At 37.8% G+C, this 134,996-nt stretch overlaps 2 protein-coding genes across 6 annotated transcripts; both read left to right on the top strand.

Moving 5' to 3' along the window:
• The first annotated feature begins 22,603 nt into the window (after window positions 1-22,603).
• Me2 (malic enzyme 2) lies at window positions 22,604-84,156 on the top strand. Of its 2 annotated transcripts, XM_005323064.5 has the most exons (16): window positions 22,604-22,742; window positions 35,324-35,444; window positions 40,357-40,490; window positions 45,131-45,280; window positions 47,458-47,533; window positions 48,727-48,888; window positions 49,140-49,243; window positions 52,345-52,454; window positions 52,552-52,649; window positions 52,992-53,105; window positions 56,136-56,250; window positions 59,478-59,620; window positions 66,879-66,981; window positions 74,322-74,392; window positions 75,184-75,282; window positions 83,324-84,156. In XM_005323064.5, the coding sequence occupies exons 2-16, from the start codon at window positions 35,337-35,339 to the stop codon at window positions 83,489-83,491; spliced, it is 1,755 nt and encodes a 584-aa protein (XP_005323121.1). In that variant the 5' UTR covers window positions 22,604-22,742; window positions 35,324-35,336; the 3' UTR covers window positions 83,492-84,156. The 2 variants fall into 2 exon arrangements, with proteins under 2 accessions (XP_005323121.1, XP_021580686.1); XM_021725011.3 differs by lacking the exons at window positions 22,604-22,742; window positions 35,324-35,444 and adding an exon at window positions 41,928-42,020 and having other exon boundaries at window positions 40,364-40,490.
• Window positions 84,157-97,450: 13,294 nt separating this feature from the next.
• Elac1 (elaC ribonuclease Z 1) lies at window positions 97,451-115,694 on the top strand. 4 transcript variants are annotated; one of them, XM_005323063.5, is made up of 4 exons: window positions 97,451-97,685; window positions 103,350-103,514; window positions 106,775-107,251; window positions 109,234-115,694. In XM_005323063.5, exons 2-4 carry the CDS (start codon window positions 103,358-103,360, stop codon window positions 109,698-109,700), a joined length of 1,101 nt encoding a protein of 366 aa, XP_005323120.1. In that variant the 5' UTR covers window positions 97,451-97,685; window positions 103,350-103,357; the 3' UTR covers window positions 109,701-115,694. The 4 variants fall into 4 exon arrangements, with proteins under 4 accessions (XP_005323120.1, XP_021580684.1, XP_021580683.1 ...); XM_021725009.3 differs by lacking the exon at window positions 97,451-97,685 and adding an exon at window positions 97,692-98,215; XM_021725008.3 differs by lacking the exon at window positions 97,451-97,685 and adding an exon at window positions 97,692-98,313.
• Window positions 115,695-134,996: the final 19,302 nt, after the last annotated feature.

Here is a 134,996-nt window from a genome sequence, read left to right as displayed (position 1 = left end):
CCAGGAGTAGATAGAGACGAGGGCCCTGGAAATATGTTGTCTAGAAGGGTAATGTTGTCCTGGTGGCCTGAGCTTTCTCTCTCTCTCACCTGTTTTCATTTTTAGGTGGGGAGAACTCAGGGGCATTCAACCACTGAGCCACATCCCCAGCCCTATTTTGTATTTTATTTAGAGACAGGGTCTCACTGAGTTGCTTAGCACATCACTGCTACTGAAGCTGGCTTTGAATTTGCAATCCTCCTGCCTTACCTGTTGCTTTTTAAGTCCACTCGCTGGATGGGTTTACTTGCCACCTTCCACCCTTAAAGAATTCAGAGCCAGCAGGGTTAAACTCAAGGAAGCCAGGCCAGTTCCTTCCCTAGAATGACAAGTGCTACCAACCCACACTGTTAGAAACTCCCCCTGGTCACCAATGAGCAGATCTGTTTTTACAGCTAAGTGACTGGAACATCTTGTTCAGTCTAATCATTTCTTCTTTAAGGAAACCTAGGCTAGTGCTCCTGATGGCAGCCTGTTTGTCCCTGACAGGAGACATGGTGGCACATGACTGTGTTAATACTAGAAACTCAGCCTGAGTCAGTAAGGGCCTTGGACAGAACCCTCTTTCTCTGATTGGATTCGAGCTCAGATCTTCCTTTCATTCGAAACTCCCTTTATTTTAAACCAATATCCCCATCAATTCAAGTCTGGTCCTTGTCTGACTTCACAGAGCCAGTGTTTCAACTTCAGCCTGTCCAACATAGAACCCTTCCACACACCAGGGATGCTTTCTTCCTGGTGTTCGATTCTTGAAGAGCACAGTTTGCAGGTTAGGAAGCCTCACAGGACTTCACAGGCTTTCCATTTCCCCGTCCAAAGCCTCTTTCTTTCCTGGGCTGGCTCAGCTCCAGGAGATCCTCCCATCTTCCAGTAACCCCAAGGATAAAGGCAGGGTTCTCCGCCTCACCCAAGGTTACCACCAAAGCCAAAGAGAAATCAAAGAGTTACCATCTGTTTTTTCTAAGAAGTGTTAAAACACTGTAAACAGCCACTTCCATGGCACAGGGAAAAGGTGCTGAACTATAAACAATGAGAGCGTGTGAAAGATAAGAGTATGAAGGGCTTCTGCCTTCTGTTTCCCAGAGGAAGCTCACCAAAGACCCAGCGTCACCTTCCTTCTGGCCTGACCCTCAGCACTGGACAGTGCAAGGCTTACAGAGACCTTAACCTGCCCATTCCCAAGGAGACTGTTTGCATTTCTAAGAATCTCCCAATTCTGGGATTCTTTTTTCTTTTCTTTTTTTTTTTTTTTTTTTGGCAGTACCAGGGATTCAACCCAGGGCCAGGACCAGGGGTGCTCTACTATTAAGCTACATCCCCAGCCTTTTTATTTTTTTATTTTGAGACAGGATCTTGCTAAATTTTCAAGGCTGAACTTCAACTTGCAATCTTCCCACCTCAGCCTCCTAAACAGCTGGGATTACAGGTAGGAGCCACCGTGCCCAACAAGGAATTGAATTTTATATCCCTATCAAGGCCTAGCATATTCTCTTATATAAACTTGCTCAATAAAAGTATTTGTTAAATCCATTAATCTTCTGGGGGTAAACTAGCCAATAATGTGAGTTTATATTTAAATAGCTTCAACTTCAAACTTTTTAAATTTGGATACAATTGGTCAAGAAACTATGTTAATAATTTCTTTTACAATTGTACTTTCAGTCCAGAGGTTAATCTATCCACAGATGAGCTTTAATTATAAACCCAAGTGAATTACATTCAAGATAACTGTGTAGTACCTACCTGGCACTTCAAATATGAACTGATACTTTTGTGTTCCTTGGGAGTTGGGGGAGGAACGGTAAGGAACATATTCAAGGTCCCAGCAAATGAAGATATAGATTAGATTAAAGGCCAAGGTAAGGTTTGTGCTGAGATCCCCAGAGTACTGGTTATCAGAGCAGTTGGTAAGTCATCCACCAAGGTGTGCTAGTAGATAGACAATGAGATTTGACTGACTTCCCGCCATGATACTAAAGACAAGTACTTTGCAGACAGGTGATTGCCTTCATTGTGGCAGTTGAGAAGGGTGAGTTGAGCTCTTGCTCTCTATGAGTGCTGAAGGAACTCAGGCACTTAGAGAACCATAAGGCCCCCTCCAGCTTTTAAGCTGAAGTCAGGAGGAATTCTCTCAGTAGGTGACTATTTCTAAGTGACTGCCTTTGCTACATTGCTGGGATGTCCACAGGAGCCTAAGCACAATTGCAGAAGGCAAAGTTAGCACGCGGGAAGTGGGAGGATAGGATGGGGTGGAAATAAAATAGGGTGCACTCATGGAGAGTCAGGCTGTGAAATATGACCCATGGAAGGCAGCAGGGTGGGGAAAGGGGTGGTGAAAAGGAGGAGAAACAATAAACTTCAGACTTACAACAAAACATCCCTCATCTCACCTGAGCCTCACTCTGGGCTAAGAATTGTGTCAAGTATGGGGACAGCAAGGAGGTTCAATCCAACTGGTGAAGGTAATATTTTAGACATCTAAGGAAATGTTCCACCTACCCATCTTGAGGGAGGATTAATTCTAAGTCCCCTTGTGAACCTGCAATAATTTGCACTGACTTCTCTCCCAGTCCAGTAATTTATACTGATTTTGAAATGCACCTCCCCAGACTCCGGAAAGATGAAGAATCTGAAATGAGAGAAATAAAATGTTTGTTTTGTTTTCAGTTTGAAATTGAGTTCTTCTTTCCACTAACCTGCCATGGGAGCATGACATGATAAGTGTTGTTTTTGAAAGGTAAGTTAGGCCTTAGCCCTTGTTAAGGGCTAAGATGTGTAAGATGGACAAGCATTGGAAGGGGGAAGGAGATGGACCAACTAGAAGGTGCTTTAATCAATGAGTGCTGGGAAAGGCAAAGTAAAAATCAAGAAGCAGATCTTGGTGATAAATGCATTCCAGGGAGGTGAAGAAAAAAAATCATTTTCACATTCCACTGAAGTCTGTTGAGACTGATTATATTTCTTGTTATACACTTAGGTGCTTTCCCATGCCCATTTAATTTGTTCTTTAGGAAAACCCTACAGAGATAAATAAGCTTTATGTTGAGAGAAATGTCATGGTCCACTGCTAGTAGAACACAATTTGTTTCCAAGTGTCCTGGCTCCCAGTCTGATATTGTCTTTATGACATTATGGATCCAGATAAGTGGCATCTACACATTTTCAAAAATGGCACAGTTCAGGGGGAAATACGAGGGGCGGTGATTTGGGACATGTGGATGTGAGCTGAGATGGGACCTCTGATTGGAGATGTTCTGTGCCAGTTCGGCTCACAGTCTTGCTTCCCATCCTGGTTTGTATAAAAAGCCAGGGACTTTTCACCACCTGCCCCCTCACCCCCAATCACACTGGCTCTTCATATCAGGTCACTGCTCCACCCAATACTCCACTTTGTCTAAACTCTACAATCTTTCAGATTTCCAGTTTTCTCATTCCCATAACAAATTCTTTTGACTTTTTGGAAACATCAGCCCTTTGATCTTTTTTATTGCTCCCTAGTCTTATGCTTCTGGGGTTTTTTTTTGTTTGTTTGATTGGTTGGCTGGTTTTGTTCGTGTGTGTGTGTGTGTGTGTGTGTGTGTGTGTGTGTACATGCACACACGTATGGTGCTGGGGTTTGAACTCAGGCTTGCTCATACTAGGCATGCATACAACTTCTGAGCTATGTCCTCAACCTCTCCTTCTCATTAGTTCCTTCAAGCCTCTCTAGCTCCCCAAGTGACCTCAGACTCCTTAGCCCATTGTTCAATCCTACATTTACCTTTGATTTCCCTGTATACACCCCCTCCATAAAATCTCTCAACACCCCAAGCCTGCTTTTATACTTACTTAGCTGCTGGAGGAAGCTTCTGAGTCTTAACAGATAATGCTTACAAATCCATGACCTCCACCTCCAGGGGGCCCTCAGCAACCAGGGGTTCTTTCCCTGTCCACTGTCTTCCACATCACAGAGAAAGCCATGAGATCTCCATGCACGCTGCTCTATCACCTTCTGCCTAGAATGTAGCAACACGCTTTCTTCCCCTTTCATGACAGAGAGCAGCCACTCCTTCTGCCCAAGGGCAGGCCCAGTCATCCTCTTCCTCCCTCAGGACTCTGCTGCTTCACGCCACCTACGTCCTCTCTCTTCCTCTACCAACTTCTTTCAGTTTCTAAACATACTCGAACCTGTTTCCTTGACCTCCCTGGGCCCCCAGTCCCCTTAGGCCTTGCCCAGCTTCTCCCCTGCTCCTCTAGACTTCTCAAGAAAGCCCACCTAAACTCCTCACCTCCCACTTGCTTCTCAATATCCTGCAGTCTTTCGCTTCCACATGGCTTCAGAAATTGCACTCTAAGGCTTTCAATGCCCTAACAACAAATCCAACTTTATCTTCCTAGATTTATTTTTTCCTTTAAATTTTTTATTCTTAACTATAGTAAAATACACATAACATGAATTTTACTGTCATAACTGGGTTTAAAAAATTTTTTTAGTTGTCAATGGATCTTTTGTTTTATTTATATGTGATGCTGAGGATCGAATCCAGGGCCTCATATATGCCAGGCAAGCGCTCTACCACTGAGCCACAACTCCAGCCCTGTCATAACTGTTTTTAAATGTGTGGTTCAGCGGTGTTAAGTATACTCCCATTATTGTGCAACCATCTTGCAAAACTGAGACTCTGTGCCCCTTAAACAACCCTTCAGTTACCCTCCCCCCACCTCCTATCAACCATCTTTCTACTATCTCCAAGATTCTGACTACTCCAAATACCTCACTTAAGAGGACTTATACTCTTTTTGTGGCTGGCTTACTTCACTTAACATAATGTCATCAAAGTTCATCCATGTTGTGGTTTGTATCAGAATTCCCTTCCTTTCTTTTTTTTTTTAACAACTACAAAATATATTTTAATGTAAAATTGTAAATTTACATTCAATGCATTGTAAATTTACCATGTTGGCTCATATAATGAGTCATACAAAAAGAAAAAGAAAAGACTTAATAAATTGAATAGAATTTAAATCATACAGAGTATGCTTTCTTACCTCAATGGAACTAGAGAATAACAGCAGATATCTAGGAACCCTCCAAATATTTAGAAATAAGGCAAAATATTTCTAAGTAACCCACAAGGCATGAAATTACAATGAAAATCAGAAAATTTTACAAACAAAATGATAATGATGATACAACATGAGAAATTTCCTGAAATGTGACTGAAGCAGTTCTCGAGAGAAAAGTCAATGATTTAAATGCTATGTTTATTTATTTTTTTCTGTTTTTTTATTAGTTGTTCAAAACATTACAAAGCTCTTGACATATCATATTTCATACATTTGATTCACGCAGATTATGAACTCCCATTTATACCTCGTATACATATTGCAGATTCACATTGGTTACACATCCACTTTTTTACATACTGCCATACTGGTGTCTGTTGTATTCTGCTGCCTTTCCTATCCTCTACTATCCCCCCTCCCTTCCCCTCCCTTCCCCTCCCATCTTCTCTCTCTACCCCATCTACTGTAATTCATTTCTCTGTCTTGTTTTTTTCCCCTTTTCCCCTCACTTCCTCTTATATGTAATTTTGTATAACAATGAGGGTCTCCTTCCTTTACCATGCAATTTCCCTTCTCTCTCCCTTTCTCTCCCCCTTCTCATCCTTGTTTAATGGTGATCTTCTTCTCATGCTCTTCCTCCCTGCTCTGTTCTTAGTTGCTCTCCTTATATCAAAGATGACATTTGGTATTTGTTTTTTAGGGATTGGCTAGCTTCACTTAGCATAATCTGCTCTAGTGCCATTCATTTCCCTGCAAATGCCATGATTTTGTCATTTTTTAGTGCTGAGTAGTACTCCATTGTGTATAAATGCCACATTTTTTATCCATTCATCTATTGAAGGGCATCTAGGTTGGTTCCACAGTCTAGCTATTGTGAATTGTGCTGCTATGAACATCGTTGTAGCAGTATCCCTATAGTACGCTCTTTTAAGGTCTTTAGGGAATAGTCCAAGAAGGGAAATAGCTGGGTCAAATGGTGGTTCCATTCCCAGCTTTCCCAGGAATCTCCATACTGCTTTCCAAATTGGCCACACCAATTTGCAGTCCCACCAGCAATGTACAAGTGTACCCTTTTCCCCACATCCTCGACAGCACTTGTTGTTGTTTGACTTCATAATGGCTGCCAATCTTACTGGAGTGAGATGGTATCTTAGGGTGGTTTTGATTTGCATTTCTGACTGCTAGAGATGGTGAGCATTTTTTCATGTACTTGTTGATTGATTGTATGTCCTCCTCTAATAAGTGTCTGTTCAGGTCCTTGGCCCATTTGTTGATTGGGTTATTTGTTATCTTATTGTCTAATTTTTTGAGTTCTTTGTATACTCTGGATATTAGGGCTCTATCTGAAGTGTGAGGAGTAAAAATTTGTTCCCAGGATGTAGGCTCCCTATTTACCTCTCTTATTGTTTCTGAGAAAAAAAACTTTTCAGTTTAAGTAAGTCCCATTTGTTGATTCTTGTTATTAACTCTTGTGCTATGGGTGTCCTATTAAGGAATTTGGAGCCCGACCCCACAATATGTAGATCGGAGCCAACTTTTTCTTCTATCAGATGCCATGTCTCTGATTTGATATCAAGCTCCTTGATCCATTTTGAGTTAACTTCTGTGCATGGTGAGAGAAGAATTCCCTTCCTTTCTAAGGCTAAAGAATATTCCACTATATGGATAGACTATGTTTTTTTTTTTTATTCATTCATCCACTGATGGATATTTGGGTTGCTTCTACCTGTTGGCTACTGGGAATAATGCTGCGAAGGAATGTGGGTGTACAAATATTTCTTCAAGACCCTGCTTTCAGTTTTTTTGGATGTTTACCCAGAAGAGGAGTTGCTGGATCCGCTGGTCTATTTCATTTTTGGAAGCCCATCATTTCCTCTTTTCTGAAACACTGCCACTCAGTCTCCACTGTGTCCTCATTCTCTCTCCTGGTCCTCTTAGTAACCTTCTAATCCTTTCATCTCCATCTCCTTTGCAGGCTCTCCCTCTACCTGCCCCAGGGGTCTGTGCCAGTCAGGGTTCAATCAGAAAAACAGAAGCTTCCTTTAAGGGGGAAGGTGTTCAACATAGGGAATCCATTATAGATATAGTGGAAAGCTGAAGGAATATGCAGGGCAGTGCTGAAGTAGCCCAGATCAATAACTGCAGGAAAACACCCGCACCCATAAAGTCGGGGGACAAAGAAGTGAGGCTCACCCCCGCCTCTAAGAGAGGTGAGGAGAAGCGCTCAGAAAGCCTGTCCCCCTCGTTGCTCGGTGGGTAATAAGTATTAGTAAGGAAAATAGAACCCGAGAGAGAGAGAGAGAGAGAGAGAGAGAGAGAGAGAGAGAGAGAGAGAGAGAGAAGAGTGTTTATTGGCTGGGATTATGGAGATCAAGAAGTCCCAAAGATGTAGTCTGCATCTAGAAAACAGTTGTGTAATTTGTTCTAAGATCAAATAAGGAGCGATTGAAGGGTCTTTTTTTTTTAACTTTTATTTGCATTTACTTTGTGCTAAATTATTCCCATACCAGGAGTTTTTATTGTTGTTGTTGTTTGTTTGTTTGTTTTCCCTTCAGGGATATCTTTCTTTTCTGTACAACTCCTCTCTGGTTGATGAGCAATTGATTCCTTTTTAGTGAGGATCATTCCAAAGTGGTGGCAGGGGTGAGGATGGGGTTCATGTATGAGTCAAGTTCAGAAGTGCATTGCAGGTGTGTATTGTTCACCTGGATATGCTCAGTGACAAGAGAATGTACATCCAAACACTTAAGTTCATCATTTTTCTCTGCATTTTTAATCAGCAAAATTTTAGTATCCTCTTTGGGCCACAAACCCTGTGTTAAGTCCCACTGTTTGGCCTGGGGACACCTCTTAACCCCACCATTGTAGCACTAGTATGGCACATATTGTTTCCTCTTTTTTTGGTGTGGGGGGGTGGGGGTACCAAGAATTGAACCCAGGAGAGCCACATCCCCAGCTTCCCCTTTTTTAAAATATTTTTTTAATTGTAGATGGACACAATGATTTTATTTTATTTATTTTTTTTTATGTGGTGCAGAGGATTGAACCCAGTGCCTCATACATGCAAGGCAAGTGCTCTACCACTGAGCCACAACCCCAGCCCTCCCCAGTCCGTTTTTATTTTTTATTTTGAGACAGGATCTTGCTAAATTGCTTAAGGCCTCACTAAGTTGCTAAGGCTGGCTTTGAACCTGTGATCCACACACTGCTTCTGTAAAGTAATATTTTCAGATACTTGATAGCTTTTGAACATGCCTACCCTTGATAGCCTGGGCAGTTTCCGCAATGTTCTCACAGTGAATAGGAAGATATGAACCTTTTGATTTGCATGATTTTGTGGGGTTTTCTTGGTCAAGACAGTAGCAAACCATTTTCACATATCACCTTGGACTGCTTACAGGAAGAGCTGGAAAGGTCTTAAGCAAAGGAGCAAAATAGTCATTTTTGAAGCAATTGCTTGGGCAACTGTGGGAGTCTAAGAGGAGCAAGAAGAGTCTAGCAGAACAGTTGGGAGGGGTGGGAACTTCTAGCCCACAGGGAAACCAAAGACTGACCGGAGACAGTGACACCTTGATGGAGTGGAGAGGGACACTGGGCGGAACTTGGGAGGCAAAGGAGTCAGGCAAGTTGAAGAGGGTTCCTGGTCTCTAGATAGCCGAGGGGCATAGAGGGTACCACCAGCTGACACAGAGAACAGACCAGTGCAAACAGGTTGAAGAAGGAAGATGGCAAGTTCTGTGTGTCGCCTATTTAATTAGAGAAAGATTGAGGTGGAGACTCCAAGCAGGCAACTGGGGGCAAAACACATCTCGGTTTCAGAAATGTGTCTGAAGTTCAACAGAGGGTTCTGCATGGGACACGTGGGTTGGGATGTCATTGGCACATGGATCACATGGTTAGTGGCCGTAACTATGAGAGTTAGAGAACAGAGACCATGCCTAGAAAGTGTGTTTAGTGAGAAGAGGGGTGGACCCAAGATGGAGTCCCAGCTGATCTTCTGTGCACTGTCCTGAGCTCCATGTCCACCCTTGTGGACTTGGCTCCTTGAGGTTCTGGCTTTCTTCCTGCTTCTAACTGCTGACATGATCACTCCAGTGACAAGAGTCAGCCATAGCTCCAGGTTAGGGAAAACAAGATCAGAGGGGAGAAAACCAAGAAGGAGAAGGTTAGGGAAAAGGAGATCAGGGAAAAGAAATCAGGGAGCAGGTCAGGCAGAAGAAGGTTGTGTAAAAAACATGTAAATTTCAAAGCCACAAGGAATATAGTCAAAACATGAAGTGAACCTCTATTTTCATAGCTGCAAGAAATAAAGTTCTCTTCCTTCCCCAAACTTACACAAGTATTTCTGTTGTTACTCAGGTCTTTTCAAGGAATGTAAATGGAATCATAAAATATAATTTAAAAAGTCATTTTTTTTCCTTCACAAAATAAGCTAAAATATATTTCCCTACCAAGAAAAAGGGTTAGAGTGTTTTTATAAAGATCCTCTGTGTGGAAGCTTTTCAAACGTGTTCTACAGCAATTACCAGTCATAAATTATTTTCTTGACATGCCTAACAATATGTGCCTCTGGCATGGGAGAGACCTGAACAAATTCCTCTTAACAAGGAACACAAGATAACCAAGACAGGTTTCCTAACTTGGAGGCTGGGAAGTTTGGTCAGTTTTCAACTTGAAAACCTTGAAATGTTAATCAGTTAAACTTTTGTGCCGGATCTGACTACCGGAAAATGCTACAAAACTTTTATGTCACAACTTGAATTCATAAACTGCTGACAGGCAAAACAGCTGAACTTAGATATAAAACTGAATCCAGCACAGGATTCTTAATCACAAGTGGTGTGTGCATTTAGACTGAGAAAAATATATTTGTCTTCACTAATTTCCAACTGGAATTTAACATTTTCTTTTGTTATGAATATAGGCAGCAAACTACTAGAATGAACAGAAATTATAAGCTTTTCATATAACTTTACAGTTGTTGAAAACACTTTGAAATATCCTTATTGTCAGTTATTAGATCTACCATTATATTTTTATTTAACATATTATAAAGTAGCATATATATTATTGTACTATAAATTTGAGATTTAAAAAAATTGGTAATTTTATTTCATTGTAATTGGATCCTTCAGTCATCCTTGTATTTTTGGTTTTGTGCATTTAAAAAACCATTCTGAGGCTGAGCATCTTGGTGTATGCCTATAATCCTAGTGACTAGTGAGTCTGAGTCAGGAGGATCACAAGTTGGAGGCCAGCCTCAGCAACATAGGGAGACCTATTTTTTTTTTTTTTTTTTGGTTGGGGGAGGATACCAGGGATTGAACTCAAGGGCACTCAATCACTGAGCCACATTCCCAGCCCTATTTTGTATTTTTTTATTTAGAGACAGAATCTCAGTGAGCTGCTTAGCACCTCACTTTTGCTGAGGCTAGCTTTGAACTCCAGATCCTCCTGCCTCAGCCTCCCAAGCCGCTAGAATTATAGGCATGCACCACTGTGCCCGGCTATGCTTAAGAATTCTTGATCTTTACTTTTTGAATACAGCTTATGGTCCCTGGCTCAAAGATATGAACAACAGATTCTATTTGGACCATTTTGGAACCTTAATAATTTGGAATCTAATTACCTTTTTTTGCAAAGTAATATTATTTAGAAATAATCATTTTGTTTATGTTCTGTGCAATCTAAGTATAATTTTGTTTCAAGCACAAAAAAGGAATGATATTCCATTTTCCTTTGAAAGCCTGTTAATCCAGAATGTTCCCTGTTAATGCTGGGGCTGATAAAAAACCCCACAATGATCAAGTCCTAATATGAACCATTGTAATTATGACAAATCTCCAGGGAGGTTCTAGGGTCTCCCAGACATTCCTAAGGAAACCACTTATAGGAAGAACACCTGAAAGAATTCCTAGCCCAGGAGTGTAGCTTGGTATGGAAGGCAGTTTGCTTTGAAAAATTTTTCAGAATGCTAGAAAGTCTAAAATGAAAAACACTGGGAGAGAGGTCACACCTAGGAGGTTTCTTTTGTAATGAGAACATGTCTTATTAATATAAAATGTATGAGGTATTTAATATAACAATGTCAAAGCCGTTTTAGGGTTCTGACATTTAACACAGCAAAGGATCTGCCTTTGTTGCTAAGTAGGAAAAGATTTTGGCGAATCAAACCAAATTTACCCATTATAGTATCCTTCAATTACTCATCTGGGCTGGGATGTGGCTCAGTATTAGAGCACTTGACTGGCATGTATAAGGCCCTGAGTTCAATTGCTAGTACCACCAAAACACAAACAAACAAATAAACCTACATCTCTTATAGCACGTTTCTTGGCCAGTGGAATCTTGAATGCTTTATAGAAAAATGTCCCTGTACTGCCCCCAAGAGATAGAATCTCAGAGGTAAAACTTCACACTCAAGAGTAGTCTGAGAACACTGACACCTATGGGGTTTATTAAAGACACAACACAGAGCTCTGTTTAGGACACCAGAACACTATTTGGTATCCTGAATTTTTCCCCCAAACATCAATCAGAGATTTTGCATCCATGTTATTGGGTGCAAATTTTCTCCCTGGTACCTAGTTCACTATTATGCCATCTAGTGAATGAACAATAGCATTGTATTGCTAATGGTTTAATCATAACATATTCTCAGTGATGGAAGGAAAAAAAAAACTGTGTTTGCCTTGGCACAGGAACTTCTTGAAATTGAAGGAAATATCACGGACTTCTTATCATCCCATACGTAGAAATAAAAACCTAATCACAGCTGTGTGAGCTCCCAGAGTCTGGTACATCTAAGTCCCCCATGCCTTTCAACTTGCATGGAACTCCTGGACTTGTTGTTAAAGTGCACATTCTGATGTGGTGAGTTGAGGTGGATTTTTTTAACAAGTTCCCTGGTGATGTCAGGGTTGGTGCTTCCAGAATTCTCTAGAAAGGATGTATTGAAAATGATGGAGACAGGACTGGGGTTTGGAGCAAGTAACATCAAGTAGCCTACAGCTCAGTCAGATTTTAGGGGCAATCTCAGCAAGGCTGAATCACTTTCATAAAAGAAAAGAGATTAGTTTTACAATGCCATGATACTAGTTAATTTTTGCTTTTCTCTCTGCAGTTTACCTAAGTTCTAGATTAAAACCAAATGTAGTATGATATTATACATTAAAGTGATATTTTTATTTAAGGAAGAAAGGTTCTTTTATTGCTAATAAACCTATAGGGGTTAGAGGTATAGCTCTGTAGTGCAGTGTGTGTTTAGCAAGAGCAAAGCCTGGGGTCAACCTCTAGCACCAAAGCAAAAGCAAAAGCAAAAGCAACAGCAAGAAAAAAAGAAAAGAAAAGAAGTCTATGATGTTAACTCTTTTGTTCTTTACAGACATTTCTAGAACTTTCCTTAAAGTATTTTAGTAATAAAGACACTGCTTATTATGGTATTAGTTTACTCTTTAGAGAGCCTGAAAAGTTATATTTATTTTAATTACATAGAGAATTGTTACCACTTTTTTGGAGGTAATTACCACCATTAGCACTTCATTGTATTTTGGGAAAACATTTTGTTTCTTAATGATAGCACTTGCCTATACAGAATGGTTTTGTGTCTCACTTCCAGTCTAGGCCAACAGGAGATTGTTTTGCAGAGTGTCTAGCACAAATGCCTTTAGATATACTGTTTACTTTCTCTTCTATTTTTAAAGAGTTTGCATTTTTAATGATCCTGATTTATTAGAAGATAATTCTCAGTGGTAGGGGCAGCATTCATTATTAATGTTTTCTATTCTAAGTCAAATGGTGTTGTGTAACTCTAAAGATGTGGTTAGCATAATCTATCTGCTTTTGCTACAGATAGATAAGATGTGAGCCTAAAACAAATGATCTTACTCACGCACACTCTCCTTACAAAGAAAATGACCTTCCATAATCCTCTGAAATCTCAATGATATGAATTTTCTTTAAGGAAACATATTGTGGTATTTGGATGGATGAAATAAAGCTATCCAGTTTTCATGGTGACCAGATAAAAATTTTAAGAAAGGTTGGTGAAGATGTACCCATTCTGAGAAAACTGACACACCACTTTAAACTCTGCTAGGTAAAGAATTTTACAGGGAGGTCAGTCACAGGGCCAGGTAGGTACCAGCAGCCTGTGCCTTTAAGGCTCCTCCCACTTCACAGGTGAGCAAATTGTGAAGACACAGCAGCCTCAATTTGCCACAGTATAGAACTCAACACAAAGTGGTCCACACCGAAACCTTTCTCTGTTCAGAGACCAAGCCTGACACATATTTCCTCCTTCTGGTTTCCCATGGACTTAGGCCTTGTATATTGTTTTAACTAATCTTCTGTTTTGCAATCCATCCTTTTACAAGAAGAGCTGGTATCTTCTTTCTGGACTCAGCGTTGTGTACATTGTCTACAAGGCCATTCGGAGAACTCTGTCAAGGCCAAATGAGCTACATCCTGGACAGCCAAGAATGTTGCTTGTTTTTTCTTAAAGGGTCCAGCAAAGGACCCTGAGAAGGGAGCCCGTAGGAAGACACTGAATCCATAACAGAGTTCCAAGGGGCATTTACTCAATAAAAAATGAGAATTTGTTGTTCTTTTATGTGATTATTGGAGTGGATATAAAATGTCCACAGTGAAAAGTGTGCGCAATACATACATTTCAAGCTAGAAATGAATCTTTTTTTAAAAAATATTTTTTAGTTTTTGATGGACCTTTATTTTATTTATTTGGATGTGGTGCTGAGAATTGAACCCAGTGCCTTGCACATGCTAGGCAAGTGCACTACCACTGAGCCCCAGCCCCAGCCCCTGGAAATGAATCCATGTGGCTGTGGCCTAGACTGAGACAGAGGTTTCAGCTTCCAGTAATTTGTTCTTTTTTCAGCCAATTCCCCTTAATGGTAACCACTTCTGTCATCACAAATATTTTCTTAAAGTCTACATTTTATAAACGTATCGAATTAGTCATTCCTGTGCTCATAGCAACATGTATAATATCATAAGGGTGGTTTCTCATTCACAGTAAGTTTAGCTTTGAAAGTAATAAGCAGAATTTAAGTAACAAATTATCTGCTTAATCCCAGCAAAATTGAAATTAAGACCTACACAGGTTTTCTAGGTCCAGAAGAAAGACCGAATCTTTTGATCATACTAATAGTCCTTGGAGTCAGTTGAGAATTTAGATATTTAGATACTTCTGGATTCAGGAAAACATTATAAGAAGCATATACTGGGTGTAATTAATACACACAGTGGGACATGGGACAATGTCTCATAAACATTCATATTTTTGAAGAGAAAGATGACTATAGCCTTGTGACAATTTTTTTCACCTAATAAATTCTGGCACACATACACACACAAAAAAAAATTTAGATTTTGGAATTATAGATAATAGTTTATGGGACTGTAGCAGATATTTTATTATTTAAGGAATTTTCCTACTGAAGTCAAGGCTAGCCCACAATCACGTCCTCCATAAAGCTTTCTGTGGTAATTAATCCCAGTTTAAGAAGGGATCACTTTTATTAAAAAAATATTTTTTTAGATGTAGATGGACCTTTATTTTATTTACTTGTTTTTATGTGGTGCTGAGGATTGAACCCAGTGCCTCACACATTCTAGGCAAATGCTCTACCACTGAGCTATAGCCCCAGCCCTGGGATTATGTCTTTTAAACTACTGTAGCACTTTGAGCTTACTGCTCACATATTGCCCTAAAAACATCTTTTTATAATAAAATGTCTATTTAAACCCAAAAGTAGAAACTGTAGTATAATAAAACCCCATAAAGACATCCCCAGCCTTAACAATCTTATTTCTTCTATCCCCACTTCTTCCCTAGAGTGAATGCATGACATAATGCATACTTCACCTGCAAATATTTAATAACACACTGCTTTTTATTTTATTTCCATGAATAAATGCTTTGTCTCCATATTATGACATAAACTCTTCCTTGGTGGGCAAGTACTTCATCCTTTTTTATTCCTATTTCCAATTAGCTCTTCTCAGCAGGAAATTTTACACATGAAAGAATTAATTATGCCCCTAGGATTGCTTGATCAATACAAAGCACCAGGCAGTGGTTCTTCTTTTTTTTTCCCTGTAAAATTTTTTAATTGGTTCTTTTTAGTTATACATAACATTAGGATTCATTTTGACATGATTATAAAACCATGGAATATAATTTGCTCAAATTCAGTCCTTAGTACTTCCCCTTTTCCTTCCCCTCCTCCTGTTCCCTTCTCTTGACTCTGCTGATCTTTCTGCTATTTACTTTTTGTTTGTTTGTTTTAGTTAGCCTCTTGTGGATATACATGATGGTAAGATTCACTGTGAAATGCTCATACATGTACATAGGAATGTTAGGTCAGATTCATTCCACTGTTCTTCTCCCTTCCCCTTCATCTAGTCTACACATATTTTCTCTATATTGATGGAATTTCCCTCCTTTCTACCCCACCCCCTACACATTATTTTGGACTAACCATTTGACCTTTGGCTTTCTGAGTCTGGCTCATTTCACTTAGCATGATAATCTCCAGTTCCATCCATTTATGAGCAAATGTCATAATTTCATTCTTCTTTATGGCTGAGTAATACTCCATTTTAAGAACAATGGTTCAACCAGGCACAGTGGCAAATGCCTGCAATCCTAGCAACTTGGGGTGGGGGGCTGAAACTGGAGGATTGCAAGTTTGAGGCCAGTCTCAGGAAACTAGCAAAGCCCTAAGCTATTTAGAAAGACCCTGATTCAAAACAAAAAATAAAAGGAAATGGGGATGTGGCTCAGGGGTTAAGCACCACTAGGTTCAATCCCCAGTACCAAAAAAAAAAAAAAAAAAAAAAAAAAGGCTGTTAAGCTTATAGCTTGTATCTCAATCACCTGGAGAACTTGGTAAAACAAAACTCTTTGTAGTAGAGTGAGTAGGCACAAGGCCCTGGGTTCTGTCCCCAGCACAGCAAAGAACAAAGATTGTTGGGTCTCAGCCTTAAGTTTCTGATTTAGTGGTGGTGAAGTGGCACCCCCCTTTCTCCACAGAAAAGCCCTCTTCACCATGGCTGATTTTAGGACTGTCAGCAAAAGAGTCCATTGTAGATAAACTTCCTATTTTCATGTCCCCCTGTTTACTTGGCCACTGACTGAGAAGATACCAGCACTCCAGGTGCTGGACACCCCCTTACTAGTTTTTCACAAAGGTATCCAGTACAGTACTTTGAAGAAATGTGCACACAAGGCCTCTGGCCTTGAGCTGGGCTTCACAGAGATGTCTACATTTTTAAGATAAGTTACAATTGGGCTCCGTAGTAAGAGCTGGCAGGGGGAGGAAAGAAAGGGGAGATGAAGCTCCCCTCTTCTCAGGTGTTGTCCTTGAAGGGTTAACTTGCCCAGAAAAGTGAAAGAAAAACCTGCTTTTATGTGAACTTCTGCAGACTGTGAACTTCTGAGCCCCTCCCCTTACATGCTGGGTATAAAACTCTGAAACTTCCTGAACTCAGGGTTCAGGGGATTGATTAATTACAGCAAAGGCTATACCCTCTGAACCTGGCTGCAGCCAAATAAAACTGTTTCCTGCTGTCTTCGGTGCCTTGCCTCATTTGTCCCTACAACAGTGGTGTGTGAGTATGTGTGCGGGTTAGAAATTGCATCTTTAGGGGCTGGGGCTATAGCTCAGTGGTGGAGCGCTTGCCTCACATGTATGAGGCACTGGGTTTGATCCTCAGCACCACATAAAAATAAGTAAATCAATTAAATAAAGGTATTATGTCCATCTACAACTAAAAATATATTTTTTAAAAAAAGAATTTGCACCTCTAACAAGTTTCCTGGTGATGATGATGATGATCTGTAACTAACTACATGTTGAGAATTCCTGCAGTTGATGTTGACAGTGATTATCCTGCCCAAATAAACCAAATGTTCTTGTGATATAATCAAGCACTAATTGTGAGAACTTGAGAATACAAGAAGAAATAATTTTTATAAATTCCTACTGTCATGGAATTTATAATATACTTTATTAGAAGTATATAAAATAGCCAGGTGTGGTGGCACACCCTTACAATCAGCTACTCAGGAGACTAAGGTAGGATTGCAATTACCAGGCCAGCGTCAGCTACAGAGCAAGACTCTGTCTCAAAATTAAAAACAGCTGAGGATGTAGCTCAGTAGTAGAACAACCTTGGCTTCAATCCTTAGTACTATTATATATATATATATATATATATATATATATATATATATGTATGTATAAAAGAAAACTCTTATTGGTATAGGATAGATAACAATTTTTGGAAAGTTCTCCATTGATTCCAGTGTGCATTTACATACTTTTATACATACCACAGGCCACTGAAGAGGTGGGTTTAGAATTTATCCTTGAGTCATAAAGGGGGTTTTAAATGACAGCTTACAATGAGTTGGGGGGTGGTTCCCAGGTAGAGAAGGCAAGGAGGGAGGGGGTGGGCCTGACATAGTGCTCCACAGGTTTTTTCTTATCTTTAAAAGACATTGAACTGTACACAAAAATATTGTGTATCACTTATTTATCGGTGTACCCTTGAATAAATCAGCCTCTAAGTCCTCAAATTTTTCCACATTTAAAATGGGATAATAATTATACTTACCTCATAATGTTAAGATAACTAAATTATTTTAATATATACAGGAGGGGCCTTAGAACAATGCTTAGCAAATATTAACTGCTTAATGAATGGTTATTAATATTTACTGCACTTCATCTACATTCCAGGCAGGGAGCCTGAATGAGAATTCTTTGTTTGCATTTCATCCTTCTAACTTTACAATAAAACTCTTGCACATTTTCACCTCATCTCCTTTCAATGCTTTTTGAGATAGGTAGGAAAAATTTAATCCTGCCCACTGACAGGAGAAAAAGATGCCCAGTGCCTTACTAAAAGAATGTGTGGGGGGGGGGAATGTGTGAGAGCTGGGCATGGTGGTTCACGCCTGTAATCCCAGCAGCTCAGGAGGCTGAGGCAGGAGGATTGTGAGTACAAAGCCTGCCTCAGTAACAAAGAGGTGCTAAGCAACTCAGTGAGACCCCTGTCTCTAAATAAAATACAAAATGGGGCTGTGATGTGGCTCAAGTGGTCAAGTACCTCTGAGTTCAATCCATAGTACCAAAAAAAAAAAAAAAGTGTGAAAGAGAGCTCTAGAATTCAAATATTCCAAATGTCCAAAGTATACTCAAAGTATACTGTTTACTTCAACGTAAACAAGTAAACAGTAAAAAATAAATAAATTTTTAAAAATTGATGAAAAATTGAGGCATTTGTCCAGAAAATTTGCAGCCCCAGCCCACATTCAAACTCATGGATTATCCATAACTGGGTTATGTCCATTCTCCTTCAGTTGAGCCTTATTTCTGGTCAAGGATTGTCAGGATCTATCTCCACTCATTGGAAGACCTGTCTTTTTCACTCCCTCAGGGAATGTTCAGGATGTGACTGAGTCCTGGTCAGCCTTGGACCCTACTCCTATGTTCCTCTTTTTTTTTTTTTTTTTTTTGGTACTGGGGATTGAACCCAGGGGCGCTTAACCACTGAGCCACATCCCCAGACCTCTTTATTTTTTATTTTGAGACAATGTCTCACTAAGGCTGGGGCTGGCTTGGAACTCATGATCCTCCTGCCTCAGCCTCCAGAGCCACTGGGATTATAGGCATGCACCACTGTGCCAGGCCCTACTTATTCATTTCCTATTTTGAAAAATAAGCCTCTGTTGGAATAAACTGATTCTAATAGGGTTTTTTATTGTCTGTGCCTAAAAATCATTTCTAACAGTTACTGTTAAAATGTACAAGTCTTTGTTCCTATCATAATAACTTAATTTATACTTCTTTCTTTAGCTTATAACTCCTATTAGGTCAAACTGCCGATGTCAGATCTAGTAGTAGCAATGATGATAATAATAATAGTACTTTGGTTCTGTGTGCTCTTGGCTTAATTTATTAGACATAAGATCTTTAAAATCATTTTTAAGAATTTCTAGACTTAAAAAATATCTACACACTTGCATTATTTCTAGAGACTTAAGGGTATATTATACCCTTTGGCCTCTTAAATATTAACCAGTGAGACATCTTATAGTGTCTCACTATAACAGCATCACTGAAAGATGAAATAACTCAGTTCCAGCAATACTGAATTGGTAAAGGCTAAATAATAAATTCAAAATAGTTCAGGATTTTTCAGTTTAAGATGATTATTGTTTCAAGTATGTGACTCACTTTCCACGCATCTGTTTTCAATCATTAATAAAAAGCATGATCAGTGGTAGGGACCATTTACTTTAAAGGATGTAGAGGATATACTTTAAAGATCTTTTAAAGGATATAATTCCTGGGAGTTTAATTTTAGTGTAATTCTTGCCTACTGAAACTAGCAGAGGGGGTTTTAGGTGTCTTGTTACCACTAAAGATTACTCATATCTTCCAATTACATGTCTTTTCCCATCCTTTCATTGTTTAGATCCCTAACATAAGTAATATATCACCAAGTACCTGTTACACAAAGGAATATGTTAGGTTGCTATATTAATTTTTCAAGTACACATGTGTATGCATTGGAAGAGAGAGACTCAAGCTCTTCCACACTGCTAAAATCCTTAGAGCGCAGGCCTTCATGTTCTTGCTTGTCATCATGTGGCCCAGTGATGGATGCCATGCCTCCAAACATTTCTGGCAAAAAGAACTGGAATGGAGGGAAAAGAGAGAAGAAAGGAAAAGAAAACAAAGGCACATGCGAGTCTTAAGCCTTTCCAGAAGCTCCACCCAGCTGCTTCCCTTGTGGTTCTAACGTGGTCCTCTTAGACCAGCAGTGTCCAACAGAAATAAAATATGAGCCACAAATAGGAGCTACATATTTCTTCCTTCCAACTTTCCCTTCCTTTCTCTTTCTTTTGCTAGGGATCAATCCCAGGCATTGTTCATGCTAGATACATACTCTACTACTGAGCTGTACTCTCCAGCCACCCCAAAATGTAATTTTAAATGTTCTGCGGCACAAAGAAAGAAAAAGGGGATATAGATAAATAGCGAAACGCTTGCCTAGCATGTGTGAGGCCCTGGATTCAACCCCCAGTACTTAAAAAAGTGAACAGAGATAAAATAAATTTTAATGTATGTCACTTAACACAGAATATCCAAATTATTGCTTTGACATGTGATCAATGTTCTTGATATATTTTACAGTTTTTTAATTACTTCAAATACAGGATGTATCTCCCTTTAAAACTAGCCACCTTTCAAGTGTTCCATAGCCCTACCACCATATTGGACAAGAAGCCTGTGATACTGTGATATAACAAGAAATAGCTACTTGGTCTCTGCCCTGGTTCCTGAGACAGAACTCCTAAAATCTTTGCAGATTGGGCACTATGATTATCTTCTGTACTAACATTTGGTCTCTATCCCCAGCTCATGATGAAGAGTTCATGACTTTTGTAATTGTGAGTGATAACATCGATACGGAGTTATTAAATCTCTGGGGATTTTCTGGGTAATAAGAGAATTTTTGCTCTAATGAGGGAACACTCCGTGGGTTCCAAGATAGCCTCAGGACCAAGGAGGCTGGTTCTAGGAAAACCAACCATGTGATTAGAATTAGAACTTTCAGACCTACCATTGACCTCCAGTTGAAGGTTAAATTGATCATCAGTGGTCAAAGATGAAATCTATTATGCTTATGTAAGTAACCTCCATAAACCCTAGAGGACAGGGTTTGAGAATTTCCTGATTGCTGAAAGTGTAGAGGTGCCTGGAGGGTGGCATGGCCAGAGAGGACAAGGAGTCTCCACACCCCTTCTCATATACCTTGCCCCATGCATGTTTTCCATCCGGTTGTTCATCAACATATTTAGTAACATCCTTTATAACATACTGATGAGGGTGTATGTAGTAGCGAAAAAGCCTGTTTTTCTAATAATGAACTAGTAGTATGTTTCTTCACAAGAAGCCTTTGACCAATCACTGGAAGTTTCTAAAGAGAGAGGAAAAAAAATGTGGATTGTAGTCGACCAGTCAAACAGGTATCTGCCTCCTTGACATTAGCAGACATTTCATTTAATAAGGATGAACTGACTCAATTAAACCAAAATAAGTCCCACCCATGATAGCTCTCTAGCGTAGGACAAATTTTAAAAAAAATTTATTTATTTATTCCATATGCCTTGCCTCTTATTTCTCTATCGATGAAGCATCTACAAAGGCAGTTGAAGTTTTGAAGTTTCCTTCATTCAGCTTGCTGCATCTTGAAAATTTCTGGCTAGCAGGGTTATTTTAGGTCACGCTTATTTATAGCCCTTTTTTTACTGCGGTGGTTACTATAGCAGCCATACCTATCATCTGTAATCTAACTACAGTGTTCTCTCACCTGCCCCACCCTTCAAAGTTCAGAGTGGCATGGTTGCTCCAGAATTTACATAATTGTCAGACTTTGGAAGAAAATGATTCGTTTTTCTCTGGTACTCCTCAATTTTCTCCATCCTACATTTCCATCTCTTTTAATTTGCTTATTCCATATGCCTTGCATCTTATTTCTTAAACTGTCATTACCACTTTAAGAGTATAAAACTTCGAGTACTGTAAGGAATTTCTGGTGGCAACATTTCTGAATTAAGAATGAACAAACATCCTCCTAAACCCTAACCGTGGGTGTGTTCAGATGTGGGAAGGCGTGGTTCTTGCCTCTTTCAAGGACAGGAAAATTTAGCGCACCAGCGCTTTCCCAAGAACATTGAATATCTATTTACGGTGATGTGGCGGTAGGGATGATTAGTAAATCCCCTGCGGATCCATAACTGTGTCACCAGCGGTGAAGAGTGGCTTAGAATTCTGAGGAAGAGCCAGTCTTACACACCCGGATAAAAACAGCTCCGAAACACAAAGAGTTCCTCAAGTGCGGGAGCCTAGTGTGTCTTGGGCACTCCCCCTTCTCCCTTTCCATTCTTCTGCCCCGTATCCAGCTCCATCGTCTCCAATCCTCTACGGATCGTGCAGGAGGGACCCAGACCTCAGCTTCCTCTCTTCCCCCGGGACTCCAAGACTGGTACCCGCAGATACCCCCGCCCGCGCCTGCGCAGAGCCTCTTCTCGCGCGAACGTTCGGCCCCGACCCCCCACACTCCCGTAGACCCCAGGAGGGACCGGCGTGGGCCGCCGTACATCTGCCTCAGCTCTTTCACGGAGGCGCACCTCCGAGTTCCTCCTACTCTGCGGGGTCCTTCTCCCGTCCTCGGGATCGCCACCACACAAGCGTGCGCGGCCTGTGAACAGTTAACCTCGTGGATTCGGGCTGAAGAAGGTGCTGCTCGCGGAACCGGAGCGCCCGGCGGCGAGGCCTCTAGGCGGAGCCCCGCCCCGCGGCCGGCTCCTTGCCTCCCATTGGTCCGCGCGCCCGTCCGTTCGCCCATGGGCCGGCGCCGCTTTCCTGGCTACCTCGGAACGTGCGGGGCCGCCCAGACCAGTGCAAGCCAGAGGTGGTGCAGGCTTCAGAAACTCGGAGCTGAGAAGGGCCGGGCGGCGCCGGGGCTGAGCATCGCGGAGCCGGCTGCAGGGCCGCGGCCTCTCCGCCCGGAGCACCACCTGTCGCTGGGTGAAACGTCTGATAAGGCTGGGCACGGTACGCAGTTGAGGGCGGCCTGGGGCTGCGGGGCTGGGCGGGGAGCCGGCGCCGGCCTTCTCGGGACCGGCCCGGGAAGCCGAGCGCGGCCTCCACGCGGGTGGCCCGCGTCTGGCGGATGCGCGGCGGGATGAGGGTAAGCGGCCGGCGCAGCCCGAGCTGAGGGTGTGGGGCTGATCGGATCCGGCGCACGCTTTGGGGGCATGTTTTCCCGGTTTCCACGCTCGCTGGTGCCGGGGTTGCCACCCCACCCCCGGGGGTCGGGCATCTTTTCTTTTCCTGCTCCGGCGCCGGTCAAGACCGATTTTTTTTGTGGCTGGAAACCCCTTAGACAGAATATTTTTCTCAGCGGGGATGAGGGAGTGGCAGTGTTTGTGTTCCTCATTTGAAGAGTGTTGCTGCAGGCTAGAAAGTTCCAAGATCCGAGTGGTTCCGGAGTGGTTCAGTCCATTCATTTGAAACAGCATCTGTGCACCGGGGTTGGCAGGTGTTTCTTTAACGCTCGCGACAACCAACTCTGCCTGTGGTGTTGCATTTGTGACCTTAGATTTGACTTTATTTATTTTTTGGTTCTGAAGATTAGTCTAGAAAGTTAACGTGGCTTGTGAAAGGCGAGATCAAAATAACCTCGACCGAAGAGCTTCTTTACGAAACGTTTTGTCATCTCATACCTGTGGATTTGCCTTCCTGAGGCTTGTGGCAATCACTTTCTAAGCAAAGCAGTTAATGGCATTGTTATTTCTTTTAATGTTCTAATTGGGATAACAGTAGAAGCTCTGTTGTTCCTGATGGGCGGGGCACTCCTCTCAGTAGATTATCTCAGAATAACCCTTTGGGGTTGGTACTGTTATTATCTCCCAGTATACAATCGAAGAAGCCGAGGCTTAGTTAGGAAAGTTAAGTTAAAAACCTGGATTCAAACTCAAACGGTCTAACTTCATAGTTCCACTCTCCCCTCTTAACGTGTGTGTTCCCTTAAGGACTTGTACCTGTTGTTAAACTAATTGCAAAGTAATGTCATAAATATTCAGCTTTAGTTTCAAAATATTCTGCAAGTCAGAGAAGTCGTTTTCCCAAAACAAATAGATGTATCTTTTGTGTGAGTATATAAGTAATTGATTATATATTGTAACGTTACACAGCTTGCAGAAATACAGAACAAAGGTTTAATTGTCTGTTTTAATATTTATTTTTTAGTTGTAGTCGGACACATTATTTTATTTATTTTTATGTGAGGCTGAGGATCGAACCCAGGGCAAACGCATGCTAAGTGAATGCTCTAAGGCTGAGCCACAAGCCCAGCCCTAATTGTCTTTTAAATTGGATTTTTAATCAACTTTTGGCCTGATTTGTAACTTGTACCTGACTCTTAAGGATAGTTAGAAAGCCTTGAAAATTCTATATAGAGGCCAGAAGTGCTTTATCATATAATCTTTATCAGGCATTAATAGAAAATGTTGGGTAATGCTTTTGTAGACGTTCTTCATTCTCTTGAGAGTAACATACTCATGCTTAATAGTTGTTACTGAAAAAGAGGTGCTTGTGGGTTTCACCCTTCTAAGGTGTTTGTGTATGTTTCTGTTTTTTAATGAAAATACATGTGAGAATTATAAAGGAAAAACTTATTTACCATTTTAGGGTTGGGTTTTGTTGTTTTTGTTTTTGGTAAGTTAAACGCTGTTATAATGCTGTTTATGTCTAATTTGCATTTAATTTCATATAAAGAAGCTATTCTAATCCATATTAAAGTTTACATAAGTTAAACTAAAATTTTAATATGTTGGTGAATTTATTAAAGGTTAGCTAGTTTGTTTGAAAGTCTTTTGCTTATATGGCTGCATGTTATACTTAGTTTGGTGAACATGATACAGATTTCAGAAGTAATGAATCAACTCCATAGAGATGTTTGATTTGCCTGGATCTGTTGCCAAATTCTCATTCTTGATCTAGAGATTTAAATTGAAGAAATGCTTTAAATGAATGTTAGTCATTATCTTCAGAGCCTCTTAGTATGGATTTCATCTTTAGAAGATGTTGATGGAGAAACTAGCAGGCATTTAGAAAGCAACTTATGACCACCTTGAATGACTGATAATCAATGCACTCATCAAAGCACTCAGAGCACTGTGATAAGTATCTTAAATGGATTATCTAATTGACTTCTTAAAACAGCCTTATTTAATAGCTTTTCTTGTTCATCCCCATTTGAGTAATGAAAGAATTGCAACTCAGGGAGGTTGTAGCTTAACTCAGAATCGCCAGTGTAGCAAATGGCAAAGCCAGGATTTGAAGATCAGACAGGTTGACTCTGGAGCTTGCTCTTTGACCACTCTTGCTAGACAACCTAGGAATATGTTTTAGTGAATAAACCTTCAAGTCAATCAAGCTCAACAATTATGACAATTAAGATTATAAAGCTCTAAGGTTTTGATGCTTTATATATCTATTATCATTACTATACACAATTCTGCAAAACAGAGTTTCCTTTCCCTGTTTTATTGATGAGAAAAAAAATGAGATTTCTTAGTGGTTTCCAGATTGGACTTTATAGACAAGTTTTTTAAAAATATATTTATGGGGGTGGGACATTTGGGACCAGAGGTAAGACTGCCAGTTTCTACTGTCCCCATCCTTTCCTAAAAGAGAATATTTTTACTGTCCAAAAGGTAGAAAAGTCATAATTATGACATAAAAACAAAAAAATAATTTAGTATTATGAATATATTACATTGTCTTAGATTCTTATTTGGTTACAGACCAGTGAAAATGTCTTCCATACTAACACCAGATCATTTGGGAACACAGGGTGACAACAGATTCTTAATTGATAATTAGCCAAGACCTCTCTTTAGTGAACAGTGTCTAGTGTTTTGGTCTCTCCTGAACAGTCTTCCCAGGTCTTAACCAACTCTTTTCTGCCTCCTGGGTAAGGCCTGGGGAGGGTGACTTCCAGCAGCCAATGACATAATAGTTTTAGTCCCAATCCAGGTTGTAAACACCATGGAGAGGGAGTTCCATTGCCTCCCAGTTCAAGAACCACCTTCTTTATCAAAATTTACTTTTGGAAAGGACCAGGTATGGTTGAATGACAGGGACACACCAGGGGAGAAATGAGGTATGTCCTAATGGTATCCAAGAAACTGTGGAGTAAGTAGCTTGATTTAGCATGTTTATTTAAAGTTGGAATCTCAACCATCTTTTGTTTCCTGGTTTTCTTTTCTTTCTCACCCCTCCCCTCTACTGGATATTGAATCCAGGGCTCTTTACCACTCAACTACATCCCCAGCCTTCTGCCCACTTTTTTTTTAAAGGAAAGAGAGAGAGAGGATCTTTTAGGTAGATGGACACAACACAATGCCTTTATTTTTATGTGGTGCTGAGAATCAAACCTGGGTCCTACCCATGCTAGGCGAGTACTCTACCGCTGAGCCACAATCCCAGCCCTGCCCACCCCCTTTTTTATTTTTTATTTTGAGACAGATTCTGGTTAAATTGCTGAGGCTGTCCTTCAATTTGGATTCTCCCGCCTCCGCTTCCCACTGGGATTATTGGTGTGTGTGCCATCACACCCAGGCTTGTTTCTTGTTTTTACTTCTTTTATTCTTCTGTCCTACTATAAAACATAAGGAGTTAGGTGTGGTTTTCCTCATTTTATGTGTCTCCAGCTGATAATAACTCCACCTGTCAGTTTCTCTTTGTAACTGTCTTGCATTCTAATTTTGGCAGAGATTGGGTATTTTTCTTATTATTTATTTATTTTCTTATTCATGCCTACTTGTTTTAAAAACACTATTAAACCAGGTGCATGGTGCACACCTGTAATCCCAGTGGCTCAGGAGGCTGAAGCAGAAGGATTGCTAGTTCAAAGCCAATCTCAGCAATAGTGAAGTGCTAAGCAACTCAGCGAGACCCTGTCTATAAATAAAATACAAAATAGGGCTGGGGATGTGGCTCAGTGGTCGAGTGCCCCTGGTACCAAAAAAACACAAAAAACACTATTAAATTTTATTTTATATTTTATTTTACTTGAGTAATTTAATGATAGAGCATTTTTATAAATTATAATACTCTTTTACATATATTTTATTATTTGATCATCACAGTTATCTGTGACAGGTGATGTAACCTTTATTATACAGGCTGAATTCAGTATCTGATAGAAGCAAAATTAGAGCTGAAAATATAAGACTTCATATTTTAAATGTTGGTCTTAATTAAGTTAACTGCTGATTGCAAAAGATTTTTTTTTTCAGATTGCCTTTGATTTTAAATAAAATGTATCCATACTACCTTTAAATTTGCCTACCTCACCAGTATATTATAATGTTTTGGTACCAAAATTTTTTTATGGTAAGTAATGATGTTACCCCTGAAAGAACCACATAAACATGTGATCAAGTTGTCCTTCAAGACTCTTTTTTTTTTTTTTTTTTAAATAACAATGCCAAGATTTAGGTTTTCTCCTCCTTTTGCCTGGGTGTCCTCTTTTAATACTATTGTAGTGGAGGGGAAGCTCCCTGGTGCATATTTCTCTGCTGCTGTTGCTGTAATTAATATTACTAATAATATTATATTGTTTGGCTAATTTTGTAAAGGATTACAGAATCTAGAGTCAGTGGTTAGTGCTTTCTGCAGTATGTTAATGAATGTAAAGTGGCATGGACCTTCTAAACAATATAATCCTGAAAGATACGAAGTCATATTTGAATCATTTTATATTTAAAAGTAGACTTCAAGAACTTGCTAATTAAAGAAACTGAGTAAATAATCTCTTATAAAGCAGATTCTCTTAAAATTAAAATCAATGAAGTTTCTCAAAGCAGGCTCCTGTTTATTCTTCGGCAGTGTACATTTTTAATAGATACTTAATTATTGAGGTAGTGAAGATAATTCATAGGTACATAGAAGTTATTAAAAAAAAAGAAAAAAAGAAAAGAAAAAACTTGGGGAAAGCCTGTAGTTTTAACCACTGAGCCACATCCCTGGCCTTTTTTATTTTTTATTTTGAGGCAGGGTCTTGCTAAGTTGCTTAAAGCCTTGCTTAGTTGCTGAGGCTGGTTTTGAACTTGCTATCCTTTGCAGCCTCCTGAGTCTCTAGGATCACAGGCATGTGCTACTGCTCTGGGCTTTTTTTTCTTTTATTTATTTATTTATTAATTAATTCATAAAGGAGAGCTATAGATACCAGTAGAACATTAAGAGAGTAGTACGTGTGGTGATTTAATAAATTTCTATCAAATGCAAGTTTCATAATAGCCAGAAAGACATGGACTGCTGTAGCTTTAAGTAGAAATATGTGAGCAGTACTAACTTTTGATCTCATTCTGGCCCTGTTATGTGGTAGGGGCACAATAGATGACTAAGTAATTATAACATATGTTCAAAGTGATGACTGTATCAACTTCAACTTTAAGGTGGTCGATTAGTCACATGTTGGAATTTCCCTTTCTTACTCTAAAAACACAATAATGGTAACTGAAATAGAAACAGAGCCAGGTTTGAAAGCAAGAAAGGGAAATTTGCACATGTAGAAATGAAGAAACAACCTCTGGCAGTGAGCTGGAGTGGTAGAGAAGTGTCCCGTGGGTGGATAGGGAACAATAAATACTAGGAAGGGTCTGAAGTAGTAATATTGCTCACCAGGAGATGGAAACTGATTTCCCAAGTCTGCATGACATTGGGATCCCAAATTAATTGTACTTCATGAGAAAGCACTGCCCTCTTGGTGGAGTGGCAGGGGGTCACTGGGAAATCTGTATTTTCCCTGGCATGGAGGTGAGAGTTATGCCCCTCACTCCACACCAAAAACAGAATCCTAAATCTTTTACTCATTTGAATTTCGGTTTGGAATTCTTCCCCTGAGGTGTGTTACTATTTAGTACAGAAACTAATTTAGAAACTGGATTTAGCTTGTAAACCCTGTGGATTTTATAAAGGCAAACTTAAAACTGTCTCCAAATGTTGCTTTCTACAGCACACAACATGTAGGGAGTGCTGTCAAATATTGCTGTTTTCAAAATAATGAGTTATAGATCTATATCTAGGCACTAAAGACTTTAGAATGCTAATCTTGGGAAGGTCTCAGAAGAGTCTTCAGAACAAATATTTAATGAAATCAAGATTTTTAAAGTTATGAAACATAAACACATGTATATAGTAAAAGATCCAAACTGAAATGTATACATAAAATAATTGAAGTGAAAAAATGGCATATCTGAAATCGATAACTAAAATGCTATGAAGTGGATAAATTGTTTATTTAGTAAATTAAATTTTGTCTTGCATCTAAGAAAGAGGTACAGCGTAACTAAAACTCAGGAGCTAAAAAATTTGGATTAAGAAAGGTAAATCAATTTAGAATCCTGGACTACTAACTACCTGAGTAAAATTGGATGTACCAATTTCTATCTTTGAGCTTAATTTTTTTTTATTTAAATAAGAGTTAGTTGATATCTAATACTTATAATAACTTACTGTTATTCACAGAAAGTCTGTTTAAAGTATGTAAATCCACTAATTAGAATAAAACAGTTTAGCTTGGGGCTTGTGTATATAAACTATACAGGAAAAATTTTTATAGAAATAAACAAAAGACACTGGTGAAAAGGCATTAGGGCAAAATATGGGAGAGGGGAGAGCTCCCAGCATCCTAAGGGATTAGGCAACCCACCATCCTCATGAAATCTTGTGTAAGAATTTTTATAGAGTTTATTGTCCAGTAAATACACACACACACACACACACACACACACACAGAGAGAGATTATAGATATTATAGATAAATTGATATATCGTATCTTCTACTTTATGAAGGAAACTGTAAATATCAGAGTCATAATTACATATTAAAATAGTGTAGTGTTATACAAGATGTATTTGGTTTTTGCCCCTTTTCTTGACACACAGCTCCTGAGACTCTTGGAATTTCCTTATAGGAGTATCTCTTGTCATTTATGATGAGCCCCCTTTGATTATCTCTGAATGTGTACTTCTGAGGTGACTTAGAATAAGACCCCTTGGGAGTTCCAGGATGGGGTTGGTCACTAGAAAGACCTGGTGATCGGTCTTTCAGCCCCCATCTTGACCTCTGGGAAGGGCAGTGCTGGACAATAAGCTCTTAGAGAAGATATCATGAGGTTCTTGGGTTGCTTAATACTTAAGGTGCTGGGAGCTCTCCTCTCGCCCATACCTTGTCCTGTGTGCCTCTTTATTTGGCTGTTCATCTGTATCTTTTGTATATCCTTTGTAATAAACTGGTAAATATAAGTAAAAATTTTCTTCTGAGATCTGGGAATCGTTCTTTATCAAACCAGAAGTAAGCAGTGGGAACCCCACTGTGTGCACTGGTTTGTTAGAAGTATAGTTGACAACTTACTACTTAGAGTTGGCATCTGAAGTAAGGGCAGTCTTGTGGGACTGAACACTTAATCTGTGGCGTCTGACACTATCTCCAGGTGGTATCAGAATTGTATTGAATTGAATTATAGGACACCTAGTTGGTATCTGCTAGAGAATTGTTTAATGTGCAGAGAAAATCCCATATACACCTGGTCACAGAAGTAGGCAGTGTACAGAGTATTGGAAAAGAAGCAGTAAGTACATCTTCACAGAATCTGTGTCTGCACTGTTGTGTGAGTAGAGTGAAAAAATACTTGTTTTCTTTATGAATAGAAGATTTTGTTCATTAATGTTATCCATAGGCAGTAGGTCCATTAACCCCCACTCCCCAATTTCCTGTTTCCTTAAACTTTAAAACAAGTCTAGGACAAGAACTTGGTTACAATATTTGCTTTCAAAGAAAGGGAGTGAGTAGCTGGGGGGAAGAAATACAAATTATGTCAAGTCAAAGTTTAAAGTCACTTTTCACATTATCTGTCCTTTCTCTTTGTCCTTCTCTATCTTTCCAGATCTTTATACATTTATATATAAGTTGTAAATAAATACATTTTTCAAAAAAGCATAAGTTTTTTATGCCATATATATTCTGGATTTTGCTCCTTGCACTAAACAGTATTTTAGGGAATATTAACAGTATCAATATCTAGAGACTTTTCTCATTTTTTCTCAAAAGAAGTTATATTAGAATTGCATTTAATGTTTTAATTTCTGATTGGATTGACTCATAAATGGGTCTATGTGGGTTTAAAAAGCGAATTAATTTAAAATAATATTTATGAAAGCCTGTGTGGTTCTTACCCTCTTTAAATTGTTACGTGATATTCTGTGATATGGATGTTATACCTTATTTAACCTTTCATGAAGCACTGTTTATATAATGCTAGTTTGAACATCTTCATCTAGTTTTTTTTATATTCTTCTGTGAGCATTTTTCTAGCATACTCTATAATTGGAATTATTAGAATGAGGGATTTATTATCAAAATTTATAGTCATGGCTAAATTTCCATCTAGAAGACTATGAATTTTTTTTTTCTTTTACAATACTGTGGATGGAAACAAAAGGTTCTCTACTACTGAGCTCCCCTCCCCTTTTTATTTTTTTGAGACAAGAGCCTTGCTAATATAAGAGGCTGGCCTGAAACTTGATCCTCCTGCCTCAGTCTCCTGAGTAGCTGAGATAACAGGTATATACCACTGTATCCAGCTGTATTCTTATTAAAGATTCTTGTTTTCTGTACTTTCACCAATACTGCACATTAATTTTTAAAATTTCTTTGGCAGTTTGGGTAAAAACTAAAATTTTGTTGAAGATTTAATTTATATTTCCTTGGTTACTTCTGAGGATAATCTAAATTGCTTATTGTCTGAGTTATTTATTCTTATTTCTTTGCTGGTTTTTTGTTGAGTTTGTCTTTTAAATTTGTAGGGACTCTTCATTTATTCTAAATAGGATCCTTAGATATGAAGTGATATTTTCTCTTGTGCTGTCATTTATTTTTGTTTATGGTGTCTTTTTTTGTACAAATGTTTTAGCTTCCCCACTTTGGGTGCTGGAGATTGAACCCAGGCCCTAGTGCATACACAGTCTACCACTGAGCTACATCCCTAGCCCCAAAACTCATGTACATTTTCTTTTGTTTTTGTTTGTCTTTCTTAAAGGTTGGGATCTTACCCTATTGCCTAGGCTGACCTCAGATTCCTGGAATCAAGGGAGCCTTCTTCCTGAGCCTCTGAAGTAGCTGGAACACAGGCATGGGCCACCAAGCCCGGCTCTTGAATTATTTTTTAACAATGTATTATGAAGATTTTCCATTGCTGGCTTTTCCTTTTGGTCACTATTCTTTTGTTCTTCCCATATTCCACATTCTTTATCATTTTCTTTAAGGCCCACAATTAATTCTTAAATTTCTTCCTTGAAGTTATGAATAATACCATCCTTCCTGTTTTGACCTAGCTACCTGTACAGTGCTTTCCAATTTCTCTTTTTCTTTTTTCTTTTTTCTTAATTTAAATCTCACTTAGGGCCTAGCTAAGTTGCTAAGGCTGGCCTCGAATATGATCCTCCTTCCTCAGCCTCTCAGGTCCACATTTTTCAAAGAGCAGAAAACCTTTCAAATTATTCATACATTTTTTTCATTGTTTTCCCAATGTGCTTTGACTATTTAAAACTTAATTGGTTTCATGGCTTTTTAAAATGAGTGAAACATTCTTGGCAGTATTAAAGAATTTCCAACACAGCTTGATATCTTAATATCAAGATCACCATCCACAGCTGCATGTTTTGGTGACACACTAAGTCTTATGCAATGCTTTTGAAACATCAAGTACATTATACCTTATTTCTGAGGTTCGTGGATGGCAGAAAACAACTTCAACATAGTTATTGCAAACTGGAATATTCAGGTACCCTGGAATAAATAATCAGTAACACTTTCAAAGCAACCCTATTTGAAGTCCATGCTGACCTCTGGACATGAATAAAGAAGAAAAAATGCTGCCACCACTGGAACCTTGCGTGTGTGTGTGTGTGTGTGTGTGTCTCTGTCTCTCTCTCTCTTTGTCCATCTTTCTGTAAAACACAGGAGATTTTATATCTTGGCTTTCAGATCATAGGAATTTGAAGTAGGGATCAGCAAAATTTTTTGTAAAGGACCCTGAGTAAATATTTAGGCTTTATGAACCATATGCATCTCTGTCATATACATTTTTCCTTTTGAAACCTTATAAAAACGTAAAAAAACATCCTTCAGTCAAGCACCATATCAAAACAGGTCACAGCTTGTTACATTTTAGAAAAGCTTACTGGTCTCTGAGTGTCAAACAGCACCATCATAAAACAGTCTTGTTTTGCCCATGAAGCCATTCAGTCTTGAGACTTTAAAGTCAGCATCTTGGCTGATGATGAAATTTAAGCTGTGGTGGGGCATTTTTCTTTCCTAGAAACAACTCATTCCTTCAACATCTGTTCCGAAGCTTCAGGAGAAACTGAGTGTACATGGGAACTCTTGTACTGTCTGTAACGTTTTTTAAATCTAAAATTATTGGAAAATAAAAGCCTAACAGTATACACATTTTGCCTTTAATGTGGACTTTTAAGCAGTCCTTTGGTGGCTTTGAATTTCTGTGTATCAGAGGCTGTTCCTCTTTGCTACAAAGTTTGAAATGAAGAGTGAAGCCAAAAGGCTTTTCTCACAACATCAGTAGTTACGTCGCTAAAAATTTGCATCTAAAATTTAATGCCATTTCAGTCTTCACTAAGGTTTTATCACATATTTAGATCACTACTCTAGCATTTGTTAGTATACTTGAAGCTACTGTGTAAATGTCTATCTTTTAACATTTGCTTTGAGAAATTTCAGAAAATAGATTGCATACAAAAATCACATTCCTTTGGCCCTTTGTACTTCAGAGTATATATTCAGAGTAAGAATATCTTTTTTTGGTCCGGGGATTGAACCCAAGGGTGCTTAACCACAGAGCCACATCCCCAGCCCTATATTTTATTTAGAGACAGGGTCTTGCTAAGTTGCTTTGGCCTCACAAAGTTGCTGAGGCTGTCCTTGAACTCAACAATCCTCTTGCCCTAGCCTCCTGAGCCTTTGGGATTACGGATGTGTACCACAGTCCTTAGCTAGAATATCTTATATATGGTTTGTAAATTCAGAAAATTTAAAGTTATATAATACTTTGTCATCTACAGTGTGTCTTTATATGAAGCATTTTTAAAATATTATTTTAGTCTATAATCGGGCTTTACATTTAGTTATTATCAATTTAGTTTTTTATAAGTTCCAGTAGTTCTTGATCTTTGCTTTCATGACAGTGATTTTTTTTTAAGAAAACAGATTAGTTATTTTCTAGTGCTTATCTCTTGATAGTGCAAAAGGAAGACAGAAGGAAGATTGGTGGTGGGAGGAGGGGCAGAGGGAATAACTGGGTAATGGGTATGGGGTCTTCTTATAGGGGATGAAAATATTTTGGAACTAGATGGAGGTGGCAAAATGTTAATAAAGGCCTCTGAATTGTTCACTTTAAGATAGTTACTGTCACACACACCTGTTGTTCCAGCAACTTGGGAGGCTGAAACAGGAGGATTGCAAGTTTCAGACCAGCCGGGCAGTTTAGCGAGGCCCTAAGGAACTTACGGAAACCCAGTCTCAAAATAAAAAATAAAAAGGACTGAGGATGTGGCTCAGTGGTTAGGTACCTCTTGGTTCAGTTTCCAATACCAAAAAAAGCAAACAAGAATAAATAAATAAAATGAAATTGTTACTTTTATGTGAGTTTCCTCTCAGAAATTAATTTTTTAAGTCCTTTTGTAAATGATTTTACTGCCGCCATATATGGATTTCTCATCAACTAGTAATTCCATTTAAAAATTTGCTGCCAAAAATTAAAAATAAAAAAATCACTTTGTGATAATTGCAATGATTGTAAAGTTTAAAAAAATAAATGGATATTGTAAATTCTAGTTCTTTGTAGGAGAATTGATTAAGCAGAAGAATCTATTATCTCCACTAAATATTTAGGGTTTTCCATATGTTTATGATAGGTCTAAAAGGACAACCGTTGCTTAATATGTTTTCTAGCCAATTTACATGGTTTTTATATTAAACAACAGGTTTTTTAAGGCAAACTAGTACATTAAATTTAAGCATTGAATGGAGAACATTAGAATTCTAGCTCTAGGTAAAGAATTTGTGTAGCTGGCTTCTCATCCATCAATGTAAATGTTCCGCTTTCCTAGACTTACCTTTCCACCTTCAAATTGACTTACAGGCTCATTAAATGGAACCCACTTTGCTGTTTATTTAGATGTATCCTTGTTTATTAACCTCTCAATTTGTTTCTCAGAATAGGAGACACATACCTTGTCACATTTGTGTGGATTAGAAAGAAGTTAAATGTTCAGTATGGGGTCTGACATATGGAAGGTTGTATATAAAATGTAACATTGATTATTATCCAAGAATTAAGAGTGCTATCGGGAAAGTTAAGTCTTCACCTTCAGCATATGGCTGCCCTTTTCCAACTGATAGAACTTGAGGAAAAGTAGATGCGTTTTGAAAGAGTATTTTCACATGTGGAAAGATTCTAAATCTACTTTTGAGAGTTGATATGTTATGTACATGGAATTCTACAGTATTTTTCTCATCAGTTTATTTGCTTCATTTTTGACAGGTGAAAGAAAAAGATGTTTTCCCGGTTAAGAGCAGTTGCCACTCCTTGTTCGGTGGCATGTCGTCATTTGCACAGGAAAGAGAAAGGCAAGCCACTCATGTTGAATCCAAGAACAAACAAGGTTAGTAACATTCATGCCAATGTAAATTTTCTCTCTTCCTGATAAAGGTGTGATATTTTATGAAATATCATAAATGATATGATGTATGAATGATGTTAAGAAAATTTTGTATTCATTAGCATTATACTGACTTTTCAGAGGCATTTACTTTCTCTGTATGAACTTTTCATTCATTCTATAAGAACTTTCATTCTTTACTGCAAGAGTTTTTTCTTCACAACTTTTACCACCAGAGAAGACTTGATTTTTCACTTACTAGCTAAAAAGAAAAGATGGAAAAATATCTCAGAACAGCACTCTATCAGGACTTTTTAGCCAGATATGGGATCGATTGACCAGCTCAAAGCTAGACCAATCATTAGGCCTTTGGAGGGTGAGGTCAAAATTATGAAATGAACCTTTGCTTAAAATCTAACCCACCCCATCTCCATAAGGCTTTTTAGACACAAATCTTTGCACACAAATAATTAGTTAGGGGGTAATACTTCAAAGGAAAGCATTACCTGACACTTTTATTATTGTTATTAGAATAGATGTGTTAGGCAGTATTGAGTTCCAGTCATGACTTTCTTTGGCTGAGCTGGGTTTAGTGGGCAAAGCCCTTTATTTTTTAGTGGCAATATTAAATAGTAAACATGATAGTTAAGAGGATCTGACTGCATTTTCACAGTCTGGACTTCAGTTCTAGCACTTCTCCTTACTTACTGTGACACTCTGGGCACAGCTCTAAGAAGCTCATCTGAAGTCATATGAAAAATAGCAAAAATAATAGTTCCTACTTCATGATACTTTCTGCATATTGAATGAAGTAAAATTTTTGACATATTTAGCACAATATTTGGTACATGGTTAAGAAATACATAAATAATCAGGGTGTGATGGCACCTGACTGTAACCCCAGCAACTGGGAAGACTGGGGCAGGAAAATTACAAGTTCAAGGTCATCCTCAGCAACTAAATGAGGTCCTGGGATAAAAGAAAAAAAGGTTCTTTTGGCTCATAGTTTTTGAGGTTTCAGTGAGGCCCTAAGCAGCTTAGCGAGATCCTGTCTCAAAGGAAAAATAAAAAGGGTTAGGGGTGTAGCTTAGTGGTGAAACACCCCCTGGATTCAATCCCTAGTACCCCCCCCCCAAAAAAAAAGCATAAATAATGGATGGCTGTGGAGTTCAGTAGTAGCATATACTTAGCACACCCAGCAGCAAAAATAAATAAAATATTAACTCTAGTTTAAAATTCATGTCTATTAAATAGTAGGTGAATATAATTCTGGAAAGAATTTCTTACAGGAAGCTTATAAGAAGAAGCTTCTTCTTTGCTCCTAGCATGTTTACCTGTATGTTCAAGAATCTGGATAAGGAATTTTTCAATAATGATGTATGTGGATGTGATAACTTTCCATTACTATAGTAATACTGAGATAATCACCCACAGCACAGCAGATCTGCTATGGGAAAGGAAGAGACCACTATCCCCACAATCTTTTTTTTTTTTTTTTTTGTATTAGGGATTGGACCCAGGGGCACTTTGCCACTGAACTACATCCTTCACTCTTTTAATTTTTGCAACAGGGTCTCACTAAGTTGCTTAGGGCCTTGCTAAGTTGCTGATACTGGCCTCCAACTTGTAATCCTCCTGCCTCAGCCTCCCAAGTTCTTGGAACTACAGGCATGCACTGACACACCAGCCCCACAATCTTTCTTGAAGGCGTGTTCCCAGTTACCTGGAGATCTCCCACTAGGCCCCACCTCTTAAACGTACTAATACTTCCCATAGTTCCACTCTGGGACATGTGAAACTTTGGGGAACATTTAGGATCCAAAGTGTAGTATTCTACTCCAACCCCAAAGACTCATGTTCATCCCACAGTATAGGATGTGTTCAGTTCATCTCCAAGACTCCCAAAAGTCTTAACTATTTTAGTATTACTCAAAAGTCCAAGTCCAAAGTCTCCTCTGAGATTCAGGGTACATGCAGCTGTGAGCCCTTGTTAAAATAAAAAAAAAGAAATTTCACATGCTTCTAAGATACAGTGGCAAAGGGTAAACATCCCTATTCTGGAAAGGAGGAATTGGACCACAGCAAGATCAAAACTTAGGAAAGCAAACATTAAATCCTACATCTGCTTGTCTGGCATCCAGTGTACATGTGGCATCATGTGGGCTACCAAGTGCTTGATCAGCTTTACCCCTATGACTTTCATGGTTGCACCCCACATGGCCACACTCTTGGGCTGGCTTTGCATACTATCTGCAGAATCCCTCAGCTGACATTTCATGTTCCTGATATTCCTTTCCTTGAATCTCCATTGGAGTTTCACTCCCCCTGCTCCATGAATAGCCCTGCTTGTGGGGACTTGGAATTTGCTACACAATGCCTGGCCTCCCAACCTTTCCTCTGAAACCTCAGTAGAATTCTCCATGACCCCATAATTTTTGAATTTTTAATACCTACAAAATCAGCATCAAGGTTTTGGATATGCTAAGTACCTGCTCTACTGCTGAGCTACATTCCCATGAACTATGGTGGCAGTTCTGAACTAATTATTTTATGTTCTTGTTGTGTATGCCTACTGAATTCTCTGGTTCGTTTTGTCAACTAATGATTAACCAGAGACTTAAAGGTCTGGAGCCAGAACCAGTAAGTCTTCTACTCTTTGCCAAGGGGTCGGTGTGCATGTTGGGGCATGACTAACACTGAGGCAGTCAGTTTACAACTAAGCATCTGCCTACCCTCACTTCCTGCTTGCACAGGGCCTGAAGGTTAGTCATAGCTAAGAGCTTAAGGCCATCTCAGGTCGTTCCTGGACATATTCACAGCTCATACACATAGCCTTCTAGATTTCCCCCAAATATATAACCATCTCATTCCTTATTCTTTTCTTTTTCTCCCCCACCCCAGTACCCCCTGCCCCCTGGTACTGGGGATTGAACCTAGATGTACCCTATCACTGAACCACATCCTCAGTCCTTTTTTATTTTTTGAGAGAGGGTCTCACTAAATTGCCAAGGCTGGTCTCAAACTTAACGATTCTCCTACCTTAGCCTCCCAAGTAGCTGAGGTTATAGGCATGTGCCACCACACTCAGATCTTCATCTTTTCTTGTTCTGCCTTTTGGTTAGTCTGTGGTTTATAACCAGTGGTTATCCAGTATTTCAGACAGTTGCCCAGCTAAATAATTGCCTCTGAGTGTTTTCAACAAACCTCTGGAGGGAAGACTGTTAGTACTGGATAGGCTCCGAAAATAATGACAGCCTTGCAGGTGGGTTCATGGAGGGAACAGATCATATAATGATATTTTCCCTGAGATTAGGGCTTTAGAACAATCTCTAGCCCCTTCTTCCCCCTCTAGTAGCTTCCTGGCTGCCAAGTTGCACAGTGATTCTAGCTTTTGGTTTTCAAGGCCACTATAGGTAGAGAGTGGAGATGAGAATAGGGCTACTAAGCTTGCTGCTTACTGGCGTCCATCTATTTTTTTCTTGAATTAGTGCTTCCTGATAGTTGCAAATCTGATTTATTTCTGGAAGCCCAAAAAAGTTGATTCTGATCATTTGGCCAGTATTCTTGTTGCTTCTTCTCCTCCCATATTTTTTATTGGTGCATTATAATTGTGGGATTCATTGTTACGTACTTTTACATGCACACGATAATATAATTTAGTCAATATCATTCCCCAGTATTTCTCTTCCCTCTCTTCCCTCCCTCTGGTCCTATTCCTCTACTGATCTCCCTTTGAACTTGAAATTCCCCCTCCCCCATTTTTATTTTCATTTTTCCTTGCTAACTTTCGCATATGAGAGAAAACATATGACCCTTGACTTTCTGAGTTTGGTTTATTTTGCATACCATAATGTTCCCAAGTTCCATCCATTTTCCTTCAGATGAACTAATTTCATTCTTCTTTATGGCTATATGCTATATGCCACATGCCACATTTTCTTTAGCCATTAATCCATTAATGGACACCTAGTTTGCTTTCATGGTTTAACTGTTGTGAATTGTTCTGCTATGAATACGGGTACACATGTATTGATACAGTATGCTGACTTTAATTCTATTTTTTATTAGAGTTTTATGGTGATATATAAAACTTGTGCTTTTATGGAAGAAAAAATTTTCAGAAGTCTGTACTCCAGCATTTTTGTTGATTATCATTTTGATATATCCCACAACTGAAAAACAAATTTAATATTTTCTTCTGACTTAGATTTTTTTTTTAACTCTATTTTGTTAATCTCACTTTTAATGTGTTACATGCTATCTTATATATAATACGTAGTTTTAGGTAGTTTTCTAAACATAAGTAAATTAACAGTGTGCTTTGATTGGCAATTTGCTTTTATTTTTAACTGTGTCTTTTAGATCTTTCTACTATTGTATATACTTAGAGACTTAAATATTTAACTATTTCTGTGGTATTTTATGGTATGCCTGTACCATAGGCTCTTATTGCATAATTGATGAATATTTCTCTGGGATGACTATTTGGAAGTTATGTTGCTTGATTAAAGAATGTGAGCATTAAAAAAACTTAGAGAATCAAGTTCCAGGCCAGTCTGGACAATTTAGTGAGACCCTGTTAGAAAATAAAAAAGGATCAGGGATTAAGATCAGTGGTAGAGTTCTTGCTTAGCATGGCTGAGACCTTGGGTTCCATCCCTATACCAATGAAGAAAAAAATTTTTTTTAGTACTTTAAAATTGCATTCTGAAAGCCTAACCTAGTTTACATTTCCAGTGGAAGTTTTGTGGGAATAACTCCTCCCACATTCTCACCAATACTGGTTGTTGCCAATCTAATAGAATTTTGAAAGTCTGGGCAAATATATTTTGTTGATTTTTAAAATTTGTATTAAAGGACAATGACATTGCTACCCCTGTAAGTAAATTTTAATCATTTTATTTCTTTTCTTTAGGGAATGGCATTTACATTACAGGAACGACAAATGCTTGGTCTTCAAGGACTTTTACCTCCTAAAATAGAGACACAAGATATTCAAGCCTTGCGATTCCATAAAAACTTGAAAAAAATGAATAGTCCTTTGGAAAAGTAAGCATTGATTATATATCTAATTTTTTATTGATATCCTGATAAGATAAATTATGGCCTGAGAAATAACACAGTTTCATGGTGAAGTTTGTGAGGGGTTTTTTGTTAACTATTACTTTTATAGTGATTGTTTTCTTTAGTGAGTACTTCACTCATGTTGACTATTGTCAGCTTGACAGAAATCAAAATCAGTTTTTATACTGAAGATCAGTACATTTTACTTGTGAATACAACTTTAGAAGCAAAAGATACCATTTGATTCATACCCTTTTAACTTAACAAATTTAGTTCATCACCCATGTCGTGTGACACTCTACTAACCACTGGGGATATAAAGTGGATGATAGTTCTGGAGGCTAAATCCAAGGATGAGGGGCTGCATCTGGCAAGGGCCTTCTTGCTAATGGGGATTCTGCAGTCTTGAGGCTGTTCAGGGCATCATGTAGTGAAGGGAGCTCACAAGATGGCCAAACACCCACTCTCCTGATAATTCCTTCAATGACCCATTAGTCTGTGAAGGATTAATCATAGAGTCTCTTTGTCACTTGCCTGATAGGTCATGTGCTCTTTAACGTTCCTGCTGATTCTTTCATAGAGTTCTATCCTTCATAGAGTTCTATCTTAATAGCTGTCATGCCCAGTTTCTTTCCAGAGAACCCCATTTCCAAAAACTATTAACATATGACTTTGTGGATTGTGTTTCTAACATAAAATCTGGGAGACATACTCAAAGCACACAGTGACCAATCCAGTAACACATAACCCTGCCTTCTTTCTAGGAGCTTCTCAACAGATAGTTATAGTATGACTATCACTGTACTCTATATTGCAGTGTGAAGTACAGTGAGAAAAAGCTGCATGAAGTATGTATTCTGGAAGCATGAAGATGGCACCTCTTCCAGTTTGAAGGAAGTGGTGCTTGAGTTCAAGTTTAAGTAGTATATTGATGGTAGCTATCAAAATGAGAAAGAAGAACAAGGCATTCTGGGGAGAGGAATCAGTCTGAATGCAGAGCTAACTATATCTGTTGGAGTTTTTAAGTATAGGATATTATAGGTGACTGATGAGAGTTGTTTCCTTGATGTGACGGGTCCAAAGGAAGAATGGAATAGACTGAAGAATGAATGGGAGGGGAGAAAATGTAAACTCCTTTGTTAAGAAGTCCAAATAAGAGAGGAAGAAAGACATTGAACCATAAGTAAAGTGGTACTTTGGTTTAAGTATTCTGGACAGCAAGAAAGTTGAACGTGTTTATAGTTGTGAGGAAAGAGTTCAGGAGAAAGGATAATTGCTAGAGCACGTAGAGCAAGGTCCTAGTGAAAGGGAAAAGGTGCAGGGGCAACTGGAGAGGTAGGTATGTAAGGTTCAATATGCAGGCAGTGGAGCAGAGGTCATGAGATCTCATCATGCCTAACGTCTTTGATTTCTTTATAACAGAATGTGGAATCACAGCTATGATTAAAAGGGCCAATGTTGAATAGAGTTGTCGAGGGAAGTGATAAATACTAGGAAGAGTGATTTGATTATGAGGTAAGACCAAACATGGTTGGATAGGTTAAAAGGATGAAAGTAGACCCTCATAGTCTTAATCTTGCTTGTCCAGGTGCCATTCTGCATAGTCAATATTATTTTTCCACAGAAAGGGAGAAATGTAACATTAATTTGGGTTTGGAGTTTGCTGGGAAGGCAATGAAACATTCATCTAGTCTGGGAGATGGAGCATACCTGAATCCCAGCTGCTCACAAGGCTGGGACAGGAGGATCACAAGTTCAGAGCCAGCCTCAGCAACTTAGTGAGGCCCCGAATGAGACCCAGTCTCAAAATATAAAATAAAAAGGGCTAGGGATGTGGCTTAGTGGTTGAGCCGCCCTGGGTTTAGTCCCTGGAAAGAGAGAGAGAGAGAGAGAGAGAGAGACAGACAGACAGTCAGACAGACATTCATAAGAGAAAAGAAAGAAGAAACATTGATCTGCTGTTTTTTCTAGGCTGTTCAGTGCCAGGCATTGTTCTAAGCTCCTATACTATAAAAAAAATGAAAAAAAAAAACAAAAACCACCCTTCCTTCAGGGTGTTCACTGTATGGTGGAAAAGGCAGGCATTATGGAAGAATGGTGCAGTGATATGTAGAAGTTTTTAAATGGTAAGATTGGTGAAAGATTTGCACAGAATGAGAGCATTGATCCTGGGATCTAGAAGAGGGAATGAAGAGGAACCCAAAGGGTGCGATAGAAGGGGAGAGAATGGAGCAATTAAGAAGCTTGAGATTCCCTCAAAGAATAATGAAGCAAGTCATTGTATGGTCAAATGGTGTGTAGAATTGTGATCTAAGAGTAGAATAAGGGCATTTGCCAGTTCTGAGCTTTGACAGTTTAGGTGAAGTCAGCAAGATCACTGTGAGGTATACAGAATGGCTCAAGTGAAGTCAAGGCAAAAGTAACAGCAATGTAGGGAGCTTCAGGAAATGCACAGCCTCTCTCTGTCACATGCCTGATAGGTCATATGTCAGCTCTTCTTTCCTTAACATTCCTGCTGTCTCTTCACAAAATTGTTTTTTCCATCTTTTTTATTTTTTACCTTTATTTTATTTATTTTTATGTGGTGTTGAGGATCGAACCCACTGTCTCACATGTCTAGGCAAGTGCTCTACAAGCTGAGTTACAGCCCCAGCCCTTGTTTTTTCCATCTTCACAGCCCAGTTGTTCAGTTATTTCCCTATAGTGAGGAGAAATCTACATCCCTGTAATTTCTACCTTTTGATGTCATTTCTTTCCCATAGCTGTTCAGAAAATATAATTCATTATTTAAATGCTTCTCTTCTCTTACGTTTTCAACAAGTATTTGTATACCAGTTGGATGCCATATACTTTGCTAGCTCCTGCAAATAGGCAAATATAGCTTCAGCTTATAATGCAGTTACATCCCAATAAACCCATCATAAATTGCAAAAAAAAAAAAAAAGGTGAAAATGCATTTAATAACCCACCTACCACCATCATAGCTTAACAACACATTATGCTTGTACAGCATCACTCATTGACCTTCTTGATTACATGGGTGGTTGGGAGCTATGACTGGCTCATCTGTCCAGGATCATGAGAATATTTTACTACATTGTCACAGGAATATATTGAAATTTAAAGTTTGAAGTACAGTTATATCTCAGTATCTGTAGGGGTTTGGTTCTAGAACACCTGTCCCCTCCTATGGACACAAAATCAGTGTGGTCGAGCCTCTTATATAAAATGGCATAATATTTGCATATAACCTGTGTACATTATCCCATTTACAGATAGTCCTCACTTTTGATGGTTCAGTGTAGGATTTTTTTTTACTTTAAAATGGTGCAAAAGTGATGGAAAGTTGAATGCAGAAGAGGTAGTAGGGTATGGTGGGACTTGAAAACAGGGAACTCTAACATGTATCTATTTGTGGTGGGAAAGCGGAGTTGACTGAAAAGGGCCCCCAAGATTGAGCCTCTGAGCTACATTAAGAGACATGAGTATAGGACGATGTCAGGTATGACAGGCAGAGAGTCCTTAGGTTCAACACCTCCAAGGTAAGAGCTGTGCACTTGAGGAAATGAAGTAGATAAGTATGGAAATGAAGTTGGAAAGTAGGCAGAGGTCTTATTAACTGTTTAAGGAGCTTGAGCCTTATTTTCCTGGCATCTGAAAGCCACTTAAGGAGAATAAAATGACCATACTTAATATTTTTAAGATAAGAATGAATTGGAACAGGGAAGGAAAATTATATGTATAAAGTTGAGTCGGAAGGCCAAGTGAGAAATGGTGGTGGTTTGGACCAGCTGCAGGTGGAAGGAGCAAATGGATATATTGAAATGTTTTACCAGTAGACTCTGTAGGACTTGATGATTTACTCATTTGGGTTAAGGGAGGACAGGAGAGGAGAGGGGGGAAAAAAATCAAGAACTAAATGGATTTCCCATTAGGTGATAGCAGAGGAGAAACAAGTTTGGAGGAAGATGTGAGTCTGTTAGACCAGATGATTTCTGATTTCAGTATTTCCCTATTCTTTAAACTTAATTCTTTGTTGGAAGTTATTTATGTATTTAGTCCCATGAATAGACCATTGCCTTATTTGTGCTTCTCTTTGAATTAATGCTTAAACCCTACTGGATTATAAAGTCCTTGGCAGGAGTTACAACATATGTCCCTGGAATTCAGAATAGTGCCTGGCACAGTTAGTGTTTAGTAAACATTTGAATGAATGTCACTTCATTTTGCTTCCTTATTTACATGTCAATCTCCTGAAGATTAGCTCCTTAAAGGTAGAGGCTTCTAGTGATCTTTGCATTTTTCAGTGTTCTGTACAGAGCCTGACATAGTAAGGACTTAGTAAATTTGGGTGGTTGTTGTTATTTTCTTCATTATCATCTACCACTTAAGTACATTTGTTTCTGCTAGTTTTTTGTCTTAGGTGTTGAATAGTAATAATTTAAGATTTGTGTGTGTGTGTGTGTGTGTGTGTGTGTGTGTGTGTGTGTGTGTGTGTGTGTGTGTGGTATTTTAAGAGGGTATAGAAGTGGGGAGGGCCCAATTTTAGACATTTAAGTTTGATTTCAAAAGCTAAAACTCAACTGTGACATAGTCAGACATTGCTTAACTATGCTTAATTTCAGGTACATCTATATAATGGGAATACAAGAAAGAAATGAGAAACTGTTCTATAGAATACTACAAGATGATATTGAAAGTCTAATGCCAATTGTATATACACCAACAGTTGGTCTTGCCTGTTCCCAGTATGGACACATCTTTAGAAGACCCAAGTAAGGCTTATTTTTAAAAATATATGTAGATGATTGTTGTATAAGGGGGGAAAAATCATTCCGTAACACCAATTAGATTTGTTAGTTTTATCCCCACCATGTTTTCCACCCCAGAAAAGCTCGATTTGGATTAAAAGATGTCAGTTAAAAAAATCAACATGTTCTATCTTTTATTTCTTTAAAAATAGTGTAATTCATTTTTAACCTTCAAATGTAATTGTTGGAGCAACTATGTTCTTTTTTAAACCTTTATCCTTCCTGCAAAAATGGAATTAATCCTAGTGGTAGATTCTCCATAATTATAAGTAGCTTTTACCAATCTTCCCAAGTTAAGGGATTGATTCTATCTCATTTTTAGTTTTTATTGTTTGTTCTCTCTTTTTTTGTTTTTAGTGAACTTTTATTTCAAATTGTTCTTATACTTCCAGACATTTTAAGTGGAAGGAGTACTGGATTGGGCCCTTGACTCAAATCCTTGAATGAACCAAGCAATCTTTTTGGATGTGTTTTCTCATATGTTACATAGGGGTAAAAATATCTGTTAAGAAGCTGTTGAGAAGAAACTGATATGATTGTTCTTTATCAACTTACAAGCATTACACATGTGCTATTTTTAATTAATTTATATTTGTCTTGTTCCTCCTCTACCTATTATTTTCCTCAGTCCTTGTATTTTTTCCCATGTCCATCTAACATATTGGTATAAATGTTGAAATTGAGAAAAGATAGAATAGCATTTATCTTCAATCTCCCTTCATCTGATCTGATGGCTCTCAAATTTTAATTTGCATAAGAAGCACCTGTTGGACTTACTAAAAATAATTGAATCCTGCCAACTTACCTCGTTCCTTCTCATCCCCAAGATTCTGATAGAAAAAAAATGCTATGGCAGTCTATAGTTTAGTGAACACCCTCTGTGATTGTGTTGCAGGTATTTCCTGTAGGATACTGAGGAACAACACTACCATTGATTAATGTATCGAAAACATTCTATGACATAATCCAGCTAAACATCATATTTATGGTTTCTTATAAGATTTGTGGTTCTCAAGCCAGACTGAAAAAATAGAAAACTTAAAAACAAGGCTGCCTGGGCCCCACTGCCAGAGATTCTGATTCATTTAGTCTAGGCTTGGACCCAAGTATGGGTGTTTCATAAAAGCCCCAATTTTCATTCTCATGTGCACATGGAGATGAGAACTGACATGAGACATAAGAGCATGGTTTGGGGTGAGAGTCGATACTGTATATCATTAATGTATAATATACTACATCCGCAAAGGTTTGTTTTGTTTGATACTTAAAAAGAGATCAGTTAATCTTGATTGGTTGATTAATCTAAACTCAAAGAGCATCTCTGGAGATGGGACTTGGCCTTTTTAAAAGCTCATTAGGTGATTACATAGCCATGATTAAGAAACTGCTGAACTACATTGATTTGATATACAATAGTAATGCCCAAGTTCAAATACCAGTGAAAAAGTTGAAGGTTAAGAATAAGTTCAGAAGCACTGGGGACAATCTATGCCTCAGCCTTTTTTCTGAAACATGTATTTTTTTTTCTGTCTTTCTTTTTTGAAAACTTTATCTCAATTAGATAACAGCATACTGTGTTTAACTTTTCATTAGTCCCCCCATTGTTTATACATATTTTAGAACTCCATGTTGTATATGATAGTTTTTGTTAATTTAAAAAATTATACATTTAAATAAAAATAAAAATTTAAATGAAAATAACCTCACTTTTTCCCAGTGCTTCAAGTATGTCATTTTTTATGTGAATTTACTATAATTTTATTCCTTCCTGCTCTTTCAAATTTTCAATTGCACTGAGTTTTAACAGTTCACTTGAACTTATTAATAAGCTTCTTTGTATTGGTGACTTGTTATGTTTTTTACTGGAGAAGTATTGAGTATATTTGAACATACCATGTGGATACATTTTTTCTTGAGTAAAATGATTATATCATATAACAGTAATCTTTGTTGCAGTTATGTGAACAGTATAATTATAATTTGAAATAATCAAAAATAAACCTATATGACTAAGCTAAATCTGATTGGAAATTATACTATGTCTTTGTGTTTTATTAAAATATCTAAGTATTCGACTTATGGACAAAACTTAGAAACTAAAAACTGTCATGAAATGCAAAGGTGTTTTTGTTCTATTGCAGGGGATTATTTATTTCAATCTCAGACAGAGGTCATGTTAGATCAATTGTGGATAACTGGCCAGAAAATCATGTTAAGGTACTAATAGCACAACCCTCCTTTTCGGAATTTTTTTTTTTCTCCCTTGTCTCTAAATTGCCATGAATGGTTTTTCATTGTTGCTCTGATTATTTTGCATTTGTATACATACAGATTTTAGTGCTTTGCATCTGAGGAAATGATAATAATAATAATAATAATAGTTCTAAAATGGGTTACTGGTAAAGAGCTTGAAAAAAAAAATTGGAGCTAATGCAAGGTGAGCCCTCTCCTGTTACTAATGTTATTCTAGGTTGAAAAAATCATTCAAATACCATAAAAACTTACTCTGGAGAGTGTTGGAGAAGATTTGTTATGCCTATCTTTTTTAAAAATTTTTAATCTGAGTTTTAGATCCTTAGAAAATAGAAAGCTCCTAAAAGTTTTAAATTCAGCAAATATAAATCTTTATTAACTGCCGGGGATGTGGCTCAAGCGGTAGCGTACTCGCCTGGCATGTGGGCATGTGTGCAGCCCAGGTTCAATCCTCAGCACCACATACAAACAAAGATGCTGTGTCCGCCAATGATTAAAAAAAATAATAATAAGTGTTTAAATTCTCTCTCTCTCTTTAAAAAAAAAAATCTTATCAATGTGGCTATCTTTCATGAAATGAAATGCAATAACATCAAGATCTTTTGGTACACTTTTGTTACAAGCAGTAATCTTACCTTTATTGCATATATCTTCCCTACCAAAATAAGCATTGATGATTGATCATATTAGTTCAGTTAATATAGAATAAATTTGATGTGGTAATTAAACTCACAGTATTGTCTTAAAACCTTATTGTGGGTATGTATATTTTTTTTAATTAGATCTTTTCCTCCTTTACTATTGCTGAGGTTTTTCTTATTGAACCAAGGTTATTGTATTGGAGTAGCATGCTGCTTATTTCTAAACTCTTGTTTTTTCTTAATGGTAATGTCTTCATCAGAATTTTTTTCACTTCTCCCACATTTAATCTTTCTGAAAATGTTTGAATTGGTTCTTCAGATGGAAGCATTCAGTAGAAATCTTATATTAAATATGCTTCATTGGAGTACATTGGAAGTTAGTCAAAAAGCAATTTTATTTTTAAAAGTGAAAGTGAAAATATCTGAGGAGAATCTTGTTTTAAATGTGTTTCTTTAATGCCCTATTTTTTGGGCAACTTTTAATTTGCTTTTTTTCCCCTTTGTTTTATAATCAAGGCTGTTGTGGTGACTGATGGAGAGAGAATTCTTGGTCTTGGAGATTTGGGCGTCTATGGAATGGGAATTCCAGTAGGAAAACTTTGCTTGTACACAGCTTGTGCAGGAATACGGCCTGATCGATGTCTGCCTGTGTGTATTGATGTGGGAACTGATAATCAAGTGAGTAATAGTTTTCTTCCTTTGCTGTTTCTCTTGTGTTTGTTTTTTAATTGTTCATCTTTTGAAGATGATTTAAGAAAGGAAAATCTTATGCTTAGATGTTAGTCTTTTTCTTAAGCCCCACTTTTAATATGTGTACAATAGTAAATTAAGTCTACTAAAAGTTTCTTGAAAGATTACAGTTTTGTTTTATAGCTTTAGACCAGTAATGCAATAAAAGATCTTATTCTTACATTTGGTTTCTTTTATAGGCACTCTTAAAGGATCCATTTTACATGGGCTTGTATCAAAAAAGAGATCGTTCACAGCTTTATGATGATCTGATTGATGAGTTTATGAAAGCAATTACTGACAGGTACTTTTTAAAAAGTTTAAGTATGTGAAAGATAAAAGCACCTTTAATTTGGGGTCTGGGAATGCTGTAGTTCTGTTTTATTTTTCTTTATCTCTGATGAAGATAAGCAGGAAGAAATTAAATTTGGGGAAATTTTGTTCTTTCCTATTTGATAAGATGGGCTAATGCAAGATGGCACCCCTGCCCTACCTGATATCTGGGAGGAAGTCTGTACTTTCTGTTTTATCAAACCCTCACTGCTCAATCCTCCTTTCAGCCTTTGACAGTCCTCCACTGAAGCTCTCCTGCAGCTTTCATGTTTTAAATTTCTCAGACCATTTGGTCTTCTTCCCTTTCTGTCTTGCACTTTGTGACCTGGTTTTCCCACTTCTGTAGTCTTGAGACTTTCTCTTTGCTACTAAAATACTCCTAACTTAGTCTTTCTTCTGCGTTTCTTTTCTGTCATTTTCACTAGTTCTTCTTGCTCTCTGTGTATTTTAAATATGATTGACTAGTAGTCTTCTTTGAGCCTTGTACACTGTGACCCATGGAAACCCATCCTAGTAGTCTTGTGTCTAATAGTTAGAACCCCCCATTATGATATTCTATTGTTGCTTCAAATTCATGTCTAACTGAACTCTCTTTTTCTAAACAGCTTTTTATCTTCCCACCCACTGTCAATGGCAATATTGTTCACCCTATTGACAAACCTTCATTCTTAGTGTCGTCTTTAATAATTCTTCTCTCCATCAACCACCCATGCATATATTCAGATATTCCTCAACATCCAGTTGGCACTCTCACTTAATCTCTCATAAATACATCTCTTCCATTATCACAACCTTCCATTACCACATCTCTTCTGAATTCTTCTAAACTTCCCTGTAATTTCTTTCTGGTTCATCTTCACGTTAAGACCAAATTAATCTGTGTAAACATGTACTTCATTCTTTTACTTAATCTGAATAATTTTTTATTGCCACAAGATAAAACCCAAATTCTTTACCCTTAGAATCTAGTTGTACCTTTTAAATTACTGACACCTGGAAGAACTCAAAAATTACTTCCTTTTCAGAGACAAGTTGACAAATCCATAGCTGAACTTTTAAATCTTCCCAGATACTGTCTTCCCCAATTATTGCTCTCACTTCCCTGCCTTGGGCCACCACACAGTGTCTTCTTAGTCATCAGTGTTGTCTTGGCATTGTAACAATTTCTTCCTCACTTTCCACCTGGTCCTCATCACCAGTATGTTTGCTCTAAATGTCTTTGCATTGTATAATTGTCCCTTCTGTGTCTTTGCCTTCTGCATCAAAATCTCATAGCAGCCTCCTAGCTGCTTCTCTTGTAGTTTTCATCTCTCCAGACTCCAGTATGTGTTATGCATCAATGGCAGGTTTATCTCTGTGGACAGGAGATTTATGTGAATTCTTCCTTTGTCTGCAGCCTCAGTGATTCCCAATGGGACATAGAAGCAAGTCTCTCTTTTTTTTTGGTATGCGGGGGGAGGGTACCAGGGATTGAACTCAAAGGCACTCAACTACATCCCAGACCTATTTTGTATTTTTATTTAGAGACAGGGTCTCACTGAGTTGTTTAGCACCTCACTGTTGCTGAGGCTGGCTTTGAATTGAAATCCTCCTGCCTCAGCCTCTGAGCCTCTGGGGTCACGAAGTCTCTGGAGTTATTGGCACCTCTGTGGTTACAGGTGTGCACTACCACGCCCAGCTGCAAGTCCTTTTTCACTAATTCATCACTTAAGAGTCTCCTACCAGGTGGGTGTGGTGACACACACCTGTAATCCCAGCTACTTGGAGGCTGAGGCAAGAGAATAGCAGCAAAGTTCAAAGCCAGCCTTAGCAACTTAGCCCTCAGTGTCCCCAAGTTCAATCCCTGGTACTTAAAAAAAAAAAAAAAGCCTCCCACCTTTGCCCCCCAGCTTACCTTTACCAGCTTCTCCCTATTCTTTAATGTAAACCCTAATTTATTTATTTATTTGGTACTGGGGATTGAACCCAGGGACACTAAATCACTGAGCCACATCCCTATCCCTTTTGGTTTTTATTTTGAAATAGTGTCTTGCTAAGTTGCTGAGGGCCTCATTGAGTTGCCAAGACTGAGCTTGAACTTGTGATCCTTCTGCCTCAGTCTTTTGAGTGGCTGGGATTACAGGTGTGGGACCCCATACCCAGCTTAACTCCTGACATGTATACCCAGATTGCTGAAAATTCAGGGTTGCCAAAACCTGTCTTTGTTTTGCCTACCTTTTTGCTTTTTGTTCTTCTTTCCCAGATTAAATCCTACCTCCTTTTCAAAAGCCTTCCTCCTTACTACTACTTACCTAGATGATTAACATCTCTCTCCAAATGTTGGTAAACTCACAAAGCAATTTTTTTTTTTTTTTTTTTTTGGTACCAGGAATTAAACCCAGGGACACTTAATACTGAGCCACATTCCCAGCCCTTTATATTTTGAAACAGAGTTTTGCTGTGTTGCTGAGACTGGCCTTGAACTTGAAATCCTTTTGCCTTAGCTTCCCCATTTGCTGGGATGCCAACTAAATATCAATTACTTTTAACTACTTGTTTAATATACTTTCTTATTTTACCATTTAATTGTTAAAGTAATGAGAATGTATATCAGATACATACTTTTTGAGACTTAGCCTCTTCATTTTTAGGAAGTTACTTAGTTGCTTATGTGCTGGGCACCCCCCTAAACTCTCAGAAATAGTTTTCACAGATTGTTATTCATGGGCCTATTATGGGCCTATTATGCTTCCCCATTCTTTTTAAACTCTCGTACATTTTGTTGTTGTTATTTTTGAGATAGGGTCTCACTAAGTTGCTGTGGCTGGCCTTGAACTTAAGGATCCCCTGCCTGCCTCAGCCACCCTGTTTGCTAGGATTACAGATATGCATCACTGCATCCAGCACATTTTTATTTTTAAGATACGGATTTCTACATTTTGGGTCTAATCTTTCACAGACTCTGAAAATTTTTAGATGGCCCTGAACTAATATAATACATTGTTTTTAAAGCTGTCATAAGGAATATTAAGTAGGAAAACTGTTTAATAGTAGTATTTTTAATACAACCGTTATGGTTTTTGCTGGTTTTAGATATGGCCGGAACACCCTTATTCAATTTGAAGACTTTGGAAATCATAATGCATTTAGGTTCTTGAGAAAATATCGAGAAAAATATTGTACCTTCAATGATGATATTCAAGGTAAAGCAAAAAGGGAACTTTAGGTTCTTGATATCTATTTTTTAATCATCTATGATGTGACCTTTTTTAATTTTAAAAATCTTTGTTTTTTTAATAGGGACAGCTTCAGTAGCTCTATCAGGTCTTCTCGCAGCCCAAAAAGTTATTAATAAACCCATCTCAGACCACAAGATTCTATTTCTTGGAGCAGGAGAGGTAAGTTTTTGTTAAGCTTTTTAGAATTTAAAAACCAACAATCCTTTAGAATTGGAAAGTAGGGCACAATGATAGTGTTCATAAATGAGCATAATGAGCTTGTAATTTTGTCGAAATATACAGGGTATAAATTCACGACTCCTGTTATAAAATAGTTAACTTAAAGTGTGTTTGTAGAAATTATCACAAAGAATTGATTTTTGTGTGATTTGAAGGGAAGAACAAATTAAATATTTCTCATAACAAATAACCTTCATTTATAAAGCAACTTGACCATTATAAAGCAACTTTCCAATTCTCATTCTCTAGTTTTCATTTTTAAAATCTGTGTTTTGTTAATAGGCTGCTCTTGGAATTGCAAATCTTATAGTTATGTCTATGGTAGAAAATGGCCTTTCAGAAGAAGAGGCACAAAAGAAAATCTGGATGTTTGACAAGTTTGGTTTATTAGTCAAGGTAAGACATTTAAAACTTGGAGAAGCAAAAGAGTATTGTTGTTATGACGTTTTTAGTTGGATTTTTAAAATATGATTTTTTAAAATCTTGTATCTCATTGAACTATCCAAATTATACCAATTGTGGATCTTTCACTGTATTATCAACAGAGATTCTTCTATCATATTATCTTTATAAAGACTCTTGCTTTGTACTTAAATTATAATTTATTTCTTGGCACCAGACTTACCCTTTCTTGCTTTTCTTTCTGGGCAAGAAATCAAATAGACATTCTGTATGATTGTATTTAACCCTGATAAAACTAAAATTTATTATGTGATGCTGGGGATGGAATCAAGAGCCTGTAATGCTAGGCAAGCACTGATATCACTGAGCTGCATCCCCAGCCTTAAAACTAAGTTTTTTAATGAGAACCCAAAACATCCCAAATTATTAGCTGTACATCTGATATTTGAGCAGAAATTCTTTATTCCTTTGGATATCATAATCCCCCATACCAATCTAAAAGAGCATGTTTCTAAAACCAATTCATGGATAATAAAGAGCTCTCCCAGGTTATTTTAGTACCCTTTGGACTGCCTGCCTTCCTGTATTATGTAAGTTGGTTGCTATTTTTATTAGCTTAAGAATGTCATAGATCTTACACTGTGTAACATCAATACAGGTAAATTGTTCCATAGTTGAAACTTTCTAGTATACAAAGTTGTATTTGGGGATTGCTATGGGGAATCAAACCCAGGAATGCTTTACCACTGAGCTCCATCCTCAACCCTTTTTATTTTTTAGTTTGAGACAGGGTCTTGCTAAGTAATTTAGGGCCTTGCTAAGTTGCTGAGGCTGACCTTGAACTTGTGATCTACCTGCCTCAGCCTCCTAGGTTCCAGGTATTACAGGTGTGCTCAGCTGTGCCTGGTGCATGCATATCAGAATGGCATAGCAGTTACTTGCCGTTTACATCTATAGTACAATCCATCTCAGCGTACTTTGCTCCAATTCTCTTTTTCTTTTTCTCTTTAAGCTCGATTTAGTTTTCTTTCTTTCTTTTTATAAAAAATATATTTATTTATTTATGTTTATGTGGTGCTGAGAATCGAACCCAGTGCCTCACACATGTGAGGCTTGCACTCCACCACTGAGCTACAGCCCCTACCCCTCTCTTCTTCTTAATGTCTCTTCTAATTAGTATCAGCGTTCTATTAAAACAAAAAATAAAATGAACAATTAGAACATATGAATGAGTAACCTTGAGGCTTAAATTATATGTAATTTAAAATAAAATAACAGTAATTTGAAGTTTACCAGACATTGTGATAAGAGCTTATTATCTTTAGTTCTTTCAAAACTCCTGTGGTTGGTTTTTTGTTTTGTTTCTTCTGTGAAGATTTTTTAATTGAGGAAACTGAATTTTAAAAATGGTCAGAGACTTTTCCAAGGTCATTTGTTTATAAGTGATGGAGAGAATTTAAACCTAAGAAGTCTGATTATAAAGCCCATGCTCTGAATCATTAAACCATGCTATTCCCTAAGGGAAGCATAACTACTATATTTGCTAGTATATAAAGTGCAAGGCTTATAAGCCATCACAGTTTTAGAAGGTTATGGAGGGAGATTACATATTTCTACTGGTACCTAGATTACCTATTTCTACTGCTTCATTTTGTAATGTTGGTTTTTCTCAGATGTTTTGTGATTATAACAGTAGATCCAATGAACAGTGGTGGTAGTAGCAAGTGAGAATTCCTGTTCAGGTTCAGAGTATTTATTTTAGGATGTGCTGGTAGCTTAAACTCTAGGTTTTAGGCTCCTAGTCTCTTTTGGTGACCCTAAACACTGTAGTCCATTTAGAGAGTTTTTCTGTTAAACCCTCAAACTGGAGAGCTTTGGAAATCCTCGGGCCAAGAATAAGAAAACAGTGTTCTGAGAACCAGACCAATAAGGTTGTATTTCAGTCATTTAATTAACTGCTTGGCCAACTTGTGATGGCCCACTTTTTTCCCAGCCCCTTCTGGTTCTTGACTGGTTATTCTGGAGTTCTGATGAAAAACTTTTCCTATTGTGGGGAGATGGCTTCTCTTTTACTAAAATAAAGACGCAGGTTTCTCAGCTTGTTGATTTGGTGCTTGGTATGTTTTGTGTGCTTTAAATCTTAGAAATTCATTGTCATAGGCTGTCAGTGTTACTTTTTTGGCTTTATAGTATTACTAAGTTTTTATTTTATTTATTTTTTTTTACCCCTGGGAATTAGAAAGATGTTTTTTTGTTTAGCCATCTTGAACCAGAATTCACTGTTCCTCTTGTTTTTGTACTCTTTGTAGTAAAAGCCCCTGATGTCTTTCTGCAATTCTGAAGTCTTAAAACTCTGAAATCTCAGAGCTTTTTTCTGAATTCATTTTGGTGACAGATTTGATTGATCTGAATTTATCTGGTAGCAAAACCTGACCTGAACTTAGGAGAGGCTATTTATAGACTTAAACTTTCTGCTTCACAAAAAGGGGAGCAAATATGGGGGAATATAGAGATATGTAGTTCAATTTTAGATTGCTTGCCTCAAATGTACAAGGTCTTGTGTTTGATCTCCAGCACTGCAAAAAATAAAGAAAGAAATACACCTTTTTACTTGATGTGACTGGTTAAGTTTGTTCTAGTGTAGAGTGCCCATTTGTCAGGGAATATTCATAATACTTGTTAGAATGCCAAATTGCATTCCTAAATATGAGAAATTCTTAATTCCCAAACTCAGCTTGCTCAGATAAAGGGTTGTAAGGCTTTTGTGCCATATTCAATTTTGGTATACTTCATAGAATAAATGAGTTTTTGAAAGAGACTAGAAAGTTCCTGAGCGTAATGGAATTTGATATATATTTGGACACTGTGAAGTTGGAAATGAAATAAATGAGTTAAGAAGAAAAATAAATGAAAAGACATTTCTATTGTAGAAATAATATGTATGTAACTCATAAAATGTTGTCTTCTCAGTTAATCTTCATTATGTACTCACTAAAAACTACTGTATTTTATCAAAAAATTTAGGGGCGGAGTGCTAAAATAGATAGTAATCAGGAACCATTTGCTCACCCAGCTCCAGAAAGCACACCTGATACTTTTGAAGATGCAGTAAATATAATTAAGCCTTCAACTATAATTGGTAAGTAAAGTTGTTGATAAATCATTCTATTACTTAACTGTTACCAGTTGTAACTACTCTGTGAGATTACTAAGAATGAATTGACATTTCTGCCTAGCTTTTTTTTTTTTTTTGAAGATTAATATAGTCTTCTTTTTTTATTATTATCATTTATTTTTTTTATTGTTGGTCGTTCAAAACCTTACACAGTTCTTAATACATCATATTTCACAGTTTGATTCAAGCGGGTTATGAACTCCCAACTTTACCCCGTATACAGATTGCTGTATCACATCAGTTACCCTTCCATTGATTGACATATTGCCTTTCTAGTGTCTGATGTATTCTGCTGTCAGTCCTATTCTCTACTATCCCCCCTCCCCTCCCCTCCCCTTTTCTCTCTCTACCCCTTCTACTATAAATCATTTCTTCCATTTGTATTATCTTGTCTTACCCCTCCATTACATAGTTCTTGATATATCATATTTCACATTTTGATTCAAGTGGGTTATGCACTCCCATTTTACCCCTTATACAGCTTGCAGAATCACATCAGTTACACTTCCATTGCTTTACATATTGCCATCCTAGTGTCTGTTGTATTCTGCTGCCTTTCCTATCCTCTACTATCCCCCCTCCCCTCCCCTCCCCTCTTCTCTCTCTACCCCCCCTACTGTAATTCATTCCTCCCCCTTGTATTATTTTTCCCTTTCCCCTCACTTCCTCTTGTATGTAATTTTGTATAACCCTGAGTAGCTTTTAACATAAACAGTTATCCCTTGGCCTTTTGGGGGATTGGTTCCAGGATCCTCATGGATACCAAAATCTGATACTTAAGTCTCTTATATTAAAAGGTGTGGTATTTGCATATAACCTATGCATATTCTCCTATATACTTTAAAGTATCTCTAGATTACTTATAATACCAATACATTGTAAATAGTTGTTATACTGTATTATTTATGGAATAAGGACAAGGAAAAGTCTGTACATGCTAGTATAGGCACAGTTTTTTCCTTAAGTATTTTCTGTTTGCAGTTGGTTGAATTCACATATGCAGAACCCCACAAATACAGAGAGTTGATTCACATTTTCTGAGACAGCTTTTTGATCATGTTGCTTGAGCATTTAGTTAAAAGATGTTTCTTATACTTTTAAATGCTGTGTGTTCTTCAATTGATTATACTTTGCTTGTATCCTCTCCTTCACCTCCTTCCCTAAGGGATTGCTGTTCTTTGGTGTTGTTTTTTTTTTTTTTTTTAAGCACAGGGTTTCACTATGTTGCCCAGGCTGGTCTTAATCTCCTAGGCTCAGCCTTCTTGGTAGCTAGATTATAGGCATGTGTGTGCATGCCCACCCTGCTCCTTATTGTGCTTTGTTTTTATAGTTAGGGTAGTCATGCTCAAAACTTAAAAAGATGTAGTTCATTTGACAGACTATTTGGGATAATCCAATGCAGCATTTCATTAGCAACAAAGTTGAAATCTTTCAAGTGTTTTGAGTCAAGCTTTGCACAGCTGACATCAGTTGCCAACATAGCACTGAATTCTCAGCAGAGAAATTAAGTCTTTAAAAATGGAGTGTTTGTCAGGGCATGGTGATGCATACTTGTAGTCCCAGCTTTTGGAGAGGCTGAGACAGGAGGATGGAAAGTTCTAAGCCAGCTGGGCAACTCAGCAAGATCCTGTCTCAAAAGTTTTACAAAGTGGCTGGGGTGGTAATGACTGAGTATGTAGCTCAACTGCAGAGTACACAAGCACTTAAAAGTATAAGAAACAAATCTTTTAACTAAATGCTCAACAACTCTTAATTTTTTATAGTGAGAAGAAAGCTTAAAGACTCTGTTTTCATTCCCCCCAAAACTCAATATGGGCTGGGCTGGGCACGGTGGCACATGCCTGTAATCCCTGTGGCTTGGGAGGCTGAAACTGGCGGATTTCAAGTTCAAAGCCAGCCTTATTCATTGTGAGGCACTGAGCAGCTCAGTGAGACCCTGGCTCTAAATAAAATACAAAATAGGGCTGGGGATGTGGCTCAGTGGTTGAATGCCCCTGAGTTCAATCCCCAGTACAAAAAAAAAGAACTCCATATGGAAACCTAGAAATGTATCCACTGACTCATTCTACTTCCAGAGGGTTAAGGAAGCAAAAAGACCTCAGCAGATGCATTTTTAGTTGTCGCTTCTGTTTATTTTCTTGATTTTTTTTCCCTCAACTGTAACCTGCCTGCATTATAATCATTTTTGCATCTTTATGGCCCCATTCTGTGTCTGGGACATTAAAAACTCAACTGTATCAAATATTGATTGCTTAGCAATCAAGATGATCTTTTATCTCTTCTGAACTTCTTTTATTTTGTAATGAGTGCCACAGAATTTTAACAATTGAGACAGGTTTCCTCGTCTTTTTTAACTTTTTTAAACTGTGGTAAAATATACACAAAATTTGACATCCCAAACCATTTTTAAATATATTCCCATTGTTGTGTAGCCATCTCCAGGATTCTTTTCTTTTGTGACACTAAAACTTAATACCGATCAAACAATAATTCCCATTCTCCCAGCTCCTGGCAACTGCATTTTACTTTCTGTGCGCTAGGTACCTCATGAATGAAAACATAAAATTTTTGTCCTTTTGTCACTAGTACATTTTATTTAGCTTAATGTTCTGAAGTTCATTCATTAAATTCATTAAAAGGTTCATACAAATTTTGTCTTAGAGTGCTATAGATAATCTTTTTCTTTCTTTCTTTCTTTCTTTTTTTTTTTTTTTGGCGCTGGGGATGAAATTCAGGGGTGCTTAGCCACTGAGCAACATCCCCAGACCTTTTTATTTTTTGTTTTGAGACAAGGTCTTAAATAAGTTCCTTAAGGCCTCGCTAAGTTACTGAGGCTGGCTTCAAAGTTGTAATCCTCCTGCCTTGGCCTACCTACATGCTGGGATTACAGGCATGCACCATCACACCTGGCTGCTATAGATAATGTTATCCTTTTTTTGTTTCTCTTTAATCATATTCTATAATTTGCTATGCATGTGGTAGTAATAAATATTTAGATGAGAATTTTCAGCGTTTCATTGTTTTTCTTTTCAGATTTAAAGATTGTGTTCTCAGAGTATTAGCAATGCAAATTTTATCTTTATAATGAGATTATACATGGTTTTGTTATGGTTAACCTATTGTAGAGATGCTATTGGTAAGTTCTTAATTATATTTCTGCTGAAGTTACTTTTCCCCCTTATTTATTGCAGGAGTTGCAGGTGCTGGCCGGCTTTTTACTCCTGCTGTAATCAAAGCCATGGCCCGTATCAATGAAAGGCCTATAATATTTGCATTAAGTAATCCTACAACAAAGGCTGAGTGCACACCTGAAGAAGCGTATACACTTACAGAGGTATTAAAAATGATCATATGAATTGGCTATGTTTTGTTTTCTCCGTCCATTAACTTACTAATTACATATTCTTGCATGCTTCTTTTAGCAGTTTCACTGAAGATTATAATATACATCCATGGGTCATCAGGGTGATATAAATGGCTTATATCAATTCTGGAAAACAGTTATATAACTCCCGTTTTAAGGCCCTTGCATTGTTTGCACTATTGTTTTTCTCTGTACATTTTAAACCCAAAGGGCATTATTGTTTTTCTATATAAATTTTTCATTTGGATTTGACCTACACCTTAATTTTTTCTGTCCTTATTCTTTCCTTCCTTCATGTCTGTGCTTCTGTCAAGGATCATTTTCTCCTACTAGAATAACTCCTTTCCTTAAGTGTGAGTCTGGTGAATTCTCTTGATAATTTTTTGCCTTCGTTTTTGACTTGTTACCAAACCCAGGTTTGGAGGCTCTTCCACAGCAAAACCAATGTCTGAGAGACGACCATTAGGGGAAAAGAAAGGCTTTATTTGATGACCAAAGAGTAGAGAAGTGGGAGCTCATGCTCACACCTCAGCTTCTCAATTTCATGGATAATAATGTAGTTAGAGGCTAATAAAGGAGAGGAACATTCAAGTTTTTTCTGGAACTAGGTGAGGTTTTACAGGAACTCATGTACCACCTCTTTTCACTCCTTTCGTGGTCTGGTGTTTCCAATTATGAGGACTGGTGGGTCTCTTTAGCCTTGAAGTAGAGAGGAGAGAGACTGGGCAAGTCTAGGCCAAGTTAACCCTATATTATAGTTTTGGACAAAACATTTCTCAGATGATTACCATGTCTACATGCAGTGCTAAGTAGAGTCTGACACAAAAGTTAAGGCAACAAAGGAGACAAATGTGGTATAAAGACAGATAGGCTGAGCCTTTTCATCTCATAGTAGTCACCTGTCACACATCTTTAGGCCCAAGAGAAGAGTCAGTATTTTTAGCAAAACTGACCTCAAGTCCATGAAAAGTAACGTAGACAATCATTATCATAACCCACATGTCAGAGGTATTACTTAGAACAAAGCTAGTGGAATACTAACAATGTATTTTCCAGCCATGTGGCCTCCAAGTGAGTCATTCTTGTTAGCCAATAGCAAGTGAAGCTAGAGGGTTTATTTAAATTTTTTGTTTGTTTGTTTTACAAGGATATTTTTGTTCTGTATAGAAGCAAAAGTTGGTGGTTACATTATTTCAGCCTTTGAAGATAGTATTGTTTTCTGACTTCTGTTTTTCTTTTGATTCCTCATCTTGAGTTTTTAGCAGTTTTACAATAATGTATCTTTGTGTTTATTCCACTTAGAGATTATAGGGCTCCTGAATGTGTGGCTTGATATCTGGTTTTGTTTTGTTTTTCGGTTTCCTATGCTTTGGCCATAATCTCTCTCTCCTCTTATGGAACTCCAGTTGCACAATCAGACTTCACTGCATCTCCATTATCCCTTACATTGTTTTCTGTATATATCATCCTTTTTGCTCTGTGTTTCAGCCTGATGATTTTCTTTGGACCTTCTTCCTGTTTGCAGATTCTCTTTCCAGTTGTACTAGTTTGTTTTTAGGTTCTTAATTTTAATTATTGCATTGTTTTCATTTGTAGACTTTCTGTTTCTTTTATAATTGATTAGTTTAATGACAGACTTAAAATCGCAGAAATTATCAGTTTATAGATTCTGTTTTCCTTCCCCATATTTTATGAAGCAATTATTTTTTACTCACTTCATCAGTATTTATCTTTACTAGGTTATTTTTTTTGAGTTAACTGATAGCTTCCTGTAACAAATTTTTATTTAAAATTGTTTTGAGATTTAGTACTTTCAAATTATTTGACATTGTCACAAGGTTATATCTCAATTACAAATACCTGCTTATATACCATTAAGACAGTTCTGTTTGGCTTTTTCCTCCCTGATGTTCTATACTTGTAATCTTCATAGCATAATTACTTCCTTTATTCTTGTAATTGATCTTTAAGTGGCTCTAGAAAGTGATTTTTTTTTCCTTCCTTCTTTCCTCCCTTCCTTCCTTCCTTTCTGTTGGGGATTGAACTCAGGATCTTGCTTGTGTTAGGCAAGCATTCTATACTGATCTACACCTCCAGCCCCCCCAGAGAATGAATATAAGGGCTTTTCATTTTGGTGCTAGGGATTGAACTCAGGGGCACTTAAACTGAGCCACATCCCCAGCCCTATTTTGTGTTTTATTTAGAGACAGGGTCTCACTGAGTTGCTAAGAGCCTCACTGTTGCTGAGGCTGGCTTTGAACTTGTGATCCTCCTGACATAGCTCCCCAGCTGCTGGGAGCCACTGAGTATACAGGTGTGGGCCACCATACCTGGCCCATAAAGGCCTCTTTATAATGGTGTTCAGCAGTTATGATTGTTAAGTCATACCTTTGAGAATAAATAAAGTAATAAATCTGTGATAAAGTTGGGTAAAATAATTTCTTGAATATATATGAATTACAATTACAGGATATTTTTTTCTTTCTTCTTCTTTTTTTTTTTTTTTTTTTTTTTTGGTGGTACTGGGGATTACACTGAATTACAATTGAAGGTTCTGATTATAGCAAATATCTCAATTTATGTAAGTCCACTTTTATTATGTCTCCTTTTTTTTTTCCTTGGGTAAATAGTTTTTGTCATTTCATAAGCCTGGTTGTTTGTTTGTTTGTTTGTTTATTGAGTGCTGGATAGTGTGAGTGAAGAATTATAACAATCATTTGAGGGTCTGGATGACATTCTCTTCCTCCAGAGGGGCTTCATGTGTCCTCTGGTGACTATTAGGATGGGGTACATCATCATAATCCAACCAGGATGCAGTCTAGGTGAGGCCTAGTCTGTTTCCAGTTTCTTCTTCCTCCAAATGTGTACCCCTTTGGGTATGGTTCCAAAGCCCTGGAGTATTTACCAGCAACCTTCATTCTTAGTGGTCCCTGAACTTGAAATTCCTGATATCTTTGTTACACAGGTTAAAGCCACAGTTTTTGCCTTTGAAATTACCAGTTGAGGGGAAAACATTTAATTACTGACCTTATATCTTTTTCTTTTCCTTTTTTTTTTTTCTTATATTGGAGATTTAACCAAGTATACTTTACTACTCAGCTACATCTCCAGCCCTTTTTATTATTTATTTGTTTGTTTGTTTACCGGGATTGAACTCAGGGGCACTCAATCCCTGAGCCACATCCCCAGCCTTATTTGTATTTTATTTAGAGACAAGATCTTACTGAGTTGCTTAACTCCTTGCTTTTGCTGAGGTTGACTTTGAACCATACTGCTGCCTCAGCCTCCTGAGCCGCTGGGATGATGGGCATACGCCACCTTGCCCAGCTTGGCCTTATATCTTGCTTTCCTCTTCTTTTGGATGTTAAAAACCATCCCCTTCCACCCCTAACACCACACTTTCACTATCTTGGTAATACTCTGTTTCATTTTTTTTAAAGAACGTTTTTAAAATATTAAAAAAAGAACATTTTTTTAAAGAGAGAGAGAGAATTTTTTAATATTTATTTTTTAGTTTTTGGTGGACACAACATCTTTGTTTTTATGTGGTGCTGAAGATTGAACCCAGCGACCCATGCATGCCAGGCGAGCACACTACTGCATGAGCCACATCCCCAGCCCAAAGAACATTTTTAAAAATACATTTACTTTAACCAAATACAGTGATGCACACCTGTAATCCAGGCTACTTGGAAAGAATAGAAAAGGCTTTGGAATGCAGATCAATGGTAGAGCAACCCTGAGTTTAATCCTTAGTCCTGAAAAAATGGACGGATGGATAGATTGATTTTTTTTTTTTAATTGTAACCTTAGAGAAAGTTAATATGAAGCAACCTAGAAGATTATTGTTAAAGCTGCACTTTCTCAGAACTTTCTGGACTTAATATTTATGTCTTTACATCTTTACTATTCTGTTTTTTTCTCTGTGATGACATCCAATAAATACAATAATTATTGAAATTCATTCTTTTTTTTTTTTTTGGCAGTGCTACGAATTGTGCATGAACAAGCACTCTACCACTGAACTATGTCCCCAGCCCTTTTTAAATTTTATATTGAAACAGAGGCTTACTAAATTGCCCAGTTTGTCCTCAAAGTTGGTGCTCATTCTGACTCAGCCTTCCAAGTAGCTGGAATTAAGTGTACCCCATTGCATCTGGCACTTCCTCCTTTTTAAAAATTAATTGCATGGGGCACAGAGGCATGCACCTGTAATCTCAGCAACTCAGAGGCTGAAGTGGGAGGATCTGGAGTTTGAAACCAGACTGGACAACAGAATGAGGCCCCATCTCTTTAAATAAAGAAAGAAAATCAGTTTCAGAATCATCATAGTTTTTAGAATCAGTCTCAGTGTACTGCCTGATCTTTTTGCTAAATATGGTATTACTTTTAGATTGATTGCCTATCCTATCCACCAGGTTTTACATAAAATGGGTAGTTTTTGTCCCTAAAATTAAACCTTAATCTTACATAATGACTTTTTGGTACATATAATCAATGTATTTTGGGTTTGGCATTTCTAAAATGTAAAAAAAAAATTGAATGTATTGAGGAGTAGTAGTGTATTCTACTCGTTAAAGAATTTTTGAATAAATTTTATTGATAAAGTATACATTATTGGGATGAATATTAAAATTCCCACGGGAGACTGGTTTGATATACTGCATTTCAGCAAGGGTTTTTGGTTTTTTATTTTAGGGTCCTGGGGATTGAACTCAGGGGCACTCGAGCCCTATTTTGTACATTATTTAGAGACAGAATCTCACTGAGTTGCTTAGTGCCTTAGCCTCCCTAGCCACTGGGATTACAGGCATGTGCAACCATGCCTGGGCATTTCAGCAGTTTTAAGAAGTCATCCTGTCTCTTACCAAGAAACAGAAAGGCATTGACTCATAGTTTTAACTTTATGTGAATTCTTAGTGCTACATGAAATAATGGCAGAAGTTTCTATATGGTTGCAGTCAACTCTTGGTGTCCTGTTCAGTGGAGACATGTCTTAGTGTTACTCTAACACCCTCTGCTGCTCAGTGAGAAAAATACTTAAAATAAACAAACAAAAAAAGCTCCAAATGTCTCATGTTTTAATGGCCATTTGTTCAAATTGGCCAGGTTGACTTCAGAATGAGAATGCTGTTATCATTAAGATCTGGCTATGTTTAAGCTCCATTTTTATTTCGGGGGAGGGAGAAGATAAAGGTGGCCTGGAGAAAATGTAGATTCCATTTAAGACATTCCTAAAATCTTTCTAAGTCTGCAAACTGACTGATATTGTGAAGGCATAACATTTTTCCTGTAAAGTGCTATATTGTATAATCCACTTAATGAGGCTATTAAAATTAATGGTGCCACAAAAATATTCTGTATATTTTAGTTTGGTAACATGACCTAAGACATACAGTGACATTACTCATCAAAGAAATAAAACTTTTTTGCCACAGGTAGAGCTATGTTTAGGACAAGTAGAGAATTATAATAACTATCTGTAGAGTGAGTAGAAAAATTACATAGCTGTATGGAGTTGCAAATCCAAACTAGTCAGCTGGGCCACCATTACCATAGTGAACTTGCTTTCACACTTAAACTTTGTATCATTTTGAAATTGAAAACTGCAGCCTTGCACATGTTTAACATAAATTTGTGGACAAATTGCTTAGAGTCAAATTCTTGAATGTTAATGAATTCACTAGTGCCCAGATCTATTCTGAAGAATAATCATTATTCTTGATATAATATATATTTTCAAATCTGAGAAAAAGAAGATAAAGCAGTGTCCAAACACTTATTATAACTTGGTTGAATGTTCAGGTGTCATGGTAATTTGTCCATCCTACTGTATGGAGATATTTCAGTCTTCTGTAAATTATCTTTTAACCTAATGACCCATGGCTTATTTTAGTTATTCCTGAGTATTACAAGATAGAGTATTCTGTTTGAGCACTATTGTTTTCTTCTTGTCTTTTTGAGAGGGAGGGAGAAGAAGGTGGGGATAGGGAATGATATGTAAAGGATTTTGTTTTATAAATTAAATCTCCAGTATTTTCAATTATATAGGCATCTAATTCTTTTAGAAGTAATAAAGGTGCTAGTAACATTATATGCCATCATAGATCGAAGAACTAAATCAGATGACTACAAAATATGTGGAGACTTTAACAGATTATTTTTTGTTTTTGTTTTTGTTTTGTTTTGTTGTGCCAAGGATTGAACCCAGGGGTGCTTAACCACTGAGCCACATCTCCAGCCCTTTATTTTTTTTATTTTTGGAGAGATGGTCTTGCTCAGTTGCTTAGGGCCTCTCCAAGTTGCTGAGGGTAGCTTTGAACTTGGGATTCTCCTGCCTTAGCCTCCCAGACTGCTGGGATAACAGGTGTGTGCCACTGTGCCCAGCCAGTATTTTCAATATCTTGTGTTTAGCAAAATATTTTCTTTAACAAGGTAAAATACCAGTTTTTTTCTGGAATCAGTGTGATTGTACAATGCTATTTTATAAATTGCCTGCTAGAGAGTATTATAGCATAATACACCTGAGCTTTGGAGTTATAAAAAAATTCAAGTCAAGTTTAATTGCTGCAAATTTGATGTGTAACTTTTTTAGAAATATTTTTTAGTTATACATAGACACAGTACCTTTATTTGGTTTATTTATTTATGTGGTGCTGAGGCCTAGTGCCTCACCTGTGTGAGGCAAGTGCTTTGCCATTGAGCCCCAGCCCTGATGTGTAACTTTTTACCAAGTACTTTATCAAGGGTTTTTTGGTTTTTTTTTAATAATCAGTGAAATGAAGATGATGATAATTTCATAAGGTTTTCAGGAGAGCTAAGTTAACTGAATTAACATATAAAACACCTGGTACAGAACCCAAAACAGGAGATATACAGTAAATGGTAGTAAATTAATTGTGACATTTCCTCCTTCATTCACAATTTATATCCATCTTTATTGGGATTATATTTGTGGACCATTTACGTTTTCATTTTTATAAAGGAACTAGAAGTATCAGAATTTTTAAGTTTACTTAATGGACATTTTTCAGGTTTATTCGAATGTAATACTATGCATAAAATAGTCCTTATCCTAATAAAAGGATTTGTTATACAGTAAATGATGCTTTGTTGCCAGGTGATTTATTGGTCTAATTTACCAGAGGACTTAACTTTATATGAATTCACCTCAATTTTCTCATCCATGTAGAGGAACAAAGTTGAGATTATTTCATTTCATTTACAGGGAAGGTGTTTGTTTGCCAGTGGTAGTCCATTTGGGCCAGTGAAACTCCAAGATGGGCGAGTCTTTACACCAGGTCAAGGAAATAATGTATATATTTTCCCAGGTAAATGTCACCATTATTTATGTTACAAAGCAATACATTATTTTTGTTACAAAGCAATAAGGAATTACATAAAAATACTTCCTGAAATTTTTTGGAATAAACATTGGTGTTTGCAGAATTTTGTTACAAATGTATAGGGAAATTCAAGGAATTCAGTAACTTCCAATTTGCTCTCTTTCCCCTAAAAATTTGTTTATTCATATTAATCTTGTTTTTATTATACAAATAATATATAGTATGTGGTTCATAAAAATGCAAAGGCGCAAAGTGGTAGAAAATTGCTTAACCCTCTGTATGTCCCCCTAGTGTCTTCTTAACCACACTTGTCAGATAAAACTACCACCAGTGGTTTGTTCTGACTTTTCCTGGCAGTCACCATCAGGCCCACTCATCTCCTTTTATCACAGTTCTTGTAACTCAACTGTATATTTGAACTTTCCACTATGAAATACAAGTAATAGCGCACACATGCCTTCTGATACCTTTCTTCATCCACCACTCAATTTGTCTTATTACTGTTTGTTTTCTTAAGTAGTTGCTTTTATCTTTATGTAACTTACTTAAAGAGCTTTTCAAGCTTTTGTTAGCAATTTGAGTTTTTATTAGCTTGCTAAATGAAAAAAATCTTAAGTTACTTTCTTTTTCCACTTTTCAGTTTTATTTGTCAATATTTCTACATTGTAGAGAATTTTTTGATACATTGTATTCTTTTGTTTTCCATGCTTCCGCTATAGATTGTGAATATTCAAAATCAAAATTATAAAAAAAAAAACCCATGATTATATAAATGTTATTCACCAGCTACAGTGTGGTTTAACAAATGCACTAGAAGATATAGTTCTGTATCATTAATTTTTGATGTTCAGAATATTTCAAGTATTATCAAGTATAATGAATTTCTTCTTTTCTTCCTTGATCTTACTCAAGAGTAAACTATTCTGTCCCATCTTCTTTTTCTATTCTGTCTCCCTTGTGTTTCTGGATACATCTTTAAAGATTTTTTTTTCTTTTTCTTTTTTTTCCCTAAAGAACGTATGAAATCTTCCTGAGGTTTTACAGATCTGAAATTATCTTTATTTTGTCTTCTCACTTGATGGTTTGGCTGGGTAAAGTCAAAGTATTTGTCATCAGACCTTTGAAGACCATTCACTTTTTGTTAAGGTTAGTGTTGCTGATGAGAAATCTGATAAAAGGAATCACATCCCTTTATGCATAATAACTTTTTTCTCTCAGAGTCTTCTCACTTTTCTCTTTATATTTCTGAAAGTTTACTAAAATGTATCTAGGTTGGGTTTATTCCCATTTAACTTTTTTTTTCCTTCCATTTCTTTCCTTCTAGAACTTTAGTTTTTTTCTTACAAAGCTTACATTAGATCATGGGTAGAATCCTTTCTCTTCTGTCTTTGACCTTAAAATTTTATTTCCTGTTTTCATCTTTGCCATTTTATCTCATAACGTGGAAGGTTTCTGTGATATTTCCTCATTCATCAATGCCTGTTAAGTTTTTTTTTGGCACTTCTAGTGTGGCTTTTTTAAGTCTTTTTAAAGGAGATCGGAAACATAGTATAAATTTATTCATAACAACTTCAGTATATATTCAGAAAATTAAGTTTTTTAATTTGGAAGGGGCACGGTGAGTACCAGGGATTGAACTCGGAACCACACTTGCAGCCTGTTTTATATTTTATTTAGACACAGGATCTCACTGAGTTGCTAGTGCCTTGCTTTTGCCGAGGCTGGCTTTGAACTCGAGATTCCCCTGTCTCAGCCTCCCAGGCTGCTGGGATTATAGGTTAGCACCACTGCGTCTGGCTAAATTTTTGAATTTTAAAACATGACCACCTCACTATTATCATACCAAAGGAATTAATAATAATTGCCCAATATGCTTAATAGCATATATTGTCAATTCATTCAGTTGAACAATTTTTTATTCCTTTAATATTTTCTTATTCCAGAATTAATTTAATAGTTTCTTTTTAAAAAAAAGTTTTAGATTTTCTTTCATCTCTTTCTTCCTTGCAATATTTTATCCTTTGTGCTGTTCCCCTCCCCATAAATTTATGATTATCCTTAGTTGTCAGTTTCTTTTTAAGAATGACTATATTGAGCAGTACAGGGATTTGACATGAATTCCTTTGCACTTTTGTCTTCCTTCCCCTGTGGGTCTTACCCTTAGCAGCTGACAGCAGGCTCCCATTAAGATACAGGTAGATGCAAAGCACATAATAGCACACCTTAGACAAGCATGTTATTACTATTGTCACAATAAGGATGTATTTAGCCAATAAGTAGAACATTCTTCCAGTATAGTTATTGTTGTCTCTTGAGACCTGGCATCTGTAATAGAAACTCCCATCATCGATGATGTTTTTGTAGAACTTGATAATGTTCGAAATCAACCTCTTCTATCTAGTAGTGTTTCTTTTTTTGTTTGTTGGTACTGAGGATTGAACCCAGGGGCACTCAACCACTGAGCCACATCCTCAGACCTTTTTATATTTTATTTGAGACAGGGTCTTGCTAAGTTGCAAAGGGTGTCTTTGAACTCATGATCCTCATGCCTTAGCCTCCTGAGCCACTGGATTATAGGCGTGCCCCACCGTGCCCAGCTTCAGTAATATTTCTATGGTATAAATGCATGAGGAAATGGGAAGGGAACACATCTCTGCTTATTCTACTAAAACTACTTTAATATCATATTTGACTAGTAAGGAGTTTAGTTTGGTAGTTGATTACTTTTTATTTAACATTTTAAAGTTCTAACTTTATTGTGTTGGGGTTGTAGCTCAGTAGTAGAGTGCTTACCTCAGACATGTGAGGCACTGGGTTTTAGCCTCAGCACTACATAAAATAAAATAAAGATATTATGTCCATATACAACTAAAAAATATTTTTTTTAATTCTAACTTTATTAATAAAAATTATTAGCACCACAAATGTGAACATGAAAAATGACCTGGCAGTGGAGATAAAAATGGCCTTTAAACAGGAAGATTGTCTCAGAGTCTGTATGTAAAGCAACTAAAAACTTAAGGCTCTGATTGTTTTGGAATTACTTGTAATAACTGTATGAAATTTTAAAAACAAAACAACCTTAAAAGGGTCAATAGGCTAATCAGACGTTGGCTCTAATAAAATGTTTTCCAGATCAAAATTCAGGAAAGAACCCTTCCCCCTCCAGTCTGAAACCCAAAGGACTGTACTTTGGAATGGGGTTATGGTTTGCAGTGGCAGTGGGTGATCTAGAAAACCTCAAGCCTTTGTTCTGGACTGCCAGTGCCAGCAAGGGCCCAACAGAAGCAAACAAACCTTCTCTGAAATAACAGTATTCTAAGTCTTCAGATTATTTTTCTAAAGATAATGAGACACGTAAAGAGACATGACAACACAAGCCAAAGCCAGCAGAGACCACAAGAAAAACAGACCTGCTAAAATTCTACATATAAGACAAGTGCTAAGACACCAAAATGCTTATTAAGTTTATAGAGATAAAGCCAAGCTCGAAAACCTCAGCCAAAAACTATTGAATTCTAGAATTCAAAAATAACAATAAGTCAAGAACTGAATTGTAAATGAGGCTTATAGCAGAATAGACCAAAGAGAATTGGTCAACTCAGAAACTATCTGAGAAGAGACAATAGAGAACAAAGCACAAAGATAGAAAGGAAAATACAAAAAAATAGGTAAGAGATATATCTTTAATGTTGTATTTTTAACTGAAGTCCTAGAAGAAAGTGAGAATAAAGCAGAGCCAACATTTGCAGGCCTCTGGCCAAGAAGTTCTTGGAACTGGTAAATGACAGTAGTCAAGAAGCTCATTGAAACCTATGCAGGATAGGTTTTAAAAATCTACTCAAGGGCTGGGGATGTGGCTCAAGCGGTAGCGCGCTCGCCTGGCATGCGTGCGGCCCGGGTTCGATCCTCAGCACCACATACCAACAAAGATGTTGTGTCCACCGAGAACTAAAAAAATAAAATATTAAAAATTCTCTCTCTCTCTCTCTCTCTCTCTCTCTCTCTCTCTCTCTCTCTCTCTCTCTCTCTCTCTCTCTCTCCCTCTCTCACTCTCTCTTTAAAAAAAATCATTTAAAAAAAAAAAATCTACTCAAGAACCTCATTGTGAGATTTCAGAAAAATCACAACAAGGAGAAAATATGAAAGCAACCAGATCAAAAATATTTCTTTCAAAGAAACAACTCTTAGGCTGACATTGGACTCCTTAACAATATGCCAAAAGGCAGTGGGATTATATGTTTATTTTACTTCTAGGAAATACTTGCCAACCTAGATCATCACAGTGAAAATCTTGGAAGAAGTAAGGCAAAATGAAGACATTTCAGAAAACAGAATTCACCACCTACACACTTGTATGAAAGGAAGGGAAATATTGTTCCTTAGGCAATAGTAAAATCCCAAATAGAAGCTTAAAGATGAAGGAAAGAATGAAAAGCAAAAATTGTGAATATGCAGGTAAAACAAAACCAGTATTGTGTACAGAGAGCTCAACTGTAACGACATGGTATTTAGAAAACTACATGGATATAAAATAACAAGAATGCTTTTAGGTTAAATAGAATTAAATGAGGGACTTGCATTCTCTGGCAGAAAAATTAAAATTAATATGGAATTTTGATTACTTATGGACATGTTCTAAATTTTAGGATAACCACTCAAAAACTAGAAAAAACTTAAAATTTATGATAAATTAAAATTTATTAGGGGGTAAAACAATATTATTAAACAACCCAGAAAAAGAAATATATACTGGACTTGGAGAATATAGGAAGACAGTAGATTTACTCCCAAACATTTAAATATCTACATGATGGGGCTGGGGTTGTGGCTCAGTGGCAGAGCACTTGCCTAGCACGTGTGAGGCACTGAGTTTAATTCTCAGTACCACATACAAATAAATAAAATAAAGGTCCATCAACAACTAAAAAATACTTTTAAAAAGATACTTTAAAAAATATACATGAATCATATGCTTTACTAAAAATATATGTACCAGGCTGGTGTTGTGGCTTAATGGTAGAGTGCTTGCCTAACAAGAGTGAGACGTTCACCAGTTCCACTGGGTTCAATTCTCAGCAGCACATAAAAATAAATAAATAAATACAGATATTGTGTCCATCTACAACTAAAAAGTTTAAGATATATATACACACACACACACACACACACACATACGTATGTGTGGTAGGCTCCATTAAAATAAGGCAGCTGCTAATTATGTGATCCTCTTTTTTTCCCTTGGTAGTTGAATGAATGTTCTTCCCATCTCTGCAATGATGATGGCATATTATTGGAATAAATAAAACAGTACCTAAAATGGGAGTCACCAGATACAGCTGAGAACAGAGGTGTCAATCTTCTAATTCTTCAGTAGAATGATTGAAAGCCACGTCACTCTACAGCTGTGCTCAGAGAGGGTGAACCCCACTGTTGTGCTCATAAGTACCACTCCAAACATTAGAAATGTTCAGATTTCTAGTCATTAAAGGAAAATAAGAAACCAGAGCAGATAAGCAGAAAAGGGCATATTGGAGACAAAAAAGGACTGTGATAAGAGGTGGAAAGTTTTTTCTAACTTTCAATATTGTCATGGAGACAAAAAGATTATGTTCCAAAACAAGACAATTTTTTTTAAAAAAAAAATTAGGAAATAAAACAAGCTCTTAAAAAGAAAAGTATGTGAGCAGAAAGATTAGAGAAGATGTTAAGAAAGTCACCTCAAAATAGAGCAAAGGACAAGACATGGGAAATAAAGATAATTAAAGGGTTAGTCCAGGAAGTAATGAGAAACTCTAGGATAAGAGAACAGAAAGATCAGAAAGGGGGCTTCAAAAACTTCATGAACATTTCCTCAAACAGAAAGACTCAGGTTTTCAGGTAGGAATGGCTTAGCACTGAGTGTTAACCGTGGTGGGCAAAAGTGTACCTCAAGGCAGTGCTATAAAATTGAGGAACAGAGGTACAAAAGCAAAGATCCTATATGTTTCTAGAGATAAAAAAAAAAAAAAAAAAGAGGGTCTGGAACCATGTTGACACTGGACTTGTCACTAACACAGGAAGTCAGGAGATATTGGAATGATACCTCACAATTCTAGGAGAGAATTATTTCTAAACAAAATTCCAAACCTAGATAATGAAATAAGTGGAAAGAAGTAGACAAACATGCACATTTTCAGAAATGCAAGTTTCAAAAAATGTATCCCTCATACACTGTTTTTCGGAAAACCCATGGAAAGTATGCCCTGAAAGAGTTTTTAAAAATAAATAAATAAAACACTAGGAAGATAGGAAATGGTCCCAAAAGCAAAGAGAATCCCCATGCTGATACCAGGGTTTCCAGGATGACTGACAGTTCCCCATCTGGAATGGAGAACAACCTGACCAGACTATAGAGCTTCAGCAGATGTTTATACTAGAGGATGAAATTAGAGAGTATACAAGGGAGCCAGAATAGATTTTTTTCAGTTGGGGGAGAGTTGCAGGATGAAATTAGGTACTGAAAAGTCAAAATAATGGGGAAAACAGAACAATAATTAACTTCAGGGGAAACAGAACTTTATAAAGAAGAGCAAAAGTAATCATGATACAGCATTTGGATGTGGACAGTGCCTATGAAGTCATGATGACATAAATTTTTTTAAATATTTTTATTGTTGAAGGACCTTTATTTTATTTATTCATATATAAATATAAATGAGAATCAAACCCAGTGCCCCACACATTGCTAGGCAAGCACTCTACCATTGAGCTACAACCCCAGCCCCATAATGACATAAATTTTGAGGGTCGATTAAACCAAACTTGTGCTTGTTATATTGGGAAGAAGGGAAAAGGCTGAAAATATGGGGGAGAGCTAGATATTTGCTTCCCAGAAAGAATCAATAATATCTAGAACCCCCAAATAAGAAGAAATATAAGCAATTTATTTAAGGGTAAGAGAAATATTAAAATAATGAATTGAAAGTAGTTCCTTTTCTTGAGCAAGAAGTGGAGGGCTAGAGGTAGACTGGAAATTGGTGTTTTTTGTAATGAATATTATGGATTACATGCATTTGTAATTTTGGTGAACTTAAAAATTAAATTGAGAAGCCATTTATTTCTAAAATAACATCCTTAAGCAAATAAGAATTGTAAGTTAACAGGAATCATTTGGTTTGATTTTAGCTCGGATTTTTGTTTTACTTGAGGGTTGTTTGGGATGGGAGTAAATTACTACTTCTGTACTTTGTTATAGTACTTTCTGTACTTTGTTATAGGAATTTGGCCCCTTTCATAATTTGAAAAGTGACCTTACTAAATAAAGTACTCAAAATTTCTTTCAGGTGTGGCTTTAGCTGTTATTCTCTGTCAAACTCGACATATCAGTGATAATGTTTTCCTAGAAGCTGCAAAGGTAAGTTTAAAATGTTTATCTTATAAAGGAATAATTATAAAGATGAATGGATCTTAAAATAGAGAATGGTTTAACTCTGCCCTATTAACGAAAGGGAAGTTACCACCCATGGTTTTTTTTATTTGCCTGTCTACTTTTAAACATTTGGTTGTAAACTATGAATTCTTTCATATTTATGATGTTTAAAACTTCTGCGTACATGCGTGTGTGTGTGTGTGTGTGTGTGTGTGTGTGTGTGAGACAGAGAGAGAGAGAGAGAATATAAAGGTTCCATGACAGACAATATAGATATAAATATATACATATCTTAGTATTTTTATTTATGTTTTAGTTACAGTTGGATACAATATCTTTAATTAATTTATTTATTTTTATGTGGTACTGAGGATCAAACCCAGGGCCTTGCTCATGCTAGGCAAGTGCTCTACTGCAGAGCCACAACTCCAGCCCCTCTCCATATTTTTAATGGAGATAGTTTATTTGGAATTCTGGCTACTGGATTTTGCAATAGAAATTCTGAAGAAATCACATTAATACAAATACTGATGTCTATTTTCTTAGTAGATATTGTAATTTTGCCAGGCTTTCTATGTATTGGGTAGAATGCATCAAAAAAAATCTGTTTTATTTCTTGTATAAACAGTTTTAATTTTTGTAGAGGTTTATATATTCCTGCAAAAAATAAGAATTTTGTTACCTATGCTTTTCTCTTTCTCCACTGATTTTTTTCATTTTAATAGATCTTTCTGTTATTTAAACTAACAGAAGTACAATTATGCTTTTCTTTTCAGGCACTGACAAGTCAATTGACAGATGAAGAGTTAGCTCAGGGGAGACTTTACCCACCACTTGCTAATATTCAAGAAGTTTCTATTAACATTGCTATTAAAGTAAGTAATTTATACCTCTTCATAAATTTTTTTAATTTTTTTTTTGTAGTTGTAGATGGACAGAATGTCTTTATTTTATTTATTTTTATGAGATGCTAAGGATTGAACCCAGTGCCTTACACATGCTAGGCAAGCGCTTTACCACTGAGCTACACTCCAGCCCCCTCTTCATAAATTTTAATGACATTTTCCTGTATGAGTAATATTATTTTGTTAGAGATAATTCAAAACATGGAGAAGGATGCAAAGAAATTTTTCAGATTTTTTGTTACCAAAATATAATATACGTTATTATATACATTATTATTTTAGAGGTTTTTTTTTGCCTTCTAGTCTTTCTTTCTTTGTAAGCACATACATTCATACATACATGCATATAATCACCTGGGTCTATTTTTAATAATTGATTTCTAACTGTACTTTTCCCATTTAATATAAACTTTTCTGTGTAAGTCAATAAATAGTCTTGTGTGTGGTCACTAATACTGATTGGTATCCTCTTGTTATTGTATTATAATGTTTAATCATCTTTATTTTTGAATATTTAAGCATTTTTAGTTTCTTATTGTTAGTAATAAGGCTGTTCTGAACATCCTTATAGATAGATAAATCTTTATGTGCATTCGTGATTTTTTTTTTTTTTTTTTTTTTCTTGTGGTGCTGAGAATCAGACCCAGGGTCTCATGTATGCTAGGCAAGCACTCTGCCATTTAGCCACATCCCCATCCTGTGATGGCTTTTGGATGAATTCTAATCTTAAGAATAAATCATATTAACATGCTTAAGATTTCTAATATTCATTGAATTCAAATGTTTCTTCAGAGGAAAAAGTACTAATTTACATTGAACTATTAGATATGAGTGTATCTTTCTTTATTTGGAGTTTTGGGGTAAGGGCAGTACTGAGAATTGAACCAAGGGTCCTGTCCCATTGAGTACATTCCCAGCCCTTTTTTCATGAGACAGGGTTTCACAAAGTTGCCCAGACTAGACTCAACCTCTGGAATACCTAGGATTCTCAATCAATATCTCTTTCTAAAATTCTTTTTAAAAAGCTTTTCAGTATAATTTTCTTCATCTGAATATAATATATAGCGTATTCTTTTCTAAATATTTTTAAATTTTTGTTATTCTATATAAAAATGTTTTTTCCTATACATATTTTTCTCACTGGTTATTTCTTATATAGAGGAAAGGAATGAATACTTGGATTTGCTTGATAACCAGTTTGTTTACTGAACAACTTTAATTCTTTTGTGGGGGGTTACTAGGGATTGAACTCAGGGGTACTCAACCACTGAGCCACATCCCTAGCCATAGTTTGTGTTTTATTTAGAAACAGGGTGTCACAGAGTTGCTTAGTGCCTCACCGTTGCTGAGGCTGGCTTTGAACTCACGATCCTCCTGAGTTGTTGGGATTTCAGGCGTGCACCAGCCCACCCAGCTCAACTTTAATTGTTTTAATTGTTTCTCGGTTCTTTGGAACTTCTGAGTTTCAAATCATCTGCAAATGTAGTTTTTAAAAATGTATATCTAAAGAAGGTAGGCTTCTATTCTAGTTTATTAAGATTTTCTTAAACATCAAGATTGGATGTGGAATTTTCCAGCCACATATGCAGCTTGCAATAGACAATCATAAGTTTATGGCCTTTTAATATTATTGTTACACTATTTTAATGCTCATAGCCTAAGCACAGATTGGGAATTGGTAATGGATATTACTTTTAGGAAATAGCAGCCAGTGCAGTTGAGCTGGTATATAAGGTACAGAGAGGAAAATGGCATAAGAGAAGATCTGAAAGTTTATAGTCAGCTTGTAGCCAGGTATAGTGGTACATACCTATAATCTGAGCAACTCTGGAGGCTAAGGCAGGAGGATCACAAGTTTGAGGCCAGGGCTAGGGATATAGCTCAGTTGATAGAAGCTGAGGTTGCAGGTGTACACTACTGTGCCCAACTTTGGAGAACTTGTTCAGACTCCAGGACCTTACTACCAGTCTCTAATAGTAACAGACTTTGTAAAGTCTGGAATAGAGAGGTTCTGTAGGTCTGGGATGGAGTCCACGAATTTACATTTCCAGCAAGTTTCTTTCTTTTCTTTTTTTTTTTTTTTAAAGAGAGAGTGAGAGGAGAGAGAGAGAATTTTTAATATTTATTTTTTAGTTCTCGGCGGACACAACATCTTTGTTGGTATGTGGTGCTGAGGATGGAACCTGGGCCGCACACATGCCAGGCGAGCTCAAGCTACCGCTTGAGCCATATCCCCAGCCCCTCCAGCAAGTTTCATGGTAATGCTATGCTAATGGTCCAAGAACTTTTGAATACCAATGACATGGAGATCTTCATTCTACTTTGAGTTAGCTGGGAGCTAATATACTGATGGATGTTCTGTTAGTATCTCATATATCATAGGACTAAGGAATTACCTAGATTAGGAAACAAGAGGTTACTGCAGAGGGACTTGTATATACAAAGATTCAAAGGCAAAAAAGAATGTGGGATATATATGATCCTGGAAAAAGCCTCATGTGTCTAGAAAATGGTCACAAAAAAGGAGAGAATTTTGAAATGAAACAGAGGAGGCGGCAAGGTTGCGGGGAATCTTTGTAATTACATCAATAAATCTGGAATTCATTCTGAGGGCAGTGGCAAGCCACTTATGGACAGAACCAGACAATGTATTTTAAGCTATCATGACTCTGACTAGCTGTAGTTCTGAGTTTGTTTGGTTCTAGTATTTTTTTTTGTTTAGTGCCTACATTTAGGATGGGTATATATGTATTTTGCTATTATTGGATGGCATATTGTACAAATTTCAATTAGATCTTAACTAGTTGATTCTTAACTAGTTGATAGTGATATTGATATTCTATATCTTTGATGATTTTCTGGTGCAGTAGTTCTGAAAATCATTGAAAGAGAGATGTTTTACTCCTAATTATAGTCGTGGATTTATTTCTCCAGTTCTTTTTTTGTTTCCTTCTTGCTTCACATATTATGCAGCTCTTGTTGGGTACATACACACTTAGGGTTATGTGTCTTTTTTTTTTTTTAAGTTATCGATAGACATTTATTTATTTATTTATTTGCTTATGTGGTGCTGAGAATCAAACCCAGTGCTCACACATGCTAGGCGAGCACTCCACCACTGAGCCACAACCCCAGCCCAACCATTATAGAATTTTCTTAGCCTATCTCTTTGTATAGCTTTGTGGTGGTTACTATAGTATTACATACTTAACAATTACATTCTGCTACTATTGCCAGGTTGAATTTACCCTTATTTTTGTTCACCATACTTTCTTCCTTCCTGATGTTTCGAAGTGTTTCTTCTCCGTCATGCCCTTGGTGTTTAGATAAATTCTTTTTTGGTACTAGCATAGAACCCAGGGACACTTAAACTATTGAGCTACATCCCCACCCTTAGTTGCTGGAGGTTGGCTTTGAATTTACGATCCTCCTGCCTCAGCCTCCTAAATTGCCGGGATTATAAGTGTGTACCACCATGCCAAGCTAGAGAAATTCTTTTAGTCATCCTTATATTCTTAGTTTTCCTCACTCTGAGAATGTCTTGATTTCCCTGTCATTTCTAGAAGATATTTTTAGTAGGTATAGTGTTCTAGATTGGCAATTCTTTTCTTTTAGCACTCGAAGAATTTACTACTTCCCTCTGCCGTTATGTTTTTTGTTGAGAAACCCACTGTCATTCTGGGCTCCGTCACGAATGCCTGTAATCCCAGCAGCTTGGGAGGCTGAAGCAATAGGATTGTGAGTTCACAGCCAGCCTCAGCAATTGAGCAAGGTCTTAAGCAACTTAGTAAGTACCTGTCTCAAAATAAAAAATAAAAAGGGCTGGGGTTGTGGCTCAGTGGTTAAGTGCCCCTGAATTCAATTTCTGGTACAAAAAAAAAAAAAAGAATTTTTCTTTTGTCTTTAATTTTTGGAAATTTAATTATGATGCTTCTTAGTGTGGATTCCTTTGGTATATTTGGAATTTGCTTTTTGAATCTGTAGTTTATACTTATTGCCAAATTTGGGAGGTTTCAGTCATTATTTGAATATTTATCAGCAGTGCTCAACCCTTTTCTCTTTTTCCCAGACTCTGATAATTTGCATTTTAGATCTTTTGTTACATAGGTCTGTGGCATGCTGTTTTGCTTTTGGGGATTTGTTTGTTCCAAGTTTGTTTTCCCAATTGAATAATTTCTGTTTTTCTATCTTCTAGTTCACTGATTTCTTTCCTCTGTTCCCCTCATTCAGCTGTGAATCTAATCTACTAAATTTTCTTTTTTTTTAATATTTATTTATTTATTTATTTTAATTATAGTTGGACACAATACCTTTATTTGTTTTTATGTGGTGCTGAGGATCAAACCCAGGGCCTTGCACTTGCTAGGCGAGCATGCTACTACTGAGCCACAACACCAGCCCTAATCTATTAAATTTTCTATTTCAGTTATTCACATATTTTTAGAACTAAAATTTTCATATGAATCCTTATATCTCTTTTTAATTTACTGCAAGTTTCTATTTTGTTTGCTGAGATTCTAATTTCATTTGTGTCAAGCATGTGTAACATTGCTTTCTGAGGCTTTTTTTTTTTTTTTTTTTTTTTTTTTTTGAGTATGTACTTTTAAAAAGGGATAAGGGACTGGTCCACAGATGGCCACTGAACTCTGCTCAAATGTATTGCCTGCCAAGACCCCTTACAACTTCATTTATCAAGTTCCTTAAGCATGAAAGAGCAATTGGAATGATCTCACCCGCCCTGGCCTTGAACACAGTGAAAAGATCCAGGGGTAAAAGCTGGGCTGGATAGTAGATCCAGAAGCAGCAAGGCCAGATAACCTTGTGAGGTTTGATGTCATTTTGAGTGATCAGGAGATATAAAGGCCCAAGGACTCCGCAGTCTAGGAAAAGCTTCTGTAGACTTGGGGGTTTGGGAGGCACCCAGATACCATGGCAAAGATCTGAGAAGTGATGCCAACAGCAAGTGAGGAAGTAAAACTAGTTCCAAGGGAAGATGCCAGCAGAGTCACTGGGGAAACGAGATCTGAATATCTAGGTTATCTAGGTTGAGAGTAATCCGGAAAATCACCGTGACATATGTGATGTTATAAAGTGAAGAGAGTGACGGCCCATGAGATATGTAATCAGTGTGTCTCTTCCTCGAGCTGCCTATCTAACATGTGTCTTCAAGTTCTACAGTCCAGGGACAGTCTGGGATCGTGTTGTTTTGGGGTCAGAAACATATGATTCTTCCCTTTCACGATCCCTGACACTCTTGCAATATCTGCTGGCAACCAGATCCAGAATCTTCCATTCAGGGGAGAAATCTAACAACACATGTTTTATTGTGGTGCCATTAGACACTAGTGTCTTCTGAAGCTGGACAGGGATGTTTGCAAGTGACCAGGGAGTTTTCCTCCCTACTTTCCTCCTCCTGACCACCAGGGCAGATTTGAAAAAGCAGGACCATTTGTTTCAATAATCTTCTTTAAGAAGTCACATTCACGGCTGGGTTTGCCATTCATTTTTGCACCAGGAACTTTATGAAGTGGGAACGGCTGAACTCATCTGGCAGGGCTCTCCACTGCAGACAGCCAGTTCCCAAATCCCCGAGGTGTGAGGGCTGGGTTCTCCCAGCTCGTTCTTTTCAATAAACATTCCCACACTTGGCCTTTAACTCCAGCCACCCCATCCCTGCCCTCCCAGCGCCTGCAGCTTTCCACCTTGGCTCTGGCTCCCCTGAGGCATTTTTATCATGGCTACTTCAAAATCTTTGTCAGATAATTTTAACATCTCTGCCATCTTGGTTTTAACATCTACTGACTCTTTTTCCTAGTTTGATATGTACCTGATTCTTGGTATGATAAGTACTTTTTAGTTTTTTGTTTCTTTTTTTCTTTTAATTGAGACCTAGAGTCTAAATATTTCTTAAATCTTCTTTTTAAAAGACTTTCTCTGATACTGCTTTGGGGTATGTGCTTCATTTCACTGCAGGTTTCCCACTTCCTCTGTTGACTCCTGAGAGGGGAGCCTCCCCATCAGTAATACTCTGTCCTGACACTGCACTTTGATGACCTCATTACCACAGGACAATGAACAAGGTCCCAAGTGTTCTGTAGTCCTTCTCTGATACCATCCAGTGGCCTGGCACTGGGAGGTGACTGATTAAGGATAGAAGTTTTCCACATGGTCTCCACTGACAGTGTGGGCAGCAGGGTGGTGAGGAGATAAGGTCCTTCTTGCTGACCAGTGGGGATGAAAGTCCTGGCTCTGACACTACCCTGGTAGGGCTCCCGTGGTACCAAATTATAGCCTTGATGGAAGTCTAAACTCCTCACTCACCTTTTGTTAGCAGAGGTAGGCTGGACCAAAATTTTTTCTGTGGTGTTTGACTGGAGTAGAATGGCTATTGACTGAAAGTTTTTCTGTCTGTTAAGCTGGCCTTCTGATCCTTCAGCTAGAGAAAGCAGCCATTTGTTGAGGTGTTTTTTGTCTGCATCTCTTGGTGTGTGAGGGCTGCTGGCTTTTTCATCTAAAAATCTGGGATACATGAAGCCACTGTGTTGTTCCCCATGTCTCTAGGCTCCTTGCTGGCCTGCCTTTTCTCTCCTCCTCTTAGAGTTGTTTTAATGGTTGTTTCATGTTCAGTGTCAAGCATTTTTGGTTGTACTTTGCGGACGGGATAGGGGGAAAGTATGTTTTGTTTTCTCTTCCTAGAAGCAGAAAACTTTTTTCCTTTTTTTTATAAAAACTTGAGGACAGTTTGGGCAATAGACAGAGCACATTTTCCATTACATAATATAACATTAGAGATTAAGCTCTTGTAACCAGAGTTTTGTTTGGGGGTTTTTTTTGGGGGGGGGGTTGGTACTTGGGGTTGAACCCATGGGCACTTTAACACTGCACTATATTACCAGTTCTTTTATTTTTTATCTTGAGACAGGGTCTTGCTAAGTCTAGCCTTAAATGCAAGATTTTTCTGCTTCAGCCTCCTGAGTTGCTGGGATTATAGGTGTGCACCATCATACCTGACTTCATAGATTATTTTTATTGACCATTTTCTTAAACTTTTCTTTTAGAAAAACTGATATAAGAAATGTGAATAGTGGCCACAATTTGGAATGGGAATTAGAGGAGGAGAAGGAAGTTTGGATTTATTTTACCATGTGTCACAGTGCTTTTAAAATTTGAAATGAAACCATAACGTGCGTGATAACTGGATGGCAAGCTCCTGTGAGGGAAGCTTTTTACATTCCTCATTTTATCAGATTAAAGCTAGAGGGTTTATCCTCACCGTTTACTATGGTACTTAGCTTGGTTTCAGTAATCTATTCATTGCACTTTATTTTTGGTGTTGAACACCTGATTATTATATCTGTGACTCAATCCATATACTAAAACAGACATCTGACTTGCTTTGTATTAGGTTTTCACCTCTGTCAAGTCAGCTAAGACTAGGAAGTAAAGTCCTACACATCTGGCGTTCCCTAAGCTCGCTCTTTCAGTAGAGCTTTGAGGAGTGATGCGCTGGACAGATCACCCAGGTGTGTCTACTGAAGTGATAATTTTTTTTTTTTGACTGCACTATTAGGGAAGTGCTATAATAATTCTTGGTCAGGGCCGTAATTAAAACACTTTACATTGTAAGATGACAAGTCTTTTTTTTTTTTTTGGCACTGAACATTGAACCCAGGGATACTTTACTACTGCACCACACCCCAAGTCCTTTTATTAATTTTTTTTTATTTTAAGAAAGGGTCTCACTAAATTTATTAGGGCCTTGTTAAGTTGCTAGGGCTGGCCTTGAACTTGGGAACCTCCTGCCTCAGTCCCTGGAGTTGTTGGGATTACAGATGTGTACCCCACATCTGGTTTATTTTGTCTTTTAAACTTTGAATGTTTTGAAGTAAGTCAAAGTAATTTTGATTTTTTTTTTATTCTTAAAAAGAAGAAATACTATTCTTCTAAATTTATTTCTTGTGTTGTAATATTTTCTATGAGAGCCTATACAATAATCTTCTTTGTTTTTCAGGTTACAGAATACTTATATGCTAATAAAATGGCTTTCCGATACCCAGAGCCTGAAGACAAGACCAAGTATATTAAAGAAAGAATATGGCGAAGTGAATATGATTCCTTGCTGCCCGATATGTATGAATGGCCAGAATCTGCATCAAGACCTCCCCAGATAACAGAATAGAAGCACTCACACCAATAAATATTTCCCATGCTTCAGGGAAGCCCCTTTTTTGAGAGATGTTATCAGATTTATGGTGTTTCCATATTTTTTTTTCTTCCCCCACTACTTTACTTGACTTAACCCATGTATGTCCATGTCTGTTGGAGGTGGATGCGTTGACTGTATTAAGGTCCACCAATACCCTACAATCAACCATAATGCTTAATGTCCTTATTTGTAGCCATACAACACCCAAGAGATGTTTAAAATGTGTCTATGGATGTCTTCACTTGTATTTTTGGTCCTGCTTGCCAAAGTATTTGTTATTTACTGTTATAGGTAACAATCTTCCATCATCCGGTTAGTTCTACAAAAATAGAAGTTTATTTCTGTGGATATGAGGGCAAATTTTGCAAAGCAGCCAAATTTTAAACAAAATTCAAAAAAAATTGTCAGTGTGTTTATCTGCTTCATTTTACCTTCATGCTCTGAAATTCTTTTATAATACACAGATCTAGGGAAATAAGAAAATTTTTTCCCTTTTTCTTATTTTCTGGAACTAATCAAGGTTTAACTATAACATTAGGAGAGAGTTATGGGAACTACTATTGCCTTTAGACAAAGCAGTCTTTTGCAACAGTGTGTAAAAATGATTTTTATTTAATAAAGTAATGTCTTAAACTTAATTGCTTCAGTTATGCTACCTTATTGCCCAACTAGAAATGTAGGTTTGCTTATAATGAAAATACATTGGTTTTTTTTTTTTTTTTAATTTCTAGTTGAGGGCATATAGGATGCCTAAAGCATACATTACAACTAATCTCGTTTACTTTTTTAAATAAATCAGTAGTGGTTTACATCTGAATGAGCTGTATTTAACTGGAGGAACTATACCCTATCCAACTGAGGTTCTTTATTACTCAAAATAGTTTTGGGATTCTCCTACAATGCATTCCCTTGAATGTTGTTAGTGGTGACAACTCTTTCTCTATTAAAGGTGAATTTATTACTTTTCAGAGCTAAGTAGGGATGAATAAGGAAGGTGTTCAGACCAGGAGATGCCATTTTTAATCCCAGTAAAATAGACAATAACTGGCTAAAGAGACCAGTTTCTTGTGTAGCTTACATATTAGAGATTTTTAAAGGAAGATCCAGAAGCATCTTAAAATATGGCGGTATAGCTATAGTATCTGTCTGCCTTATGTGCTGCAAGAAGCAAAACTTTTAAATGTTCATTCTACAATAGTAATCTTGTCTCATAAATTAGAAAAAGAAGGGGAGCTGGGAATGTAGCTCAGTGGTAGACTACTTCTGGCTTCAATCCACAGTACTAAACAATAAAATAAGAGATGCCTCTGCCCCAACTCCCTCCATTCCTGCCCCTGGCCCTGCCCCAGGCCATTAGGGGCAGACCCCTAGCAGCTATAGTTTGAGCAAGTTCTTGAAGGTGGTTCTGACACAGAGATATACTTGCCCTCACAACTGCCTTAAAGCAGATATCTGAATCATCTGGAGAGATGACCAATGCTGAGGACTGACGCTGATGCAGGTCCTGGTTGTGGCCTGAGAGTCTGCATTTCTGATGAGCTTCCAGGTACCACCTGTGTTGCTGTTAAAGAAAATAGGTGTTGCTCCACAGTATTGCAAGCGGTGTGCTGTTTCAGCCTAATGTTTATATACTATGTGCTTCTATATATATGAAAAAGATCAACTGAAACTCTTACATGGAGTAGCTGTCATTAGTTTTGTTATATTTAGTTATCAGAGTTTTTATAAGAAAAATTAATATAGAACTCTTTAAATATTTTTTTTTCCTGAGAATACATAAAACTAGAATACTGTGTGGTTTAAATTCTGGATTTGTAGCATACTTAAGTGAAACCTAACAACCAAATTTCACTTATAAAAGATTAGCTAACAAATGGATATTTGTGAGGTTTTTTAATTTGATTATTGATTCCCTAGTGATAGAACTTACCTTGTACTTTGTCTTCTCTAAATTATCAGCCTCTGGAGAAATAGTATTTTCATTTTCTTCGAAAGAGTGATGAATGAATAAAGACTGAAATACAATGTTATAAGTATGGAGCATTAACCATTGTTCCCAGATAACAGAAGACCCAAAGAGAATGGGGCTAAGGATTAGGGTGGCATACAAGTGCTCCTGTGGCTCCCCCACCTCCCAGTATTGAAGATTAAATTCAGGGCCTTGCACATATTAGGCAAGCTCTCTACCACTGAGCTACATTCACAGCCCTTTTTAATGTATTTTGAGACAGGGTCTTGCTAAGTTAAGTTGCCCAAGCTGGCCTAGACTTGTGCAGTCCTGCCTCTGCCTCCCAAGATAGCTGAAATTATAGACATGCGCCACTGTAAGATTTTTTCCTCTGGCTCATTCAGTCTCCCTTAAGGATAACTTTTTTTCACAAATATCTTCAGTGTTCTGTTGGACTCACCAAAATAAAGTCAGCTTTATTGGGCATATGTAATATTGAGAACAATAATACAAGTCTCAAAACTCCACTGGGATCCATTTAAAGGAAGTCCTAAAGAATGAAATAACCCCAATACCATATTTTCATCCAAGATGACCACGTGGGTACAGCTGCAGGCATATTGCTTACTATAGAACATTGCATAGATTCATGGACTCTGATTCTCTGTGATTTGCACTTTAGCATGTAAGTGTTAAACTGCAGATGAAATAAAGTAAGATTTAATATTTAAAATATTCAAGATAATTTAGCTATAGAAAACTTTCTCTTCACCTGAAATTGAGAGAGATTTTAATGTAAGCAGAGAGGGGAAATAAAACCTAAACCTTTATTTTCAAATTTTAGTACATTCAGGTAGGTTCAAGTAAGACATGACTCTTAACTGTTAATTCACTGATTCTTACTGAGAGTTTAAGTAGTGCTAGATTTTGAGACATTATTTTTCTTTCTTAAATAAGGAAAACTGTGCCACCCAAAGAGAAAAGTAAAAATGGAAACATTTTCATAGTTTTATTGCACAAAATATACACATTGAGTCAAATATCTTGAATGTATGGTATCTGGGTAAACATTTTCACATGGCTGTTAAGTCTTGGCTTTCTTTTTGTTTTTTGTTTTCCAAGTAAAGTTTTATTTCTACATTCAGTGTACTGTAAATTTTAAGACTAAGAAAGAAAAACAGACATGGTGGCACACAACTGTACTCCCAGCAATTTGGAAAGCTTTGGAAGGATGGTGACTTTGAGGCCAGCCTCAGCAACTTAATGAGACTCTCCGCAATTTAGCAAGACCCTGTCTCAAAAGAGCTGAGGATGTAGCTCAGTTAAGTGCCCCTGGATTCAATCCCCAGTATCAAATAATAAGTAAAGAAAATGTATGGTTATATATTCCTCGGTTTTCAGATTTCCTTTTATGTTCCAGAAAAAATTATTTTCCCTTTCCTAACTTTAAGTCTATGTTCTTGGAAATCATTGATTCCTATATAGTTGATGAATTATTACCAACACATTTGGCATACAGTTAGCAAGTTATAACAAACTAGATTGTATGGGTGGTGCCTACACTGTTCAGGAGTTAAGTGTTCCAAGCATCTTGTATATTTAATCCACAATAAACCTGTTTCTGTCCCTGTTTCATAGACAAGGAGAGGGGCACAGAGAGGTTGAATGACTTACAGAATATCTCATGATGAGTGGCAAAGCTGGGACTCTTAGTTCATACCCATCTTAGGAAAGAAAGCCCTCTATAGGTGATTTTATCTGAATCTTCAAGAATTGTTTCAGTTTAGCTGGGTGTGACAGCTCACTCCTGTAATCCCAGTAGCTTGGGAGGTTGAAGCAGGAGGATTGGGAATTCAAGACCAGTTCAGCAACTTAGTGAGACCCTATCTTAAAAAATAAAAAGGGTTGGGGATGTGGCTCAGTGGTCAAGCACTCCTAGGTTCAATCCCTGGTACCAAAAGGGGAAGAAAAAAGAAGCTTTCAAGGAAAAAATTCTTAAGTCCTCCTTAGTGCATTTTACCACTTCACTTGATTTTTCTTTGTTCCCATTTATAATTTAAATACAATGTAAACCTCTTACTTGTTAATCTTTAAATTTTAAGTATTGGATGTATAAGGATTTGGTTTTGAATGTGATAAATATCACTAAAGATTTTAATAGTTGACTAATATCTTTTATTTTAGTAGTAGTCATAGAATTGCCAACCACTATAACTTCTGTGCAAATCAATTTGAAATGCACTTATATATTGTACTATTCAGTTTGTTAATCTACACATCAATGTACATCTGCATTGTAAGATGTATTCTAAATGGTATCTGTTATGCTATTTGCATATATAACTTCTGTTTAAAAGGTAAGAACAGTTAGAAAGTAGTAATAGTAAAATTGTGTGTGGAATAAGGAACTTCTAGAGAACTATTTTAGGTAAATATTTGACAAAATTTCTGCCCAATGTTTATTGTATTTCAAGGAGCTTTAAAATCAACTGAAATTAAAAACATATTTTTGCAATTGATAGTATTTTCCCTTTGATAACATCACAAGCATTAATCATTGACTTCAAGGAAGCCACACTTTGCAACTCATTGTTTGGTCTTTCTCACTTTTGTGTTTAAGATAAAATGATAGAACAACTAGTCTTGTGGTAATTGTGGGAATAGTAGTTTAAGAGGAATGTCTCTCATATAAACAAACCAGATTTTCTTACAGATGGTTCCAAGAATCAGTCTAAAAACATCATAGTCATGTGAATTATTTTTCTCTTTTTGTGATATATTACTTGTAATGAGATGTATGCTCTTATATTTTCTTAGTAAAATTTTCCTATGCATAAAACATGCTTGATGACCTCATTTTTTAAAGACTACTATGTAGAGGAATTTTTAAAAACTTGGCATTATCCCCTTAAAACAAATGCACATTTGACCTGGGAATTTATTATTACACTTAAATTCAGACATGAAGTATTCCTTGTGCCTCTTATCTTTTCTCTTTATTTCCTTATGTTCAACTTCCTACTCTGTTTCCTGGCATTTTCCTGTCAGGTGAATCTGAAATCTTTGCTGTCAAATCTCTAACATTTCTTCTGCAACCTCAAGCTCAGCAGATGCCTTGTTTCCAATTTCCAGAAAACAGAATCATCAGAAGAGAACTCAGGCTCTCCCACCCACACTGGCCCAGCTGCCTTGATAGAGTGAAAGGCTACAACCCTGACAGCACCAGCCGCCCTCACTGGTGATGAAAGCCAGCTTGAAACTTGGCTGGGCCTTGGTGTCCTGTTGAGTGTGAACCATCTCACAGAACACCAACCTCAGGCTATTCTGACCAAATGGGTTCAGATAAAAATGGCCACTCTGGGGCTGGGGTTGTGGCTCAGAGGTAGAGCGGTTGCCTAGCACGTGTGAGGCACTGGGTACGATTCTAAACAATACATAAAAATAAATAAATGTATTTTTTTTAAATAGCCACTCTGCAATTGACATCTGTAGATAAAATATGGATGCTGTCCAAACCACAAAAGTAAACAGCATCCCCAGAATCCTGAGTAGTATGATTGCTGATTTTTACCAATTATAGTTCTAGCCTCACTCTAGTTAGTACTCTCTATAGTTTATTGAATGTGATAAATATCACTAAAGATTTACCAGTCATAGAATTGTTCCTACTCACCCACTAGTCCGTTCGAAAATAAATGTCAAATTCCATGGCCCCTCTGCAAAATCACTAAACCAAACAAATCCAAATCCTACAAAAGTATTTTCTAACACCCACTTACAGAGATGCCCCATATTTCCCCATGGCCTGTATCCTCCTCTGCTGCAATAAGTAATAAATATCCAACTTGGTGGTAAACCCAACCTTCAGCTCTCCTATCTCCAGCATTCAGGGGTGAAACTCAATGTCCTAACCTTCTAATCCTGCCTTGGTCTTTCCTGTGATAGCTCCCATCCTTAAGATACCTTGAGGCTATAGGTCACTTTGCAGGGTCACTTTTAGCTCATTATTTAACTCATTATTCTAGCTGAAGTAGGTAGACCAATAAAAATCTTTCATTGTCTGTCAAAGTACTAACACTCAGAAACAGTAATAATGGTGGCTCAGTTCATGAACACTAAACAATGTGGATCTTAAGTACCATCTGCTCTGGGTCTCAACTGGAAGGCAACTTTGAACACAAATAATTTTCTTTCTCAAGCTGGTCTAAAAATTATGCATAAGGATCAGATGTGGTGGCACATGCCTGTAGTCCCAGTGACTCAGAAAACTGAGGCAGGTATATCATAAGTTCAAGACCTCAGCAACTTAGTGAAACTCTGTCTCAAAACAATTAAAAAGCTGGAGATGTCACTCAGTAGTACAATGACCCTGGTTTCAGTCCTCAGCAACACACACACACACACACACAGTTAAAATTACACTTAAGTCACTGCAAAGTAAGCAACCATGAGAATATGCCTCTCTAATCTCTGACTCCTAGGAGTGTAACTTACTACCAGCCTAAAGTGCTATGCTCTGAAACCCATCATCACATTCACATGGCGCCTCCTGTGACGGGATCCGCCCAAATAGGACAGCAAATAGCACCACAGGCCCATTCCTGGAATCCAGGGGATTCTTCTCCAGGGTCACTCTTAGCTCCCTGTGGCCTTGTGACTCAGAACTGTACTTCTATCTAACAGTTCTTCCTTCCCTCTCTCCTCCTCTTTGAAAATGAACTCCCGTGTTCTGAATGCTTCCCTCTTGATTCTCACATTTATTTTCTCTAATAAATTACTTGCATGTTTAACCTTACTTCCTTGGGTGCTTCTGGGGAGACCCAGACCAGCACAGCAAGTTATTCAGGATGTAGACCTGTAGAGTAGAAACACTGAAATTATTAGAGCTATTGGCCAGGTAATTAGATTGTCTGGATTCCCAGATAGTGTTGTTTTTGTTTTATTTTTTTCTGGATACAATTCCCAACTCTAGATCATACTAGGAAATAATCTCAGCTAATTTGGACACATACCCCCCAAATAGGTACTTTCAGCTCATTAACAGTACCAAAGAGGTTTGAGGTGGGCAAGGATTAGCTACTGCCAACAACCTTACTATTAGGTCTTAATAAAAACAAGACTCAACAAAATTCTGTCATATATGCAAAATATTCAATAAGCAAATGTTCTGTATACAAGCAGATACAAAACTCATTCATATTATGCCACTGTCTTAGTCTTCTACCCAAGACAGGAATTTATTTTCTCACATTCTGGAGGCTAGAACTGTAAGATCAAGGTGGCAGCATAATTCTGGTAAGTGTTCTTTCTGGCCTGTAAAATAGTCTCCCTTTGTCCTTGAAGATACATTCCAAGACCCCCAGCAGATGCCTGAAACTGTGGATAGTACCAATTATCCATCTACATATGTATCTATTTCCCTCCTAATATGCCCTGCAGCATTGTCCCATGATACCAGAACTATTCTGTCCTTTCATGGTCTATGCTCTGGTGCTTCCTTCATATCACTCTCTTGTGCTTTGGGGCCATCACTAAGCAAAATAAGGGTAACTTGACCACAAGCACTGAGGTATCATGATAGTTAATCTGATAACTGAGTGACTAACAGGTAGGTAGCAAATTCAGCACAGACACATTGAACAAAGAGATGATTCACATCTCAGGTGGGATGGAGTGAGACAGCGTCTGATTTCATCGTGCTACTCACAATGGCTTGCAGTTTAAAACTTATGAATAGCTTATCTAGAATTTTCTATTTCATATTTCCAAATCACATTTGGCTGTGGGTAAGTGAAACTACAGAAAGTGACGCCTTGGATAAGAGCACTACCATGTGCTCACTATGTGCTCATGACATTTTCTTGATGTGTGCATGAGGAGAAAGAGAGAGAATGAGGCGAGGTACACAAGAGCCAGCATACTCTGGTCTCTCTTCCTCTCCATATGAGGATATTAATCCTTTGTATGAGCCCTGTGCTTGTACCCTGACTTAATAATCTTAATTACTTCTGTAAAGGCCCTATCTCCAAACAGTCGCACTGATGTTTAGGGCTTCAACATAAACATTTGGGGGAGATACAATTCATTCCAGTGTGATGACTTTCTAGCTCTCTGTCCTTTTTAGGGCCACTGACCACACCTTCTAGGAAAGGTCCACTCAGGAAAAACATTCCAGAGACCAGGAATTTGTGCCCTTTAGCTGGTATAAAATCAGAAATGGCTCCACCCAGGAAAGATAGGGAATACTGTCTCAGATGACATCCTAAGAGTATAGATTATAGGTATATGTTTGTCCGAGTGTGGAGGGAATCTGAATAAATCCAGCCAATCTGCCCATATTGAATATCTTGCATTTATCAGTGACATCCCATTTCTAATATTCATCATGATAATTAACAATTCACTAGAGTCACCAATAAAGTCCATTTTTTATAATCAATATGATAATTAGCAAAGTGTTGGAGTTTATTTTGGTGTTGGGGGTAGTACTGGAGATTGAACCCAACAGTGATTTACCATTGAGCCACATTTTCTATTTTTTGAGACAGGGTCCCATGAAGTTGCTTTGGGCCTTGCAAAGTTGCTGAGACTGGCCTTGAACTTGTAATCCTCCTGCTTCAGTTTGCTGAGTCCCTGGGATTACATGTGCCACTGTGCCTGGCTATGTCTATGTTTGTTTGTTTTTTTAAAATTAGTGCATTATAGTTATACATAATAGTGGGATTCATTTTGACATATTCATAAATACATGCAACATAGTTCTAGTTCTTCCTCTAGTCTACTGGTCTCCCCAATTTATTTTTTTATTTTTTTAAATTTGCATATTACAATTATGTAGAAAATTGGAACACATTGTGATATGTACATTCATGCACATAGCATCATTTGGTCAACTTCGTTCCCCAGTTCTTCCCCTTTAAATGGTATTATTTGGGGGTGTTTCCTATGATGAACAGTGTTGTAGGGGATGGGGTGTACTGTCTTCCACTATGGATCCTCGAGCAAGTGTGGGAAAGATCCTCCTTCTCCCAGCCTCATGGCAAACAAGAATAGTGGCAATGCCCAAAAAAGGTCCTGGGCTAAGACCTTGGCTGTGATTCCCACAGCCCCCATTAACCCTTGTTTTCTGGTAATTCTGTGAGCTAACTAATCTTCTTTCAGTCTGCTTAAATCAACAAAAATTAATTTCTAGCTTAGTAACCAATAATTGTACCTGACATCCAAAGATGTCAGCTACTTCTGTGTGTGTGTGTGTGTGTGCGTGTGTGTGTGTGTGTGTGTGTGTGTGAATATATATCCCCATCTAACAACACTAAGCAAATTGAGAAGTGGAGGTCAAGTCTTATTTTGTAGTCTCAAAATGTCTTTCTCACCACGTACAGGACTCTTTCTCTACATAGATATAGAAAGCACTGGTTTCACATAATCAGTCAACAAATGCTTTCTGAATATAACTTAAAAGAGGAAAATGTAGTTATGTTAGCACTTTGTTGACTCTGAACTTGCCCACTACCTTCTACTAATTTATAATCATTGTCACTGTCCTTCCCCCTTAATTCCAAGTCTGTTACTCCTGTGGAAGAGGCAATATGTAGAAGACCACTATATATCATATCTAGGAAGAGAATGAGAGAAAAGAAAAGGCAGCTCTTTCTGTGGTATTAGATGTGTGGGTATCACTTAGGAATGAGTCACACTTGAATAATAATAAAGAATTTTCAAAAGGCAGCATTTAGTCTTTATAATAAAAGTTTGAAACAAGAAAAGCACTATTTTCCTAATTTTAAAAAAATATTTATTTCTTAGCTGTAGTTGGACACAATACCTTTTATTTTATTTCTTTATTTTTATGTGGTGCTGAGGATCAAACCCAGGGCCTTGCAAGTGCTAGGCAAGTGCTAGGAAGCCCCTATTTTCCTGATTTTATAAAAAAAAAAAAAAAAACAGAAGCTGGGGTGGGGGGTTCTGGGGTAGTGGCTCAGTGGTAGAGTGCTTGCCTCGCACATGTGAGGCACTGAGTTCCATCCTTAGTACCACATAAAAATAAATAAAAAATAAATAAACAAACAAAATAAAGATATTGTGTCCATGTATAACTAAAAAAATATATTAAAAAAAAACCCCAGAAACTCAAAAAGTTCAATGGCTACCTGATCAACCCAAAACAGAGGGATAAAATCAAGATTCCTGATCTCTTTGACTCAAAAATTCATGTTGTTAAGCAATGAACAAAGACAAATGAAAAACTGGGAAACATATTTGCAAAGAGTTTTTATCTCTGACATGTAGAAAGTGAGAAACTAATGTGACTCCATTTTAGCAAAGCCTGTCCAAGGAAGGGGGTGTGACCCTTGTCCTTGGAAAAACCCACAGAGCACATACCCACCCAGCTGAGTTGTTTGTAAATAACAGGAGAGATCTGAGGCGCCAGGTGTCCCTGACTCAGTTAGGCCAGGTGAGGACCCATAACAACCCCCCTAGCAACCTCCAATCAGCATGAGACAGGGAAAATACCTGGGATGCCAGATGACCTCCCAGTAATTTATGGTGTTTGATAACATGTTGGGAAACCATGTAGTTCAGCACGTACACCCCTCGTGGCCTAAACCAATCAGTTCAAAGGAACCCCCCCCTTGTACTAGCCAATCACCCCTACCCAACTTGTTCCTGCCACTGAATGTGCTAATCAATGTTAAGAGTTGTTGTTTGACTTTCCCGCGGTATGGAATGATTTGCTGTGTGATGTTGTGACGCATAGAGTATCCCCCCAAAACCTATAAAATCTCACTGAACAAAGGACCTGGACTCACTCCCTGGGACCACTGCATCGGAACGGTTGTGAGTCCAGGCTCGAGCTTGCAATAAAGACTCTTGTGTGTTTGCATTGCATTCGGCTCCTGGAGGTCTATTGGGGTCCCACATCTGACATAACAAAATTACCTAAAAATTGAGAAGAACAAGCCCACAATGTAACAGAAAATTGACCAAAATATAAGCACAGCAGTTCACAGAACCGTTGATCCCTCTTATTCTGGAGCTTCAGCCTCTTGGACTGCACAGCTACTGGCTCTTCCAGCTCTTCAGCCTACAGGAGGCCATTGTGGATTATCCAGGTGCTAGTTGTATAAGCCAATCTAATAAATCCCCTTTCCATAATCATACTTCCTATTGATTCTGTTCCTCTAGAGAATCCTAATACAAGGCCCTATAAAACTTAAGGAAAGATTCTCAACATAGTTCATTTATCAAAAATAATTGCAAATTTATACAACACTAAGAGATTGTCAAAAATCCAAAAGTTTGACCACATGACTGGTGATAAAGCATTGAGGGGAAAAGTGCTCTCATAAATTGATAATAAAAGTCAAAGCCAAATTATAGCGCATGGCTATAACTCAGGAGGGTGACGCAGGAAGATTGCAAATTTGAGGCCAGCCTCAGTAACTTAGGGAGGCCCCAAGCAACTTAGCAAGACTCTGTCTCAAAAAAATAAAATAAAAAGGGGTTTGGGGATGTAGCTCAGTGATAAATTGTCACTTGGTTCAATCTCCACTACCAAAAAAAAAAAAAAAAAATCAAAATTTTAGTAATGGCTAGCAGAATTGAGTGTGTGTGTGTGTGTGTGTGTGTGTGTGTGTGTGTGTGTTTACCTTCAGCCATCAATCCTACTTGTCCAGAATCAATGCCAAAGATATACTTGTAAAACATAATTAATGCACAAGGCCATTTGTCACCTCACTTTGACAAAAAAAAAAAAAAAAACCAACTGGAACAACTCAAAGGACTGATTATACTATGGTGTACAACCACACAGAAAGTACTAGATAGCTATAAAAAGGAATGAGAAAGACCTTTGTATACTGATACTGCATTGCATCAGCCAAAGCTGTGTGTTATCTGGAACTTCCTTGCTGCAAGGAATGCACATTTATTGTTTTTTTTGTTGTTGTTTGTTTGTTTCTTTTATTGTGGGTTTTAATTACCATCTGGGGTTGCTCACTTTTAGGCTGAAGAGCTTTATTTAGTATTTCTTATAAAGCAGGTCTGCTAGCAGTAGATTTCCTCAGTTTTTACTTGGCTGCGAGAGTATTTTGCCTTCATTTTTGAAAGGTAGCTTTGCTTAATATAGGCTAATCATTGACAGATTTTTTTTTCCTTTGGGCACTTGGAATGTGTCATCCCACCTGCCTCCTGGTTCCCATTGATGAGAAGTCAGTATGTTGATCTTCTGGTTCTCTTCTAAGTAGTGAGTGGTTTTCCACTTGCTGCTTTCAAGGTTTTCTCTTTGTCTTTTTACTATGATATATCTGTGGGTCTCTTTGTGTTTATCCTGTTTGGAATTTGTGAGCTCCTGAAGAATGAGAAAGTATTGCTTTTCAATAAACTGGGAAGTCTTTCACCCATTATTTCTTTTTGATATGCTTTTAATATGTTCCTTTCCCCCTCTACTTCTGATTCTCCTCATATACCCCTGTCAGTATTCTTTGTTGTTGTTTGTTTGTCTTTTTGTTACGGGGTGGGGGGGTATTGAACCTACAGGTACTGAACCACTAAGCGACATCCCTAGCCGTTGGAATGTGTCATATTTTTACTTAGAGACAGGGTCTCCTAAATTGCTTAGGGCCTGTCTAAGTTGTTGAGGCTGGCCTTGAACTTGAGATCCACCTGTCAGTCTCCAGAGCCAGTGGGATTTATAGGCATGTGCCAGTGTCCTAGGCTCTTTGTCTTTTCCTACTCTATCCAGCTCAATTCCTTCCTCTTCCTGGCTAGTGATCTCCCTTTTCCTTGTCTTTTGTTTTCACGTGTGTGTTCCCACATGCTAGCGATGAGGGCTGAATCCAGAACCTCTCACATACTGGGCAAGTATTCTACCACTGAGTTACACCCAAGCCCATTCCCATATTCCCTCCCTCCCTCCCTTCCTTCTTTCTTTATTTCCTTTACAGTGATTTAACCTTGCCTACATCCCCAGCCCTTTGTATTTTTTATTTTGAGACAGGGTCTCACTAAATTGCTGAAGGTGGCCTCTAACTTACTATCTTCCTGCCTCAGCCTCCCTAGTCTTTGGGTTTCCCACCCACCTGCCACTTTCATATAATCTTAACCACTCCTTTGCTTTTTTATTTGTTCCTCATATTGTTATTGCTTGCCAAGGCATTTAAAAATTTCCCTCAGCACCAAAATTAATACAAACCACAGATTTGGAACTTCATTAATACATGAATAAATAAATCTTCCAAAAGTCCAAAAAGTAGACTGATCAATGTTTTGTTTGTTGGTATGGAAGATAGAATCCAGGGGCACTCAACCACAGAGCCACATCCCAGGTCCCCCTCCCCTCTTTTGTATGTTATTTAGAGACAGGATCTCACTGAGTTGCTGAAATTGGCTTTGAAATCCATCCTCTTGTCTCAGCCTCCCCAGCCACTGAGCTGGTTTCTGAATGAAGTGGGGATGGAGAAATGGGGGTTCTTGATGTCTCTCTTCTGGTAGTTTCCAAAAGCTCTACAATTTTTAAAAACCCCACTCCTATTATTTTTTTTTCCTCTGTGGTTTGTAATCACTATGCGACCACTCTATACATTGCGGACTCTGGCTTTTTACTCCCGCATGACGAAGAGAAATGTCTGCAAGGTGTGGGACAAATACACACAACCAGCTTCAGATTCTAAGCAAATGCTAAGGTTTAACGTTGGAATAAAGGTACATGATCATTCCGATAATGAACTCTGGTTCAAAGGTCCCTGAGTTTTCTTGAGGTATTACAAGCTTAAACTTTCAGATTTAGTGTTGAAAGATTTGTCCCAACCAAAGACAAAATTACACAAACACATGCTTGGGCAAAGCATCAGGAAGCACATTCTTGTCTGAAAAACATGACACGGGAAACAAAAGAAAGCAAAAACCAGAATAAACATTTTCATTTTTGATGCAGTCGTTTTGGCCTTCATGCGTCACGGCCACCATTTTATAGCGACCTTGACAGAAGGCGGGCACCTGCTGGCATTTGCCTGGCGACCCCGCCAGAAGCTAGGAAGCTCTAGGAGCTTGGCCCCGGGTGGGCGCCATCGAGTGCGGACCTCCCGCGCGCCCTAGAGCGGCCGCGTGGGACCCTGTCGGCGGCGCACTTCCGCCCGCACGCGTCGCTGCCCCGCGGACTGCTGGGCCTCGGAACGGGCCTGCACCTCCCTCGGCTCTTGCGCGGGCCTCGGGGAGAGGGTGAGTGTGGTAGGGTGCAATGGAGCAGGGCGGGCGCGCTTCCTCGGGACTCGCGGGCTCGGCTCGGCTCGGCCTAGCCCAGCCTGATGCGGAGGAGCCGGGCCCCGGTAGCGAGGACGCGCTTCGTCACTATCCCCGCCGGATCCTCGGCTGCCTGGCGCTGCTACCTCCGCCCGGCCCGCCTTTTGCGAAACTGACGCTGTCTGGTAGGGGAGCCTGGGCTCGCTGGTGGCCGAGGCCTGGCCTCTGCTTGGCCACTCACTCTCCCTCAGAGCTACCGTTCTCCAGCTTTAAGATGGAGGACGGCAGTATCTGCCCTACCTACACTACTCGGTGATTGCAGGGGTGACAATGACTGTCTGGAAACTAGGGAGCGCTGGTTCTCCACTGGGCAGCCAGTAGAATCATTTGGGAAGCCTTCCCAGTGTGAGCCCCATCGTCTCCAGAGATTTTGATCTGCAGCCGGGACCGGGAAACGCGGGCCCAGAGTGACAACTGTGGTCACCACCAGAATGTACACGTCGTCGAAGGTGGATCACAAGGCCAACATCTGTTTTTTTGTTTTTGTTTTTGTTTTTTTGTCCAAGAAGACGGGGACCTAATCTGGTTTGGCCGCTTTTAATACCTGGTACCTGGAATGGCGCATGTCGCAGAACATGCATCATTGATTACATGAATTTCTAATTGCTTTCTGACCTAGTGGGAGGGTTTTGATTATTTGGTTTGTTTTTAAACTTTTTGTTATGGAAACTTCCAAACATACATGAAAGTAGAATAATATATTCAACTCCTAACTCATGATCAATCTTGTTTCATCTCTTACTTCCACTGTATTATTTAAAGCAAATCTGAAATGTATCATCCCATCGGTTAAATAATGAAACACAGTAACTCTGTTTTTAAACATAAAGCCATTATCAGTCATATTAGCATTTCATGTTATCATCTATCCAGTGTTGACATTTCCCCAATTGTTTCTTCGCTGTCTCTCCCCTTACCAGTCTGTCCAAATTAGGATCCAGACAAGCTACACACTTTACATTTGGTTGATGTCTCTAAGATCTCATTTAATCTTTTTTATTTTTTTCCTTGTTTTTCACTTGTTGAAAAAGACCAAGTCATTTGTCCTATAAAAAAAAGCCTGCATGTTGCTTTTCCCATCCTGTGGTTTCCTTTAATAAACTGGTATTTAGACCTACAGGCTTTTTCAGGTTTTGATGCTATTTTTTGGCAAGAAAACCTCATGAAGGCTGCTGACAATATTTCGTATTGCATCATCAGGGGTTAGATAATATCTTGTTCTTTGTAGACCGTTTGTGTACAAATTACACTGCAGGATAACTAGTTAATTGACCAGGGATTTATAGAAGGATACCAGCTAATAACTGTAGAATGAATAAGAGAATAATAACACCTTTTGGCAACTCCTAATGAAATGATGGATCCGATGTTGATGTCAGAAAGACAGCCAAATGAAAGTACCTCATACCAATTATCAAGTGTTCTTGGAGCAGTGGGGGTAGGGTGGAGGAATAGATGAATCAAGATTGTCCATGAGTTGATAATCGCTGAGGCTCAGTGATGGAAATGTGGCAGTGCATTCATTATGCTGATATATTTCCATATGTGTTTGCATTTTTCTTTTCTCATTTTTAGTTTTGGGATTGAATCCAGGGGCACTTTATGACTAAGCTACATCCATTTTATTATATTTTTTTATTTTAAGACGGGGTCTTGCTAAGTTGCTGAGGGTATTGCTAAGTTGTTGAGGTTGGCCTTGAGCTTGTGATTCTCCTGCCTCAGCCTTCCAAATTGCTGGGATAATTTTTCTTAATAAAATGTTTTTTTAAATTAAAGATTAACTAATGAGTTTAGGTCAGCATGATCAATTAATTATAGTTCTCCTTTGTCCTTATTTCTAAGTTGTTAATAAATCTGACTCTATTAGAATTACAGGGGAAGAATATCCCTGCCCCTTTTTAAAAATATCAAAACACATGTCTCACAGAATTTACTGTTAAATTGTTCTAAGATGGAGCCTAATCATTAAATGTTTTAAAAGCTCTCCAGGTGATTCTGATATGCTCTAAGTTTTACATACCATTGATCTAGGTGCATTGTTTATTAGGGATTGCAAAGTGACTATATTCTGTTATTCCTTCTGCATTTTATTAACTGTAAAAAGTTTTAACTTTGTGTTTATTCTCACCTTTTACAATCTGCAGTTCAGTAGGGAAGCTGCTTAACTGTTAGATTGAGGCTTAATCTTGGAGGTGAAGACGTGGAACATACGGACGGCCACTAGCAATAACCTCAAGGCTTTGGTCCAGGATAAAATGTGCTGCCTTGTGTGCAAAGGGTAAATGGAGTAGAGAGCTGACTGTTTCCTAAAATGAAAGGAAAACGAGATGCTCTCTACTTAGAAAAGTATGTTTGGCTGTATTACACATTTTAAAAATAGAATCACAATTAAATACAAAATAAAAATAAAATACTGTCAGTTGTAACTGAAAACAATCCAAAGATTTGAAAATTAATATCTCTTTTCTCTGCCCCAGCATTCTAATCATCCTGGAGATAACCAGTATATGTGTAACCTTCCACACCAGACTTTCTGTCTTACATAAATATAAGGGTTTGGAGAATATATTACAAAAATGAGATTATACCATAACTTTAACTTTTATCATTCTTACCCTTCTAGGATGATAGTTATAGACCTGAGGTTTTATTAGCTATGGAATAAATAGTTAATCATATATTACTAGTAATATTAATAAAACCATTTCCATAATGGCATATATTTAGATTGCCTTCCTATTTTAGCCACTTAAAAGCACCACAGTAAATAAACATTTTTTTTGTATGTAGATCCTTTATTTTTGTAGGGTAGAAATGAGATAACCGGGTTTGTTATCAACAGCAACATTATTATTGATAATATGTATTCTCCCATCGTTCTCCCAAGTCTTAATTGCAATTTACACCTCCACTGTCAGTAGCTTCTGAGAGCACCCATTTGTCCATCTCATTTCATCCTGGATAATGGATATCAAGACCAGCATTGCTTCCTTGATATCTGCCAGCTTCTATGTGGAAAATGGTGTCTCTTTATTTCTTTAATTTGCATTCCTACTACCTACCTAGAGACTGAGCATTTTTCATGCTTATTGGCCATTTGAATTTCTTTTGGAATATGTCCTTTACCGTTTTTTTCTTTTGTGTCTATTTTTTTAAAAAAAATCTATTTGTATAAACTCTTTAAAGGGACATTAATCCCTTGTCATAAGATATGTAAACCAATTTTCCAGCCATTATTTTTCCTTTGACTTTTTGAGTCTTTTCGTATATATAAAGTTATAAAATGATATAAAAAGCAATGAAAGAGCTGGGGTTGTGGCTCAGTGGTAGAGCACTTGCCTAGCACACGTAAGGCCCTGGGTTAGATCCTCAGCACTACATAAAAATAAATAGATAAAATAAAGATATTGTGTCCATCTACATCTAAAAAAATATTTTAAAAAATACAATGAAAATAACTTTCCTTAAATTTTTTGGCTTCTTGTGATAACAAAGGGCTTTCCCATCCCCAAAGTTACATATATATATATATATTCTCTTGTTTTGTTCTGTTTTTTTTCTCCCCCAAGTGCTGGGGATCAAACCGAGGGCCTTATACACATGCTAGGCAAGTGCTCTACCATTGAGCTATACCCTCAGCCCTTTCCTAATTAAAAAAAATATATATTGGATTTTTAAAGGTTTGAATTGCTAACCCATGTGGAATGGAATTTTACATACAATGTAAAACAGAGACTTTGCTTTTTTCCGTAAGAACAGCCAATTTTGTTGGTGCCATTCAATAAGTAAACCACCCTTTTATGCCTTTGTTACATATTGATTCCTGTACATATTAATTTCTGGATTTCCATTTCCTTTTACCTGTGTTTTTATGCCAGTATTATTCTTTTTTTTTTCAGTATTATTCTTATTATATCTGTTTAACATAATAAATGTCATTATCTGAAAAGGCAAGTCACTCCTCACTATTTTTTGCAATTTTGTTTCCCATCCTCAGACATTTATTCTTTTCCAAGTGATCTTTGGATTGTTTTTGTTCTAAGACAATCTCTTGGAAATCTGATAGAAATTACACTAAATACATCCACATTAATTTTGAAAAAAAATGAACATTTATGTAATATCAGGTCTTCCTATCAAGGCACATAGTATGTTTCTCCATTTATTTGAATCATTTAGGTCCTGATCCTGCTAACTATTTCTGGTGATTTATAAGGTTTGTTGTTTTTTTTTATGTCCTTATGACTGGGATTTTCCCCCTCCCCTGTTTCTGTTTTTATCTGGTTATTCCTAGGAGCAAGAAAAGCTATCAATACTTTTGGTCATATTTTCTTACTGTAGTAATTTTTCTTAAAATTATTTGTTTTTCTCTCCACCCAACAATGTGGATTAATGTGGATAATCTATATTTGGTTATGTATAAGTATTTATTCTATTTGACACACATCTTCCATAATAGAAATATATCAGAGATGGCATTTATGCCCATAAATAGTGAAAGCAATAGTGCCAGGAGTTGGTAGAAATCTAAATATTCACAGGTTATTAGTGATCACTTAAAAGATCAGAACCCCATAACCAATCACTTAGGGAAGTGAGACATTTGCTCAGCATGACAATGAAATATCAACATTACTGTAGAGTAATATAGAACATAATAGTTCAGAGGAAGGGCTGATCACCATGGGCACCAGAAGCACTGCTTGTGAGTATATTAAATACCACCTCTTACCCAGAACCTAAACTAGATTATTATTGTTTAGTGTTTATTAGAACTTTAAAAAAATGAATGGAAATTACAGAATTCCTATAGGCCCTCTCGCTACACACCCCTCAGTTTCTCTTGTATTAATATCTTGCATTACTATGACATATTTGTTACCTTTGATAAATCAATATTGTCACACTATGATTAACTAAAGTTGGCTTTATTCTGTGTGGTACATTCTGTGTACAAGTGACCAATGTATAATGACATGTCTGTTCTTACTGCAGCATTCAGAATAGCTTTGTTGTCCTAAAAAAATCCCATGTGCTGTATTTATTGATCCTTCCCTCCTTATTCCATTGCTTTGGCAAGCACTGATCTTTTTACTGTGCCATAGTTTTTCTTTGGAAATGCTATGTAGTTGAAATTCAGCTGTGGTGTTTGATTGTTTTCAGTGCTAGGGATTGAACCCAGGGCCTCATACATGCTAGGCAAGCACTCTACTAGTAGGCTACACTTCCAGCCTCTTAGTTACAGTTTAATTTTGCTAGGTTTAATTTTGTATATGTAAACAGTCAATATAAGATTTGTTGACTTGTTTTAGTTCAATTAGGAGTTATAACCAGGGCTTGGGATGTAGCTTAGTGGTAGAGTGCTTACCAAACATGTATGGGGCTCTGAGTTCAATCCCCAGCACCACTCAGGGTAGGGAGGGCTCATAATCAAAAAACAAATAGGATTTGAGCATGTAGCTTAGAGAGCAACTTTACCGAGTGCAAGGCCCTGGGTTCAATCCCCAGCGCCCAAAATAAATAAATAATAGTAAATCACATGGAACAGTAATTTGAAATAATCAGGTGAACTTTCTGTTGCAGGGTGGAAGATGTCTATGGATGTGACGTTTCTTGGGACTGGTGCAGCATATCCGTCCCCTACTCGGGGTGCCTCTGCTGTGGTCTTTCGGTGTGAAGGCGAATGCTGGCTCTTTGACTGTGGAGAGGGGACACAGACACAGCTTATGAAAAGCCAACTGAAGGCAGGTTAGTGTGCAGTCAGTATTTCATCAAGATTATGTCATTATCTTAGTTATTATGTCATTATCTTAGTTCTCATTGGGCCTGTTGTTCAGAAACAGCCCTACCAGTTGTGATCCTACTTCCTGCTAGAGCTCTGGCCAGACTTGGGAGGCCCCCAGGCACCCTGCCATTAGCACTCCATGTACTTGTTTATTTGCTTTTCATTTAGTCTATAAATGTCAAGAGCAAGAATTTTATAGACTTGGGGGGTGCAAGATGGGAGAGCTACCTGAGACATATTAGGTGGACACTGCCCTGGCAAGGAACAGTGGATATATTCAGTTCCATGAGGGGATAGTTGCTATGAGAAAATACAAAGGGCAGTAGGTGTTCAGAGGAGGAAGATGCTCTCAGAGGCTTTCTGGACCTTCTGGGTTAAGTATTCCCTCTCTTACCCCCATTCTATTATTTCTTCCTCTTTTTATTAACTTCTTAGCATCATCAGTATCTGAAATTAAGTTATTGAAATAGTTTTTTTCTGTGTTCTTATCTTCCTATATAATAAACTAAGTTCACTGATCACTTATGTACCTAGTAGATGCCCAATAAATATCTGTTCAGTTTCTGAATGGATAAGACATTGAGCAACCTACATCTTATTTTTTAGGTCTTGATAAATAGCGCAGTAATTCCCACAACTCATCACAGGGTGTGGTAACTTGATGACAAAAGGAAAGATACTTCTAGTGTCCCAGGATCTCTTAGTGACAGAAGTGGAGTGGCAGAAATGGAGATGTAGATAATCATCAACCTTGTAATTATAATAAGTAGAATAATGGAAGTATTTTTCAAGTACTAAATGTGGTAGAGCACATGCTTAGCATGCAAGAAGCCCTAGCACCACCAAAAAAACCCAACAGAATAAAATAAAATGATCATAAAATGATTATTCAAAAGTATTACAACTGGGCACACAGGTACATACCTGTAATTTCAGCAACTCGAGAAGCTGAGGCAAGAGTATCACAAGTTTGAAGCCAGTCTTAGAAACTTAGCAAGACTGGGTCTCCAAAGAAAAAATAAAAAGAGCTGGGAATGTAGCTAAGCAGTAGAACACTCCTAATTTCATTCCTCAGTACTGGGGGAAAAAAGGATTACAAAAACATGCTTTTAACATGATCATAAAAATTTAAAAGGAGTTGTGGATATAGCTCAGTGGTGGAATACGTGTTTAGCATGTGTGAGGCCCTGGGTTCAATCCCCAGCACCAAAAAATAAATAAATAAAATGATAATAATAAAACAATAATAAATGTATAAATATGCTTATTGTAGAAGTTTAAACAAAACAGTGTAAAGAAGAGAAACCCAAGTCCTCTTCCCATAGGTAAATTTTCTATACATACAGATATTGTAATGATATGGTATATTTGTATGTATGTATGTGTCGTTTTGCATAAATGGAATCACACTGTACTTTGCATAACCTGTTTTTTTTTTTTAGTTGAGCAATATATACAAACAATCTGTTGCAGAACTTTTCCTGTGAAAATTAATGACTTTAATTGCTGTAAGAATAATTATTTCAGAGGGTGTTTATTATCATTATTTTCTGGGGATGCTTTGTATTCCACTACTGTTTTTGGCAGTATTTCTCCATCACTTCCTTGTTCTCAAATGAAAGGGAATGCATGTGTTCTTCATTTGATAGCTTCCTCATACCTCTGATAATTGTTGTTACTGTTACTTCTTCCTCTAAAATCAAGTTTCTTGAAAAATGAAATGTTTATCTTCCCTGAAATTGTGATAACCGTAGGAAGCAATTTTCCACTTACTTAATTTGTCTTGCTTGCTTTGGGTTCACAGGCTGTTTTGGTGTTCCACTCTGTCTTTGTTTTAGAGTGGATCAGGAGAGGACCCAGAAAGTCTGATGTTAACAGTTTTGAGACCAGCGTGTGATCTGGGCTTAGCTGCTGCCATCCTTATGTTTGTGTAATCTTCAGGTCCCACTTGGAGGTGGCTTGGCAGCCTAGACAGGTAGTTGAAATGAAAGGATTCTCAAAGTCATAAACAGTGACAACAAGGACTAAAAAGAGAAAGGAGCATTTTGAGATTTCTAGTTAGAGAGTGCCTCCAGGGGGTTCTCAGGGTCCAAAAATCAACTTCTGCCCAATCCATTGTTCCCTGCCTCTGCAGCCTGGGTTGGGTGGAGTCGTTCTAGGAGGACTCTAGAATGGAGAAACTGGAGACTATTTGCTGATGTAGCACAAATCACATTGCAATAAACAGTTCCTGTTCTTTTATGGTATCAATAAAGAGATCCTGTACTTTTATGGTATCAAATGTTTAAAATAGGTGGGTCTTGAAGTAGGCCCAAAAGCCTGTTATACTGGAAATGTGCTAGTTGTGATTGTTACTTTCAAATGCCTGTGGTGCACCTCAGAAAATGGTGATGTGGCATCCTGCCACATACCAGCAGTAAATTCAGTTTACTATTGGCTAAATAAAGTTATAACCTAGCCAATAGTGCACTGAAAAAGCTATTGTATTAGTTCAGACTAAAAGCAAGAGATAGGTCCAAGATATAGGTCCAGAGGACCTCTCTCCAGTCTACATTGTGGCATCTATAGTTGCCCACCTTCTTCCCCTGTTTCTCACTCGGTTACTCTCTTCCTCCTTTTCTCCCCCTCCTGTACCCCCCACCCGCATCCTTTTTCTCCTTTTCCTACAAGCTCACCCGCATAGGCAGGCCCTGACTTGGTTGGCTAATCCCTGTCCAGAGTAGAGTCCTTAAAAGGCAGTTTTGGGTTCGGGCACTGGTCCAATCATTCAGAGTAGTCGGTGGAACATTTTGTTTTGTTGGAATACACATTCCCTGTTTCCAGAGGGGGCAGTAGGGGGCAATGTGACTGCCAAATGCTTTCGACACTTAGTCCCATCTAGTTAAGTGAATTATTTTGGTACACATTTATATTTCATTTCTTTCTTTCTTTCTTGTTTTTAAATGAGAGAACATATATAGGAAAATACTGTAAAACTTAAGTAATTAGAAAATGTTTTGTGGAAAAAAAAGTTCATCTTATTTAAAACCATCCAGTGAAATAAAGACTGTCTTACTTCTGGAATCATGTTGCATAATGTAAAGGAATAAGTTTATGATGGTAAATAGAACTTGTAAATTCAACTTCCTGCTTTTATGTAAGTCGTTTGGTTTGTTTCGAGTAGTTTTGTCTGAGGTTTTACTTCTAAAAATTTCCAAATATATTTCTTTGTCTTAATCAAAAGGGAGAATTACCAAGATTTTCATCACACATCTTCATGGAGACCATTTCTTTGGCCTTCCCGGCCTCCTCTGCACAATCAGCCTGCAGAGTGGCTCTGTGGTCACCAAACAGCCAATTGAAATCTATGGCCCTGTAGGACTTCGAGACTTTATCTGGCGAACCATGGAACTCTCTCACACAGAGTTGGTGTTCCCTTACGTGGTCCATGAGCTGGTGCCCACAGAAGATCAGTGTCCTACAGAAGTACTAAAAGAATCTTCACATGTTGATAAAGCAACAGAGAGCCCCCCCTCTCCCAAAGAGGGACAAGGAAGAACTATCCTATTAGATTCAGAAGAAAACTCATACCTTCTGGTTGATGATGAACAGTTTGTTGTAAAAGCATTTCGCCTCTTTCACAGAATTCCTTCCTTTGGGTTTTCAGTTGTAGAAAAGAAACGCCCAGGTAAACTCAATGCACAGAAGCTGAAAGATCTTGGTAAGTGGTTTGTTTTGCTTTGTTTTTTCTTTCCTTCTTTCTTTAGCTGTAGATGGACACAATCCTTTATTTTGTTTATTTAGTTTTCTTATGTGGTGCTGGGGATTGAACCCAGTGCCTCACATGTGCTAGGCAAGCATTCTATTACTGAGCCACAACCCCAGCCCGTGTTTTTTCTTTTTTTATCAATTGAACTGTTTTTTACTGAAGCCATTAGAAGTATCATAGTAACTTCCTTTCCTGTGTCTCAGGCCTGAAACTTACATTTTCTGAACTCACTTCCTTTGCCCAAAGTTTATTTATTAAGGAAAATCCTTGGGGCCATAAGAATTTATTCAGAATAAAAGTCAAATATGTAGTATATTTGAATCCTTCTCTCTTTAACTTCCTGGATCCATACTCCTTTGTTTTTTATTTTGTTTTATTTTGGTACTGAGGAATGAACCCAGAGTTGCTTTACCACTGAGCTACATTTCCAGTCCCTTTTATTTTTTATTTTGAGATGGAGTCTTTCTAAGTTACCAAGGCTGGCCTTTAACTTGCGGTCCCCCTGCCTTAGCCTCCTGAGTTACTGGGATTATAGGGATCTGCTACCATACCTGGCTGGATCCACACTCTTAATCTGTCTTGTACTGTCTTGGTTGGTAAGATGGTTTAGGTGGTGATAATGGTGATGGTTTTAGGTCTTCAGTTTTTCTTTTTTCTTTTCTTTTTTTTAGCACTGAGGGCCTCCCATATGGTAGGTAAATGCTGTACACTGTAGCGCTAAGCTATTCCCTAACCCTCATGGCTTCCTTTTGAAGTATGTTTTCAGTGACATCTTTGATCTGATAATTTTTTTCCTTGATTCTTAACCTTACAACTTAAACTGCAACCAACTACTTCCATGGTTTCCTGCTCAATCTACTTTGTCTATTCATTCAACCTTGATTAATTTGGTGTTTAGCACATTACACCTCAACCAGTTTTACATACCAGGGTTCATCACAGTGGGGAGGAAGTACACCAAGATGGTCTTAGGGCCATGGAAGGCTTCACACTTCCTCTACTCTAGCCATCATGCAAGAGGGGATCCTTAGTACCTCTTAGGGAGCAGAGGCCCAGTCCATTCTGCCTCCATCTCTGCCTTCCTTAACATGGTGTGATTGTGCCTATAAAAAGCATGATGATATTTTTTATGTTTGTCTCTTTACATATGCAGTCTCCTCTCCACTCTAAACAAGATGCTAGATAATGAGGAAAAGTAACTTAGGTCAAAGGTATTTTTATTATCTAAAAGCCTATGGAAATACTGTTATATTTGGAAATTTTAAACATGATCAGTGTTGGAATTGGTTATCACTATCATTATACTTGTTTGTAAGCAGTTGTCCAGAATGATGATCAGATGTTATTCTAGACTGATGTGAGATTTAATTCCAAGTTGGTAAACATAGGACTTCATCAACTTATGAAGAAGACTGATTGTGTACAGTTGCCAAATGTTCATTGATCTTGTGATCCAACAGTTCTAACACATTTTTATTATGTTAGTTTGTAGGTACCTGTCTTGACTAGCATTGATTATGTCATTATTTAGATGACTTTTCTAATTTTACCCAAAGATGACCTTATTATATTTAATATATAATATATTTAATTTATTTAATACCCTTAAAAGCTGTAATTTCTATGCACAGCAGAGAATCAAAACTTTTATCTTGACTATAACAAAACCTTAGAGGGACTTAGGAGTTTAAAAGTCATCTGTGTACATGTGCATGAGAAATGTTTTAAATATAAAGACATTGTATTAGGAGTCAACACTGAACTTTTAAAATGTATAAATATTCGAGTTTCCACAGTAGTAAAACATTTATAATAATTATGAAAAGAATTTGATGCCTTTTCCATCTTCTGTTTGCTATACTATTAAAATAGACTCTTTTAAACAGTCATAAATTCCATATCTATGATGTAACATTGTCTGCCTTCATCATTAGGTGTTCCACCAGGTCCTGCCTATGGGAAGCTGAAAAATGGAATCTCTGTTGTTCTGGAAAATGGGGTTACAATTTCTCCCCAGGATGTCTTAAAAAAGCCTATTGTTGGAAGAAAAATATGCATATTGGGTGATTGTTCTGGAGTTGTAGGAGATGGAGGAGTGAAACTGTGCTTTGAAGCAGACCTGTTGATCCACGAGGCAACCCTGGATGACACCCAGATGGACAAAGCAAAGGAGCATGGCCATAGCACACCTCAGATGGCAGCAACGTTTGCAAAAATGTGCCAAGCAAAGAGGCTGGTTCTTACTCATTTCAGTCAGAGGTACAAACCAGTTGCCTTGGCCAGAGAAGGAGAAACAGATGGCATTGCGGAACTGAAAAAGCAAGCAGAATCAGTGTTAGATCTCCAAGAAGTGACTCTAGCAGAAGATTTTATGGTGATTGGCATTCCAATCAAGAAATGAAACAAGTGTTCTTATTGACATGTCTGTAAATGTTACTGAACCTACAGTCCAGATTTTTTTTTCTTTTGTTTTTGTTTTTGGTCTGAAATTATTTTGGCCCTGATAATCCTAAAAAGGATGGAGCTGCATTATTGATCTAACTCATTAGTGAGAGGGAGCAAGCTTTTTGATAATAAATCATTTTTAGAAGAAGAAAATAAACCACCCAGTATCCTTCTTAAAGTGCATATTTGACAAAAAGATAGATTTTGCAGGTATTCTTCTCATTTTCTGACTACTGCCACAGATGTAAGCCATGCAGTCCTAGGCTTAGCTTCTACCCAGCTTTATTGTAGTAATTGGCAAAGTACACTGGAATCGGCCTCTTGGCTAGAAATGGTATTTTGTCAGTTTTTGTTGAATCTGTTCATGTTATTAACAGAAGAGAAAGAGCGAGTCACAAGACTTTGTATATGTAATAGGAACAATAGCATGCAGTGGTTTTACTGGATTATTGAATTCAGGTCTGGGCTAAGTGATATGTTAGTGTTTTGCTGAAATTTTTGGTTTGCTCTTAGCCCACAATTCTCATCTGAGTACTGTCCTAGGAATTTGGAAATTGTGGGAATGTTTTCTTCTCACAGTGACAGAGGGGTGGTAGTGATAATATTACTGGTTTTAATCTGCAGGGGTCAGGAATGCTAGATGCCCTGTAAAGTTTGGGTTAGTCCTGTAGAATAAAGAATAACCTCATCCCCAAATGCATATTGCAGGCCTGTTGAGTTATACAGCAAAGTTAAAATTTATACTTCCAATGTGAATATGCTTTACCAAAATTAGTGACATATTGAGTTGAATTACTAGGTAAGTTGACCCAGCAACAGATCCTGAAGATTGAATATGTCAGAATTGGAATGCTCTATCTAATATTTTCTGAAAGAAATGAGTCATCAAGTGAAGCTTATGAATCTGGAGGTAAAAAGTGGTATTTATTACTGAGATTTAATTTACATGTCCCCATTAATAATAGAAATATAGGATACCATAAAAATACCATATTTAAGAGTTATCAGGATAGAGGAAGGCATAGAGTTCCAAACCAAAGGAATGAACAATCTATTCAATGGAATAATATAAAATTTTCCAAACATGAAGAATGAATTGGAAAATCAAATTTAAGAGGCTTACAAGACACCAAATGTATAAAATCACAAGAGATCCACACCAAGGCACATTATAATGAAAATTCTTAACATTCAGAATAAGGAGAGAATAATTCTTTGAGCACAAACTTAATAAATGTTCCTTGTAGAATAGCCTTTCCTTATGATCTTATGTTCTGTGGAAAATTAATATAGAATGCTGATTCATTCAAAAGGGCTCCCTAATTAAATCAGGTTGGGGAATGTTTTATGCTCTATGTCCCCTCTGGGACTGGGCTTGTGCCCATCAACCTATTAAAAACAGTATTCTTTGTAATGATCACAAACCAGGTTGGGTTCAAGAAAGACCTAATTTTAGAGTCCCATTTTGTACTTTGTGTAGCACCTCTGTGTGGTCTAGAGCAGATTACTTATTCTCTCTTAACTTCTGGAGCTTGTTTGTCTCCAAAATGAGGATGGAGAGACTTGCTTGACAGGATTGTTGTGACGATTACATGAGACAGTGCAGATAAGGAGCCCATTGGGTAAAGGCATTGAGGAGGCCTGCAGTAGAGGGCTGTCAACTTTTTATGAACTCCTTTCTCAATGCTGTGTATTAACATCACAAGAACCTAAAGAGCTTTACACTACACAAATTTAGAAACATTGTCAGAGTGTGTTCTCTCAAAATTCTTTGGGTTCTGGGGTTTCTCTGGTCAAAAATTTTGACTCCTGGATAGTTATGGAGACGGCATAGCAGTGATGATCAAGACGGCTCTGCTTGGGACTGGGGATATAGCTCATTTGGGAGAGTGCTTGCCTCACATGCACAAGGGCCAAGTTCAATCCCAAGTACCAAAAAAAATAACTCTGCTTCAGTTTTCAGGCATCTCTAGAATGGTTGGATTCTGACTAGAATCCAAAGTGCCCAAATTTGATCAGCATAGTATATCTTTGTTTCTAAACAAGCATTAATTAGATATCTATTATGAGCCCAAACCTGTACATGGGGAAAGCCTAGGACTAGTATCTCCACTGCACGAAACCCTTACAGGTAGAGACTATGTCCTGGTCACCTCTATATTTTTAGAAATGCCTATCTACAGTGAGCACTCAGAAATGTTTTCTGAATGAATAAAGCCTTGATGTCGTGAGTGCACAATATAAAACGTACTTATGTGCCAAGCTCATCTCATTACTGTACTTTTCAGGAACTTAAACCACCTGATAGGTGTGCCCGCTTCACTGAGTACCAAACAAGTGCTAAGCTTTATTGTGTTGGGTGTACATAAAATGAGTAGACAAAAGGAGACACATTTCTAGCCCTGACCTCATAGTGTAAGGGTGGATAATAAACGAAAGTAAATATCTAGTAGCCTGGTGCTTAGTTTTGCTGCTTCTGGGCTTTATTTGGTAGCTAGCTTGAGCCATGCTCTTAGACTCAGGCTTTATAAATGTATGTGGGCTGAGCCCTCCAACACCAAGGAAAGGAATTGAGATGCTGGGGCAGTATCAGTCCATGGTGAGAATTCTTTCTAGACCCTCTTTTGGCCTTGAGTTTGTTTTTAATGCTAGGAGAATTCTAAGAATTTTTGGAGCTAGAATTAAGAATGAAGTGTATGTTCGACTTCTCAGAACCTATAATTTACTCCTGGTGATATATTACTAGGAGGGAAGAGTGGTAATAATGTGCCATGTTCCTCCAAGCTTATTTGATCACTGAACTCTCTTTTTGCCAAGGAACATCTTGGGATATTGAGAAATACTATTCCTTATTACTTCTAAAATGATTATAGTTTTATGTTTTACCAGCTCAATTTATGGAGGTAATGATTTCCATATCTACACTTGGTATAGTGCTTTCTTTGTCCTACATTGACTTTCAGTTGCCAGGAATTCATAGATACCTACTTATTTTAGGTTAAAAAAATGCACTTTCTAGTTCTCAGAAGTTGTTTAGACTTGTCCAAATGGAACCTAAATCAACTGTTGCTAAAACTCATGCCTCATTAATGTGCTTTGAATAAACTTTGAATCATAAAAGCGATGTTTGCTCAGTAAAGAATTGTTTATTAAGATTCAAGAAAAGAAGGCAATTATTCATAATTCCACTGCTCAGAGAGAGCTAGTGTTTTGGGCCCAGGGGTCTCAAACTGAGGTGTGAGTTGGGTCTATAGGTAGACAGAGATCCTTAGGTTCTGCTTCCTAAGTCAACAGGGAATTTTCATTTTTAATAAGCCCCCCAGGTGATTCTGAAGTAAAAGGATGGTGGACCAGCCAGGAGAAAAAAGTTGTCTTTTTCCTATGAACTTAAGTTGGGGTGTGTATAGATATTTTATATATACTTATACATGTATTTGCATGTATATATATTATATATACATGCATATTTTTAAATTTGGCTGACCTTCCTTAGTTTTTTTTTTCATGAGCATTTTCCCATAGCATTAAGTATTCTCTGAAAGCATGAATTTGGTGATTTCATATAATTGGATTCTACAGATCTAGTATCATTTAACAATTTTTCTATTTTGGTACATAAATATTGTTTTCCATGATTATAAATAATACTACTTGTGAATGTTCTTGTCCACAAACCTTTGTATTTCTGAGTATTTCCTTCCTTGGAATTGATTTCTATGAGGTTCAAAACATCTGGCTTAGGTTTTTAGGCCCTAAGTAGAAATCACTTGCTTATTTTCATATTCATTCGCGTTCCTAGAGACATATAGCTGAGGCCTGTTTTCCTTGCTCCATTGATAGATTACATGGATTATCGTTGACTCATAACCTCTCTGATACTTCCTTCCCAAGACATCAGTCCTATAAAGATTACTTTTGCCCTCAGAGCACAAATAACTTTGTTATGTCTTTTAACTAGGCACATGTAATTCAATTGTGATTTCCTTAAATATTCTTAAGCCAACTTAAGGTTTTGCTAGTTTTTACTCTACTGAAAGGATAAAAATCCTTTTATTCAGGTATATTGATGAAAAATGTACAGTGATGGTACTTTTGTCCTCACAAAGATATGAATTTTTAGTGAAATATACTAGGTCTATCTTTACTGATTGATGGATTTTTCAGGTAATGAACGAGTGAATGTTTTTATTAACGTGGACATACTAAAAAGGAAGAGCTGATCATGGCTTTATTGATAAGGTAAGAATAGATTTGGGGGGCTGGGGTAGTGGCTCAACAGTAGAGCGCTTGCCTCACATATGTGAGGCACTAGGTTCGATTCTCAGCACTGCATATAAAAATGAACAAAATAAAGAACCATCAACAACTAAATAAATAAATAAATAAATAACCAAGAGTAGATTTGGGGATGAGAGTTGGATAATAGAGTGAAACTCTTTTCTTTTCTAATAGGAAGTAAATAGTGTCTGATAAACAAATAGCACTTTAAGCGTATTATGTTCTAAAAATCAAGGGGAGGGCTGGGAATGTAGCTTAGGATGCATAAGACCCTGGGTTTTGATTCCCAGCACTACCCCCTCCCCCCTCAAAAAATAAAAAATTTTAAAAAAGCAAGAGGAAGGGAAGAGAATACCAGTTTATCAGATGAATGGTTAAGAGTGGAGGGGGGCTTTTTTCCCCCCCTGGACTGAATTTAGGGGCTTGCATGGCAAAAATCCCCAATCCCTAAGAAAAAGGGCTTTTTAAAGGAAGGAGAGGCCATGCACAGTGACACATGCCTATATTCTTTGCAGCTCAGGAGATTGAGGCAAGAGGATTGCCAAGTTCAAGGTCAGCCTCAGCAACTTAGGCTCTAAGCAACTTAGCAAGACTTTGTCTCAAAATATAAAAAGTGCTGGGGATGTGATTCATTGGTTAAACACCCCTGGGTTCCATCCCTGGTACCAAAATAATAAATAAAAATGAGGGAGAAAGGGACTTGAGGAGGGTTGGACTGCTGTTTGGGACCGGGGGAGGGGAGGATACTGGGGATTGAACTCAGAGGTACTTGACCACTGAACTATATCCCCAGCCCTATTTTGTATTTTATTTAGAGACAGGGACTCACTGAGTTGCTTAGGGCCTTGCTATTGCTGAGGCTGGCTTCAAACTCACAATTCTCCTATCAGTCTCCCGAGCCGCTGGGATTACAGGTGTGCGCCACCATGCCCTGCTTGGACTGCTGTCTTTTATAAGGCTCACAGTACTAGTACTATTGGATAGTTTGAATTATTTGTAATATTCATTTACTGTAAAAATTACATTAAAACATATGTAAGACGCTGCTGTCAATAATCATCAATAATCATTCCTTTCTCCGTTTGCGCGCTCTAGGCAGTTGACAGTTCCTCTCAAGTGTTTGTAACATTCCAATCCATTCATCCTGCAGCCAGAGGGATTTTGTTTTTTTTTTTTCAAAATGCAGATTTGAGCCACCTCACTTTCCCTGCTTGAAATTTGTTAATGGTCTTGCCTTACCCACCTTTCCAACTTACTCCACAGTGCTTCCCATGTTTGCAGCCCCAGCCACATGGGCCTTCTGTCAGTCTTTTGTCAGGGCTTGCTGTTGTCACAAAGCTTTGCATGGCCTGCTTCCTCAGCCTGGAATGCTCTTTCCCTTCTTCCTATGGTGGCTTTCACTGGGTCTTCAGATCACCACTCTGCTGTCACAGTCTCAACAGAAAGCTTGTCAGTTCCTTTACCAGGTAGCATATTACTCCCACAGCACCTGCACTTGACCTTCCTGGTGCTCATTGCACATAGCTTCATTTTGCTTCTGTGAGTATTTGACTGATGTTTCTCTTTCCCACCAGCTCTGTAATTCTCACAAGAGCAGAACTATATCTGTTTGTGTTTCCCTTGGTGCCTGGAACAAATTAGGCGATCAATAAATAGTGTTGACTGGCTCAAATTTCCTTGTCATTCTGTTATTCTATCAAAATGCAACATCTAGGGATTTTTTTCCTGATTAATATTAAAAACAAACAAAATCCACATCCCTAATCTCTGAACTAAAACTGAGGAGAAGGAAAATGGTTGTCTGTGACTTCATGGGGCAGATCCTTATAGTTTTAAAATTCTAATTTAATGTCCTAAGATAAACAAGACAGAACTAGAGCTGGGGAGAGATTGGGAAAATGTTTTCCTGCCTAAAAAGTTGGATGTTGACTTTTGCTATGAATGGGAATATCAAAGCAAATGTAAGAAAGGAGTGGAAAGATTTGGGACCTCAGTAGGAATTCGAAGCCGTAGGTGGGTAGGAGAATTGTGGGAGAGTCTTTATACAAATTAGATTTTATGCTGGTCCTATTGCCCTGAAGTAAGTCTCCATTCCTCATACTTTCTCCAAAGTCTGCTAGGCACATGATTTGGGGCGGGGGGTGGGGTGGGATACAACCCTGAACATCACCAAATGAGAATAACTTCTGAATTCCATGGCTGGGTTGATCTGAGGGCATGGACAGCAGGAGGGAAGAGTGGATAATTCCTAAAGGAATACAGTTCACAGAAGCTGAAGCCAGCGGTGACCAAGGAACTCAAGACATTTTCAGGAAATTGATAGGAGGGCACTGAAATTTATATAGCCCATGGAATGAAGGGGAGTTGAGTTGAGCCAATTTTATGTACATCTTTTTTTTTTTTTTTTTGGTAATAGGGATTGACCCCAGGGGTGCTTTATTCTTTATCACTGAGCTACAACCCCAACGTTTTTGTTTTTTTTTTTTAATTTTTGAGAGAGGTTCTCACTAAGTTGCTTAGGGCCTTGCTAAATTGCTAAAGCTGATCTTGAACTTGCGATCCTCCTATCCCTCCCAAGTGGCTGGGATTACAGGCCCAGCTCATATTCATCCTAAAGGACAAAATAACTCCAATCAACACAGATCACAGATCTTCTGTTTCCTTGGCATATTCCAAGGGTTAAAATTCTGTCATATTCAGGACAATAAGGAAGTTGCAGGAGGGGTAACTAAGTTTATGCAAAGTAAAAAATATTTCCACCCCTAAATAAAGCTCACTGAGAAACATGCTGCTCAGATGTCAGCATGCTAATTATACACTCAGCAGACATGGCAGGTACAAAGATTAAATTCACCCATGAAAAAAGTAAAAGCAGAAAGGCAAGCGACCGAGTTTTTCAGCTATATAAATCCTCCCCCTTAATTGCCAGAAGCTTCAGACAACCTCAGGCAGAGCTAAGCAACATTTAGTTCAATGTCACCAAATGAAAATGAGGTTATCTTGTCTAGGTTGTTTTCTACATTGTTGTGGCTTCCAGAGATGATAGGCTTGTCTGACCATATCTCTGTCACATGTTTTGAATTGGAGCTGACCTTGTAGAAATACCCAGGTCTGGGGATGCAACCTGAGTGCTGACGCTAAATGACTTGCCAAGCGGCAAACAGACTAGAACATGATCTGTTTCCTCCCATACGCCATCCTGATGGACAGTGCAGCCTAGTGCAGTGGGCTTCAAACTTGCATATGTGCTTCTAGCAATGTGCAAAGACTTTTTTCTAAGGATACACAGGCATACTGTCATATGGAAGATTTCCTAAAATTGATCTTCCTGAGAACTTGTGTAGTCAGTATCTTGCTGATTCTATTGTGCAGCATTCCAGAGTAAAACACCTCCAGGATGTCAAAGAAAGGGATAATTGAAATACTGGTAATGAAGTTGAAAAAAACCGGAATGATTAGGTAACAAATTCTCATGCAAGTTAGACAGTTTTCAATTTGTTGTTGTTTTTTAAATAACTTTATTTGTTTATTCTTTCTTTTTTGTGTGGTGCTGAGGATAGATCCCAGGGCCTCACATGTGCTAGGCAAGTGCTCCACCACTGAGTCATAATGCCAGCACCAATTTGTTGTTTTGAACAAAACTGAGAGAGGAATGTATCCAACAATAGATGTTTTATTTTTTATTTTTATTTTTTTTGTGGGGGAGAGGGTATTAGAAATTGAACCCATAATGATAGATTTTCAAAATAACTTCAGCTACAATTCACATACCACAAAATTCACTGTTTTTTCATATATTCACAGAGTTGTACAGCTATCACCACTACTAATTTTAGAATATTTTTATTATCCTCCACAGATATCCTCCATGCTCTTTGGCAGTCACTCCCTTTCTCCACCTAGCCCTAGGCAACCACTAATCTGCTTTTGCCTCCATAGATCTATCTATTCTGGACATTTCATATTAATGGGATTGTACAACATACAAGCTTGTGGGAGGCCAACCTTACGGGTGACTGAGTTACACTCCCCAGCTGGGTGCTGAGGTGCTCAGTCACAGAAATGGGTGTGTCTTACTACAGCCCCATGGGTGAAGCTATGCTCACCTGTTCCTTTGTAATATAACCCCTTGCCCTGTTTAGGGTAGAATCTTCCATGGAAGTGCCTTGTGTGTGTCCCCTCCTCTTACTGTGCCCTTGGGTGTGGCCTACCCAGGTGTCAATCAACCTGCTGACAGTGGACATCATGAAGACAGACTCAGCCCCCTGAAACCTGACCCCTTGCCTCATTTGAATAGCTTCTCCTCAATAAAAGGGGTCAGCGCGGGCTCTCGCTCTCTCTTTCTGGGGACCCTTAAGGTCAGAGGAGCCGTCACAGCGACCCCAAAGAAAAAGGTATTTGTGTCTCTTGTGTGGTTATTTTTTATTTTTAAGATTTTTTTTTAAAGAGAGTGAAAGAGGAGAGACAATTTTTAATATTTATTTTTTAGTTTTTTAGTTCTCAGCGGACGCAACATCTTTGTTGGTATGTGGTGCTGGGGATTGAATCCCGGCCGCACACATGCCAGGCGAGCGCGCTACCACTTGAACCACATCCCCAGCCCCTTGTGTGGTTATTTCCTGCAGTCCAGTTAGCCCAGTTTAACTAGAGTGACCCCTGAGCCTTTTAGTTGTGAGAACAGAAACCCGGCACAAGCTGCTCCTTTATAACTGACCTTTTTCATTTATTAGATTGTTTTCAAGATGTATCCATGTCGTATCAGTACTTTGTTTCCTTTTATGGCTAAATAATGTTTTATTGTGTGGATATATTATATCTATTCATCAATTGGCATCAGTTGATCCATTGATAGATTATTAAAAATATTTTCTTTAAAATACACACACTGGAGCTGGGTTTGATGGCACACACCTGTAATCCCATCAACTCAGGATGCTGAGGCAGGAGGATCACAAATTCAAAGCCAGCCTCAGCAACTCAGCAAGGGCTAAGCAATTTAGCAAGACTCTGTCTTTAAATAAAATATAAAAAAGGGTTGGGGATGTGGTTAGCGGGTAAATAATCCCTAGGTTCAATCCCAGTACCCTAAACAAATAAAAAAACCCCAAAACAAAAAGCACAATTTAGCCAGGAACAGTAGTATACAGCTATAATACAAGTATCTTGGGAGGCTAAGGCAAGAGGATTTCTTGAGTCAGGAATTCAAAGCCAGACTGGGTAACACAGTGAGACCCTATTTAAAAAAGAAAACCAAAACACAGTTTACCAGACTGTCACAAGAAGAAAAAATAGTATACAAATGTTCTACTTAATAATTGAATTTGTAATTAATAACTCTTTACACACAAAAAAAAGTCAGGAATGTTGCCACACATCTATAATACAAGCAACTCAGGAGGCTGAAGCAGGAGGATGGCAAATTCAAAGTTAGTGTCGGCAACTTAGTGAAACTTTGTCTCAAAATAAAAAACAAAAAGGTCTGGGAATTCAGCCCAGTCTTAAAGTTCCAAGTAGTGAATACATAAATAAATAAATTCTCCATCCCTTAATTAGTAAATCATTCTAAACAATTCAATTAAGGAAAAAAACACTCCTCCTACAGACACTTCCGGAAAGTAAAAAAGAGGGAAAATGATCCAACTCATGAGGTCAGCATAACCTTAATGACAAAAGTTGAGGACATTAAAAGAAAGAAAAATTACAGACAAATCTCTCATAAATCTCTAAAGAAAATAATTAGCTAACTGAATCCAGTGACATAATATAAAAAGAAAATGTAAAACTTTTTATATTTTATAAATATAAAAGAATAAGACATTTTCATAAAATTTATTCCAGGAGTTTATTCCAAGAATGCAAAGTTAAATTTTAAAAATCAGTATTATTCACCACATTAATTAAAAAAGCGAAAAAAGTGGTAGGATGATCTCCACAAATACAGAACATTTTTTGATAAATATGATACTCATTTATAATAAGAACTCTTACATTAAGAGTAAGAGGGATTCTTCAACTTATTCTGATATATATCTGCAAAAATAGAGTAAATGTTATACTTAGTAATATTGAAAGCTTTTCCTCTGAGCTAGGAAAGATAGGGATGCTCACTCAGCTCCACTTAGGTAGTATAGTCCTTTGAAGGTTTCAGTAAATGCAACAAAGCAAGAAAAATGAATGAAGTATACAAGGAATGGAAGGGAAGAAATAAACTCACTATTAGCAGTAATATGATTATGTACATAGGAAATTCAAAAGAGCAATCATATCACCTGTCAGGATTTACAAAAGAATTTAGCAAGGCCACTCAATACATAGTCAATGTAAAGAAAATAAATGTTTTCAGACACCATGGCACATGCTTTTAATCCCAGCTACCTAGGAGACTGAGGCAGGAGGATTCCAAGTTTGAAACCAGCCTGCAACTTAGTGAGACCCTGTCTCAAAGTAGAATTAATGACTGGTGGTATAGCTCGGTGGTAGAGTCCTTTCTTTATATGCATAACGTCCTGGGTTCAATCTCTGTGCTTCAAAAATAAAATAAAATTTATTCCTATACCTCAATAATAAACATTCAGGAAATTGCATCTTTTGCAACAACTATGATTTATGATGAAAAGTATGGATCATCACCTTTATGATGCCTGGGGGGGTCTATATTTAAAAAATTCCTTCTGAGGGCACATGCACAAAAAGTATAAGGGCCATTAGTGTAATAGATTAAAATACAGACCAAAATAAGACTGTAATGGGACCTTGGAAAAATCTCTGGTTTTTTTAGGGGGGGAGTGGGGGTGGGTAACAGGGATTGAACTCAGGGGCACTCTACTGGGCTGAATCCCCAGCCCTATTTTTCATTTTATTTAGAGACACAGTCTAATTGAGTTGCTTAATGCCTTGATTTTGCTGAGGCTGGCTTTGAACTTGTGATCCTCCTACCTCAGCCTCCCCAGCCACTGGGATCACAGGAGTGCACCACTGCACCCAGCTGCTTTCTCTCTTTTACTTTTGTGAGTGTGTGTGTGTGTGTTGCTGGGGAATTAATCCAGGGCCTTGTGCATGCAAGGCAAGCGCTCTACCAACTGAGCTATATCCCTAGCCCCTGCTTTCTCTCTCTTATGCTTCAATTTCTTCATCTGTAAACCTGGAGTAGTAATAGTATTTTATGAATAATTTATATGACAATCAAATGATATATATATATATATATATATATATATATATATATGTAAAATGCACTTAGAACAGAAAGTGCTATATACAGATCGGACATTATCATTATTCAGTTTTGAATAGTTTTGGATAGCCTGGAGTATTCCTTCATCATTTAGATGAGTTTTAATTCATGGAGTTTTGGAAACTGCTCTTATAATGTTCCACCAGCCCAAGTGTGGTAGGGAGTACCTATAACCCCCCAGCTCTGGGAGGCAGGACCAAGACACCTGCTTTCTATATGTGTTAAAGCCATTAACTACACCACATGTGGCTACTGAGCACTTAAAATAAGGCTGGTTCAAACCAAGATGTGCTATAAGTGTAAAATCATCACTGGATTTCAAAGACAATATGAAAAAATGAATGTAAGATAGTTTAATCATTTAAAAATATTTACTATGTATTAAAATGATAGCTTGGATACATTAAGTTAAATTAAAATACTTCATTAAAATTGATTTCACCTGTCAGTTTTTTTTTTAATTTTTTTTGTTTTGTTTAAATTTTAACATTTTTTTTTTAGTTCTTGGGGACACAACATCTTTGTTTGTATGTGGTGCTGAGGATCGAACCTGGGTCGCAGGCATGCCAGGCGAGCACACTACTGCTTGAGCCACATCCCCAGCCCATCACCTGTCGGTTTTTAGGTTCTTCATATGACTACTAGAAAATTGACAATTACGTACACGGCTCACATTGTATTTCAACTGGACGGTGCTGCTTAAGATGGTCTGTCTCAATGCTAGCAGTCAGAGTGCTCCTCGAGAAATATAATTCAAATCATGTCACTACTCTGCTCAAAATCCTCTGCATCTTACTCACTGCACCTCACTAGTAAATCAAAATCCCCACCAAGTCTATTAGGTCCTACAGGATCAAACTTTGCCTCCCCTGCCTCATACCCCATCTGCCCACTCATGGTCAGATCCAGATTTTGGTGGACCTGAAGCTTATATCATGTGGGGAAAGAGGAGAATGATGTGGGTCCTTGCTAAGGAAAAGAGGGATTATGAATATAAAATTATAAATATAAAATTGGTGAATAATTGAATGTTAATTTAGGATGAGAAAATAAACCATGGTTTACTGGACTCTTTGAAGTTCAGGTCCCTTTTTTCTGATCACTCTACACAATTTACCAGACATGTTCACGGAGAAATGCTTCCAGGTTTCAACCTGACTCCCCAAACCCATCTAGAACCCTCCACAACCTCAGGAACCTTGGCCTGGACTGAGGGAGCTCCCAAAGCTCCCTTGGCTTTGATGTAAAATTCCTCCTTACTCCCCTACTCAGACCTCACTGCCTATTACTTCTCCCAAATCAGGGGTTCTACACAGAGCTGTACTCCCAGGCCCTCCCCACTCTTTTCTTCCTCCTTGCTGTTCCACATAGCAACACATGGGTGCCCATCTTAGGGTGTTTCCATTTGCTCTTCTGGTCTTGACATATTCCATCCACATTTATCCAGAGAGCTCACTCTTTCATCTTCAGGTCTCTGTTCAAATGTCTCATCATCAGAGCAGCCTGGGCTGATATTCCTATAAAAAGCACTTATTCCTCCTGCACTTCCTGTTCTCTTTTCTCTGTTTTAATTGTCTCCACAGCACTCACCATAATGAACTTATGTGTTTACACTTCTGTTTATTGATTGTTTGTCTCTCTTCTTTAGAATGGAAAATTCAGAAGGGACTTGTTTTGTTTCTGATAAATATACCTGGAACAAGGCCTGTCCCTTGATGGACACTCAAAATGTCCTGGTTGAATGAATGCGTGAATGAATATGTGTTGCATGAAAGCCTTATTATTTTTCAGTATGGAATAGATTCTTCAAGGAAATAATTCACATCCCTAGCCTGTATTCTCCAATTACCATTCTCAAGAACCCACTTGGTACATGGTAGTTATTGTTTTGGGCTGCTTGGTTGGCATTCTTCAATGTCATCCTTTCACCTAATCCCACTTGGTAGGAGACTCTCCGCCCCCCAGGGGTGGGCACACACTCTAGGCAAGACCAACTGGAATTAGAATGCTTGGTCAGAGATGAGCTGTTGACCTACCCTTGGCCAATCCATGACTTCCTTTGGATCATTCTCATCGGAGCCCTGGTAGAGGGAAAGTAGTCCATTGACTTGTGTCACATCATTCAGCTAGAAGGCCAAGAATTAAGGGTTCAGTGTGTGTGTGTGTGTGTGCGCGTGTGTGTGTTTATACACGCACTGCACACATGCATGCGGCCTACATACCTGTTTTTCCGGGCAGAGAAAATTATGGACTGATGGAAAGGCAGTTCCAGTAGCTTGGAACCCAATTTCCAGAGCACCACTGCTTCCCACAAGTCTTGCTCTTTCTTCAACCCACAAGCTCCACCAGCATTCTTCAACCCACTCCCTCTGCTTTACCAATTGCTAGCTGGGTTTCTGTCACAACGAAAACTCCTCACGAATAGGATGCATTAGTGCTGGGCTGGTGACTGAGGATGCAGTGATGACCTCAAAACTCCCCTTGTCCTCAAGAAGGGAAAATGACCATACGGTACAGTATAAATACTTGTAACAAGTAGGGACTTGCCAGAATTCAGAGTTATGGTGCATCCCTCATGACTTTGGTCATCTTCCCTAAGTTTTTTTGGTGATTTTATATTCAAAGTAACCTAAGTATCCAAAATAATATCTCCATGATCAAATAGATATATACTGAGCATCTACCATGTGCAAGGCTCACCATAAGTGCTATGATACAGACCTGTAGAGCATTATAACTGGAGTATGTTACACTTCTAAAAAATAATAAGGAATACATGATAAGTATAAAATGAAGTCATAAAACACTGCATTCCTTCCTAGCTCTGTTTCTTTTTATAAGAGTAGAATCATGATTAGGAGGAGCAGGGGCTTCAAAATCCCAACTCTGTTTTGACACATGTGATTGGAGGGCAAAGACACTTAATATATGTACATGCACATTAAGAGAATTAATACTTTCTATATAAACTGGATAATATAACTATTTTACAGGGTTGTTGGGAAGCTTCAATGAATTGAGAAGTCCTTAATAAGTATTAGCAAAGACCTCAATAAGTATTAGTAAACACTATTATGTCTAAATTGTATACATTATAAATTCCTCAAAAGCAGGAATGCTTGCATTATTTGTAGCTATGCTAACATGTACAGACCCCTTGAGGTTTTTCTACTTGCTTGGCTCAGCAGTATTAATTTATTAGCAGATGCAAGCATTGTCTTGCTTGCTGGTTTCTCCATCTGCTCTAAATTTAGTACTAAGTAAAGACAGTTGTGGGGGTGGAGGGAATTTTAGAGATCTGTGGTCCAAATCTAATTTTTTTTTCTGTTTTGTTCAAAAGCTGTAATTCAGAGAGATTTTTGAAGCATCTGCTGAAGAGCATTTTTAGTCATGTTTTGCAGAAATTTGTAGCATCTATTTAGATTGTTATGTGCTTCCCTACTTTGAATCTTCAACCGTTTGCATATAGTAGTATCCTAATGTTACAAATTTGCTGTTGCTGAATATGTAGGCTTGCACAATTCTTAACTTATAATGTATGGATATTGATTAACTGGTTTATAGGAAGCATTTCTTTCCTTCTTTCTTTTTGTGGGGATTGAATCCAGGGACATTCTATTACTGAGTCACATCTTCAGCCAGTTTTAAATTTTGTTTTGAGATAGGGTCTCACTAAGTTTGCCCAGGTTGGCCTTGAACTTGCCATCTTCCTGCTTCAGCCTCCCAAGTTGCTGGGATTACAGGTGTGAGTTTCCATGCCTGGCTCTACTTTTTCAATCTTGGTAAGTAGGAAAGACACAATACTATAGTCCCAGGCTTGAATAAAGATGTCTAGGACTAGGGCATTATAATTTTACCTTACATTCTTATAGTACATAATAGCAGTTTACATTTATGTACTTTGTTTAATTTTTACAACCACTCAGTCAGTTAAATAGGCAGGGGAATATCACAAATTCCATTTTAAAGATGAAGAAATTAGAAGCAATAGGTATTAACTGACCTGTGTACATTTACTAAATTGTGATAAATTGTAAATTGTGATAAATCATGATAAACCTGATATATTCATGTGTCCTGATTAGTCACCAAGTGTCCTTTCCATTTTATTTGCAGAGGGAAATAATAGGGATTTCCATTTACTTTTACCAAGTTTTACAGCCCAAATCAAGAAAGAACCTGATCATACTTACAAATGGTGGTCTTAGCAAAGACCACCTTTAGTAAAGTCTATGGTAAATCCCACCTTGTATGTGCTATAGGCCCATCTTCCTGGAAATGAGGATTTACACCAGGCAAATCTTTTAGATAATAGTGTATGATTACCTGCATCTTCTAGAGCTCAGAAACTTTAGAAATGAAAGACAGGCAAGAATCATCAATGAAGTAACTGGAAGTTACTAGAAATAAGTGGGGGGAGAATCTTCTAATTAATACTCAACCTTTTTACTACTCACTTTAAGCTAAAGATGCCTATAACCCCCCACAAAATGTAAAACAGAAGATATTTTGTAGAACAAAACCTTGAACAAAAGCAATCATATGGGTTTTGCAGCATTTGTTTTCACTGGAAGAGAATTTCAGAATTTCTTGTCATCAAACAGATGTAAAGGAGTAGGAATCAGAAGAAGAAAGAGGGGCTGGGAATGTAGCTCAGGGCTAGAACATGAACCTAGCTGCACAAAGTCCCTGTTTTGATCCTCAGCAGCACAAAAGAAGGAGGAGTAGAAAGTAGTGAAGGAGGAAAAGAAGTCAGCCTGAACATGCAGTTGCTGGAAAGTGTATGTGGTTGAGCCAGAAAGAGTTCTGTACAGGCATTAGAATGAGTGACAGACACCAAAGACTAAAATCTCCACGCAATTTTTTTGTATATAAATTCTGATAAGACTAGGGTACACTAGCACAGTCAAGGACAAAGTGGTTGATGTTGGATACAGAAGTAGGTGGAGAGAAAGGCAGACTAGGTGAAGTCTTTATATTTCAAGGAACTAAGAACCAGTTCAATGAACATGAATGATAGTAGGGTTTATTGATTTCTCATAGGTCAAAAGAATAGGGATATTATTAGTAACACATCTGGGTCCAGAGGCTCAAAGGACTAGGGTTTTTCCTCTCTTTCTCTCTCTCTCTCTCTCTCTCTCTCTCTCTCTCTCTCTCTCTCTCTCTCTCTAACATTCGACTCTGCTTCCCTCTGTTTATTATCTATCTTCTTTCCCACTGCAGATTTGCTTTCTCCATCTAGTCAGAGAAGATCACCGCCAGGCACAGCAGACAGTCCTAGCATGGCATCTTTGAGTCTTCAACCAAATTCCAGCCCAAAGAAACAACACTCATCTCTTCTGACTTTCAGATATAAATTCTCAGAGAAGGCTTGTGATTGGCCAATGTGAGCCATAGGTTCATATGTTGACCAGGTTCAAGCTCCAGGGCAATGGAGTGCCAGGGTGGCCAATCACATCTCCACACTTGTAGCCAAAGCAGATGGAGGTCTGTTATCAGAAAAGCAGTGGTGCAGAATTTGGCTGGGGTTATAAAACAGATGACTGTTCTCCCAACTCAGACCTATGGGTTCAGAATTTACAGGGGAGAGGGATGAAAATGCTTATATGCAATAATGAACCCCAGGTATATTAGTTTTCTATTGCTACCATCACAAATTACAACAAACTTAGTGACTTAAAACAACATGAAAGCCAGGTATGGTAACACACGACTGTAATCCCAGTGGCTTGGGAGGTTGAGGCAAGAGGATCATGAGTTCAATGCCAACCTTAGAAACTTAGTGAGGCCCTAAGCAATTCAGTGAGATCCTGTCTCCAATAAAATACAAAAAGGGGAAAAGGGTGGGGGGCGCTGGGAGCTAGGATTGTGGCTCAGTGGTAGAGTGCTTGCCTGTCACATGTGAGGCACTGGGTTCGATCCTTGGCACCATGTAAAAAATAAATAAATAGATAATAAAAAGGTACTGTGTTCATTAAAATTTTTAAGGGAGGTGGGCACTAGGCATGTGACTCAGTGGTTGAGTGCCCCTGTATTCAATTTCCAGTACCCCTCCAAATAAAACCCCAAACCCCCAAACCATGAATTTATTATCTTATTGTTCTGGAGGTCAGAAATCCAAAAGTAGTTTCACTGTCCTAAAGTCAACTTGCTAACAGGGCTGCTTTCCTCTTTAGAGGTACAATTTCTTTGTCTTTTTCAGCTTCCAGTGGCTGCCTGTATTCCTTGGCTTATGGTCCCTTCCTCCATCTTTGAAGTATATCATATCAATCTCTGCTTTCATCACCATATCAAGTCCTTCTCTGACTCTGACTCATCCTGTGTCCTTTTTATAAGAAGTGTTTTAGAGCTACCCAGTCCCAGCATATAAGAACTGTTGCCAGGTCCTGAGATCAAAGAAAGAGGTAGACAGTTCCAGAATTGTACAGAGTGCAATAGACTGGGGACTTAATGACAGAAGTGTGGTATTCGGTGGTAGCAAGATCAGTTAATTCCTATGCCTTGGGTCAAAAGGAGGGAGCTTCTAGAGACTGGGTATGGTAGCACACACCTCTAATCCTAGCAACTCAGGAGGCAGAGGCAGGAGGATAGTAAGTTTGAGGCCAGCCTGGGCAACTCATTGAGACCCTATTAAAAAAAAAGCTGGGAATGTAGTTCAGTAGTAGAGCATTCCTGGTTTCAGTACTGCATATAAATAAGCAGATAGATAGATAGATAGATAGATAGATAGATAGATAGATAGATAGATAGATAAAAGGAGGGGGCTTCTAAAGTCATCAGGATAAAAGCACAATTAAGTCAGAATGTACTTGGTTTATTTCAAGCTAATATCAAAGATGTCAAGCACATTTCTGGCACTGATGGTGCCAGGGCACAAGTGTAAAGTTCCACTTGCCATTCTAGTGGTATGTTTTTTTTTATAGTACTGGGAAACTGTGGGGAAATAGACTAAAGTTACACAGAGGCAATCATGGTGGTTAGGCATCAAGATGGCTGCAGAGGGTCAAGCTGAACCCCTATGTTCCATCCCTTGTATCTGACTCTTACAATCTCATGTGTCTCCTTTTCTGTGATGTGCCATGAGCCTGCAAGGGTTTCAGCGTGGGACCATTTGTCTGGCTTGTAGGGTCCACATGGGAGTGAAAAGAGAGGACAGCTACACAAATGAAAATAGCAACCGGTTTTTCCCTCCAGGAGATCCAGGAACTAAACAGGCCTCATATGTCCCCTATAGAAAGGGCAGGATCAGATAAGGAGTTACTTTGAGTTTTTATATGTAACATAAATCAAATATATTAGCATTGGTCTCAAGTTTATGAATACAATATTCAGTTTTGATAAAAGCATAGGTTTCAGAGAAAATGGCAAAAACAGCAAAAAGGCTGCAGCTAGAGACGGAATAATAAATGTTTATTAGGGCCTTGTAAAGGTCCCTCTGCACCATCCAGCAAGATAAATCCTAATGTCATCGTCTCTGTTAGACCACACGGTGGCAGCAGCTGGGGGCTGATGTGGTGGAGCATATCTACATGTTGGTCAATGACATGGCCAACATCCACAAGTGATTTCTAAAACTGTCAGCCAATGGCATGACAGACCAAGAGGCTGGCTGTAATGCCCTGAGGTATTTTCTTTAGCCCACAGGTGTGACCCTCGTACCGTGGTCCCCATTGATCCTGTTGAACCCTTGGTTAAGTTGTCCAGTCTGGACTCAAACTTGTGATCCTCTTGCCTTTCCTTTCTGAGTTGCTGGGATTACAGGCATATGCCATTACACCCATCTTCTCAAAAGCTTTGACAGTAGCAGTTTGGTTAGCGCTCTTGCTAGGAAAGGCTTGCATAAGGCCAGGAACTCTGCCTACATATGTCAAAGCATATTGATGTTCTTTACTGTTTGGCAAAGGGTCAATATAATCAATACAATCACTCTGGAGGAGTAAAAACACAGATGCCATCAACCAAGGCACTATGTTTTTGAGGCATTCCTGTCTCCTAAACTATGTTCCATCTTACTTTAGTATTTTTATGTTTACTCTTTCCATATACCTATAGGGTTAGGTCCTCCGTCAGGGCATACAACTTAGTCAAAGCATCTGCCTCCATATTTCTCGGGGTGAGGTCTTAACATAAGCCAGTACATAATATTCTGTCAAATGTTCTTAATAAGGGATGGATCTGTAGCTCAGTGGTAGAGAGCTTGCCTAGCATGTGTGAGGCCCTGGGTTTGACACCTCAGCTCCACATAAAGATACATAAATAAAATAAAGGGGTTGTATTTATCTACAACTACAAATAAATATTTTTTTAAAAATGTTCTCAGTAATGCCAATATAATTACTCATTGCTTTATTCTTTTCTACACACTAACACTCACTGAATAACAATATCAAAACTCTACCAATGATATTATAAAAAGTTTTATATACATATGTATATATATGTATACACACATACATATATATATATGAGACACATATATGTATATGTGTGTTACCATTCTTTTGTTCTTGGGCATGTCTCACTAGAATTGTAGAGTTGAATTATTTGTTTTAAAGTCATTTGGATAGCACCTCTCTATGTACCGCCAATGTGATATGGAGTTTTCACTTATTTCATTTTGTTCTATTTATTTAGTTAGTTAGTTGTTTTGATATTGGGGATTGAACTCAGGGCCTTTAGCATAATTTTCACTTTTTAGGGATTGCTTTTCAATTTCAGTTTAATTTTTATGTGTGGGTGAGGTACTTAGGGGTACTCAACCACTCAGCCACATCCCCAGCTCTATTTTGTATTTTACTTAGAGACAGGGTCTCACTGAGTTGCTTAGCACCTTGCCATTGCTAAGGCTGGTTTTGAACTCACAATCCTCCTGTCTCAGCCTCCTGAGCCACTGGGATTACAGGTGTGAGCCACTGCGCCTAGCTCAATTTAATTTTAATTTATCATAATGTAAAATATTTACATAATGTAATACAAAATACATAATTACAAAATATTTACATAATGTAAAATCTATAAAACAAAATATATTCAGAGAACTGTCCCTGTTCCATTCCTTTCCACAAGATTTTTTTTTTAATTTTATGGTTGAATCTCCCATTATTTTTTAATGTTATGATTTTAAGTTACTTAATAGTTATTCTTCTCTTCAATACTTGTTTTTCCTTGTGCCATTTAGTTTTTTTTAACTTTGTCAACTATGTATCCCTATTATCTAGTTTTTGAATTCACAAGCATGCAGTAGTTTATAATTTTTTAAATGACAATTTTATCTGTAAATTATTTCTTATTTTGCATTATTTACTTGTATACATTTTCCTACTTTTTTTTTTTGGTTTGTTTTTGATCTGTCTTATCAGAGGCTGGTCTGATAGTAGTTTTAGTAGTCTTTGCAACAACCATCTTCTGTTTTTGTTTTTTTTTAAACATGGTGTCATTTTTAAAAAAACGTTTATTGTGTTTATTTATTTATTTATTTTTATGTGATGCTCGGGATCAAATCCAGTGTCTCATGCATGCTAGGCAAGCATTCTACCACTGAGCCACAACCCCAGTACCCCATCTTCTGATTTTGTTTTTCCTTTTTATTTATTTATTTTTGAGATGGAGGTCTCACTATGTTGTTAGCTAGGCTCAAACTCAAGGTCCTCCTGCCTCAGTCTCCTGAGTAGCTAGGATTACAGGAGTGTGTTACCACTCTTGGTTGTACTTCATTATTGCTTTTCTCTCCCCTGCCCTAGTACCTCATATCATTGATTTTTTTCCTTTTTTATTTTTTACTTCCCATTTACTTCTTTGGGATGTTTGCACTGACTACTTGGCTCATTTTACTTGAGAGATTTTTATTTGATAAATAAATGTATGCAATGCTATAAATCTCCTTTATATACAAACTTAAATACACTTTGACACATGAAGATTTCATTGTAAGAATGTATTTATTATAATTTCTTTATTTCAGTATTAAGTGGTAATTTTTTATATTTCCAAACGTTTTTGAATTTTAAGCTATTCTTTTAAATTTTTTTTTTACAGTTGCCTATTTGTTGTTTTTCAAAACAGAACAAAAGGAGAAAAACATTCAAAGTTTTAAATTTTTCTATTGTTTTTCAAATTTATTGCATGTGGTCAGAAAATATGGGCTATATGATGTTAAGACTTTGGGATTTTTTGAGATAAATGACTAATATAAGACTGATCTTTGTGATTATTCCATGTGTTCTTGAAAAGGAGAAATATTCTTCATTTGAACCACCCTGGCAAGCAGTATGGAAATTCCTCAGAAAACATGACCCATTTATCCCATTCCTCAGTTTATACCCAAAGGATTTAAAATCTGCACACTATAGTGACTAAGCCACATCCATGCTTATAGCAGTTCAATTTTCAACAGCTAAACTATGCAGCCAGCCTAGGTCCCTATCAACAGATAAATGGATAAAGAAAATGTGGTATATATACACAATGTAATATTACTCAGCCATAAAAAAGAATGACATTATGGCATTTGCCGGTAAATGGATGGAACTGGAGAATATCATGTTAAGTGAAATAACCCATCCCCTAAAACCAAAGACCAAAATGTTTTCTCTGATATATGGATACTAACTTTACAATAAGGGTGGGGTGGGGGATGTTAGGAAAGAATAGAAGAACTTTGGATTAGACAAAAGAGAATGAAAGGAAGGGGAGGGAATGGAATGGAAAAGGTAGTAGAATGAAACAGACATTACTTTCCTATCTTCATGTATGAACACACAACCAAAATAATTCCACATCATGTACAACCAGAAGAATGAAAAGTTATACTCCATATATGTATAATATGTCAAAATACATTCTACTGTCATGTGTAACTAATAAGAACAACAACAGCAACAAAACCAAAGGTCTTTTAAATTTAAAAATTACATTTTCTCAGAATGAAAAAAAAAAACCTATTAGACTGAACTTACCCAAAGAGTCATTCAAAACCATTTTATCTTCACTTTTAAAAACTGATCTGTTAGTTTCTAATGGAGTTTATTAATTTCTCGAATTACACTTGTTGATTTTTCTATCGGTGCTTTATATGTTTTGAAGCTCTATTATTAGGTGGATATAACTCATAATCTGTAATGTATATAAAGTTTTCTTTGTCCCTTATGATGTTTTCTACCTTAAGGTCTATTTTGCTCTCACCTCCTCCCGGGCTCCTTCTCTCTTGACCTGCCCTCACCGTGTTGTCCTTTTTCCTGGTTTGTGAATACACTGAGCTTATTTCTACTTCAGGATCTTTACATATGCTCTTCCCAGATTTGTGCATAGCTCACTCCTTTACATCATCCAGGCTCTTGCTCAAATGTTACCTCAGAGAACCTCCCCTGATTGTCCTATATTAAATAGCACTCTACTCTTTCTCCAAATATAATAATCACTCTATGGTCTCAAAAGTGGCAATAGTAGATGATTATTTATATTTTTCATTTGGTTACATGCTTATCATACGTATCGCCCACCAGAATGGAAGCTCTTTATAGGTAGGGCATTTGCCTCATATGCACTGTCCCCATCTAGGGTAGTGTCTGGAAAACAGTAGACACTCAATACATTTTTGTTGGGAGTGTCATTTAACCCCTGGAAAAAATAAATTAACTCATGTTGCAATACCCACTTATACAGATGAAGTCACTGAATCTGAGCTAGGGTCAGTAACTTGCCCAGGAGTACACAGCAATGGAGCAAGGATTTGAGTGGCTTCGTCCATTCGACTTCAAAGCCCATGTGTAACCTTAGCCTCTGCACTACTGTCTTCTAATGAAGTAGAATACAAACAGATAAGACAGTGCAGAATCAAGGGCCTGAGGAGTGGCTTGTGGTTATTTGGATGAGATCAGTGGAAGGAGTCATCGGTAGGAGGAGAGCTGGGCCTCAAGGATGAATGAGACTTGGACAGATGGAGTAGGGTGGAAAGGCAATTCTCCTCTCCCCCCAAGCTTGGGCCTGTGATTGTCCTCTGTGGCTTTGGCCTTGGCTGAAGATTCCCATCTGGATTTTCCCCTCAGGAGAGCAGTGAAGATGGAGAACAGGCTGTAGGGGCAGGACTCCTAAACCCACAGATCTTTGTGTCAAACCCTCCAACAAAGAATATTTTCCAAGGAGGCTGGACTGTGGTTCAGACTGGAGTCCAACCTTGCATTTTAACTGATATAGCCTCTGTTAAGTCCAGACCAATTTCACAACTCCTTGGTGATGTCAATTATCTGTGTGCTGGGAAAGGGGGCTTTTAACCAGGGCATTTCTCTTGAAGAGGTTCAGTGTTACTGTTAAACCAGGCTGGAGGTGACCTGGGAATCAGCCTCCCTGAAATGGAGAGAGGAAAATAGCCACAGTCAGTGGCCTTGGAGTGGAGGTGGGGACTGGGGGTGTGTTGTTCTCATTTCTTCCCTAGGCCCCAGCTCTTCTCAGAACCTGGCTCCCTTGGATGGTGCAGGCGATGGCAGCACAGAGGGAAGGAAGTGTGGGGACAAGTTCAAAGGCAGCAGCTGGTGAAGCTGGTCAGAAGTGCCAGGGAAGTGAAAGTCAGCCACGGAGAGGAAAGGGGAAGAAGCAAAAGCAGATAGGCAGCAGCGGTGGAGAGAAAGGGACAGATGATCTCAGAAAGGTCAGTGTCCTGGGGGCTCAGGGAGGTGAGGGTTCTGCAAGCCACCTTTTCTTGAGGACTCTTAGAACCACCCATCACCCTTCCTGCAGTGCCTGCTGAGGAGGTGAGATGTAGAAGCCTGCTCGATGCTGTCAGTATCCATCTGTCTTCAGTGCCTGTCTGCTGTCTTCAGTGCCAATTTCCACTGCTAAAGTGTGGCCCTGCATTATCCCTGGATCTTTAAAAAAATGTGATTGTGATTTTGGTCCTAAGTCAAGTTAATTATTTTCCTCAGGTTTATCTCCCAAGAATAACATTTTAAAAATATGAAAACAGCCTGGCGGGGTGACACACTCCTGTATTTCCAGCTACTTGGGAAGCTAAGGAAGGAGGGTCACAAGCTTCAGGCCAACCTCAGCAATTTAGCAAGAACCTATCTTAAAATATAATTTAAGGGCTGGGGTTGTGGCTCAGTCGTACCGTGCTTGCCTAGCATGTGTGGAGGTACTGGGTTCGATTCTCAGCACTGCATATAAATAAATAAAAAATAAAGGTCCGTTGACAACTAAAAAAATATTTTAAAAGGAGCTGGGGGTGTAGCTCAGTGGTAGAGCTCCCCTGGGTTCAATACCCACTGCTGCCAAAAAAAAAAAAAAAAAAAAAAAAAGGAATTCAGCAGTGTTAGGATAGTTTCCCCCTGAAAGTTGAAAACAAAAGAGATGCAAGACAAATCCCCATTAGAAGAATCTTTTAATCACTAACATGATTCTGTTGCACAATGCCAACTTTTAATTTTGTGTTGTTGTTCTTGATGAACTTGTCATTTCAGCACTCCCTGAGTGCAATGTTCTCTCTTGTGACTGCTAGTTGCCAGGTTCACTCATTGGGCTAAAAACTGCTTGGAGACTGATTTGGAGACTCCTGGGGGAAGGGAAAGACTGGCTGAATTATAACTGGTTCAATTAATGTTTGTCACCATCCGGTTCTGATTCTAAATTATGCACCTGGTAGGCTCACTCTGCATGTTTATAGAATGATAGAGCATATGAAAAAAGAAAGCTCAGGGCTGGGGTTGTAGCTTAATGGTAGAGCACTTGCCTAACACCTGTGAGGCCTTG

This window comes from Ictidomys tridecemlineatus, chromosome 13 (genome assembly GCF_052094955.1).
Source record: "Ictidomys tridecemlineatus isolate mIctTri1 chromosome 13, mIctTri1.hap1, whole genome shotgun sequence".
NCBI lineage: Eukaryota > Metazoa > Chordata > Mammalia > Rodentia > Sciuridae > Ictidomys > Ictidomys tridecemlineatus.
The sequence above is the reverse complement of the archived record's forward strand: the minus strand, read 5'-3'. Positions and strand labels throughout refer to the sequence as shown.

Coding starts and splice junctions, on each gene's coding strand:
- Me2 (XM_005323064.5), top strand. CDS start 35,337: ATGTTTTCCCGGTTAAGAGCAGTTGCCACTCCTTGTTCGGTGGCATGT. Junction 35,445..40,356: donor TGAATCCAAGAACAAACAAG/GTTAGTAACATT, acceptor TCTTTTCTTTAG/GGAATGGCATTTACATTACA. Junction 40,491..45,130: donor ATGAATAGTCCTTTGGAAAA/GTAAGCATTGAT, acceptor GCTTAATTTCAG/GTACATCTATATAATGGGAA.
- Elac1 (XM_005323063.5), top strand. CDS start 103,358: ATGTCTATGGATGTGACGTTTCTTGGGACTGGTGCAGCATATCCGTCC. Junction 103,515..106,774: donor GAAAAGCCAACTGAAGGCAG/GTTAGTGTGCAG, acceptor CTTAATCAAAAG/GGAGAATTACCAAGATTTTC. Junction 107,252..109,233: donor ACAGAAGCTGAAAGATCTTG/GTAAGTGGTTTG, acceptor CTTCATCATTAG/GTGTTCCACCAGGTCCTGCC.